This window comes from Procambarus clarkii, chromosome 16, assembly GCF_040958095.1.
Source record: "Procambarus clarkii isolate CNS0578487 chromosome 16, FALCON_Pclarkii_2.0, whole genome shotgun sequence".
NCBI lineage: Eukaryota > Metazoa > Arthropoda > Malacostraca > Decapoda > Cambaridae > Procambarus > Procambarus clarkii.
The window spans coordinates 39163439-39307617 of record NC_091165.1 but is presented as its reverse complement, the minus strand read 5'-3'; the positions used below and the strand labels follow the sequence as shown (position 1 = coordinate 39307617).

The following is a 144179-nucleotide window of genomic DNA, read 5'->3' as shown; positions in this document are numbered from 1 at the left end:
CCTGGGACCCCTGCCACTAGCCTGGGACCCCTGCCACTAGCCTGGGACCCCTGCCACTAGCCTGGGACCCCTGCCACTAGCCTGGGACCCCTGCCTCTAGCCTGGGACCCCTGCCTCTAGCCTGGGACCCCTGCCACTAGCCTGGGACCCCTGCCAATAGCCTGGGACCCCTGCCACTAGCCTGGGACACCTGTCTCTAGCCTGGGACCCCTGCCACTAGCCTGGGACCCCTGCCACTAGCCTGGGACCCCTGCCTCTCGCCTGGGACCCCTGCATCTAGCCTGGGACCCCTGCCACTAGCCTGGGACCCCTGCCACTAGCCTGGGACCCCTGCCACTAGCCTGGGACCCCTGCCACTAGTCTGGGACCCCTGCCACTAGCCTGGGACCCCTGCCACTAGCCTGGGACCCCTGCCACTAGCCTGGGACCCCTGCAACTAGCCTGGGACCCCTGCCACTAGCCTGGGACCCCTGCCACTAGCCTGGGACCCCTGCCACTAGTCTGGGACCCCTGCCTCAAGCAACACTGCCTCACAGCCTCGTCCCTACACCGGGCACATTCCTACTGCTCGAAGCAGGTAGCTGTTCTCCCTTTGTTTCCTTAGCTTAAGAAATGACCACGAGCTTAAAATAGACCACTTTTCCCTAATGACCATTCGTAGGTCAGTGACCCTCATGTCCCCCGGGGTCAGGTCAGGTCGCCCCGGTGAACACAAGGGGGAGATGGAGACCAAGAATTTCATTCCACTTGCCGAGTTTACTTGTTGACCTTGAAGCGTAATGTAGACTAAATTATACTTGGTGATTGGTTAGTATTGTGGTGGTGTTATTAACCTGCTCTACACTAGCAGTTTGGTGTACTGGTTAACCTCACACCATCGTCTGTCTGTGTGTGTTTGTGTACACATGTGTGGATGTGTGGATGTGTGTACTCACCTAGTTGTGCTTGTGGGGGTTGAGCTCTGGCTCTTTGGTCCCGCCTCTCAACCGTCAATCAGCTGGTGTACAGGTTCCTGAGCCTACTGGGCTCTATCATATCTACACTTGAAACTGTGTATGGAGTCAGCCTCCACCACATCACTTCCTAGTGCATTCCATTTGTCAACCACTCTGACACTGAAAAAGTGCTTTCTAATATCTCTGTGGCTCATTTGGGCACTCAGTTTCCACCTGTGTCCCCTTGTGCGTGTGCCCCTTGTGTTAAATAGCCTGTCTTTATCTACCCTATCAATTCCCTTGAGAATCTTGAATGTGGTGATCATGTCCCCCCTAACTCTTCTGTCTTCCAGCGAAGTGAGGTTTAATTCCCATAGTCTCTCCTCGTAGCTCATACCTCTCAGCTCGGGTACTAGTCTGGTAGCAAACCTTTGAACCTTTTCCAGTTTAGTCTTATCCTTGACTAGATATGGACTCCATGCTGGGGCTGCATACTCCAGGATTGGTCTGACATATGTGGTATACAAAGTTCTGAATGATTCTTTACACAAGTTTCTGAATGCCGTTCATATGTTGGCCAGCCTGGCATATGCCGCTGATGTTATCCGCTTGATATGGGCTGTGTGTGTACACAACACTGTGTGGCAGTGCCTATCATCTGGGTAGGGGCCCCAGTGCCTATCATCTGGGTAGGGGCCCCCAGTGCCTATCATCTGGGTAGGGGTCCCAGTGCCCATCATCTGACTAGGGGGCCCCAGTGCCCATCATCTGACTAGGGGGCCCCAGTGCCCATCATCTGGGTAGGGGGCCCCAGTGCCCATCATCTGGGTAGGGAGCCCCCACTGCCCATCATCTGGGTAGGGGCCCCAGTGCCCATCATCTGGGTAGGGGGCCCCAGTGCCCATCATCTGGGTAGGGCCCCAGTGCCCATCACCTGGGTAGGGGGCCCCAGTGCCCATCATCTGGGTAGGGCCCCAGTGCCCATCATCTGGGTAGGGGGCCCCAGTGCCCATCATCTGGGTAGGGGGCCCCAGTGCCCATCATCTGGGTAGGGGCCCCAGTGCCCATCATCTGACTAGGGGGCCCCAGTGCCCATCATCTGACTAGGGGGCCCCAGTGCCCATCATCTGGGTAGGGGGCCCCAGTGCCCATCATCTGGGTAGAGGGCCCCAGTGCCCATCATCTGGGTAGGGGGCCCCCAGGATATGACTCTGCCCAGGGCCCACAATGCTGTTACGATGACTGACGTGTAGGTATGCATGGGTACCTCAAATTATATTCACACCTGGACGAGACGCGTCCCTACACCTAATGCCGCTGTTCACCTACCAGTACCCAGGTACCCGGCGAGTTAACAGGGTACCTATTTACCCGGTTAACTAGGGTACAATAGTGTGGGGGATCACCTCCCCTGGGAGAGGTCAGTTACTGTCCCATGGGAGCCCTAAACAAACCTTTCTAAGTGTCCGTTCTCGAACAGTGGGTAACAATATGTGGGTATGGGTGGATACATGTGGGCATGGATGAATACATGTGGGTATGGGTGGATACATGTGGGTATGGGTCGATACATGTGGGTATGGGTGGATACATGTGGGTATGGATGGGTACATGTGGGTATGGATGGATACATGTGGGTATGGATGGATACATGTGGGTATGGATGGGTACATGTGGGTATGGATGGGTACATGTGGGTATGGGTGGATACATGTGGGTATGGATGGATACATGTGGGTATGGATGGATACATGTGGGTATGGATGGATACATGTGGGTATGGATGGATATATGTGGGAATGGATGAATACATGTGGGTATGGATGAATACATGTGGGTATGGATAGATACGTGTGGGTATGGATGGATACATGTGGGTATGGATAGATACATGTGGGTATGGGTGGATACATGTGGGTATGGATAGATACGTGTGGGTATGGATGGATACATGTGGGTATGGATAGATACGTGTGGGTATGGGTGGATACATGTGAGTATGGGTGGATATGTAGGTGTGAATGGAGGTGTGGGAGTGTCTGTGTATGCAGGTACTCACCTAGTTGTACTCACCTAGTTGTGTTTGCGGGGGTTGAGCTCTGGCTCTTTGGTCCCGCCTCTCAACCGTCAATCAACAGGTGTACAGGTTCCTGAGCCTACTGGGCTCTATCATATCTACACTTGAAACTGTGTATGGAGTCAGCCTCCACCACATCACTTCCTAATGCATTCCATTTGTCAACCACTCTGACACTAAAAAAGTTCTTTCTAATATCTCTGTGGCTCATTTGGGCACTCAGTTTCCACCTGTGTCCCCTTGTGCGTGTGCCCCTTGTGTTGAATAGCCTGTCTTTATCTACCCTAACAATTCCCTTCAGAATCTTGAATGTGGTGATCATGTCCCCCCCTAACTCTTCTGTCTTCCAGCGAAGTGAGGTTTAATTCCCGTAGTCTCTCCTCGTAGCTCATACCTCTCAGCTCGGGTTCTAGTCTGGTGGCAAACCTTTGAACCTTTTCCAGTTTAGTCTTATCCTTGACTAGATATGGACTCCATGCTGGGGCTGCATACTCCAGGATTGGCCTGACATATGTGGTATACAAAGTTCTGAATGATTCTTTACACAAGTTTCTGAATGCCGTTCATATGTTGGCCAGCCTGGCATATGCCGCTGATGTTATCCTCTTGATATGTGCTGCAGGAGACAGGTCTGGCGTGATATCAACCCCCAAGTCTTTTTCTTTCTCTGACTCCTGAAGAATTTCGTCTCCCAGATGATACCTTGTATCTGGCCGCCTGCTCCCTACACCTATCTTCATTACATTACATTTGGTTGGGTTAAACTCTAACAACCATTTGTTCGACCATTCCTTCAGCTTGTCTAGGTCTTCTTGAAGCCTCAAACAGTCCTCTTCTGTCTTAATCCTTCTCATAATTTTGGCATCGTCCGCAAACATTGAGAGAAATGAATCTATACCCTCCGGGAGATCATTTACATATATCAGAAACAAGATAGGACCGAGTACAGAGCCCTGTGGGACTCCACTGGTGACTTCACGCCAATCGGAGGTCTCACCCCTCACCGTAACTCTCTGCTTCCTATTGCTTAGGTACTCCCTTATCCACTGGAGCACCTTACCAGCTACACCTGCCTGTCTCTCCAGCTTATGTACCAGCCTCTTATGCGGTACTGTGTCAAAGGCTTTCCGACAATCCAAGAAAATGCAGGTGTGGGAGTGTCTGTGTATGCAGGTGTGGGAGTGTCTGTGTATGCAGGTGTGGAGATGAACGCGTATATATGTATAAATCAGGGCTCTGATTCCACGCCCCTGTGAAGGAGATTTCTGTCGTTGGGAACACTCCTAAGAACAGTGTTCTGGGCCCCCTACCCAGATGATGGGCACTGGGGCCCCCTACCCAGATGATGGGCTCTGGGGCCCCCTACCCAGATGATGGGCTCTGGGGGCCCCCTACCCAGATGATGGGCTCTGGGGCCCCCTACCCAGATGATGGGCTCTGGGGCCCCCTACCCAGATGACGGGCACTGGGGCCCCCTACCCAGATGATGGGCTCTGGGGCCCCCTACCCAGATGATGGGCTCTGGGGCCCCCTACCCAGGTGATGGGCACTGGGGTTCCCTACCCAGATGATGGGCTCTGGGGCCCCCTACCCAGATGATGGGCACTGGGGCCCCCTACCCAGATGATGGGCTCTGGGGCCCCCTACCCAGATGATGGGCTCTGGGGGCCCCCTACCCAGATGATGGGCTCTGGGGCCCCCTACCCAGATGATGGGCTCTGGGGCCCCCTACCCAGATGATGGGCTCTGGGGGCCCCCTACCCAGATGATGGGCTCTGGGGCCCCCTACCCAGATGATGGGCTCTGGGGCCCCCTACCCAGATGATGGGCACTGGGGCCCCCTACCCAGATGATGGGCTCTGGGGCCCCCTACCCAGATGATGGGCTCTGGGGCCCCCTACCCAGATGATGGGCACTGGGGTTCCCTACCCAGATGATGGGCTCTGGGGCCCCCTACCCAGATGATGGGCTCTGGGGCCCCCTACCCAGATGATGGGCACTGGGGTTCCCTACCCAGATGATGGGCTCTGGGGCCCCCTACCCAGATGATGGGCTCTGGTGCCCCCTACCCAGATGATGAGCTCTGGGGCCCCCTACCCAGATGATGGGCACTGGGGTTTCCTACCCAGATGATGGGCTCTGGGGCCCCCTACCCAGATGATGGGCTCTGGGGCCCCCTACCCAGATGATGGGCACTGGGCCCCCCCTACCCAGATGATGGGCTCTGGGGCCCCCTACCCAGATGATGGGCTCTGTCGCCCCCTACCCAGATGATGGGCACTGGGGCCCCTACCCAGATGATGGGCACTGGGGCCCCTACCCAGATGATGGGCACTGGGGTTCCCTACCCAGATGATGGGCACTGGGGCCCCCTACCCAGATGATGGGCACTGGGGCCCTACCCAGATGATGGGCACTGGAGGCCCTACCCAGATGATGGGCACTGGGGTTCCCTACCCAGATGATGGGCACTGGGGCCCCCTACCCAGATGATGGGCACTGGGGCCCCCTACCCAGATGATGGGCACTGGGGTTCCCTACCCAGATGATGGGCACTGGGGCCCCCTACCCAGATGATGGGCACTGGGGCCCCTACCCAGATGATGGGTACTGGGGTCCCTACCCAGATGATGGGCACTGGGGCCCCCTACCCAGATGATGGGCACTGGGGCCCCCTACCCAGATGATGGGCACTGGGGTTCCCTACCCAGATGATGGGCACTGGGCCCCCCTACCCAGATGATGGGCACTGGGGCCCCTACCCAGATGATGGCCACTGGGACCCCCTACCCAGATGATGGGCACTGGGGCCCCTACCCAGATGATGGCCACTAGGGCCCCCTACCCAGATGATGGGCACTGGGGCCCCCTACCCAGATGATGGGCTCTGGGGCCCCCTACCCAGATGATGGGCACTGGGCCCCCCTACCCAGATGATGGGCTCTGGGGCCCCCTACCCAGACGATGGGCTCTGTCGCCCCCTACCCAGATGATGGGCACTGGGGCCCCTACCCAGATGATGGGCACTGGGGCCCCTACCCAGATGATGGGCACTGGGGCCCCCTACCCAGATGATGGGCACTGGGGCCCCCTACCCAGATGATGGGCACTGGGGTTCCCTACCCAGATGATGGGCACTGGGGCCCCTTACCCAGATGATGGGCACTGGGGTTCCCTACCCAGATGATGGGCACTGGGGCCCTACCCAGATGATGGGCACTGGGGGCCCTCTACCCAGATGATGGGCACTGGGGTTCCCTACCCAGATGATGGGCACTGGGGCCCCCTACCCAGATGATGGGCACTGGGGCCCCCTACCCAGATGATGGGCACTGGGGTTCCCTACCCAGATGATGGGCACTGGGGCCCCCTACCCAGATGATGGGCACTGGGGCCCCCTACCCAGATGATGGGCACTGGCCCCCTTCCCAGATAGGGGCCCCACCAGTCCACTAAAGAGCAAGATTACCCTCAGATAGTTATGCACAAACTATTTTTTTCTAAATCTCATTTGAAAAACGATTTGAATACCAGACTTTTCCAGCGAGTAAAGAGTAATTTACTCTTTTTATAAGACGAGTAATTATCCATTCTACTAAGAGATCTCTCATGGACACTTTAGCAACATGGGGCCCCCAGAGTCGAGGGGCCCCTGGCATCTGTCAAGTGTAGCCATGTGTTATGACAGCACTGAGAACAGACGCCAAATGGGGCGTAGAACAGGTCACAGTTGAAGAACAGCCTAGTGACCGACACTAGGCTACCCATATGCCTGGGAGATCAGGATCAATACGACACAAGAAGGAAATTTGAAAATATTATTGACAAAAGAATTGTCAATAATATTTCATTCAATCAATTCATTCAATCAATCACTATTTATTCAACTGCAGTAAGTCCCACAGCTAAGGAATGACACTATCAGTGAAAGATACAACCCAATTCCTGCTTCATTAGGATTGGCTAGCTCAATCACTATTAATTCCCATTAACTAAGTAGTTAAACCATTTAAATAACAAATATAGAATAACGAAATTAACACACTTCTGTACTTTTAGAAGTATAGGTTAAACAAATTATTATAAGTTACTTTTTGGGCCCGAAAGCCTATTTTACTGGACAGTGTCGCTCATCCTGTGAGTGGACACACCGCCAAAGTGACAGTATTGGGCAGCGTCGCTCATCCTGTGAGTGGACACACCGCCATAGTGACAGTATTGGGCAGCGCCACTCATCCTGTGAGTGGACACACCGCCATAGTGACAGTATTGGGCAGCGTCACTCATCCTGTGAGTGGACACACCGCCATAGTGACAGTATTGGGCAGCGTCACTCATCCTGTGAGTGGACACACCGCCATAGTGACAGTATTGGGCAGCGTCGCTCATCCTGTGAGTGGACACACCGCCATAGTGACAGTATTGGGCAGCGTCACTCATCCTGTGAGTGTACACACCGCCATAGTGACAGTATTGGGCAGCGTCACTCATCCTGTGAGTGGACACACCGCCATAGTGACAGTATTGGGCAGCGCCACTCGTCCTGTGAGTGGACACACCGCCATAGTGACAGTATTGGGCAGCGCCACTCATCCTTTGAGTGGACACACCGCCATAGTGACAGTATTGGGCAGCGCCACTCATCCTGTGAGTGGACACACCGCCATAGTGACAGTATTGGGCAGCGCCACTCATCCTGTGAGTGGACACACCGCCATAGTGACAGTATTGGGCAGCGTCACTCATCCTGTGAGTGAACACACCGCCATAGTGACAGTATTGGGCAGCGTCACTCATCCTGTGAGTGGACACACCGCCATAGTGACAGTATTGGGCAGCGTCGCTCATCCTGTGAGTGGACACACCGCCATAGTGACAGTATTGGGCAGCGTCACTCATCCTGTGAGTGTACACACCGCCATAGTGACAGTATTGGGCAGCGTCACTCATCCTGTGAGTGGACACACCGCCATAGTGACAGTATTGGGCAGCGCCACTCGTCCTGTGAGTGGACACACCGCCATAGTGACAGTATTGGGCAGCGCCACTCATCCTTTGAGTGGACACACCGCCATAGTGACAGTATTGGGCAGCGCCACTCATCCTGTGAGTGGACACACCGCCATAGTGACAGTATTGGGCAGCGCCACTCATCCTGTGAGTGGACACACCGCCATAGTGACAGTATTGGGCAGCGTCACTCATCCTGTGAGTGAACACACCGCCATAGTGACAGTATTGGGCAGCGTCACTCATCCTGTGAGTGGACACACCGCCATAGTGACAGTATTGGGCAGCGTCACTCATCCTGTGAGTGAACACACCGCCATAGTGACAGTATTGGGCAGCGCCACTCATCCTGTGAGTGGACGCACCGCCATAGTGACAGTATTGGGCAGCGTCACTCATCCTGTGAGTGAACACACCGCCATAGTGACAGTATTGGGCAGCGTCACTCATCCTGTGAGTGAACACACCACCATAGTGACAGTATTGGGCAGCGTCACTCATCCTGTGAGTGAACACACCGCCATAGTGACAGTATTGGGCAGCGCCACTCATCCTGTGAGTGGACGCACCGCCATAGTGACAGTATTGGGCAGCGTCACTCATCCTGTGAGTGAACACACCGCCATAGTGACAGTATTGGGCAGCGTCACTCATCCTGTGAGTGAACACACCACCATAGTGACAGTATTGGGCACCGTCACTCATCCTGTGAGTGGACACACCACCATAGTGACAGTATTGGGCAGCGTCACTCATCCTGTGAGTGAACACACCGCCTTAGTGACAGTATTGGCCGGCAGCGTCACTCATCCTGTGAGTGAACACACCACATAGCAGCTTGTTCAACACCCTCCCAATAGAAGGAATACCTGGGTTGTTCATCCTGTCACTCAGACACAGCTGGATTGCTCATCCTGTCACCCAGACACAGCTGGATTGTTGATCCTGTCACCCAGACACAGCTGGATTGTTCATCCTGTCACCCAGACACAGCTGGATTGTTCATCCTGTCACCCAGACACAGCTGGATTGTTCATCCTGTCACCCAGACACAGCTGGATTGTTCATCCTGTCACCCAGACACAGCTGGATTGTTCATCCTGTCACCCAGACACAGCTGGATTGTTCATCCTGTCACCCAGACACAGCTGGATTGTTCATCCTGTCACCCAGACACAGCTGGATTGTTCATTCCGTCCCATATACCCAGACGGAGCTGAGACTCGCCGTACTGTCACCAGTGAACAGTGCCAAACAAGGCATTAACCCACCAGGGGCATCATCCGGGCCCCGTGTATCACCACACTTAGAATTGTTGCCATAAAATGAAATACATTGCTTTGCTTCCTTATAAAAGAAGGGAAAAGAAACAAGGTTATACTGAGAACCACGTCCCCAAACAATGCTCAGGTAACCATTCAGGCTGTTAAACTACACTAATCATCCTGTTATAGGTATAGTTTCTCACGGAACCACAATATAACAACGGTTTACATAATCAATTTTGGTGAATACGAAATTACGTTTGATTATGAGGCTACGTGAGTGTGAGGCTACATGATTATGAGATTACATGATTGTGTGTGAGGCTATATGAGTGTGAGGAGTGACCAGCGTGAGGAGTGACCAGTGTGAGGAGGGGGAGGGTGAGGACAGCACCGACCTGCTGACCTGGCGGCGGTTCAGCGGTCAGTACTTCACCTGATCTAGAGCAGTGAACACCTGGCTATCACTGGCTCACCCGACTAGTGTGTTCTTCCCGTTACTGCTCCTGGCGTCGCGCGCCTGTCTCTTGGTACTGGTCTCCTTGCCGCCTTCAGTACTGTGGCAACGTTACAAGTGAACAGGGAGGCTTTTTAAAGTTTAATGTAGGTAGTGATGGTATAGTGGCGTGCGTTATACAGTTCGCGGTTAAGAATAATTCTGCTCCGGATTAATCTATAACGAAGATTCTGATTCTGCTAGAAAGGTAAGTGGTGTGTATACTTATGGTTTAAAATATTAGTCCAATATTTACGGACTTGCCTATAATATAATTATGGGTAATAATTAAATCATGAATAAATCGCATCCTACCCATAAAGATAAATCTAGATTTTGCTTATGTTAAATTAAACTTAAAATAGTTGCTACTAACACCCCCCCCCCCCCCGAGCTTAATTTAAAAAAATACTAGGCAACTAGTTTATTCAGGAATCTTGGTAGGTGGAAACGCTTTAACTTTATTTTAACTTGATAACTCTAAATTCCCATTCTTCTTCATGGAGGAAATTATAACTTGATTACTACTTGCACTCGTTGTTGACTTTCATTTGGCGCACTAACCACCTCCTACAAAGGTGGTTTTAACTAAAGTGTATTTAAAGTTTATTTATATAATCCCCTTAAATTGGGCATAACAAGTCGGCTCAAAACTGCTTGCATAGCTGATTATTGATGTCCAACTAAAGTGTTAACTGTAACGTGCACGAAAATTATTAGTGGCCACACAAACCTTTTATCAAAATAGTAGATAATAGTAGCTTTCGCTATTTCTATTCCCCCCCCCCCTATAATGTGATGGTTGCTTTTCGTGTAGTTTAGACTTGAATGTGTAACGTGAAAGACTAGCAACCCGTTCCCAAGATGTTCACTTTATCTAATAGACCCGAAAACTTGCTGCGTTCCAGCAATTTTTAGTTTATGGAAACTACCATTTTGAACAAATTCTTTGCGTAGGCAGCTGGGTGAATGACACTTCGGATTCGTAGTCCTGAGGTTCCGGGTTCGATCCCCGGTGGAGGCAGACAAATGGGCAAAATGTTTAACCCTGTTACCCGAGAGTTACAGCTGCTACAGGCTGCTTCCCGGGGATGTGTAACAAGGCCTGATAGAGAACCGGGCCGCGGGGTCGCTAAGCCCCGAAATCGTCTAAAGTTGGGTGTTAGCTCTGTTGGGTATCTGCTGTTCCAGTGAAAGAATCTATTGGACAAAAGGTAGTATGAAACTCCCTCATGTTACCGGTAGTCTTAGATTCTTACACTTGAAAGATAAGGAGCAGGTTTGGAGGTGGAATAGATTAAAATTTGCCGGGAACTGGCTGCAGTTGTGCACAAGGATCTTGCAGTTAGATTAGTTCAGAATAGCTTTTGTGAAACGAAGCCTGTTAGGACTAACACCAGTTAGAACTTGATACAAAGCTGTAACTTATTAATTCCTCTACCTTTTCGAACTAGTGTAGCTTGAACTGTACTTATACTTGTTACTGGATATTATGTCACTTTAGTTTGTGACTGGCAGTTTTAAAGATCTTGATTGGTCCGGTCGGCCGAGCGGACAGCACACTAGACTTGTGATCCTGTGGTCCCGGGTTCAATCCCAGGCGCCGGCGAGAAACAATGGGCAGTCTTTCACCCTATACCCCTGTTACCTAGCAGTAAAATAGGTACCTGGGTGTTAGTCAGCTGTCACGGGCTGCTTCCTGGGGGTGGAGGCCTGGTCGAGGACCGGGCCGCGGGGACACTAAAGCCCCGAAATCATCTCAAGATAGCTTCTTTCCCGCCTCTATTTGCTTAAATACAGATGGTGTTTAATCCTAAACTCTCACTACTTGTACTTAGACGCTTTTAAACCATTTCTTGTGCTTATGGTTTTTAGTGTCTAAACACGACTAGACTACCTGTTGCAACTAACACCAGATTAAGTTTATTGAAAGTTGTAGAAAATTTTGTAAATATCGGGTTGTACTACTGTATTATAATATTAAGTAAATTTTACTTTATTTTTTGGTTTGAATAAGTTAGTCTGGCGTTAATCTTCATGTACTATTCTATTAATTGGTAAGAATTAAAACTATACAGGAACATTTTGTATAAAATTTTGAATACGCAAAGAAATGCCATAAAAATATACTTTATTAATGTTCTAATAGCGAAGGTTTTAGGAAACGTAAATTTAAATATAGCAATCTACAAATTATCAGGCTGGCTGTTCTCGGTAAGACTACAAAACGTCCAGAGTGAATCTCCTGTTTATGCTGTAATAACTTTAAATTTAATAAACTGTTAATTGACTAAAACTGGGAAGTTGAAAGTTTGGCCCCGGATTACCACCTTTAGCCTCGGTATAACTTCACTTGTAATAAGTCTTGCTAAAGATGGCCGCGGTTAGGAAACGGAAACCTTAAAGGCTGTAGCCTCCGTAACTGGTCCTGGTCCCCAAGGGTTCTCCAGGCCTTCAACACATTGTCTAAAAGACGCTAAAAAAGGAGAAACACTAACAAGCGAGCAAAGTTTTATTGGCTGTACTTACACTTGAGGTTCTTCTAAAGTTACCGGTAAAGAGTTTCTCCTATTGTACCTACAGGAGCACTCAAAAAAATTCCATGAAATCGCTTGTATTTCAAATGGAGCAACGTGTGCCATAATCTGTACCTTGCAGGTACACTACTTGGTTATTCATTGCATAAGATGGCTTCCTTTAGGCGGGAACATTCTGGTATTTGTATATACCAAAGGTTGTGATAAGTTACATTTGTACTTGGAAAGGAACAATGCAGTGGTTAATAAGATAGTAGGTTCGAACACTGGTGTGGGTGATGTCCAATGATTTAAAAAGTAAAGATTCACACTACGAAAATTTATACGTAATATCTGACTTGGTTGATAACTGGATAATGGGGCAGAGGGCTCCTTGTTTCACTCGGCATTGATCAGATTGTTTGGCAGCCCAATGTAGTTTTTATAGAAAAGTAATTTCATTACTTGAATCGAAAGTTATGAGTTTTATTTAATTGGCAATTGGGTTTAATGTTTCTAAATTGTTCTAAAATTACCTTAAATCGAAATCTGCTTTATTCGTTCTAAAATGTAACTTGTATACAGTTGTCTAGTGAAAGTAAACTTTTAATACTTTAATCCCACTCTAGGTTAGACAACCTCGTCAAACTGAGGCAATGTTATGACTGGGACGATAATTAACGTGTAGTGTTGTCCCCAGGCGTGAGGCGTGTGACCGGCACTACATCACCATCCTCCTGCACCACCTCGGGTAGGAACAATGGGCTGTATCGAATGGCAGCGCAAGTTTGACGCCTTCCTCAATGGGTTGTTCAACAGGTTGGGTCGTAACATTGCCAACCATTATGGCTACTTTATCGTGGTGCCAGTCTTCATAACTATCGCCCTTGCCACGGGGTTCCAGAGAATATCTTACGAAGATGACCCAGAGTACCTTTTCTCTCCCACCACGGGCTATGCAAGGAGTGAAAGGGAAGTCATTGAAGCAAACTTCTTCCTAAACTTCAGTTCAAGCTTCCACCCATCCCGCCTGACTCGTTCTGGGCGTTTCGCCAGGTTAATAATTACAGCAAAGGACAATGGGACCCTCTTACGATCCCACGTATGGGATGATATTGTAAGTCTTGACAGAACGATACACTCTCTGAATATCACGGTTGACGGTAACAAGTTGGCCCAGTATGAAGACCTCTGTTCCATTTGGGATGGTAAATGCCTTGAAAATAATGTCTTGCATTTACAAAATTCAATGCCGTTTATTGAAAATGGCACCCTAGGGCTCTCGTTTCCCCTGATGTTGGACCCAGTCACCTACGAGACCTACATCTTCCCGTACTTCTTCGGTGGCACGGTCCTCGACGACGACAGTGTGATAGAGAGCGTCCAGGCCCTCTCCGTCTACTACTGGCTCAGGACCAACACTCAAGAAGAGAAAGAAAAGTAAGTACAAGTGTTTGCTTAAAATAGCTGTAGTAACATGTGAAAGATTAGTTTGTCGTGAGTAATGGTTGACAATTTATTAATACATTTTTTAGATTCTACTTAAAATGTATAGAGGCTATATATTTCGGGTCTATATATTAGATGGTTATCCTCTTGCCACCAGAGGGACACGATGGGAAACTGCACTGCTGGAGGCTCTACAGGATCGGGACTTTGGCAGCATCGACGTGGCCAGGTTCGTATCCCGCACGCTCGAGACTGAGCTGGAGAACAACACCAACTCGGTGGTACCGTACTTCGTGGTGACGATCGTGATCATTGTGGTGTTCAGCGTGTGCTCCGTCATGATGAGCGACTGGGTGCGGACCAAGCCCTGGGTAGGCCTCGCCAGTGTCATCTCCGCCGCCCTCTCCTGCTTCTCTGCCTTCGGCCTCCTCATGTACCTCGGCCTCAAGTTCATCGGCATCAATATGGCGTCCCCCTTCCTCATGTTGGGTAAATATGCACACTTTTGTTTATTTAAAGTTTGTAAAAAAAAATGCACAAGGTTTCAAGTACCTTGAAAGGTACTTGATATTCATCTATTTCGTCCACTTGCGGAGCCTAGCCCGTTCTGAACCTCTAAAACTTACATCTCCGGCCCCCTAAAACGCAAAGTTTGTTAAAAAAAAAAAACTTAGACATGGCCAAGCACTTAAACAAGTAAAACCTTCATGAATTGTATTTGTAAGGGTTGCATTTAAAAATTAGTGCTATAATCTGAAATTTAATTCTTCAATTAAATGTAAATTAATTTGTATAGGCAAATGCATTGCCTAGTGATCTTAGCCTTGCAAGTTGAACCGTCTAATGTACTTGAAACTTAATCACAAGCTTCTGTAACGCAAACGGTGTAAGCATAATTCCCCCCAGGGCTTAGTTCAGGTAAGCGACCATAAATGGAGGTAGTTTGGTAATTAATGTACTAAAGACTACAAAATATTGGCTTGGAGCCGTAATTGTTTCCTTCAGGCATTGGTATAGACAACTCCTTCGTGATGCTGGCGGCGTGGCGGCGCACACGGCTCCAGGACCCCGTGCCGGTGAGGATGGCGGAGACCTTCTCAGAGGCCGCTGTTGGCATCACCATCACCTCCATCACCGACATAATCTCCTTCTACACCGGCGTCGTTAGTCCATTTCCCAGCGTCCAGATCTTCTGTATATACACAGGTATGCAAACGAAAAGTTCTTCTTAAATTTAGTAACTTGACTGACCAAAACATGGGCTCTGGCAAAGCTTTCTAAAAGTAGACACTACTGAATTTAATGCGTTCTTAAGCAAACTGTTCGTAGCATATGCCGAACTTGTTCGTGAAGAACATATAAAAGATGTTGGTTTACAGCCTTGTGCTGTACTAAATAGGTGATCTTTGTGCACTGGTCTTGAAGTTTCTTAATGAACGGATGGAACTTCTATTTGTAATAGTTTCCTTAAATAAAAGCTCTTCATAACGTAAAGCGTGAAGATGTGTTCACTCTCGAATATAATGAACAATGTCTCCACAGGCACGGCGGTGGCCTTCACCTACATATGGAATATAACTTTCTTCGGGGGTTGCCTGGCCTTGGCTGGCTACATGGAGGCGGATCAGCGCCATGGCGTTACTTGCCATAAAGTGAAGCCTAATTCTGAAGCAGGTTAGTGACGTACATGGGGTACACCACCCTTGATAATGTGGCTATCAACGAACATGACAGTTCTATGGTCAATAGACTTGACTCGGTCGCCACTCCCATTAGGTGATGGAGTAAGAATTTATAGAAATAAAGGTTCACAGGCGGCTTAACAAAGGGATGTGAACAGTCTATATTTTGTTGCTGAAAGTCATGTTTGACTTAAAGGGTCAACTTAATCTTTCTCGCCTTCCTTGGGCCCTATGGATAATCATCGTGATTAAGTTAATGTTCTACCCCCTAAGGCAATTTTCAATGTTGCTCTTCATCTCTAGTAAAAAAAAAAATCAAACTGCACTAAAGTTGCCATGACAGTGAGTTAATATAAATATTGTCTTGTAAAGTGACTGCTGGGTGGTGGTACCGGACGTTCTGCACGGGTGGCATCAATAAAGAGGACCCCTGGAACACTGAAGACAACCAGAACCACTCCTTCATGGTATTCTTCAGGGATGTTGTTGCTCGCCACCTCAACAGACCAGTTATCAAAGGTAATGGCTAGGCTTGACAACTGACTGCATCACAATTCCAGAAGCGAAGTATATTTTTTTAGTTGCCATTTCTTGTTAATTTTAACGTAAAGTGGTAAATTAGACTAAAGAGTTCAGTTGACAAATTTAAAACATGCTTGTGCTAAATTGTTGGAAAATAGCTGTCTCTACTGTCCTCTATATATAAAATCTTTATATAAGCGGCGCATGATGTTATGTCAGGGGTTGTGTTGGCGGTGTTCGTGGTGTACATGCTGGTGGCGTGCTGGGGCTGCACCATGGTCAAGGAGGGCCTTGAGCGCCGCAAGCTCTCCCGTGACGACTCTTACTCCGTCAACTTCTACAACCTTGAGGACAAGTACTTCAGGGAGTTCCCTTACAGGGTGCAGGTAGGTAGACGCCTCGTAGGGGGTAGGGGGCCTCGTAGCCTGGTGGATAGCGCGCAGGATTCGTAATTCTGTGGCGCGGGTTCGATTCCTGCACGAGGTAGAAACAAATGGGCAGAGTTTCTTTCACCCTGAATGCCCCTGTTACCTAGCAGTAAATAGGTACCTGGGAGTTAGTCAGCTGTCACGGGCTGCTTCCTGGGGGTGGAGGCCTGGTCGAGGACCGGGCCGCGGGGACTAAAAAAGCCCCGAAATCATCTCAAGATAACCTCAAGATAACGCCTAAACTTAACTTGGAACGAAAATATGAATTTACTAGAATTTCGGAGGGGCGTTAATGTTGCATATTGGGAATATTTTTAAAATTTATATGTTGGTGACTTTACCTTGGCAAGGAGTATGCAGGAAAGTCTTAATTTGTCCTTTTCTAGGTTGTAATAACTGGTGATGTGAACTACAGTAATCCAGAGACTCAAAAAGACCTGTTGGATCTTCACAAAAAATTTGAAAGCTTGCCGTACAGCGCTGGACCCCTCTACACAGAATCCTGGCTCAGAGGATGGCTTAGTTTCCTTAGAATAAATGAAGATTATTTGGGAGTAAATATCACGAGTGAAAAAGATTTCTGCTCTGCTCTGAAAGAGGTGAGTTTGACTGTAGATATTATAAATATAATATAAATTTAGATGCCTTTAACTAATTGGTTGCTCTTGGCAAGAGCCCACTTTATCAACAAATAATTAGAATATTTTAATTTTAATACATGAGGTACATCTGCATTTGTGCAGCTACCCTAGACTATATAGTAGTGTCAAAAAAGCTAACTAGGTGATGCTAAACAAAAAAAACACAGGATGGTTAGTCATACAAAGGCATGTGATAGGCAGTCTGCACTGACATACTCTGGATGCAATTTGATATCAACAAAAGCGTGAATAAGGTAGGAGTGGTAATAAGTGCCCATCTCGCAGGATGGTTAGTCATACAGGGCCATCGTTTAGTAGCCTGCACTGGCAAACTTTGGGTGTAGTGAAGATATCCTAAAGATTAAGAGTGAATAAAGTAATTGCAGAGCTCCAGGTACTTCATGCCAACTGGTCTGAAAGGTCTAATAAATGGGCATTCGGTGATGTAGTGTGAGAGGTCATGCCGCAGTTCCTGCTAAGTTTGCACCTGGAGTGCTCAGGATTGGGAGATCCGTCACCTGTAGCCACCTGCCACAGGTAACCCAACCTGATCCTGGCAACCACTGTGTCGCACAGTCTGGTCCACGTTTGGTGCTGCCCATAGATATAGGTTTCAGATCTAAACAAATCATAGTTTTTTAATACTAGTGTTTTCAGGTCGTTGGAGTCTGTAATTTTTTTCCAGAGTGTTTGGACCAATACAGTTTTGACGGATGGTACTCTTTAAAACCTAGATCTAATTAAACTTCATCTTTCTTGCACGCTAATTTGGCTGCAATGTCTCATGATGGTTATATTTGTGTGAAGGTATCCATATAAAAGATTAAGACCCTTTAGTCTGTGCAGCAATTAGATCATTTATAATTGGTAATGAGGTTCTTCTGTCGATCTTCCAAGAGAAGTTTTAGATTACTTGAAGAGCAGACTTTGAATCGCAACATTATCCCTCCTCCAGTGTTGTACTGGTAGCTAGTTGTAATGCTGCTAGTTCTGCTTGTGTGGAGGTCAGCCAGTTGTTTAACCTGACACTAACAGTCTTCGTGCAAACATTATTTCTATAAAACCTACATGCTGCTACAGTCCGTCCAGTAGAAGATTGGATTGAGCTGTCGGTGTAGACAGTGCTCGTGAGATCCTAAATTCTCGTTGGAGGCAATTGTATAAAGTGTAACGGCTTTGAGAAGAGAGGAATTCTCATTACCTTTCTCGGTGACGGGTGTGCATGATACTTGAATGGTGGGGTACAGATAGAGGAATACCAGACTGGCAGATTGCACTTAAATGGAATGTAGTTTAATTTTAGGCATTTTTTTTCTTGGTCATTTATCATAGTGATTTGGTATGTCGGCACCAGTCAATAGGGCGTTAACAGCACCAAATAATTTAATCGGAAAACTTGAGAATTATTGACGGCTGTAAAGTGTGCAAGTTACCCGTAAAGACTTAAAATTCGACTTTACCTAAGAGTGTAAAAATAAAAAAAAAAAAAAAATTGGCTGCTTTTTAAAATCTCTATATACAGTAGTTTATCTTGAAGAATTTTATTAGGCAGGCGGCTAAACTTTTAGTATAAAATTTATTTGTGGCACTAGGTTTTTTTTACACGAAAGCATACTCGGTTTCACATTCCAAGTTTAGGTTTATGGAGCTTGCGCTAAAGTCGGAAAGTCCAACATACAGGACTAAATTCATTTTCAGAATTTCCATCCTGGAGAGGCTGGAACATAGCCTATTTAAATTTCTTCAAAAGTTGTTGCACATTTTGGTTGTTTTATAGTACTTCATTACTAGGTTCAGTACTTTACGGGTATAAGGTTAAAAACAACTTTACATTGGCAGAGTAAATGGTTAATCTGGCTACTAAATTAAGTTTTAGTTAATGTATATTTTTTAAGAGTATTAATTGTAAAGGTATTAATGCTAATGATCTTGACAGACGTATCTTGGTGGCCCAGCCAACGTTTATGCCTTGGACGTTAAATTTAACGAGGACAACAGCCGCATCCTGGCATCCAGGTTCGTCATCCAGACTCACAACATAAGAGATGCTAATGCTGATAAAGACATGATGGAGGCATTCCGGAAGGTGGCATTTGAGTCTAAATTTAAAGTTACCGTTTACAATGTCTTTTTCATCTACTTTGATCAGGTTAGTAAAAAAAAAAAGTTAGTAAAACAATGAAAAATGGCTTTTAGATAAGTTATGCTTGGATATTTTTTAAATACACTAAAAACAAATTGGCATTTCCCGGTCTCTTTTCTTACAGTATGTTCTTGTGAGGACCACAAGCATTCAAGACATCTGCATCGCAGCTTTTATAATGCTGTTTATCTCTCTAATCTTCATTCCAAATCCTCTGTGCTCTATATGGGTTGCCTTCTCCATTGCCTCGATTGAAGTAGGTGTTGTGGGTTACATGGCTTTGTGGGGTGTTAATCTAGATTCAATTTCGATGATTAACCTAATCATGTGTATTGGCTTCAGTGTTGACTTCACGGCTCACATTTCCTATGCCTACATTGCAGCAAAGGTTAGAACTAGAGAGGAGCGTGTGCAAGAGTGCCTGTACTCCCTTGGTGTACCTATAATACAAGGTGGCCTCTCTACTATCTTGGGTGTTGCTGCACTAATCCTAGCTCCCTCCTACATATTCATCACTTTCTTTAAGACTGTATTCCTAGTTATAGTTTTTGGAGTTCTCCATGGTCTATTTCTGTTGCCTGTGTTACTCTCTCTCCTTGGTCCTGGCACCTGTAAAAAAACAAAAGCTGATGATGATACATCCTCGTCACCATCGACGACGGTTGATACATGCCAAGGCGATCCCTCGGAGCCGCAGATTCTCCAGCCACAACCTGTAACTATAGTGAACCGTGACACTATAGTCTACCATGCGTCGAGTGAAAACAGCGAAGACGGGGGTGATCGTAGCTCTACCAGTGGAGTCTCTCTAGATTCAAGATCGAGTAAGGACGATAAAAGGTTATGTGACGAAACGGACTCTATACAAGTCCCTGAACAAAGTAATGGTCTACCTATCCTAGAGGTGTATAGCAATATGGGTTATGTAAGCGATGACTTGGATGGTGAAGAGGACGTACAGAGAAGTCAATCAGAGGCTTCTGCTGGAAGATAAATTACTTTGGGAGGCCAGTAACAAATTTCCCCCTACTCGATGACTTGGCTCAGACATGACTGACCAGGAAGAGTGTGCTCTAGCTTGGACGCGGCACAGAATGTTAAGTGTTCAAATCCCTGGGGAGGATGTAATAATTGCTGGTGTCAATATTGCACTAGTGGCTGTGCCATAGCAAAGTGGTGTACATAGATTAGTGTGAATGTACGTTTTAGTATCCTAGTCCTGTGCAGTTAGCCTCGCACATCTGGTTTTAAACTATCAAATTTTTTTTTTTTTAGAAATTAGACCTCTAAGATTGCATTGCAAGTGAAAAATAAGTAGCGTGAGTTGTTTAAACTTTGACTAAATTATTTTTAAAGTGTAGCCATAAAATTTGATGTAGTTATTTTTCTTGCTGAAGATTATCTACTTCTATAATTGGCTTCAAACTATTAGTGGTTAACACTGTCTACCACATTCTATTTTTATTGACCATTCCCGGTTTGCAAGCTCTATTCCCCGGCTGCAACAGAAGATTTGAAACTGGCTTTTAGACTTTGTTTTTATGGATCTTGTGAAATTGAAACATTGATCGGTTTTAAGTGTAAGCTACTGTACGGGCAGTCTGCCTTCACTGTCCAGTGAACCGGACTTGTCAACTAAATCTTAGCCAGAGGTTAATGAAATTGTGAAATTACTTGGGTTTGTGATATTGTGCAAATTGAATTTTTAAATGATTTTATATGTAGTAGTGTTAATGTAATCTTAAATGTATTTGTACATGTTCCCTTAGTTCAGATGGGAGCTCTGAATGCATGTAAGTTTTTAATAAAATATATTTTGACTCTGGATTTGCTTTTCCTCCAGTGTGAATGCTTTGAAATTGATGCATTTAGTACACAATCTAGTGAAGTCTGTCCAATCAGGCAAAAGTAAATTTTCTTAAACCTTCGAGTTTTCTTTTAATAAATATAAATCAAATTTTACACGGAAATACTACACTACATATACAGTAGTGTAATTCTCTGAAAGTTCAGAGCATGAACTTTAAATCCCTTAATGTTGTACTTATTTTTTCTTTTAAATTTAAGATTTTAAATTATACTTGCATTAATTTACAGGAACATTATTAAATTTACTGAATTATATAAAACATTTTCCATTATCACGGAGCATGAGCCGTAAACCCAGAAATGTTGTACCTGATCCTGTCTCGCAAGACCTTCAATATTTTGTCAGAGTAACCTGCCTATCCACAGAAAGTAGCATAATTACTACTAGTGATTTTTCTTGAATTTGACACATTTGACGGTGCTACATAGCCTACCGGTTTGGTGCCTTCTTTCGATAATTACTCAGTTTGAAACATTAAAGACCTCATTAACGCCACTCTAATACTTGGTGCACATAAAGCTTTAAGTGTCTAAAATCCAGTTTACAAGAGCAACTTCCTGCTTGCAGAAACAAAATGCATGCATATTATTCTCCATTTCAGTACATTGGTCACACCTATTGTCCTTAATGCCCAACATCAACAACCTAATAGTAGGGAGGGTCCTTGTGTGTATTATGTATATATACATATATACTATATTATATATTATACATATTATACATATATTAGAGTTGTTACATTCTTGTACAGCCACTAGTACGCGTAGCGTTTCGGGCAAGTCCTTAATCCTATGGTCCCTGGAATACGATCCCCTGCCGCGAAGAATCTTTTTTTCATCCAAGTACACATTTTACTGTTGTGTTAAACAGAGGCTACAGTTAAGGAATTGCGCCCAGTAAATCCTCCCCGGCCAGGATACGAACCCATGACATAGCGCTCGCGGAACGCCAGGCGAGTGTCTTACCACTACACCACGGAGACTGCTTTAGCGCCCTCTGATTATTCCGCACATTTAATGGTGCTACACAGCCTTCCCGGTTTGGGGCCTGCTTTTGATCATTACTTACACTATCTCTGCATTATCGCCTTTCTAAAGGTAACAAAAGATTGCCTATGATTTATGGTACACATTCGGTATTCCTATTCGTTTCTTACCTTTGCAGTCGGTTTAATTGGTTGACAACTATTTTCAGATATGTATGGTAGATACCATTCTCTATAGCACTTTTCTTGTCAATTGGAAAACTGCGAGACAAATGCCACACTTTAGACAATTTTGCAATTTATTATTACAGCCTTCTGAAACGGTTAAATTCCTATTTGACAACATATTCGTATTATATTTCCACATATAGCATCTATCTTGAAGTTATCTTGAGATGGTTTCGGGGCTTTGTGTCCCCGCGGACCGGTCCTTGACCAGGCCTCCACCCCCAGGAAGCGGCCCGTGACGGCTGATTAACACCCAGGTACGTATTTTACTGCTAGGTAACAGGGGCATAGGGTGAAAAACTGTCCATTGTTTCTCGCCGGCGCCTGGGATCGAACCCAGGACCACAGGATCACAAGTCGGCGTGCTGTCCGACTGGCGATACAGCTGAAAGGTTATAGTGTGAAATTCATGTGGATTCCATCTCATGTTGGAATAGTGCTCAACGAGGTGGCGGATGACTTGGCCAAACGTGCCACATCAAAACCACAAGTTGACATTGAATGTGAATTCACAATGAGACAAATAAGAAGCAAAATCAGAATTATTCAGGCACAAGCGGGAGTGGAGAGGAGAGAGATAATGTATGAGAGTAGTCAAACCATGCAACACTACATGTATGTGAGTCAAAACACCCATTTCACTTATGGTAAAAGGAGAAATGCTTGGAGTGACTCTGTGTACATGCGGCTCGGGCTTGGGTACAAATATTACTGGGAATATGGGATAGATGTTCATGATAATGACACGAAGTGTAAACTATGTGGTATGTTAAGGTCTCGCACCCTTGCCCATTATATTCTTGATTGTCCGTTGATTAATGTATATAGAAACACTGACATAAGGACTGTTCCTGAACAAATAGCCTGGATGTGTCACAACGGAAAGGTTGATGATATTCTTGAGAGATATAAGAATTTTGCACCAAGATTGTAATATTTTGTTGAATTATCTGCAGGTGTCTTGCAAATTGTCTATACAGTATACCTAGGTCATAAAAGTATTTGTGTGTACGTCTGATACCATACTACTTGTGAGGGAGGAAATGTATATTTTTACCTCTCAGAATGTTTGGTAATGTGTTTATTTGTGATGTGTGTCTATGTATATATTAACACGTTGTACTGAATGGGGTGAGAATAGCTTGAGCTACCTCATCCCTTTGTGTGTATTTTACCTCAATAAACTTATTTCAATTTCAATTTCCGACTGGCTCCCTTTTAGTACTTGCCAGTTCGTAAGCATTGTTGCATGTTTTACACCAGCAAATCCCAAGAGCTTTAATAGACTCCACTACCTTAAACCATGAACCTGTCCAGGTAACTTTATTACACCAACTGCCAAGCCCCATCATACACGTTTTATTCTTGTTAATAACAGCACCTGTCGCTCTTTCAAAGTTGTCTAACTCATTCTGAACATTCACCACCGAGTCTTCTGTCGACACAACAATAGTTGTATCGTCTGCATAACCAACAACAGGAAGTGTCATAGCATTAGGAAGACGAGGTGGAACAATAAAGTCATTGCTTGTTATTGCCAAGTACAGTGGCTCTTGAAATATAACATACACAATAATTGAGCGGGGACATCCCTGACGTACAGATCGTTCAACTGAAAAAGGTTTACTTAAGACTCCATTGATACAGACGCTGCTCCGACACTGTTTATAAAGCATACGGATCCAATCAATAAATTCTCGTGCCACTCCTACTCTATCCAATATTGCTAATACAAACTGAACATCAACACGGTCAAAGGCTTTCGACCAGTCGAGGTTTATCATGGAGGAAGGAACATTATTCTCAGACACACAAGACACAACATCCCTAATTACATTATTATATTGATTATAGATCTTCCAGGCACACCACAAAACTCTTCCTTAAATATAATTTTATCCATTGCAATCCTAAGTCTATTTGCCGGCAATTTAGATATTATTTTATAATCCTGGATTAGCAAGGAAAGTGGCCTTCAGTTCGTTACAATATGTAAGTCACCCGTTTTAGGTATCGTCAGTTCTTCCTTGACAATGTTTGGGGGCCCTCGGACGGGTGTGGGTGCCGCCTGCTACGGCGGCGAGCAGGTATATTACAACTTACCGTGCCTGGCATCCTCTGTATGCGCCTGTATAGTTACTTCGGTACACACAGGAATCACATGTATAATATATCAAACGAACAAATCCACGAGGGACGTGATGAAGGTTCGAACCTGCGTCCGAGAGCATCCCAGACGCTGCCTTAATCGACTGAGCTACGACATGGTCAAAAGGGGTTAAAACCGAAGTTCTACTGAACTTACTGGATCCTGCAGCCTCTCCGAGGCACAAACCAGGGTTTTACACAACTCCCCCATGCACTCCAGCTATGTCAATAGGCCGTTCTCCCTCTTCGTTCAGTTGATGTATCACGCAATTGTGATTTCTGTGTGTAGTGACCAAACTATAGTGAACAATATTCTCATCTCTCATAATCAATCTACTATATTTCCTCTGATATAGATGTCACATTAGGATTACTGCTATTATTTGTGAGTGCTCGTTGACAGATGTAATTGAAGAAGAATTAACACTACTTACCTAGTACACATGTTGATGCCAGCCTAAACTACGACGCACCGCTCCTGTGCCAGGTAAGTCCACTACGGGCTCACCATAGCCCGTGCTACTTGCCCCGCTCCTGTGCCGGGTAAGTCCACTACGGGCTCACCATAGCCCGTGCTACTTGCCCCGCTCCTGTGCCGGGTAAGTCCACTACGGGCTCACCATAGCCCGTGCTACTTGCCCCGCTCCTGTGCCAGGTAAGTCCACTACGGGCTCACCATAGCCCGTGCTACTTGCCCCGCTCCTGTGCCAGGTAAGTCCACTACGGGCTCACCATAGCCCGTGCTACTTGCCCCGCTCCTGTGCCGGGTAAGTCCACTACGGGCTCACCATAGCCCGTGCTACTTGCCCCGCTCCTGTGCCAGGTAAGTCCACTACGGGCTCACCATAGCCCGTGCTACTTGCCCCGCTCCTGTGCCAGGTAAGTCCACTACTGGCTCACCATAGCCCGTGCTACTTGCCCCGCTCCTGTGCCAGGTAAGTCCACTACTGGCTCACCATAGCCCGTGCTACTTGCCCCGCTCCTGTGCCGGGTAAGTCCACTACGGGCTCACCATAGCCCGTGCTACTTGCCCCGCTCCTGTGCCAGGTAAGTCCACTACGGGATCACCATAGCCCGTGCTACTTGCCCCGCTCCTGTGCCGGGTAAGTCCACTACGGGCTCACCATAGCCCGTCCTACTTGCTCCGCTCCTGTACCAGGTAAGTCCACTACGGGCTCACCATATCCCGTGCTACTTGCCCCGCTCCTGTGTCAGGTAAGCTATGGGCTCACCATATCCCGTGCTACTTGGAACTTGTTCCGAGTAGCTGAATCTATAACAACAACTCAAGTACGAGGATTATTTGGTGTGATCATCCTTGTTCATAACTGGTGGACCAGACCCGTTATATAAAGATAAGGCTTTCCCTAATTTAGTTAATAATATATGTAGTCTAATATTGTAGTGAATGTCTACTAACCAATAATTTATTTGAGGACTACACAAATAAGCCATAACACCCCCCCCCCCCAGAATATGTAAGGAAAGCGATTTGAGAGAATTTTAAATCCTACAGTCCACTTTAAACATCAAACAGTTTGCTATCGTAAATTATAAATTAACGTACAATATAAATTATTATAAATTAATATAAACTTAATAAATATAAATCTCACATGTCAATTTCCCACAACAGGGGCCAGATTCACGAAGCAGTTACGCAAGCACTTACGAACCTGCACATCTTTTCTCAGTCTTTGGCGGCTTTGTTTACAATTATTAAACAGTTAATGAGCTCCGAAGCACCAGGAGGCTGTTTATAGCAATAACAACAGTTGATTGGTAAGTTTTCATGCTTGTAAACTGTTTAATAAATGTAACCAAAGCCGTCAAAGATTGAGGAAAGATGTACACGTTCGTAAGTACTTGCGTAACTTCTTCGTGAATCTGGTCCCAGAGCAAGATATTAGCTGAAGAACAACACCAGGTGTCTTATTACTAACGCTTCGATAAATAAATCCCAGTGTCTTATTGGCCTTATTACGAATATTTATGCATTGATTTTTTTTGGTTTAAATTGTTATTAATCATAACTTCCAGTCAATGTTCTCTGTATTCCGTCTATTTGAGCAATCTCTCTTTTGCTCCGTAGGGTAAAGTGAGTATCAAGCAGTACTCAAGGCGAGACAGCACAAGTGATTTGAAGAGTACAACCATTGTGATGGTTTCCCTGGATTTGAAATCCATCAAATCCGTAATCCATCCTATCATTTTTCTGGCTGATGCAATATTTGCTTGGTTATGTTCCCTAAACGTTAGGTCGTCAGACATCATTATTCCCAGATCCTGTACTTGCTGCTTTCCTACTATGAGCAGATTTGATTGTCTTTATCCTGTATTTTGTCTTCATTTTTACCATTCTTAAGTATCTAAAATTTATCGGCAATATCCATCCCTCGATTGAAAATGAAGAAACGACTAAGTTTCGGTCTTTAACCGAAGAATGGACCAAAACGTCGGTTTCTTCATTGTGGGTTTCTTTTCCAGTTGTGGGTTAGATCAACTCTTCAGGCAAGTTGACTGATCGTCTGCAATTTCTCACTGTTCAGCATGTTATCTTCTGCTGTCCAATCGAAAAATATTAACGAACTTGTAATTTTTCAGTGTCTTCTGTTGGCCATTTTCATGACGATTTTTGTCTGCAAAAGATGATACGAAGTTGTGACTTGTATTTTTGTCTCTATCCGATATGAGAATAAGGAAAATCAGTGGTGCCAGGACTCTGCCCTGAAGTACAGAGGTAATCAGTTCTTGCACTGTATTTTTATTTGACAAATTACAGTTTTTTTGTTTAGGCTTTTACTCTTTGCGTTCTATTTGACGGAAAACTGAATATCCATCACCCTACTTTACTTGTTATTCCTATTGACCTGATTTTGTGGGCTTACACTCCATAGTCACTTATACAGTCCGGGCATACCACATCTCTATTGTTTTTTTCTTAATGCCTCAGTGATTTTGACATAGTAGTAGAGTAGCTGCGAGAGACATGATCTTCCTGCTCTAAATCCACGTTGACCTGGGTTGTGTAGGTCATTGTTCTCTATAAAGCTGGAGACGTGACTCCTCTACAACTTTAAATGTGGACAAGCTCTTTGCCTGGCGTGGAGTGTGAACACAATGTGTGAGAGACAAGGAAAGAGTGAAGGGTATGGCTTAAAATGAGTTATGACGCTAGAAGTTCAGACATGTGTCGAGGATAAGATGGCAAGAAAGTGTTCGCGTTGAATAAGAAAAAAAGTGAATTACAGGTAACCAAAAACTGCTCTTGTTCTCGTTGTCCTTAACGGTTTTACTTCCTTCCTTCCTTCTGGCGTTTCTATTTGATACCGATGATCTCATTCTCTGCTATCAAGGGGATGACTCGCCTTTCCCCCAACGGCGCCTCCAATTTGTAATTGATGCTGAGTCGTCTTGGGCCACCAATCATGGCTTCAAGCTCTCTACATCAATGACTTGTGTTATGAATTTAATTCGGAGCAAGTCGTTCTTCGTCCCTCGTTGTCGCTCTATGGTCGTCCTCTTCTCTATAAGGATTCTGCTAAACTTTTATCGTTGATTTTTGACTCAATTTTGTCTTGGTCTCCCCATATCTCTTACCTCCTAGTTGAATGTTCTAACACCCTTACACTTCTTCGTATCTTGTCCTGTACTTCCTGGGAAGCTGATAGATTCCTCTCTATTGCCGTCTAAACTTGACTATGGCTGCCCGGCCAACTCTTCTACCTCTCCTTCGGCTCTTGGCCGCCTTGATGCTCTGCACCATGCTGGGTTGCGCCTTAGATCTGGTGCCTTTCCTTCATCCCTTATCCATAGCTTCTTGGCAGGTCCCATTTGTAAAGTTTTGTAAGTCTTTGATCCATGTGGTAAAGGCTTCTACCCCTTCTGTTCCGAAGAGCTTTTTCCTTGAACATTTGCCTTCACATTTGCATTGTGTCACCCTCTTCACGGATGGGTCCAAGTCTGCCGACGGGTTTGGATACTCTCTCTTGTGTTTTCAGACCAAACGTGTATGCGTCGGCAACCTTCGGAGGCTGGCATCTTCACGGCTGCCCTGTATGCTGCCCTGTATGCTGCCCTGTATGCTGCCCAGTATGCTGCCCTGTATGCTGCCCTGTATGCTGCCCTGTATGCTGCCCTGTATGCCCTTCGTCGAGTGCCTTTCCGTCGGAACTGCAGTTCCGTTGTCATTGTTGTAGACTCTCGTAGTTGACCAGACCACACACTAGAAATTGAAGGGACGACGACGTTTCGGTCCGTCCTGGACCATTCTCAAGTCGATTGTCAACTCTCTGTCGATTGTTGATTGTTGACTCAGTCGATTGTTGACTCTCGTAGTGCTCTCAGGACTTCGGAGTCCTTTAATACATCCTGCGGTAGTTGGAATCTAATATTAGCCGTTTTTCATCTCTAGCAGATTTAAGCAGGATGTTTTCCTGGGTTTTCAACCCAACTCATCCTTTTACAAAAAACGTCGCTTTTCGCTCGTATGCGCTATGCCCAAAAATTGCCGCCCTAGAAAATAAAAAATTATTTTCCAAATGAAATGAACCCCAAACAGCATGTCTTGGGTCCTCGGGTAGGTTAGGAGAGCAGCAAGTTTTAAGGTTTCAAAAAGTCACGAAAACTGTGAATTTAAAGTGTCCTCTCCTAACCTAACACTCTAAGCCAGAGGACCCAAAACAGAAAACTGGACAGTTCGTCACTTTCACGAGTCGCTTCCATTGTTCTAGTATGGCAATTTTTAGCGTTAGTGCGCATTCGAGCGAAAAGCGACGTTCTTTGTAAGATGACGGAACCATTAATGAGCGTGCGAATGCTGCCGCTAAGGAGTCTATTAACACTTGTCCCGTTTCCCGTTAAGGTGTTTCTTATTCAGATTTCTACCCAGTCATTCCTCAATCCGTGCCCGTTGGCAGGGTCGTTGGTCTTCTGTTACTAGTAACAAACCGCGTACTCTTAAGAGTAGTGTGTCCCCTGTGGTCTTCCTTCTACCACCGTAACCGGCGGTGAGGAACGGCTCTGGTGAGGTTGCGTATTGGCCATACGCGTTTAACTCACGGACACTTAATGGAGCGCTGCCCTGCTTCTTATTGTCCTAACTGCATTGTCCCTCTTACAGTCGTGTATATCCTTGTTGAATGTCCTGACTTCCAGGACGAGCGTGTCTTGCTTCCCGATCCTTTGGTGAATCTGATACCCTTGGTATTGTTCGCTTTAATCGCTTTTGTTCTAGTATTGGCATCCTTAGTGCTATTTAGCGTCTTTTGAATATCCTGCAAGACAGTGCTACATAGTCTCCCCGGCTCGGCGCCTTCTTTTGGTAATTATTTATTAACCTATTTTAGAGGCTTATTAAAGCCATCACAATAGCCTACTGAACAAGCAGCAAATATACTTTTATCCTGAATATAGTCCAGGACTAAAGCATACACTTGAGTGGACATATATACAGATGTTGGTACACTTCTCGGTGTACATCACACATGTGTATATATGTGCAGGTGTTGTATACAAAATGTATTGCGTGTGTTGATCTCCTATATCCTACCTTGCCTTCTTAATCATCTTGGCACATTTAAATCCAACACCCAATAAATGTTGCCCATTACTTCCTGTATACATAATATACACTTCCTGTATACATAATATACACTTCCTGTATACATAATATACACTTCCTGTATACATATTATACACTTCCTGTATACATATTATACACTTCCTGTATACATATTATACACTTCCTGTATACATATTATACACTTCCTGTATACATATTATACACTTCCTGCATACATATGTATACACTTCAAGTATACATATTATACACTTCCTGTATACATATTATACACTTCCTGCATACATATGTATACACTTCCTGTATACATAATATACACTTCCTGTATACATATTATACACTTCCTGTATACATATTATACACTTCCTGTATACATATTATACACTTCCTGCATACATATGTATACACTTCAAGTATACATATTATACACTTCCTGTATACATATTATACACATCCTGTATACATATTATACACTTCTAAAACATTGAAGTTCTGGGCACTTGCCATCAGTGAACACTTTACATGTCAGAAGAAAGTTGCCTTAAAGTTTCCATTTAAATATTGTAATGTTATATTGTGTCCAGCCATGAGAGTTCTTATTGAAATCCCAAATTAAAGAAACCTTCAAATAAATCCTTCACTGGTAATGATCTCGCATATTTCTTCCGTTTTTTTAATTCGACATTAATTCCCAAATTTAAACATTTATTTAAACATTGAATATCACATGTACTTCACATATAGCACTGATTCATTTTCCCCATATGGGACGAACCTTTTTCTGGTGAGACTACCTTCCTTTCAGAGGTCCAGTCCACACAGATAATAATATTTTAAATAAGGAGTTAAAATGTCCATTTTTGGATGTGGACCAATGAACTCTCACTAAATTTACTACATTTTATTTCGAAACTAATCGTCATGCCAAATATTTTCAGATAGACAGTTTAAACATTAATATTAAATACGAGGGAAAGTTCCTTGACCTATACATACCTACATTAATCACATACAGCACATAGTCAAAAAGTCTCTCAAACTGTTGGTATTTTATACAAAATCAGATACAGTATTATGTTCCCGTTTCTGCTGCTTCTACACTCTACTACTCACTAATCTGTCCGTATCTAACTTGGGGACCTGTGTATGACGTGCCACCACTATAAACTACCTGGAGCCCATCATCATCACACACACACAATTAGCTATCACAACTAAACAAACTCTATCTTGAGGCAACACAATATGAGAGAATGGTCTATATCTCTCAAGTCTAGAGAGAAGTTTGTCATGTTTGATCAGTGGGCTCTGGCCAGCCCACAGATCAAAACAATATAGTGATCATACGAAGGACACCGCGTGTCCACTGAGACATTATATTAGTTGAGGCAGTCGATTAAAGCAGCGTCTGGGATGCTCTCGGACGTAGGTTCGAATCCTCGTCACGGCCCTTGTGGATTTGTTCATTAGAGAGCGCTGTACGAGTACGATAAACTGCACGTACAGCAAGGAACATATAGCAAACATCACTTTTTTCCCCATCTGATGTGGAAAGGGCGAGGATGAAGAGGCGGTGATGTTATCCGCTGATGGCTTCAGGTCTTGGGCTGGGGGAGCTTCCAGAGGAGCAGAGCGCCGTCCCTGCCCACAGAGGCCAGTATGTTGCCGGCGGGAGAGAGGCAGACCCTGGTGATGGCGCCGCTGTGGCCGCGACCTTCATGGGTGACTCGCCCTTTCTTCCAGTCCCACACCTGCACCAACATCCCAGTATTAATACAACAAGCAATAATAGCTTTTTAGAGTGAAAGTCTTTTTTAAACAGGACGATGGAATTGTACCAGTCTTGGGTCATCCCATGTGCACCACTGGACCGTGTTATTAAAATAATTTTTAGTGTTGTGATGCTATGATGTGATGTGTTGCATTGTGGTGAGTTGAGGTGTATGTTGTGTTGATGTTGTCATGTGATGTTTGTTGTATCATTTGAAAATGACTGCATTTTTCACAAGCTCATATAATGCTTCCTATTATATGTACTTAGATGTTATCTTATCTTGAGGTTATCTTGAGATTATTTCGGGGCTTAGCGTCCCCGCGGCCCGGTCCTCGACCAGGCCTCCTGTTTGTTACACACACCCATGAAGCAGCCCGTAGCAGCTGTTTAACTCCCAGGTACCTATTTACTGCTAGGTGAACAGGGGCCTCAGAGTGAAAGAAACTGTGCTCATTTGTTTCCGGCTCCACCGGGGATCGAACCCGGAACCTGAGGACTACGAATCCCGAGCGCTGTCCACTCAGCTATCAGAGCCCCTGTTTCGTTGACCAAACCACACACTAGAAGATGAAGGGACGACGACGTTTCGAACCCCTGTTTAGGTTCAAGTACAGTACGGTGGGAAGGGATTTACCCCAGTGATAGTTGCTCTTCGCCTGCCCTCAGCTGGGTGATGTGGTCTGCTCCGGTGATGTCCAGGTAAGCCCCGGGGGAAGTAGTCTGAGGCTCCGTCATGTCCACTGTGGCCTCTTGGCGCCAGCTTGACTGACTTTAGCCGTGTTGGTTCAAGCCGTGAGAAGCTTGAATCTGAAGAGATGGGTAGGCGCCAGTGTACCGTCTGACGGCTCGGAGAGACGCTGGGCAGAATCGGGAGCTTCTGTCTGCTTAATGTGGTATCAGCACGACCTCTCGTCTCCCACATCCCAGCGACCCTTCACGCTGAGGCGTTCACCAGGTCTGACTTTTTCGAGTCGAAGTTTGTGTGTTTCGAGTCCCTGGCTTCTGAATTTATCTGAGGGCCACTAATACCCTAGTGGCCTCGATAAGGATAGGAAGCTAGCGGCTTGTCAAAGGTCCCCCCCCCCTCCCATTTACCCCTGATGATTTTTTCCAGATGGATTTTAACATGTAACTGTTTTGGCATTTGCGGCGTCGGCGGGTAGGCAGTTCCATGGGTTTATATCCCTGTGGGTGATAAAGCAGCTCCTGTTCTCAGTCCTACATTGTTGCTTGTTGAGCTTGAAACTGTTGCTATTAGTTTGTGTTACATCTGACTTTTTGAAGAAATTGTCAAGATCAACATTCTCCAATTTGTTAAATATTTTAAAGGTTTCGATGAGATCCGCCCTGTCATGCCCGGCTTGCAGTGTTGGTAGCCCTGTGGCCCTCAACCCTTCCTGGCACGAGAGATGACATGGCTTTGGAATGATATTTGTTGCCCGGTGTTGCACTTTCTCCAGAGCAGTCTGATACCATACTACTTGTGAAGGAGGAAATGTATATGTTTACCTCTCAGAATGTTTGGTAATATGTTTATTGTTTGTGATGTGTGTCTATGTATATATTAACACGTTGTACTGAATGGGGTGAGAATAGCTTGAGCTATCTCATCCCTTTGTGTGTATTTTACCTCAATAAACTTATTTCAATTTCAATTTCCAGAGCAGCTGTGTTCTTCTGACGATGAGGTCTCCATGCTTGTATTCAGTACTCCAGGCGGGGGGCACCAAAGATTTATACAGTTGAATCACCACCAACTTTTCCTTAGTCAAAGGTAAGTTTGATTATTTCAAGGGTTTGGTTAGTTTCTTTTACTGCTGCTTCTGTCTCGTAGCAGAACTGTAAACAAATATGGCGCCGCCCCTGGCTCTCTGTGTTGGTTGATCGAAACTATGGGACAATATTATGCTTATGGAGGACCAGATGGAACGGCGCAGATGGACCGAAGAAGTTTTATGGTGACGTTTCCGAGATGGATAAGTAGATTGGCCACCCAAGGAGCCAAGGTCAATGAGTGATGGCGAAATAGAAGGCCCGTGAGCCCCATTTGTATCTTGGGGTACAAATGTTGGGGAGTGTCTGGCCTCTCTGGGTCCGAACGGGCCGAATCAGCCCTGTTGCGTTTCCATTAGAAGGGGGTTCTTCTGAATCGTGTTTCCCTCGTGTATCTATCGAACGCTTTACACCTGCGGTCACAGGAGCGCCGCCCTTAATAGTGCTTATGAGAGACGTCTTGATTTCGGCCATAGTCAAGGGGTGTTTGTAGTTCTGTTTGAGTGTTTAGGTTGTCCAAGTGAATGATTTTGTCGAGTGATATGTCGTCGGGTTTGGCGCATCCATATGTCACCTGCTTGTATGTTGGGAGGTGGTGAGTGTTGTGGTGTGTGGTGATGTTGGGAGGTGGTGAGGGTGCTCTTCGCAAGTGTAGAGGCGTCACCAGACATGTTAGACAGTTTGGCAATGTGAGGAGAAGCTTTAATATAATCCGTTGACAGCAGATCGTCATCGACAGAGACCCAGAGACGTTTCAAGATGTTACTTGATCAGAGACCACATTCATTCCAAACTTCTGCCACCTACGGGTTACTCATGCCCGTGCCACCTCCTGTGGTGGCTTAATCCTCATCAATCACTCAATTGATCGATTGTAATCAGAGTCTAACTGAAATAGTGTTAAGTGTCCGACACTCTAGAGATACCGCGGATCTTCAACACCATTGACAAGTCAAGACGCTGCAGCCGCGCTACGGAGCAGACAGCCAGATTCAAGCCGCATTCGAGCTTCCAGCTCTCTTCCCGCATTCCAGCTCTTCGACCCCGCCCGCTTTCGGAGCTGCATGTTTCTCCACTCCAATCTTATGCTCTCATCCAACATCCGAGCTCTCTGCCCCCCGCCTTACTCATGCTCCAGGCCTCGGCTCAGCTATCGCGACACGACATTGCATCTCCAACAACCGACTGCTGTAACCAAAACTATATTAATTATATATATATATATATATAACCCACTAAACTCTTATGAGTCTAAACACCGAAACATGTATATGTAAACATATGCTATACTATTTTCAGAGTCATTTCAAGGGGAAGATGTTGATATTGTCTAGACTTGCGAGAAAGACATGGAACCTATCTGACTACGTACTTGTTCCCGTTGTGTGGTTGGTAAGGGAGTGGTAGCGTCAGGGGTAACTTTGTGTTTGGTGTGGGTGGAAGTTGAGGATGGCAGTGTGGGAGGAGCAAGCAGCATGCGGAGTTTGTTATAGTATGGGGTTAGTTGTGAGCGTCTTGCACGTTTTCTGTGGTGGCTGGAGAGGCGCTGGCTATTGGTTCAGGGGAGACTATAAACAATGGATCGTTACGAAAAATGTGAATTTGCGGAGAAATGTACACTAAGGGATAAGTTGTGATTGGTCCTAAGAATGACGGTGGAATGGTGATGGCTGGAAGTGCAATGTGAAAAAGGATGATTGGGGAACATATCTGCTGATACACGTCTGTTACCTTGCCCCATAGTTATGTCTACCTGAATGCATTTTGATTTGGAAAAAGATGTTCTGATTTGGATTGAGAGAGTTGCCTGAGGGCCACTAACACTAGTGACCTCTACGAGGACAGTAAACCGGCGGCTTGTCGAAGGTCCCCCTATTGGTCTTGATAATCTCTTCCAGTTGTACTTTATAATTTAACAGTTTTGGCATTTACAGCTTGGGCGAGTAGCCTGTCCATGGGTTAATAATCTTGTGGGTGAAAAAGCATCTCGTGTTCTCAGTCCTTCATTGTGGCTTGTTGAACATAAAACAGTTGTTCCTTGTTTGTGTTCCATCGGAACTTTTGAAGTAATTTTTCCTCCAAATTGTTAAGTATTTTAAAAATTTCGATGAGATCTGCCATGTCCCTCCGAGAGAATTAATTATTATTATATTTTATTCATAAATATGCATATGAAGATAATAACAGGTGCATGTGAAGGCACAGAGGTTGTATATTAATTAAAGCCAAAGAGGAAGAACGGCCTATTGACATAGCTTTGACATTCGCAGGACATTCGCAGGCATCCTACTAACATTCGTTTCTGCCCGAAACGCTGCGCGTACTAGTGGCTTTACAAGAGTGTAAATACTGTACTATGCTATGTATTCTCACAAACCCAATGTACCTTCTTGTATATAAATAAATAAATAAATAAGTAAGCTGGAGTGCATGGGGGGAGTTGTGTAAAACCCTGGTTTGTGCCTCGGAGAGGCTGCAGGATCCAGTAAGTTCAGTAGAACTTCGGTTTCAACTCCTTTTCATGTCGTAACTCAGTCGATTAAGGCAGCGTCTGGGATGCTCTCAGACGCAGGTTCGAATCCTCGTCACGGCCCTTGTGGATTTGTTCAAAGCCACTAATTCGCAAAGCGTTTCGGCCAAAACAGAATAATAGTTAAAACATAAATATCAAAGATATAATGGCTATTCCACTACCTTCATGCTAAATGAAGCAGGCTAACACATGTGGGATGTTTAAGACATTTAGTAAAGCTAAACAATATAATGTTGATACTTAATAATGCCAGGCAAAGACTAACTACTACACTGAAGAAGCTGTAGTTTTAACAACAGTACAGATGTTTATTTATTTATTTATTTATATACAAGAAGGTACATTGGGTTTGTGAGAATACATAGCATGGTACAGTAATTGCACTCTTGTAAAGCCACTAGTACACGCAGCGTTTCGGGCAGGTCCTTAATCTAACAGATAATTTTAAGTAGGTAAATTCTATCAGAATTAATAAAATGATAACAAATACATTGCAAGAAAAAATGCATTGCAATGTAGTATTTAATATTTGTAATAACATCAAAAATATACAATGGTGCATTTTTGGTGAAGCCTCTAGATCGCTAAGCGTTTCGGTGACGACATAAAACAAATTAACAAGTATTTTTAAAGGTTTAATGGGATAAATCCTTGATAATAAACAGGAAGCAAGCCAACATACGCGACGAAAACAAATTTAGCAAATGATATACAATAGTTACGTGACAATGATGAAGGCATAGGACTCCATTTTTAGTATACACAATTAATGATATACAATAGTTACGTGACAGTGATGAAGGCGTAGGACTCCATTTTTAGTATACACAATTAATGATATACAATAGTTACGTGACAGTGATGAAGGCGTAGGACTCCATTTTTAGTATACAAAATTTACAATAACGGCAAAACACAAAAAATATATTTTTTGGGATGGCGAAATATGAGTGAAGTTTCTTACATGGTCTTGAGCTGATTTTTCTTGATTACTCTCTTAAACAAGCTGGGAAGGAGGGAGGGAATTATCAGAAAAAGCACCAAGTGATTACGATTATATAGCACTTGGAAGGGGTCAGGATAAGAAGGATTTAGGATGGGACGGGAGGACTTCTTGAGGTTATCTTGAGATGATTTCGGGGCTTTTTAGTGTCCCCGCGGCCCGGTCCTCGACCAGGCCTCCACCCCCAGGAAGCAGCCCGTGACAGCTGACTAACACCCAGGTACCTATTTTACTGCTAGGTAACAGGGGCATAGGGTGAAAGAAACTCTACCCATTGTTTCTCGCCGGCGCCTGGGATCGAACCCAGGACCACAGGATCACAAATCCAGCGTGCTGTCCGCTCGGCCGACCGGCTCCCCCAAAGATGCTGGAAGATGTTACACCTTTTAATCACACCTGCGAGGTCATTCCACAATTTGGAACCCTTGAGTTGAATAGCTTTGATTGAGTCTTACTCTAAGTATATAAAAAAAAATATAATGATAGAAAAATATATGATCTGCCCGAAATGCTATGCGTGTTAATGGCTTTGAAAAAATGTAAAAATGTCAATCTTATGTAATCTCACAAATCCATTTACCTTTTTGTGAAAAAAAACAATAGAATTATTAATATATTTGTTTCTCGTGTGGTAGTCATGGGTTCTGTTTCAGCTCTCTAAAAGGAAGCGCTTAAGATCGGGATTAGTAATGAAGTTCAAAGCTTACAGATATAGAGTGCACTTGAGAGTACGTAAAGTCACTTGATATTTAACACTTCCAAAGATTTCATTAAGGGTGTCGAGATCTGCCTGGAACTAGAGTTTGGAATTGTTCTAATTGCTGATTTATGTTATGGCCGAAGGTAATTTAGTGTTGTAGGTCCCCAGACACAGATACCATAGGTGGAATCTAGATAGATGAACAATTTGCATCACAGAAGAACAATATATATTTTATGTGACAATAGTGTGGTGTGGCGCGGGTTTGATTCCCGCACGAGGCAGAAACAAATGGGCAAAGTTTCTTTCACCCTGAATGCCCCTGTTACCTAGCAGTAAATAGGTACCTGGGTGTTAGTCAGCTGTCACGGGCTGCTTCCTGGGGGTGGAGGCCTGGTCGAGGACCGGGCCGCGGGGACACTAAAGCCCCGAAATCATCTCAAGATAACCTCAAGATAGTCATCTAGTTTGTTATCATTGTGAACACAAAGGAATTTCCCCATCTACTCTGCTCTTATTTTGGGTCTTGTTAATTCATACATTTATTTAATTGGTGGACTTGTTACCAAAACAATATGTGAAACGCTTGATCAATGTTAAGGGGAAGTTTGTAGTTATCTTGAGATGATTTCGGGGCTTTTTAGTGTCCCCGCGGCCCGGTCCTCGACCAGGCCTACACCCCCAGGAAGCAGCCCGTGACAGCTGACTAACACCCAGGTACCTATTTACTGCTAGGTAACAGGAGCATAGGGTGAAAGAAACTCTGCCCATTGTTTCTCGCCGGCGCCTGGGATCGAACCCAGGACCATAGGATCACAAGTCCCGCGTGCTGTCCGCTCGGCCGAACGGCTCCCTTGAAGTCAGCCGCAAATTGACATATATAATATATATTTTTTAGTTCAGTATTCACTACGTCAATAAGAATAAGTGGGTTAGCATGGGAGAAATTGAAGGTTGTGTCATCATTTAATATTTTTGGCTTCAAGTGTTGAGAAACATTAAGAATATAATTGAGGTAAATGAGAAAGAGGAGCGGACCAAGTATTCTACCCTGCGGAACGCCAGAGTTAACAAGCACAGTTAGCATCCTTCACAGAAACATATACTCGATATACTCGTGTATATCACTGCGGTAAGATGACAAGTATGAGGGCGTGACCTCTGACCACATACTGTTGTAGTTCGAGATGAAGGTTATTGTGCTTAACGGTGTCAAAAGCCTCACCCAGATCAACAAATACACATGTAAATGGGGTTACCTATCACGGTGTATGATGTAAATTGTTTAGGGCCTACTGAGGGCCAGTACTTGAACCAACGAGGCTATATAAGACGTTATTTATACATTAAGCTTTATCTTAGTTATTAAGATTGTAAATTGGCTAAATGAATTTTGATTTATGAGCCCTTTAATTGTGACTAATCTTTTTCACTACCGCCCACGTAATGGGTATAGGGTCCACTACCGCCCACGGAATGGGTATGGGGTCAACTATCGCCCACGGAATGGGTATGGGGTCCAATACGCCCACGGAATGAGTATGGGGTTGACTACCGCCCACGGAATGGGTATGGGGTCAACTACCGCCCTCGAGATGAGTATGGGGTCCACTATACCACCCACGAGATGAGTATGGGGTGAATCATAGAAGAAGAAACAATCCCCCATGCAGAGTAATATTGGCCCTTCCCCATTTTAAATCATTCCCCCACTATGAACCATTTCAGTCATTGCTGCTTCTCTAACTGTATAGACAGGCACCGATAGCGCTCCTGCCACTTAGTGCTCAGGTCAGCACATATTATAATCCCAAAATATCACTGCATTTGACCCGGGTCAGCACGTCTCCTGACCTTGATGACGGCGTCCTCGCCAGCGGTGACCAAGATGGCGTCGTCGACGGTCGAGGCGACGGTGGTGACGGGGGTGGAGGAGGCCGGCAGGTCGGCCAGGAGGGCGCCATCCTGGTTCTCCCACACCAGGATGGAGCCATCACTGCCCACTGTCACAATCTCGCCGCTGCTCAGGAGGCTTCCACCCAGGAACACCGTATGGGCCGTCAGGCGGTAGATGCGAGCCAGCTCCCTGTAAGGTAGGGACAGTTGTACGTGTTACAGTGGTGGATACAGCTGCCTGTAACCCTGCTTTTGTGTTAAGTGTACATTTTACAGTGGTGATACATGTGTTAGAGTATTGTAGGCCTCCCAGAGAAGTGGGTGTGTGTTAACATAGTGGGATATGAGTACAAGGAACTGGCATATGAGGAGAAGGAGCAGGGGTATGATGACATGGAGTCACGATATGAGGGCAAGGCGTTGGAACAGGAGGACAAGGAGTTGGGATATGAGGACAAGTAACTGGGATGTGAGCACAAGGAGCTGGGATAAGAAGACAAGGAGCTGTGATATGAGGACAAGGAGCTGGGATATGAAGAAAAGAACCTGGGATATGAGGACAAAGAGGTGGGGTATGAGGAGAAGGAGCTGAAATATATGGACACGTAACTGAGATATGAGCACAAGGAGCTGGGATATGATAAGGAGCTGGGATATGAGGACAAGGAGCTGGGATATGAAGCCATGGAGCTAGGATACGATTTTTTTTTGCAGGGATATTCCTGCGCGGGCCCTAAGCCTCTGGCTGGCCCACTAAGTGTTGCTTGTTTCTGTTTTACTTGGGCGGAGTATGAGTATTTATGACTCGTATGGTCGCTTCAGTAAGATTTTGCCATATGTGTTTAACAACTTCTTCTGCTCTGTTGAATCTAAGTTGAAATCTTAATGGGTTTGTAACTGTGCACTGTGTTAGATAATGTTCCAGTGGTCTGTCGGGCATTTCTCCACAGTGTTGACATTTCCTCTCATCTTCCGGAACCTGTAAGCCTATTTCCCATGCACATGGGTATCCAAGCCTGATGCGATGTAAGTGTACTTCTGTTGTTCTACTGCTCCCTTTCATCAAACTAAGTGGTTCGTAGTTGGTAGAATTCTTGTACCAACCCGCAGATCCTGATGTTGCAACTGCTGTGTCGTGGTCACTGTACATCTTTTGCATTGCTCTGTTTCTAATTTCTTTCTTAATCTGTGATAGACTCTGTGGTATGTAAATGTCTGCATTTCTTCTCTTAGTTGCTAGGATACGATGACAAGGAGCTGGGATAAATTGACAAGGAGCTGGGATAAAAAAGACAAGGAGCTTGGATATGAGAAAAAGGAGCTAGTTAATGAGTTTCAATGGCAGTTCTCGAACCTATATGTATGATAACATGTTGTCGGTGTTCAGCAAGAGCATGTTCCAAAGCCTTCTGAATGGCTAGCATCTCTGTTTGTAAAGTCGAACACCCATTTGAGAGCCTCCAACTATTTACAGAGTTTCCTGCTTTAACTGCAGCTCCGGTTTCTTGTCCCTGCTGGTCTACTGATCCATCTGTGAAGTAAGTGAAGCTGTCAGACGCCAAGTTTGCTTCTATATGAATCTGTGCAATGTTACGTAGCAGACGAGGATTAGTCTGGTTCTTTTTTCCTTCAAGAACCATAATCTTAAAGCCTGCTGGAGGAGATTCCCAAGGGGCTTGCGTAACAAAGTCTGCAGGTATGTCGTCGACACCCCTCTCAGTGACTGTGTTAGCCATATCGAACGTATTGATGGTGTTTATCGCACAATGGGTCCACCTGTTGCAATTGGAGGCTCTTCTGTCCAGAGTTAGTGCTCCAGTGATTATATCTTTAATGGAACTGATTCTAGGTCTAGGCAATATCTTGGTCAGCATGCACGACAATGAGCTGGGGTAAGAGGACAATGAGCTGGGATATATGACCATGGGACTGAGATATGATGACAGGGAACTTGGACATGAGGACAAGAAGGTGGGATATAAGGACAAGGAGCTAAGATAAGAGGAAAAGGGCCTGGAATATGAGGCCATGGGACTGGGATATGAGGAGAAGGAGCCCAGATATAAGGACAAGGAGCTGGGATATGAGGACAAGGAACTGGAATATGAGGACAAGGAACTGGAATATGAGGACAAGGAACTGGAATATGAGGACAAGGAACTGGGATATGAGGACAAGGAACGGGAATATGAGGACAAGGAGCTGGGATAGGACGGAAGGAAGGCATAGTGCCCCACAACTTGGACCGCTGGGGATCGAACGGGGACCTGCAACAAAAGAGACTGTCGTACCATCGATCAGTACGAGTGGCAACTGGACCACTTTAACCACCTCGCTGACCCATTAGGGCAATACTCAACACCACCAAACACTTTCTTTCAATATTTAAAAAAAATCAGCAATACCCCTCACAAGGTTTATCTAGATATATATTAGTTAAAGTGTCCTTTATGTGAGGATTCGGTTATTATTTAACAAACTTTTTAATGTATTATAATTTGTCCATCGAACCTCCATGAACTTGTTGGTTTCCGCTAATGTGTACGAGTCCTTGTTGACAGTGTCGACCTTAAGGTAAACAATAACTAATTGTCGGTGTGATGTCATATTTGTAATTATTGTAACCACAATTTGTTACAATATTACAGGTTTGTACATATTAAAAATAAGTTATAGTGTAAAATGTAGGTAAATTAGGTGTAGGGACGAGCCTAGTGCAGCGGCTGGTACTCACGGGAGCCGCCAGAGGATGCAGGAGCCGTCACCGCTGCAGGAGAGGACGCGGGTCTCCGAGGGCGCCAGAGCCAAGTATGTCACCTCTCCGCGGTGCTCCTTCTGCGACGCCGTCATGCGCATCCCGGACCCCTCCGCCAGCCACACCCGCACCTGCCACCGACCAATCATTACCCTCGGCTGCGGTAGTAACCATTCTCATAGGCGTCATTCAAGTATGCCATTGTTTGTTTGCTTCAGAAAGCAGAAACCAGGAATTAGCCGCTATTAAAGTGTGTGAACATTTTTTGTGAGACCCGTTGATAGTGAGGACGGGCTGCCTGAGAGAGCTTTACTGATTAAGTAATGAATAATGAAGGTTTTAGTCCACCTCAAACACTCTAGTGGTGTTGACAGATTAAAATTGTGTGTGTACAGCCTCTTTCTACAAACTCTTAGTTCATAAAATTTACTCCCAGACTTAAATCCTTTTATTGAAATCTCTGCTTCATCCTGACCCCATTTCCACTACTCGCCATCAGCACCACAATCACCATCATATCCTCGTCATGATTGTGTGTGTTAGACTGGTGCTAGAGACTCACCCTTCCATCCTACGACTGGGTGGTAGTGGTGTTAGACTGGTGCTAGAGACTCACCCTTCCATCCTACGACTGGGTGGTAGTGGTGTTAGACTGGTGCTAGAGACTCACCCTTCCGTCACGTCCTCCAGAGACCAGGTGGCCACTGCTGAGGGCGGCGACGGAGTTGACGCCGGCATGGTGGGCGTCGTCCACCACCCACACCACACGCCCACTCTCCGCCCCCAGCCCACGCAGCCGCCCATCACTCCACCCTACAAAAACAGCTCTAGGTCACTCTCACTCTCGAGACACTGATGGAGTATTATCTTTGTATAAGAGTAAATACATGACTATACATGGAGAAGCACCCAGGAATACATCTTGGCATTCATGACTACATGAGATCTTCACAGCTTCGAATCCCACAATTATCTGCACACTAAACTGAACAAAAATGAACTAACATTTCAGTTAAAACAAAGAAACATTCAATACACATAGGATATATCTATTAAATTGTTTTGTTTCAAGTTAAATATAAGTTAATTTGGCTTAAAAGTTATATGTAGGTCATGGTGCGATTCGAAGGACCATAAAGGCTTCACATGGGCCTGCTCCTCTGTCCCCAAAACAACTTACCTAACCTTTCCTAGGTCACACTATACACAAAAGAACAATACATATTCAAAACAATATTGAGAAATGGACTATGCTTAGACATCATATAAAAGATTAATCCAGTCAGTTGATTGGCACACATATAAGTCAAATATTGACTTATTGACAAGTGACAATATTTACACTATTTCTTTCGGATACAGAATTGGGAAATGTATCTTGAGGACCATGTATCTCTAGGGAGCCGGTCGGCCGAGTGGACAGCACACTGGACTTGTGATCCTGTGGTCCTGGGTTCGATCCCAGGCGCCGGCGAAAAACAATGGGCAGAGTTTCTTTCACCCTATGCCCCTGTTACCTAGCAGTAAAATAGGTACCTGGGTGTTAGTCAGCTGTCACGGGCTGCTTCCTGGGGGTGGAGGCCTGGTCGAGGACCGGGCCGCGGGGACACTAAAGCCCCGAAATCATCTCAAGATAACCTCTACATAATTTCTAGATGCCATTCCATTCACTCTTCTAAAACACACATGCATGTATGTGTGCGTGCGTACACACACACACATACCCAACACCACACACCGGTTCATTGACGGGTGAGAGGCGGGACCAAAGAGCCAGAGCTCAACCCCCGCAAGAATAATTAGGTGAGTACACACACACACCCAACAACACACACACACACACACACACACACACACACACACACACACACACACACACACACACACACACACACACACGTGACGATGACGTGTCGCGTGACGGTACCTGTGACAATGACGTCAAGCGCGGGCGTGACGGAGCAGCAGCAGCAGACGAGGCCGGGCAGCTCCACCCTCAGCACCTCCTGCAGGGACCTGACGTTCCACACCCTCACGCCCCCGACGCCCCCACACACCACCAGCTCCCCCACGCCCCTGTGTGGGGCAACCAACCCAAACCTTAACTCACATCTCACTCGACATTCATGCAATAACAAGCTTACGAGCGAATTACAGCATGCCAGTTACATTAGAGAAAACCTGAATATCAGCATTAGACGTCGATGGTGTGATTATCATATGCTGTAACCTCTGGTAGTCCAGATGGTACAGCATATGCTTAATATCACATGGTGTACCAGTCTGTGAGCAACCCGTTCTCGCAAATTCGTAAAGTCAATATTGACTTATTAACTACGTGCATAGGTGATATACTAAACATAATAGATACCCTTAAAAAGATTCATAGAAAGCACCGACCTTACCTAACCTTGTTAGTATCTTAAGATAAGCATCTTATTGCTTCGTAATTACAATTATTACTTAACCTATACCTATTATAGGTTAGGTAATAATTGTAATTACGAAGCAATAAGATGCTTATCTTAACATACTAAGTAGGTTAGGTATGGTCGGTGTTTTCTATGAATCTTTTTAAGGGTATCTATTATGTTAAGTATGTCACCTATGCACATATTTAATAAGTCAATATTGACTTATTAAATTTGCGAGAACGGGTTGCTGTGAGATGCTAAGTTTACAAATACAGCTGTGAGATTGAGATGGGCAAAACATACAGCATAAAAGTACGATGATGAGGAGGCATTTGGTGTATAGCTGATGTGAACTGAGTATACACTGGTCACAGCCCCTTGTGTTGGTCCCTAATACAGTCTACAGCCCCTTGTGGTGGTCCCTAATACAGTCTACAGCCCCTTGTGTTGGTCCCTAATACAGTCTACAGCCCCTTGTAGTGGTCCCTAATACAGTCTACAGCCCCTTGTGGTGGTCCCTAATACAGTCTACAGCCCCTTGTGTTGGTCCCTAATACAGTCTACAGCCCCTTGTAGTGGTCCCTAATACAGTCTACAGCCCCTTGTGGTGGTCCCTAATACAGTCTACAGCCCCTTGTGGTGGTCCCTAATACAGTCTACAGCCCCTTGTGTTGGTCCCTAATACAGTCTACAGCCCCTTGTGTTGGTCCCTAATACAGTCTACAGCCCCTTGTGGTGGTCCCTAATACAGTCTACAGCCCCTTGTGGTGGTCCTTAATACAGTCTACAGCCCCTTGTGGTGGTCCCTAATACAGTCTACAGCCCCTTGTAGTGGTCCCTAATACAGTCTACAGCCCCTTGTGGTGGTCCCTAATACAGTCTACAGCCCCTTGTGGTGGTCCCTAATACAGTCTACAGCCTCTTGTGGTTGTCCCTAATACAGTCTACAGCCCCTTTAGTGGTCCCTAATACAGTCTACAGCCCCTTGTGGTGGTCCCTAATACAGTCTACAGCCCTTTGTGGTGGTCCCTAATACAGTCTACAGCCTCTTGTGGTGGTCCCTAATACAGTCTACAGCCCCTTGTGGTGGTCCCTAATACAGTCTACAACCCCTTGTAGTGGTCCCTAATACAGTCTACAGCCCTTTGTGGTGGTCCCTAATACAGTCTACAGCCTCTTGTGGTGGTCCCTAATACAGTCTACAGCCCCTTGTGGTGGTCCCTAATACAGTCTACAGCCTCTTGTGGTGGTCCCTAATACAGTCTACAGCCCCTTGTGGTGGTCCCTAATACAGTCTACAGCCTCTTGTGGTGGTCCCTAATACAGTCTACAGCCCTTTGTGGTGGTCCCTAATACAGTCTACAGCCCCTTGTGGTGGTCCCTAATACAGTCTACAGCCTCTTGCGGTTGTCCCTAATACAGTCTACAGTCTCTTGTGGTGGTCCCTAATACAGTCTACAGCCCCTTGTGGTGGTCCCTAATACAGTCTACAGCCTCTTGTGGTGGTCCCTAATACAGTCTACAGCCTCTTGTGGTGGTCCCTGGTACAGTCTACAGCATCGTACAAGGTCATTGTAACTGGTCTGTATTTAGATAACTATGTGTATTATAATAACCATGCGCCGTGACAGGAGGAATATGACACGGAAAGTCATGTTCCTTACCTTGGGAAAGTGAGGTCATAGATGGGCTCCGAGTGACAGGTGGAGAGGAGGGTGACCTCTGGCCGTCCGCTCCCCAGTCTTGCCAGCTCCTCCACCTTCGGCGAAGACTGAGACAATGGTCTGTTACTTCTGGCGTCGATCTGTTGGCTGCTCTGTGATTCCTCAGTGACACGTCTTCCCTTTGTGATAGCGTTTGTATTTTTCGTGGCTCCATTCGTCCTGTTCTCTGGCATGAATCTGGCAGCGGTGGGCTTGGCAGCGGTGGACTTAGGGCTTGGAATGGAGATAGCGGTTTTAGAAGGATGTGGGTTGGCAGAGGTTCTGGACGCACGCGGCTTGACGGGTGTGGTTGAGGGTAGAGGGAGCTGGAGTGTGAAGATCTCAGAGTTGACGGTGCCGACGACCACCTCCCGTCCCACCATGCTGACGGACGTCACCCCGGCGCCCACCTCCGCACACCACACCTGCCGCAGGGAAGATCCCAAGGTCATGCTCCGAGTTCTCGTAGTGTCACAGATGCGCAGAATAAAAAGGTGTATGAGGAAGATGGGCACAGTCAAGGACATATGCATAACGAACACAGCTCGTAAAACACAAGATGTAAATACACTAACCTGTAGGAGCCTGAGATGAAAATGTAAGAAATAATGACAAAATCCAAGACAATCCACACATCATTAACGATGATTTACAGGGAATATTTGCTTGAAAATATTGTTCATTGCATCTAGACAATTCATTAAACATAATATTGTATTTTCAGACAATTCATTAAACATAATATTGTATTTTCAGACAATTCATTAAACATAATATTGTATTTGAGACAATTCATTAAACATAATATTGTATTTTCAGACAATTCATTAAACATGATATTGTATTTTCAGACAATTCCACGAGTCTCGGACGGCGAACGAACCAATCTTTACCACTTACCTGACCAAAGAAAATTTGTCAATTGATACGGCTAAAAGTTTAGATAATAGATAACCAGAGTAAGCATGCAGTAGGTAATCAAAGATGGTAGAGAGAAGATAACCGAAACTGAGCAGACAGTAGATAATCAAGAGAGCAGTCAATAGATACCTAAAGAGAGCAGTCAGTAGATAACTAAAGTGGGCAGAAGCAGATGATCAAAAGAAATCAGACAGTAGATCAAATGAGAAAAGACAGTAGATGATACAAAGAGACCAGACAGGAGATAATCAAAAGATAGCAGAAAGTAGATGATCAACAGTGAAGGGAAGGGAACTATCAAGGAGAAAGCACCAAGTCATGACGACTGTATATCACTGGGAAGGATAAGGATTTGGGATGGGACGGGGGGGAAAGGAATGGTGTCCAACCACTTGGACGGTCGAGGGATTGAACACCGACCTGCATGAAATGAGACTGTCGATCTACCGTCCAGCCCAAAACTAGGAGACAGAGCAGAGATAGCCAAGCAAGAGCAGACAGCAAGCAAGACGGGACAAGAGCAGCGGCCGGCTCCTGTCCCCAGGAGGTGTGGCCCGTGTACCTGCACCTCACCTGGGCGAGCAAGGGTCTGGTGGGGTCCTTAGGGTGGGTGTACTTGACGGAGCCGTGGGCCCGAGGGGGCCCTGAACACCCTGGCCGCCCGCCCGCCCTCTCGTCCGGGACCTGACGGTAGGCTCGGAGGGCCCCTCCCAGGTCTCCCACCAGCAGGTCGCCCCCAGGCAGCACCAGCAGCGTCTGGATACCTGAGAGAGCGGAGCATAGGTCCCTCCTCAGAACTAGTTCATGGTTATTGAAAGAAACTCTTCTACTGGTTTGACTTCTGTATAAATATTGAAGACTATTACTGAAGTTTAATGGAAAGGAATAATGGTGGAATTGAATACTTGGACAATACTTTCACACTATCTGGACAATACTTTCACACTATCTGGACAATACTTTCACACTATCTGGACAATACCTTCACACCATCTGGACAATACGTCGTGGAGCGCCTGGGGCTGGCCCTGTCACTCACCTGGCGTGGAGGCGCGGGAGAAGGTGGGCGCTCCTGAGGTGGGCGTGGGTCTGGGCGCCATCACAGACACGAGCACCGCCGCCCACGAGGCTACCAGAGCGAACAAGGCCATGACGACCACCATCACCGTGGGGCACCAGGGAAAGGCGGGCCAGGTGGACACCAGGGGAAGGCGGGCCAGGTGGACACCAGGGGAAGGCGGGCCAGGTGGACACCAGGGGAAGACAGACAACAATATTACACAGTGAACATTATAAGAATTCCGGAATGTGTAAATACCAATGGCCAGCGGCAAAAATGGATCTCGCACGGAGAACGGCAAGCAACAGAAAATGATTGCACTTCTGTGGAGTATATTATCAGTGCTCAGACACTCGTATTACAGTTCGATGCCACTTCGCAGTCTGCCCCACTTTGCCCCTGTGCCACCCAAGGCCCACGGGGACTAGCAGAGTCCCCCGAGGTCTGGCGAAGACACTGTCCTCGGAGGGTGGAAGAGAGGAGCTTACTAGCAGAGTACCAATCCGGCACCACACAGGGCGACGGCCTCACTTCTATAAAGGGGGTAAACAGCTCCTCGTCCAGTGCTGCTATTGAGATCTTACATCTCCAACACTCGCTGCTCCCAGGAACACCCGTCAGTATACCCAGGGAGACTGGTGTACCCTCCTAGCCGCCTCCGAGTATACTCTTGTAACACGGTCAGACTTGAGTCATCAGCAACACCACCATATTCTTAACGTAACGAAGCAGTTACGCAAATACTTACGAACGTGTACATTTTTCCTCAATCTTTGACGGATTTAGTTACATTTATTAAACAGTTTACAAGCATGAAAACTTGCCAATCAACTGTTGTTATTGTTATAAACAGCCTCCTGGTGCTTCGGAGCTCATTAACTCTTTAATAATTGTAAACAAACCCGCAAAAATTGAGAAAAGATGTACAGATTCGTAAGTGCTTGCGTAAGTGCTTCGTGAATCTGGTCCCCCTGATTAACATCAGATTGGAGGTTTGCTGTCTATGAAAATCAAAGTTTACTACTGTAGTTTGTATCCTAGTCTAAGCCCGACATGAAGATGAGAACAAGTTCTGGAGTACCCAGAGCCTCCCAGTACCCCGGGGGTCTGAGCTTATCACGGTGGATCATCCGGATTTTACTTTGTTGACTATTACACACTGGGTTCTCGTAGTTAGGAAATTAAAGATCCATCTTCCTACTTTGCCACAAATTCTTTTTGTGTTCAGTAACGCCATGGTGACAAATCGAAAGATTTCGCCAAATCTGTGAATATTATATCCACGTTTTTTCTTTGTTGTCGCCGGAGGCGGCTAGTTTATTGTGCACCCCATACTCATTCTGTGAGCGGTAGCGCAAAAGCATTACAGAGGGCACAAAAGGTCTTTATCAGACCTCATCTAAGATTATTACATAAACAATTTCATCAGTCATTCACACCTTATAGTTACATGTCAGCTAGTTACAGAGAAAGTGCTATTTCAAGAGCTATATATTTACAGTAAGTCATTATACATTAATGGTAGGTCTTATCGCTAATACATAATAGTTTGACCAATGGAGATAGTCATAGGGGAGCTTCTGTTTATTATTAGTCCTCACAATACACTACTTGTTTCTTCATCTCATATGTCGTTTATCTACTGGAAGCGAAATGTGGGTACAGTGCAAGGATTTCAGGTAATTTATCCATGGTAATAAGATAGGTTGTCATATCATACAGAGTGAGATTAGATTTATATCTAAATGGCTCAATTTTACTACAATCCAAGATATAGTGTTCGAGTGTGTGTCCCTGTCTTTGTCCACACACTTTACACTTTACTTCATCTAGATCCCTATACAAGCCGAACTGCCAGAGATACTTGTAGCCAAGTCTTATACGAGCTGTGACAACATCTGTTAGTCTACTGACTTTGTTACTTGCCCCATACACATGTTTTACTTCACACATTTCATTGTGATGAACAATGGACCTGCTAGTTCCAGTTTGCACTGTTCTACTTTCTTCAAATCCATCCAGGAGTTCTCGTCTAATGCCACTTTTAAGGGACCTATTTGATAACTCAAGATTCCGTTCAATACTGTCTTTATTTACTGCAGCCTTAACAAGGGCGTCAACTTTGTCATGTTCCTGTAGGCCAATGTGAGAAGGAATCCACAACATTTTTATATTTACTCTCTTGCTAAATATTCTTATATATCTACGTCTAGCTTCCAAGATAAGCACGTTATTACTTGATTGCAAACTGTTTATTGCTCGTAGTGAGGAAAGGGAGTCAGAAATAATTAAGCTGTCTACTTCAGTGTTGTCAATAATTTCGAGTGCTACCAGTATTGCTATCAACTCGGCTTGCATTGTGGTCGCCCAGTTACTAATTCTTATATTCCTTTGAATTGTGCTGCCATCGGGCTGATGAGCAATAACAGCACTTCCTGCCCTCCCTGTAGCTGTATTGAGTGACCCGTCAGTGTATATGGTCTGTTTTTTCTTTCTTCCAAGGCATCCCAGAGCTTGTCATAGTGATCTAGCAATGGTGAGAGGCTCTGGCGCCCTGTTGTGAACCCGCGTTGTTAATGGTTCTGTAGACATTGTGATTACTTGTGTTTTGTGACCTTACTTCTTAGCACTCTTTTCAAAGACTTTTATGATGTATGATATTAGTGCAATTGGTCGATAATTTTGGGCATCTACTTTACTACCTCTTTTGTGGCGTGGCATGATCACCGCTGTTTTATGTCGAGGGATAACACCAGTTTCTAGGCTCCTTCTCCAAATGATGTTTAGGGCCTGTGATAGATTTTTTTGTACAATACTTGATGAATATATCATTCCACAAATATAGGCCTGATAAATAAGACATACTGTCTATGGCTACTTCAAAATCCAGTTTGGATATATTGAAAGCTGATATATTCGGTTTGACGATGATATCACATTAATAAAGACCTCGTTTGGATCACCGATCGTCAATGTGTTCAGGGGCTCACTGGAAACAGAGTCAACTGAAGCCTCAGTATTTCACTCATTTCTTTGTTGTCATCTGTGAAAGTTCCGTCACCCTTGCGCAAGCGCTCAAGGGCAGCGGGCTCATGAATACAGGAGTATACAAAGGCACATGTACATGTATACAATCACTACTATACAGTTATATACGGGTACAGACAAATACATGATACAGACAAGCTCATATAAATACATAGGTACGAAAACCATTCGTACACATGACCAGAAAAATGAACGCGGGTTGAGATAGAGAGATACAGGCAGGTACAGTGAAGTTACGGTATCAGATACATATGCTGGTACAGGGACAGGCAGACAGGGAGGTACCGTGCCAGGCAGACAGGGTGACAGTGCCAGGCAGACAGGGTGACACAGTGCCAGGCAGACAGGGTGATACAGTGCCAGGCAGACAGGGTGATACAGTGCCAGGCAGACATTGTGATACAGTGCCAAGCAGACAGGGTGATACAGTGCCAAGCAGACAGGGTGATACAGTGCCAGGCAGACAGGGTGATACAGTGCCAAGCAGACAGGGTGATACAGTGCCAAGCAGACAGGGTGATACAGTGCCAGGCAGACAGGGTGATACAGTGCCAGGCAGACAGGGTGATACAGTGCCAGGCAGACAGGGTGACACAGTGCCAGGCAGATAGGGTGACACAGTGCCAGGCAGACAGAGTGCCAGTGCCAGGCAGACAGGGTGCTAGTGCCAGGCAGACAGGGTGATACAGTGCCAGGCAGATAGGGTGATACAGTGCCAGGCAGACAGGGTGATACAGTGCCAGGCAGATAGGGTGATACAGTGCCAGGCAGACAGAGTGCCAGTGCCAGGCAGACAGGGTGCTAGTGCCAGGCAGACAGGGTGATACAGTGCCAGGCAGACAGAGTGCCAGTGCCAGGCAGACAGGGGTGCCAGTGCCAGGCAGACAGGGGTGCCAGTGCCAGTCAGACAGGGGTGCCAGTGCCAGGCAGACAGGGGTGCCAGTGCCAGGCAGACAGGGTGATACAGTGCCAGGCAGACAGGGGTGCCAGTGCCAGGTAGACAGGGGTAGCAGTGCCAGGCAGACAGGGGTGCCAGGTGTGACCATAGGGGTGCCAGTGCCAGGTGTGACCATAGGGGTGCCAGTGCCAGGTGTGACCATAGGGGTGCCAGTGCCAGGCAGACAGGGTGATACAGTGCCAGGCAGACGGGGGTGCCAGGTGTGACCATAGGGGTGCCAGTGCCAGGCAGACAGGGGTGCCAGGTGTGACCATACGGGTGCCAGGCAGACAGGGGTGCCAGGTGTGACCATAGGGGTGCCAGTGCCAGGTGTGACCATAGGGGTGCCAGTGCCAGGCAGACAGGGTGATACAGTGCCAGGCAGACAGGGTGATACAGTGCCAGGCAGACAGGGGTGCCAGGTGTAACCATAGGGGTGCCAGTGCCAGGCAGACAGGGGTGCCAGGTGTGACCATAGGGGTGCCAGTGCCAGGCAGACAGGGTGTGACCGTGTAAGGTGATACTGACCTTCACCAGCAGACATGTTGAGGCGGACCTTGACCACGTCCCCCGAGGTGGTGCCAGCGTACAGCAGCTCCTCCCTCGCCTCCACCTGTTGTACACATGTGTCAGTGTCCTGTACAGGTGTGTCAGTGTCCTGTACAGGTGTGTCAGTGTCCTGTACAGGTGTGTCAGTGTCCTGTACAGGTGTGTCAGTGTCCTGTACAGGTGTGTCAGTGTCCTGTACAGGTGTGTCAGTGTCCTGTACAGGTGTGTCAGTGTCCTGTACAGGTGTGTCAGTGTCCTGTACAGGTGTGTCAGTGTCCTGTACAGGTGTGTCAGTGTCCTGTACAGGTGTGTCAGTGTCTTGTACAGGTGTGTCAGTGTCTTGTACAGGTGTGTCAGTGTCCTGTACAGGTGTGTCAGTGTCTTGTACACATGTGTCAGTGTCCTGTACAGGTGTGTCAGTGTCCTGTACAGGTGTGTCAGTGTCTTGTACAGGTGTGTCAGTGTCCTGTACAGGTGTGTCAGTGTCTTGTACAGGTGTGTCAGTGTCCTGTGCAGGTGTGTCAGTGTCCTGTACAGGTGTGTCAGTGTCCTGTACAGGTGTGTCAGTGTCTTGTACAGGTGTGTCAGTGTCCTGTACAGGTGTGTCAGTGTCTTGTACACATGTGTCAGTGTCCTGTACAGGTGTGTCAGTGTCCTGTACAGGTGTGTCAGTGTCTTGTACACATGTGTCAGTGTCCTGTACAGGTGTGTCAGTGTCTTGTACACATGTGTCAGTGTCCTGTACAGGTGTGTCAGTGTCCTGTACAGGTGTGTCAGTGTCTTGTACACATGTGTCAGTGTCCTGTACAGGTGTGTCAGTGTCCTGTACAGGTGTGTCAGTGTCCTGTACAGGTGTGTCAGTGTCTTGTACAGGTGTGTCAGTGTCCTGTACAGGTGTGTCAGTGTCCTGTACAGGTGTGTCAGTGTCTTGTACAGGTGTGTGTCAGTGTCCTGTACAGGTGTGTCAGTGTCCTGTACAGGTGTGTCAGTGTCCTGTACAGGTGTGTCAGTGTCCTGTACAGGTGTGTCAGTGTCTTGTACAGGTGTGTCAGTGTCCTGTACAGGTGTGTCAGTGTCCTGTACAGGTGTGTCAGTGTCCTGTACAGGTGTGTCAGTGTCCTGTACAGGTGTGTCAGTGTCCTGTACAGGTGTGTCAGTGTCTTGTACAGGTGTGTCAGTGTCTTGTACAGGTGTGTCAGTGTCCTGTACAGGTGTGTCAGTGTCCTGTACAGGTGTGTCAGTGTCCTGTACAGGTGTGTCAGTGTCCTGTACAGGTGTGTCAGTGTCCTGTACAGGTGTGTCAGTGTCCTGTACAGGTGTGTCAGTGTCCTGTACATGTGTGTCAGTGTCTTGTACAGGTGTGTCAGTGTCTTGTACAGGTGTGTCAGTGTCTTGTACAGGTGTGTCAGTGTCCTGTACAGGTGTGTCAGTGTCTTGTACAGGTGTGTCAGTGTCCTGTACAGGTGTGTCAGTGTCTTGTACACATGTGTCAGTGTCCTGTACAGGTGTGTCAGTGTCTTGTACAGGTGTGTCAGTGTCCTGTACAGGTGTGTGTCGTGCTTGTGGCCGCCCTCTCTACCTCTACCTTTCTTCCTCTCTCCCTCTCTCTACCTCTACCTTTCTCCCTCTCTCTTCCTCTACCTCTCTCTCTTCCTCTACCTCTCTCTCTTCCTCTACCTCTCTCTCTTCCTCTACCTCTCTCTCTTTCTACAATTACCTCTCCCTCCCTCCCTTTCTCCTTTTCCCTCCCTCTCTTTCTTCCTCTTTCTCTCCATCCCTCCCTACCTTTTTCCCTCTCTTCTCTCTTCCCTCTCCCCTTCTCCGTCTCCCCCTCTCCCTTCCCTCTCTCTTTCTCTCTGTCTCTCTCTCTCTCTCTCTCTCTCTCTCTCTCTCTCTTTCTCTCTGTCTCTCTCTCTCTCTCTCTCTCTCTCTCTCTCTCTCTCTCTCTCTCTCTCTCTCTCTCTCTCTCTCTCTCTCTGTCTGTCTCTCTGTCTCTCTCTCTCTCTCTCTCTCTCTCTCTCTCTCTCTCTCTCTCTCTCTCTCTCTCTCTCTCTCTCTCTCTCTCTCTCTCTCTCTCTCTCTCTCTCTCCCTCTCGCCCCTCACTCTCCCCCCCTCCCTCTCTCCCTCTCAGCATTAAGACTTACCTGCAAACAGGTGTAATTCCTCTCCAGAAGACCGAGGGAGATGGGCGTGGGTGTGAGCCTGTTGGTGTGGGAGTTGAGTGACCACGCCCGCAGCGTGCGCGTGCCGCCCACCACCATGAGCGTGGGCGTGCGGGGGGCGGTGCAGAGGTGGGTGGCGGTGCCCAGACCCGCCTCCGCCGCCACCACACCTACACGAGGGCGGAGGAGGCACGAAATAACCGACTGTCCTTACACAATGGTCTGGTGGTGGTGCTGGGATACACTACAAAGTGGTCTGGTGGTGGTGCTGGGATACACTACAAAGTGGCCTGGTGGTGGTGCTGGGATACACTACAAAGTGGCATGGTGGTGGTGCTGGGATACACTACAAAGTGGCCTGGTGGTGGTGCTGGGATACACTACAAAGTGGCCTGGTGGTGGTGCTGGGATAGACTACAAAGTGGCCTGGTGGTGGTGCTGGGATAGACTACAAAGTGGCCTGGTGGTGGTGCTGGGATACACTACAAAGTGGCCTGGTGGTGCTAGGATACACTACAAAGTGGCCTGGTGGTGGTGCTGGGATACACTACAAAGGGACCTGGTGGTGCTGGTATACACTACAAAGTGGCCTGGTGGTGCTAGGATACACTGCAAAGTGGCCTGGGGGTGCTGGGATACACTACAAAGAGGCCTGGTGGTGCTAGGATACACTGCAAAGTGGCCTGGGGGTGCTGGGATACACTACAAAGTGGCCTGGTGGTGCTAGGATACACTGCAAAGTGGCCTGGGGGTGCTGGGATACACTACAAAGTGGCCTGGGGGTGCTAGGATACACTATATAGTGGCCTGGTGGTGCTGGGATACACTACAAAGTGGCCTGGGGGTGCTAGGATAAACTACATAGTGGCCTGGTGGTGCTAGGATACACTACAAAGGGACCTGGTGGTGCTGGGATACACTGCAAAGTGACCTGGGGGTGCTGGGATACACTACAAAGTGGCCTGGGGGTGCTGGGATACACTACAAAGTGGCCTGGTGGTGTTGGGGGACACTACAAAGTGGCCAGGGGTGCTGGGATACACTACAAAGTGGCCTGGTGGTGCTGGGATACACTACAAAGTGGCCTGGGGGTGCTAGGATACACTACAAAGTGGCCAGGGGGTGCTGGGATACACTACAAAGTGGCCTGGAGGTGCTAGGGTACACTACAAAGTGGCCTGGGCGTGCTGGGATACACTACAAAGTGGCCTGGGGGTGCTGGGATACATTATAAAGTGGCCTGGGGGTGCTGGGATACACTACAAAGTGGCCTGGTGGTGCTGAGATACACTACAAAGTGACCTGGTGGTGCTGGGATACACTACAAAGTGGCCTGGGGGTGCTGGGATACACTACAAAGTGGCCTGGTGGTGCTGGGATACACTACAAAGCGGCATGGGGGTGCTGGGATACACTACAAAGTGGCCTGGAGGTACTAGGATACACTACAAAGGGACCTGGAGGTACTAGGATACACTACAAAGGGACCTGGAGGGACTAGAATACATTACAAAGTGACCTGAAGGTACTAGGATACACTACAAAGGGACCTGGAGGTACTAGGATACATTACAAAGTGACCTGGAGGTACTAGGATACACTACAAAGTGACCTGGAGGTACTAGGATACACTACAAAGGGACCTGAAGGTACTAGAATACATTACAAAGGGACCTGGAGGTACTAGGATACACTACAAAGGGACCTGAAGGTACTAGAATACATTACAAAGGGACCTGGAGGTACTAGGATACACTACAAAGGAATCTGGAGGTAGTAGGATACACTACAAAGGGACCTGGAGGTACTAGGACACACTAAAAAGGGACCTGGAGGTACTAGGATACACTACAAAGGGACCTGGAGGTACTAGGATACACTACAAAGTGACCTGGAGGTACTAGGATACACTACAAAGGGACCTGGAGGTACTAGGATACACTACAAAGGGACCTGGAGGTACTAGGATACACTATAAAGGGACCTGGAGGTACTAGGATACACTACAAAGTGGCTTGGTGATGGCGCTGGGGTACACTACAAAGTGGCCTCCTGGTGGTGGGGCTGGGATACACTACAAAGTGGCCTCCTGGTGGTGGGGCTGGGATACACTACAAAGTGGCCTCCTGGTGGTGGGGCTGGGACATACTACAAAGTGGCCTCCTGGTGGTGGGGCTGGGATACACTACAAAGTGGCCTGGTGGTGGGGCTGGGATACACTACAAAGTGGCCTCCTGGTGGTGGGGCTGGGATACACTACAAAGTGGCCTGGTGGTGGGGCTGGGATACACTACAAAGTGGCCTCCTGGTGGTGGGGCTGGGATACACTACAAAGTGGCCTGGTGGTGGGGCTCGGACATACTACAAAGTGGCCTGCGTGTGGGGAGGTGCCAGATGACCAGGTAGCCGTCGAGGACGCCGCCCAGGCTGGCCACGTACTCCTCCCCGGCGGTGACGGCCACGGCGGCGACCTCCTCCCGGTGGAGGCTGTGGCTGCCGTACTCCCGCCGGGCCTCGTACTGCCACACCACCACCCGCGCCTGCCGGGCATGGCGACCTCACTCAACTCTATGGTACACGGCCCTAGGACTACAGACCTGGCGCCAGATTCACGACGCAGTTACGCGAGTGCTGACGAACGTGTACATCTTTCCTCAATCTTTGATGGCTTTAGTTACATTTATTAAACAGTTTACAAGCATGAAAACTTGCCATTCAACTGTTGTTGTTGTTATAAACAGCCTCCTGGTGCTTCGGAGCTCATTAACTGTTAAATAATTGTAAACAAAGCCGGCAAAGATTGAGAAAAGATGTATAGGTTCGTAAGTGCTTGCTTAACTGCTTCGTGAATCTGGCCCCAGGAGTCCTCAGTCAACTTGCCTCTCGCAACTTAAGGTGGATTAATGGGTATATCACAGAAAATAGGAATAAGTTGAGTTAAGTTGGTGTGGCGGGGACTGATGTAAGTGGCGTGCCGCTGGGCTCGGTCATGGGACACCTCTTGTTTGCTGTATAAACAATTTAGACTCAGGGACATTTGAAACTTTCTCTGGAGGCTAAAATCAGACTGGAAATGCGCTTCCAAAACATACAATTGCTACAAGATGACTTTTGATGAAATTTTAATGAGATTTTGATTGAAATTTTGACTGATGTAACTTGGTACTTACACACTAAGGGTCCTGAGCCCAGGATATTGCAATAGTTAGCAGACGACCATTGTTGAGATTAGCAAATCGGACAAGATCTGTGTCAGTGTATTCATAGTAATATTTCTTTTGTAGAGGTCGGGAAATATCAAGCTAAAATCAAACTTAAATGTACAAATCCACAAGGGCCGTGACGAGGATTCGAACCTGCGTCCGGGAGCATCAAACTTAAATATTCCTAGGCCTAGTATAGCACATATATGTACTATGGTAGGCCTCAGATAGCGTGTATTAGGCGTAAGATAGTTAGGTTAAGTTCGATTAGCAACATGGAAAACTTTTTCTGGTTTGTTCAAATTCAGTCAAGAAATTCTACTTTCTTGTGGTCCATCTTGTCTATGTTGGAACACGTCGATGTTGTCTAATCGATGTGGTAACGATGTTACCACATCATTACACTAAGTAACGATGTGGTCGATCGTAACGATGTAACATATTGATCCTGAAATGAAAGCACTTTCATTTTTGGAGGATAGGCTATTTATTTATTGCAATAATACTCTCCATTTGTATTCACTTACGTATAGTTTTGTTTTCTTTCTACCGAACACTAAAGCTTATATTCGTCAGATTAAGGTCATGATCATTATTCAGCCTTAGAGATAGGGAATAATGTTGTTTTGAGCTGTAAGACAAATATCTTTAGACGTGTTGTAAAAGTGACGTGAAGAGCAAGACGCCATCACAGCTCCGTCTTGAGCATTCAGGTCAAGATCACTCGATTCCCTCCACTAGGTGACCCCTCACCTGGGCCCCTCACCTCCCCTCAGCCCCTCACCTGGGCCCCTCACCTCCCCTTAGCCCCTCACATCGCCCCCTCACCTCCCCTCAGCCCCTCACATCGCCCCCTCACCTCCTCTCAGCCCCTCACATCGCCCCCTCACCTCCTCTCAGCCCCTCACATCGCCCCCTCACCTCCTCTCAGCCCCTCACATCGCCCCCTCACCTCCCCTCAGCCCCTCACATCGCCCCCTCACCTCCTCTCAGCCCCTCACCTCCCCTCAGCCCCTCACATCGCCCCCTCACCTCCCCTCAGCCCCTCACATCGCCCCCTCACCTCCCCTCAGCCCCTCACATCGCCCCCTCACCTCCTCTCAGCCCCTCACCTCCCCTCAGCCCCTCACATCGCCCCCTCACCTCCCCTCAGCCCCTCACATCGCCCCCTCACCTCCCCTCAGCCCCTCAAGGAGTACACACTATCATCTACGCCAAGGTGTAGCCACCTTCCTACTTCCTCCGAAGATGTTGAAGACGCGTCCGTTCCTTGACACGTCGGGCTGAATAAAATTGCAAAATGAGCCATAATCTTCCTCCCTAAGTGATGAAAGACATAATATAGACTGACAATAATATATAATTTGTGAGATATCTTTTTCGGTTAGAATGTGAGGATAAATGTAACTTCAGGAGGCCTAGTTGCTCATACGAGGCTGCTCCTATTTATATCCACCTAAACCCATTCATATATATGTCTAACCTACGCTTGAAACAATCAAAACATTCCACTTCTTTATAATTTACTCAGTAAATGAACAAATCCACAAGGGCTATGATGAGGGTTCGAACCTACGTCCGGGAAGATCCCAGGCGTGCCTTAGTTCACTGCGTCACGACATGGAAAAGAATTGCAAATGGATTTGTTCATTTGATGTATCATGCTATTGTGATTTCTGTGTGTAATTTACTCAGTAATTTATTCCATAAATCTACAACCGTTTCTAAACCAGTATTTACCCAGGTCTCTCCTAAACCTGTATTTACCCAGGTCTCTCCTAAAACTGTATTTACCCAGGTCTCTCCTAAACCAGTATTTACCCAGGTCTCTCCTGAACCAGTATTTACCCAGGTCTCTCCTAAAACTGTATTTACCCAGGTCTCTCCTAAACCTGTATTTACCCAGGTCTCTCCTAAACCAGTATTTATCCAGGCCTCTCCTAAACCTGTATTTACCTCGGTCTCTCCTAAACCAGTATTTACCCAGGTCTCTCCTAAACCTGTATTTACCCAGGTCTCTCCTGAACCAGTATTTACCCAGGTCTCTCCTAAACAAGTATTTACCCAGGTCTCTCCTAAACCTGTATTTACCCAGGTCTCTCCTAAACCAGTATTTACCCAGGTCTCTTCTAAACCAGTATTTACCCAGGTCTCTCCTAAACCTGTATTTACCCAGGACTCTCCTAAACCTGTATTTACCCAGGTCTCTCCTGAACCAGTATTTACCCACGTCTCTCCCAAATATGAATTTCTTAAATTTGTATCCATTGCTTCGTGCTCTATTTTCTGTTGATATATTTAAAGCCTCATTTGTATAACTATTATCATACCCAGATAACCATTTGTTTACTTAAACCAAGTAACCTTAAATCTTCGTCTTTTTAGAAGCTCTATCGACAGCATGACCGTCAGGGGAGTTCTACTAACCTTTAGAGGTCTGGTCCGCCTTAATCCACACCGTCGACGGGTCGCAGTGTGTCTTGTGAACCACGGACGAAGGTCATTGGTAATAGGGGTATGTCAGTATAGTATAGGACTCGGTTTATATACACAGAGAAGTGAGTAACGCCTCACGGTGTTGGTCTGAAGATCCCTTCTAATCATGACTCTTTCTCATATTCTCATTTTCTAAAGTCAGTATTGTCCAGTTGATATTTGGGAGCTCTAATATTATTACCTAAGATGAAAACCCTGTGTTTTCAGCATCAAATTCCACCAGTCTTTTGTGCACATATAATATATGTACTGAAACATGTACTATCTCTTGCTGCTTCTATGTTGGTTCGGGATCTTGAAGTGGGTAGAATATAGTTATGTGTTAATTGGCTGTTGATTGCTGGTGTTGACATTTTGATGTGTAGTGCCTCGCTGATGTCGAGTCTCCTGCTATCGCTGTACCTATCGATGTTTTCTGTGTTGCTTGTTAAGATTTATCTATTGATGGTCAGGTTGCGAGAGAAGATTATATATTCTTTGATGGAGCCCTGTTGTTTGTTCATTCTTAATCGCCTAGAAAGAGACGTTGTTGTCTTGCCTATATATTGAGATCTTTGAGTCTGACAGTCCCTAAGTAGGCATGTTAAAGCATAGACGACGTTGGTTTCTTTCAAGGCGTTCTGTTTGGTGTCTGGAGAGTTAATATGAGAGAAAATATAGGATAATAGACCTTTTGTAGTTACTTTCATTCTTATGTTCTCTTTTATACAATATATACCCATTGATTTGTGTTCTATCTTTGTCACCTCACGCAAAAACATTTGTGTCATATCACCACACCCAAATCGAAAATAAGCATGAAATGATGTGTGTAAACCTGTGTTTGAAAATGTGAGAAGTCCTTGCGAAACACTTTTAGGCGTCAGACCATAAAAAAAAATGAGAAAATGAACTTTGGACAGTTAATTTTTCAATTACCCCCGATAGTGAAGAAAAACGTAAGAAATATTGAGAAGATTCGCGTTAGAATCATTAATCTTACCCTTTCGGTCATATATATATATATATATATATATATATATATATATATATATATATATATATATATATATATATATATATATTTGTGTCAGTATAGAGAGGTACCTGGCAGCCCGGGTCGCTATCCTGGGCGGAGACGATGATCTGGCCGGAGCTGGAGACAGCGAGGGCGGTGACTGGGCGGGTGTGGGCGTGGAGGAGTGCGTGGCGGCCACCCACACGGTCCCACACGCCCACGCCCACGCCCACCGGGTACACCAACCCACGGTCCTGCTGGAGGTGCAGGCCGCCCACCACTTTACCTGAGGGAAGGAACACGATATTTATTCAACGGAAATTGCATTTATAGAAGCTGAATCAATGGACATAATTTTGGATAAGTTTCGATTCTGGAAAGACCTGGGTAAATACTGGTTCAGAAATAGGGGTGTAGATTTATGGAAGATATAACTTGTTCATGTGGCATTGCTGGATTGTTTCAAGCGCAGGTTAGACATATATGTTATGAGGTTGGGAGTCGTAAGCTTCCATGTGTGCTGTGCTCCCCCAGCTCACAGCTTCACCGTCTCCCCCAGCACACAGCTTCACCGTCACCCCCCAGCACACAGCTTCACCGTCACTCCCCCCAGCACACAGCTTCACCGTCTCCCCCAGCACACAGCTTCACCGTCACCCCCAGCACACAGCTTCACCGTCACCCCCAGCACACAGCTTCACCGTCACCCCCAGCACACCGCTTCACCGTCACCCCCCAGCACACAGCTTCACCGTCACTCCCCCCTAGCACACAGCTTCACCGTCACCTCCAGCACACAGCTTCACCGTCACCCCCAGCACACAGCTTCACCGTCACCACCAGCACACAGCTTCACCGTCACCCCAGCACACAGCTTCACCGTCACCCCCAGCACACCGCTTCACCGTCTCCCCCAGCACACAGCTTCACCGTCTCCCCCAGCACACAGCTTCACCGTCACCCCCAGCACACAGCTTCACCGTCACCCCCAGCACACAGCTTCACCGTCACTCCCCAGCACACAGCTTCACCGTCACTCCCCAGCACACAGCTTCACCGTCACTCCCCAGCACACAGCTTCATCGTCACTCCCCAGCACACAGCTTCACCGTCACTCCCCAGCACACAGCTTCACCGTCTCCCCCAGCACACAGCTTCACCGTCACTCCCCAGCACACAGCTTCACCGTCACTCCCCAGCACACAGCTTCACCGTCACTCCCCAGCACACAGCTTCACCGTCACTCCCCAGCACACAGCTTCACCGTCAGTCCCCAGCACATTGCTTCACCGTCACCCCCGAGCACACCGCTTCACCGTCACCCCCCAGCACACCGCTTCACCGTCTCCCCCCAGCACACCGCTTCACCGTCTCCCCCAGCACACAGCTTCACCGTCTCCCCCAGCACACAGCTTCACCGTCTCTCCCAGCACACAGCTTCACCGTCTCCCCCAGCACACAGCTTCACCGTCACCCCCCAGCACACAGCTTCACCGTCACTCCCCCCAGCACACAGCTTCACCGTCTCCCCCAGCACACAGCTTCACCGTCACCCCCAGCACACAGCTTCACCGTCACCCCCAGCACACAGCTTCACCGTCACCCCCAGCACACCGCTTCACCGTCACCCCCCAGCACACAGCTTCACCGTCACTCCCCCCTAGCACACAGCTTCACCGTCACCCCCAGCACACAGCTTCACCGTCACCCCCAGCACACAGCTTCACCGTCACCACCAGCACACAGCTTCACCGTCACCCCAGCACACAGCTTCACCGTCACCCCCAGCACACCGCTTCACCGTCTCCCCCAGCACACAGCTTCACCGTCTCCCCCAGCACACAGCTTCACCGTCACCCCCAGCACACAGCTTCACCGTCACCCCCAGCACACAGCTTCACCGTCACTCCCCAGCACACAGCTTCACCGTCACTCCCCAGCACACAGCTTCACCGTCACTCCCCAGCACACAGCTTCACCGTCACTCCCCAGCACACAGCTTCACCGTCACTCCCCAGCACACAGCTTCACCGTCTCCCCCAGCACACAGCTTCACCGTCACTCCCCAGCACACAGCTTCACCGTCACTCCCCAGCACACAGCTTCACCGTCACTCCCCAGCACACAGCTTCACCGTCACTCCCCAGCACACAGCTTCACCGTCAGTCCCCAGCACATTGCTTCACCGTCACCCCCCAGCACACCGCTTCACCGTCACCCCCCAGCACACCGCTTCACCGTCTCCCCCCAGCACACCGCTTCACCGTCTCCCCCAGCACACAGCTTCACCGTCTCCCCCAGCACACAGCTTCACCGTCTCTCCCAGCACACAGCTTCACCGTCTCCCCCAGCACACAGCTTCACCGTCTCCCCCAGCACACAGCTTCACCGTCTCCCCCAGCACACAGCTTCACCGTCACTCCCCAGCACACCGCTTCACCGTCACCCCCCAGCACACCGCTTCACCGTCTCCCCCAGCACACCACTTCACCGTCACCCCCAGCACACCGCTTCACCGTCACCCCCCAGCACACCGCTTCACCGTCTCCCCCCAGCACACCGCTTCACCGTCACCCCCAGCACACCGCTTCACCGTCACCCCCCAGCACACCGCTTCACCGTCTCCCCCCAGCACACCGCTTCACCGTCACCCCCCAGCACACCGCTTCACCGTCACCCCCCAGCACACAGCTTCACCGTCACCCCCAGCACACCGCTTCACCGTCACCCCCCAGCACACAGCTTCACCGTCACTCCCCCCTAGCACACAGCTTCACCGTCACCCCCAGCACACAGCTTCACCGTCACCCCCAGCACACAGTTTCACCGTCACCACCAGCACACAGCTTCACCGTCACCCCAGCATACAGCTTCACCGTCACCCCCAGCACACCGCTTCACCGTCTCCCCCAGCACACAGCTTCACCGTCTCCCCCAGCACACAGCTTCACCGTCACCCCCAGCACACAGCTTCACCGTCACCCCCAGCACACAGCTTCACCGTCACTCCCCAGCACACAGCTTCACCGTCACTCCCCAGCACACAGCTTCACCGTCACTCCCCAGCACACAGCTTCACCGTCACTCCCCAGCACACAGCTTCACCGTCACTCCCCAGCACACAGCTTCACCGTCTCCCCCAGCACACAGCTTCACCGTCACTCCCCAGCACACAGCTTCACCGTCACTCCCCAGCACACAGCTTCACCATCACTCCCCAGCACACAGCTTCACCGTCACTCCCCAGCACACAGCTTCACCGTCAGTCCCCAGCACATTGCTTCACCGTCACCCCCCAGCACACCGCTTCACCGTCACCCCCCAGCACACCGCTTCACCGTCTCCCCCCAGCACACCGCTTCACCGTCTCCCCCAGCACACAGCTTCACCGTCTCCCCCAGCACACAGCTTCACCGTCTCTCCCAGCACACAGCTTCACCGTCTCCCCAGCACACAGCTTCACCGTCTCCCCCAGCACACAGCTTCACCGTCTCCCCCAGCACACAGCTTCACCGTCACTCCCCAGCACACCGCTTCACCGTCACCCCCCAGCACACCGCTTCACCGTCTCCCCCAGCACACCGCTTCACCGTCACCCCCCAGCACACCGCTTCACCGTCACCCCCCAGCACACCGCTTCACCGTCTCCCCCCAGCACACCGCTTCACCGTCACCCCCCAGCACACCGCTTCACCGTCACCCCCCAGCACACCGCTTCACCGTCTCCCCCCAGCACACCGCTTCACCGTCACCCCCCAGCACACCGCTTCACCGTCACCCCCCAGCACACCGCTTCACCGTCACCCCCCAGCACACCGCTTCACCGTCACCTCCCAGCACACCGTCTCCCCCCAGCACACCGCTTCACCGTCACCCCCCAGCACACCGCTTCACCGTCACCCCCAGCACACCGCTTCACCGTCACCCCCCAGCACACCGCTTCACCGTCACCCCCCAGCACACCGCTTCACCGTCACCCCCCAGCACACCGCTTCACCGTCACCCCCCAGCACACCGTCTCCCCCCAGCACACCGCTTCACCGTCTCCCCCAGCACACAGCTTCACCGTCTCCCCCAGCACACAGCTTCACCGTCTCCCCCAGCACACCGCTTCACCGTCACCCCCCAGCACACCGCTTCACCGTCACCCCCCAGCACACCGCTTCACCGTCTCCCCCCAGCACACCGCTTCACCGTCACCCCCCAGCACACCGCTTCACCGTCACCCCCCAGCACACCGCTTCACCGTCTCCCCCCAGCACACCGCTTCACCGTCACCCCCCCAGCACACCGCTTCACCGTCACCCCCCAGCACACCGCTTCACCGTCACCCCCCAGCACACCGCTTCACCGTCACCCCCCAGCACACCGCTTCACCGTCACCCCCCAGCACACCGCTTCACCGTCACCCCCCAGCACACCGTCTCCCCCCAGCACACAGCTTCATCGTCACCCCCCAGCACACCGCTTCACCGTCTCCCCCAGCACACAGCTTCACCGTCTCCCCCAGCACACAGCTTCACCGTCTCCCCCAGCACACAGCTTCACCGTCTCCCCCAGCACACAGCTTCACCGTCTCTCCAACAGCTTATTTACATTCACAAAGTTCTAAATACAGTGAGTGTCGTCGCCTGATACTCCTTCACTACTCTTACAGTGTACTAAATCATCCTCACCTGTCACTCACACAATGTGACGAGTCCAGGTGAATCTTCACCTTCTAGTCAACAGCTTAAGAATACTGCTTCTCTCTCATTCACTCTCACTCACTTTCTCTCTCTCTCTCTCTCTCATTCACTCTCACTCACTTTCTCTCTCTCTCTCTCTCTCTGTCTCTCTCTCTCTCTCTCTCTCTCTCTCTCTCTCTCTCTCTCTCTCTCTCTCTCTCTCTCTCTCTCTCTCTCTCTCTCTCTCTCTCTCTCTCTGTCTCTCTCTCTGTCTCTCTCTCTGTCTCTCTCTCTCTCTCTCTCTCTCTCTCTCTCTCTCTCTCTCTCTCTCTCTCTCTCTCTCTCTCTCTCTCTCTCTCTCTCTCTCTCTCTCTCTCTCTTTCTCTCTCTCTGTCTCTCTCTCTGTCTGTCTGTCTGTCTGTCTCTCTCTCTCTCTGTCTCTCTCTCTGTCTCTCTCTCTGTCTCTCTCTCTGTCTCTCTCTCTGTCTCTCTCTCTCTCTCTCTCTCTCTCTCTCTCTCTCTCTCTCTCTCTCTCTCTCTCTCTCTCTCTCTCTCTCTCTCTCTCTCTCTCTCTCTCTCTCTCTCTCTCTCTCTCTCTCTCTCTCTCTCTCTCTCTCTCTCTCTCTCTCTCTCTCTCTCTCTCTCTCTCTCTCTCTCTCTCTCTGTCTCTCTCTCTCTCTCTCTCTCTCTCTCTCTCTCTCTCTCTCTCTCTCTCTCTCTCTCTCTCTCTCTCTCTCTCTCTCTCTCTCTCTCTCTCTCTCTCTCTCTCTCTCTCTCTCTCTCTCTCTCTCTCTCTCTCTCTCTCTCTCTCTCTCTCTCTGTCTCTCTCTCTCTCTCTCTCTCTCTCTCTCTCTCTCTCTCTCTCTCTCTCTCTCTCTCTCTCTCTCTCTCTCTCTCACTCTCTCTCTCTCTCTCTCTCTCTCTCTCTCTCTCTCTCTCTCTCTCTGTCTCTCTCACTTTAATCACAGGTGTTTCATATTAACTGGTCAGGTAATTAGGATTACCTGTAATCATCAGTATTATATGCTATTAGTTACACATATAAATTATATGTACAGCCACACAGACAACCACACAGACAACCACAAACAGCCTCACAGACAACCACAAACAGCCTCACAGACAACCACACAGACAACCACAAACAGCCACACAAACAGCCACACAGACAACCACACAGACAACCACACAGACAACCACAAACAGCCACACAGACAACCACAAACAGCCTCACAGACAACCACAAACAGCCACACAGACAACCACAGACAACCAACCTGTAAACCCTATAGCAGAGAGCAACTGGAGGTCTTTGATCTTCCTGACTCTCATGGTGAGTAAACAGCATTCCCCTCCTCCCCCTCCCTAGTCTACACTCCACATTGGTAAACTGCCCAAACACCTCGTTCCTCCACCTGCGCCTCACTCGTCAGTAACGACCCGTGTGAGGTGTGAGGGGGCTAGACAAGCCTGTTTTCCTTGCGTGAATTGCGCGATTCGACGTTCTCGTTTTGCAAGCTTCCCTCCACAGCGGTCAGCTGATGCGGCAGCGTCCCGGTAACCATGGCAACGCGGTCGTCAAGTCCGTTGCTAAGGACGCTGTTAAATCAAAACAAAACAGGTGATTGGCGCCAAAGGCCGAGTCTAGCTTACAATGAGTCATTTGGAATTCATACATTATATAGTTAATTGCGGTGAGCATCATTTGTGGTGTAAAATGTTTATTCTGTTTTCATGTCTCTTAACATTTATCGTAAATATATCAATTAATGAAAACTAATTATGTTAATTTTCATTGATTTTCATTGACAACACGAACACAAAAATTATTTCTAAGTCATGTAAATAACTAAGCAATACCACCTGGGAATAGTATTGTTTACAATATGTGTTCCGATGTTTACATTATTTGTTTACAAGGCACCTGACAGCTGAGTGGACTTCGGTTCGTAGTTCTGAGGCTACGGGTTCGATCCCCGGTAGAGGCGGAGACAAATGGGCAAAACGTTTCTTTCACCCTGATGCCCCTGTTACCTAGTAGTAAATAGGTGCTTGGGGCCAGATTTACAAAGCAGTTACGCAAGCACTTATGAACCTGTACATCTTTTATCAATCTTTAGAGGTTTTGTTTGCAATTATTAAACAGTTAATGAGCTCCGAAGCACCAGGAGGCTGTTTACAACAATAACAACAGTTGATTGGCAAGTTTTCATGCTTGTAAACTGTTTAATAAATGTAACCAAAGCCGTCAAAGATTGAGGAAAGATGTTCACGTTTGTAAGTGCTTGCGTAACTGCTTCGTGAATCTGGCCCCTGGGAGTTAGACAGCTGCTACGGGCTGCTTTTTGGGGGTGTGTGTAACAAAAAGGAGGCCTGGTCGAGGACCGGGCCGCGGGGACGCTAAGCCCCGAAATCCTCTCAAGATAACCTCAGCAGTATCCCCTGGGAATATCAATGTTTACAAACTCTGTGCTGTAGTACCACCTGGGAATATCAATGTTTACAAACTCTGTGCTGTAGTACCACCTGGGAATAGCAATGTTTACAAACTCTGTGCTGTAGTACCACCTGGGAATAGCAATGTTTACAAACTCTGTGCTGTAGTACCACCTGGGAATAGCAATGTTTACAAACTCTGTGCTGTAGTACCACCTGGGAATAGCAATGTTTACAAACTCTGTGCTGTAGTACCACCTGGGAATAGCAATGTTTACAAACTCTGTGCTGTAGTACCACCTGGGAATAGCAATGTTTACAAACTCTGTGCTGTAGTACCACCTGGGAATAGCAATGTTTACAAACTCTGTGCTGTAGTACCACCTGGGAATAGCAATGTTTACAAACTCTGTGCTGTAGTACCACCTGGGAATAGCAATGTTTACAAACTCTGTGCTGTAGTACCACCTGGGAATAGCAATGTTTACAAACTCTGTGCTGTAGTACCACCTGGGAATAGCAATGTTTACAAACTCTGTGCTGTAGTACCACCTGGGAATAGCAATGTATACAAACTCCAAGCCGTAGTACCACCTGGGAATACCAATGTATATTTAACGTGGGAATATTAGTTTAGAAATAAATCGTTTGCTGACCACCAGATAGCAGCACCGAGTCAGCTGAGCGTCGCGTCCCCGTTGTCATGACAACCAGAACTTGGAAGCTCTAGCGTCCCCGTTGCCATGACAACCACAGCTTGGAAGCTTTAGCTGGTGTTGACTTGGAGACTCTCTCTGAGGACGAGAACAGCTGACAAGCTTGTTTGTTCTTCCTAATAATATTATTAACTGCTGCAATTAATCGGAAATCACCGAGAAGAACATTTGATCATTGGAAGGAGTAACAGTCGAGCAGGAGAACAGAAAATAACATTATCCTGGAGGATGATGTTCGCAGGAGGTGTTGGGGTGACAGTCACCCAGCACACTGTCAACACAGTCAACCAGTCACAGACTAAATATGAACCGAGGTAAGATCAGTTACCCACACTCACCCCACCATGCCACCCACATGACGGAGATTAGCCACCACCAGTCACAGCCAGGGATCATGACGAGACATGTTCCTGATATATAACGTCTAAACTTCACTTTATTATTCCTAGTGTATTTTAATCAAAATATTATGTGCCAAGTTCCTAAATATATACTGCAACATGGACATGTTCTTGGTATTAAAAGTTGAAACGTGTTGATCCTCATTATAGCACACGTCTTTACCGAGTTAATATTACAGAGATTGATGAAATAATGTTCATATTAATATTTATATTTCGTGAAAGTTAATACCCAAGTATTCCCAGATATTACTGAAACCTCACGAAGAAGGCAATAGGTTTAAAGAATAAATGTCCTGGGAAACTAATCTTTTTCTGGAGGTGAGATGTGTGTCTCAGAGCTGTATATATGTACATTGATCACTACTTTGGGACTTCCGGGCTCACCATAGCCCGTGCTACATGGACACTTCGTTCTGAGTAGCTAGATCTGAGACGACAACACCACTCTGGGACACAGGTGGCCACACCACCACTCTGGGACACAGGTGGCCACACCACCACTCTGGGACACAGGTGGCCACAACACCACTCTGGGACACAGGTGGCCACACCACCACTCTGGGACACAGGTGGCTACACCACCACTCTGGGACACAGGTGGCCACACCACCACTCTGGGACACAGGTGGCTACACCACCACTCTGGGACACAGGTGGCCACACCACCACTCTGGGACACAGGTGGCCACACCACCACTCTGGGACACAGGTGGCCACACCACCACTCTGGGACACAGGTGGCTACACCACCACTCTGGGACACAGGTGGCTACACCACCACTCTGGGACACAGGTGGCCACACCACCACTCTGGGACACAGGTGGCCACAACACCACTCTGGGACACAGGTGGCTACACCACCACTCTGGGACACAGGTGGCCACACCACCACTCTGGGACACAGGTGGCCACACCACCACTCTGGGACACAGGTGGCCACACCACCACTCTGGGACACAGGTGGCCACACCACCACTCTGGGACACAGGTGGCCACACCACCACTCTGGGACACAGGTGGCCACACCACCACTCTGGGACACAGGTGGCCACACCACCACTCTGGGACACAGGTGGCCACACCACCACTCTGGGACACAGGTGGCCACACCACCACTCTGGGACACAGGTGGCCACACCACCACTCTGGGACACAGGTGGTCACAACACCACTCTGGGACACAGGTGGCCACACCACCACTCTGGGACACAGGTGGCCACACCACCACTCTGGGACACAGGTGGCCACAACACCACTCTGGGACACAGGTGGCCACACCACCACTCTGGGACACAGGTGGCCACACCACCACTCTGGGACACAGGTGGCCACACCACCACTCTGGGACACAGGTGGCCACACCACCACTCTGGGACACAGGTGGCCACACCACCACTCTGGGACACAGGTGGCCACACCACCACTCTGGGACACAGGTGGCCACACCACCACTCTGGGACACAGGTGGCCACACCACCACTCTGGGACACAGGTGGCCACACCACCACTCTGGGACACAGGTGGCCACACCACCACTCTGGGACATAATCCAAGTGTCTATTTCCTTAACAACCGTGGCTAAGATTATCTTGACCAACGTATAACAATTTACCATATATTTCCATCTTGTCTTAGCCCACATGCATTTTTTTAGTCTAGTTAACTGTATTTTTATTAACATTAATTTTTGTGTAATCGTAATTAATAGATTATGTAATCAAGTAGTAGTGTAAAAGGAGACAGGAACCGTCCTTTTCGTTTTTTTCATGGGTCGGTTCCAGTCTCCTCTTTTTCCTTGAGTATGCATTTTGAGAACAATGTATTCAAATCCTGGTCTGGTAGTTTTGACACTTGTTTTAGAGGTTCGGAGGCATCTTATTGACCTGACCTGCCTCTTGTCAGGATGACGAAGGAGGCCATTAAGCAGCTGTGTAAGGAACACGACCTGTACACCGTCCCTGCCCTCAACGACGTCCTCTATCTCCACTTCAAAGGTCAGTGAGACGTTCACTCATAGTTCAACAATCCTTCTGGCGTAATTTTGACAGTTACAAAAGTCAATGATCATTTAACAGAAGGTCAAGTATCATTTAATACTTACATTTAAAGTCAAGGGTCATTAGCCGTTACGTTTAAGGTCAAGGATAATTTAACTGTTAGATCAAAGGTTAGAAAGCAGATGCTGCACACCCTTCGCCTTCAGTACTTGTTCAACTGTGTAGCGACATGTGTGACCGTGCATGTGTCTCCTCATGTGATGATACAGGACACTGTATGACCTGTTTACACAGCATTCTGTTGGTAACAGGTAGACAAAATTGCTTTGGTTGCAGCTACTTTTGTCACTGTGGCCACTGCTACTTCCCGTACTACTGTCCAACGTCTTGGGCTGGACGGTAGAGCGACGGTCTCGCTTCATGCAGGTCGGCGTTCAATCTCCGACCGTCCAAGTGGTTGGGCACCATTCCTTTCCCCTGTCCCATCCCAAATCTTTATCCTGACCCCTTCCCAGTGCTATATAGTCGTGATGGCATGGCACTTTTCCCCTTCCTTCCAGTACTACTACTACTAATACCAACTACTTCTCCTGTGAAGGAGCAATCTTCAAGACCGCTGTGTTTCTAGCACTCGCTGCCGTGTCACCAAAGGCAGCAATGCTAAGTGTCAACAAACCAGTTATAAATGAAAGATTATTCAATCGTGAACAGGCCGAGTTCATTATGAACTAAAAATTCAATCATTTGCGCCAAATTATCCCTCTGAGACTGTTAGCCTTCCATTGACAAGATGCCATGATTCTTTGTTTTGCTGTAGTAGAGAGAGTTATTATTCTTTGTGTATTGTTTCCTCAAGATTTATGTAGTCCTTTATCTTAATCTTATTAGTAATCCGTCACTACTAACCCATAACCAGACTTATCAAAATTTGTTTATGCTGAACCCATAACCAACAAAATCATTCCATCAAGTTGATTTCAAAGGCAAGACTTATCAACTCAAACGGTTTTGATCATCGCGTCTAGTGTAATATTCCCTTCAGAGTGAACACACCATAAAGAGGTATAAGGCTTCCTGCCAAAAACTGGCCTTTGCTCAGTTTTCCATTTTCCTCTGCAACTTCGTGTAATGTAATGCAACACAACATAGGAAATGGTCAACATCTGTCGCGTATACTGAGGTCATGATGACTCTCGACTATTTCCGAGAAAACAGGCAATTCTGACAATTATTAATGCAATGCAGAATATAACACTTTATGCTATTCCTTCACTGAATCCGTGTTTTTGTGTATCAAAGTAGAACATAAGTTTACTAGTTAAAGTAAAGCTCTGAGTACTTATGTTCTTATGTAGATTACTGAAGTGTTAGAAAATCCATTTTAACCATGGAGTCAATCCCTGATACATGGGTGAGACTGGACCAAGTATGGAGACAATCATCAAGATGTGTGGAGGCTCAGACTGATGGCGGAGAGAACCACTAATGTATGAGGAAGCTTCGATGAGGACTTTCACAGCCGCATGACTGGGTGCATAGTCATGAGATATAATAATCTTCCGTCATGATATATGTCTTTGTGTGTGAGCTGGAGGTGAGCATCTGTTGAGTCTCCATGTTCCTCAGGGTACACGGAGATAGAGAACCTGGAGGAGTACACTGGCCTCCGGTGCCTGTGGTTGGAGAACAACGGCATCCGACACGTCTCCGGGCTCCACCACCTGCAGCACCTCCGCTCCCTCCACCTCCACAACAACCTCCTCACCTCCCTCAGTGGCCTCCAGGGTCTCCAGTCCCTCGTCACACTTAACGTCTCCTTCAACATGATCTCCAACATTGATCACATCTGTAGGTGATAATTAACGTAACTTATCCCTTACAATATGTCATTACTAAACAGGTACCCGGCCACCGTAATAGTATTCACTACCTTGAGAATTATTAATTTGGATTTTTTCTTTCTAGTAGCAAAAATAGCGTTTTCGTACCCATGTAGACATAAGCATATTTCTAATGTTTGACGGGAGGTGCCATAACGTAGCCGAGGTTAACTGCCAGTGCCTGCAGGTGGGCTGCCGCGGCTGGAGACGCTACAGGCAGGGCACAACCGTCTCTCACAGCTGGAGGCTGTGGCCCGTCTGGCCTCCTGTCCTGTGCTCTCCTGCCTCGACCTCTCCCACAACGGCATCCACCACCCCGACGTGGTCCAGGTAACACTCGGGTTCCCAATGGTGTACTAAGATCTCGCTGCGGGGCTGCGGTGGCGCCGCCAAAATTTATTTGTGATTAGACTTTTTTTTATCAAGTTCTGGTGGTTCATTTCTTCGCTTGAACTTCACCTGGGACTTTGTTCTTCATTTACATACAGCATGTATGTATCAGCCTGTATGTATTATCATGTATCAGCCTGTATGTATGAGATCCATAAACAAATGATCCTTTGCCCAGTTGTCAAACCCTTGCTTATGAATAAAGAACATATTACAAATGAGTCACAACTGACGTTAGAACTTTATTTGAATAGTGCTTCGCTCACGTCCTCAGTTCGAAATTCACTTCCGTTAACAGCTTGTCTTCATCAACATAGGCCAACCGTTCATTCCATCCACCTGCCAACCCCCTGATAATGAAAGAAAAACGGTTTACACTGGACTCACAACTGATTTCGTTCGAACACTTCCGGAACAATTGCTTTACTGACTAATTATGTTCAAACCACAACGCTGTAAATGCTTCACCCACATACTACAAATACAAATAATCGCCAACAGAAACTAAACACCTAACCTAACTTATGCCTATATATATGCACAATATGCTAATATATTATAATATTAATTTATATTTGAATGAAGAGCATGTAAAAGTTTATGAATGCGTCTGTGGGGTCGACCGCTGGATGTAATGGACTCGAGTCGAGGACGGGTTGCTAACCTAACCGAGACCCAACTACACATAAATACACAAAATATATATTAGAGTATATTAATTTATCTTGCCCTTGTGAGACCCCACCTGGATTATCATGCCCTGATGACCTCTTGGGTCACATTGCCCTTACTAATACTCCAGAGCTTCCCACATACCCAGGTGTCACTCGCAGGTAGTTTCTCACCAATTTATATGTGTGCTACACTCATACCCATGTGCTACACTCATACCCATGTGCTACACTCATACCCATGTGCTACACTCATACCCATGTGCTACACTCATACCCATGTGCTACACTCATACCCATGTGCTACACTCATACCCATGTGCTACACTCATACCCATGTGCTACACTCATACCCATGTGCTACACTCATACCCATGTGCTACACTCATACCCATGTGCTACACTCATACCCATGTGCTACACTCATACCCATGTGCTACACTCATACCCATGTGCTACGCTCATACTCATGTGCTACGCTCATACCCATGTGCTACGCTCATACCCATGTGCTACACTAATACCCATGTGCTACACTCATACCCATGTGCTACACTCATACCCATGTGCTACACTCATACCCATGTGCTACACTCATACCCATGTGCTACGCTCATACCCATGTGCTACGCTCATACCCATGTGCTACACTCATACCCATGTGCTACACTCATACCCATGTGCTACACTCATACCCATGTGCTACACTCATACCCATGTGCTACACTCATACCCATGTGCTACACTCATACCCATGTGCTACGCTCATACCCATGTGCTACGCTCATACCCATGTGCTACACTCATACCCATGTGCTACACTCATACCCATGTGCTACACTCATACCCATGTGCTACACTCATACCCATGTGCTACACTCATACCCATGTGCTACACTCATACCCATGTCCTACACTCATACCCATGTGCTACACTCATACCCATGCGCTACACTCATACCCATGTCCAACACTCATACCCATGTCCTACACTCATACCCATGTGCTACACTCATACCCATGTGCTACACTCATACCCATGTCCAACACTCATACCCATGTGCTACACTCATACCCATGTGCTACACTCATACCCATGTGCTACACTCATACCCATGTGCTACACTCATACCCATGTGCTACACTCATACCCATGTGCTACACACATACTCATGGAGCCGGAGGCTCTGGGCGCGGAGATGGTCATAATTATCTCTACCTCGTCACAGTAAACATCTTAGAGACGTCTCTCTACCTGACCAAGTCTTCCCCAGTTCCTTGTCAGCCAGACGGGCGTTACACCGATGGTGGTGGTTGTAAAGAGGGTTTGGCCAAGGTTAATGTTGGGTTGTTCTAAAGCCCTTAACTACTTACGTATTGCTGAGGTCGGCATGTCATCAGCTAGAGACCGTAATCCATATTGCCATCTAAACCATTTAGTTCCATGAACACTATTGATCCCTGGTCAATAAAGCAACCCCTAACCAATATAGACTCCATCCTCAACCAACATAGCCTCACTAACCAACATAGCCCCATTAACCAACATAGCCCCATTAACCAACATAGCCTCTCTACCCAACATAGCCCCATTAACCAACATAGCCCCAATTAACCAACATAGCCCCATTAACCAACATAGCCCCATTAACCAACATAGCCCCAATTAACCAACATAGCCCCAATTAACCAACATAGCCCCATTAACCAACATAGCCCCATTAACCAACATAGCCCCATTATCCAACATAGCCCCACCAACCAACATAGCCCCATTAACCAACATAGCCCCATTAACCAACATAGCCCCACTAACCAACATAACCCCACTAACCAACATAGCCCCAGTAACCAACATAGCCGCAATTAACCAACATAGCCCCACTAACCAACATAGCCCCCGTGAGCGAACGAAGCCAGAGCCGTCTGCTTTTAAAGGTGGTGCGCCCTAACAACCCATAACGTACGATCCCGTGGACGGGTTCCTAAAGAGGGCTATCATTGAGTCTGTGGCGGCGTTAGTGCAGGACCCTGACGCCCCCGGGCCCTCCCCGCAGGTGCTGGGGAGCATGCGGGGGCTGCGGGTGGTGCAGCTGACGGGGAACCCTGCGGTGCGGGAAGTGAGGGCCTACAGGAACACCTTGGTCGTCACCTGCGCCAACCTCACCTACCTGGACGACCGGCCGGTCTTCCCTGTGGACCGCGCCGCCGCTGAGGCCTGGTAGGTGGCGGCTTGCTCTTAGCTGTGGCCGGCTTGGGTGGTGGAGTGTTCACGGGTCATAGTGGAGTGTTCACGGGTCATAGTGGAGTGTTCACGGGTCATAGTGGAGTGTTCACGGGTCATAGTGGAGTGTTCAGGGGTCATAGATAGTGGAGTGTTCAGGAGTCATAGTGGAGTGTTCAGGGGTCATAGTGGAGTGTTCACGGGTCATAGTGGAGTGTTCCCGGGGTCAGAGGTAGCGGAGTGTTCAGGGGTCATAGTGGAGTGTTCCCGGGTCAGAGGTAGTGGAATGTTCAGGGGTCATAGTGGAGTGTTCCCGGGGTCAGAGGTAGTGGAATGTTCAGGGGTCATAGTGGAGTGTTCCCGGGGTCAGAGGTAGTGGAGTGTTCAGGGGTCATAGTGGAGTGTTCCCGGGTCAGAGGTAGTGGAGTGTTCAGGGGTCATAGTGGAGTGTTCCTGGGGTCATAGTGGAGTGTTCCCGGGGTCAGAGGTAGTGGAATGTTCAGGGGTCATAGTGGAGTGTTCCCGGGGTCAGAGGTAGTGGAATGTTCAGGGGTCATAGTGGAGTGTTCCCGGGTCAGAGGTTGTGGAGTGTTCCCGGGGTCAGAGGTAGTGGAGTATTCAGGGGTCATAGTGGAATGTTCCTGGGGTCATAGTGGAGTGTTCAGGGGTCATAGATAGTGGAGTGTTCAGGAGTCATAGTGGAGTGTTCAGGGGTCATAGTGAAGTGTTCACGGGTCATAGTGGAGTGTTCAGGGGTCAGAGGTAGTGGAGTGTTCACGGGTCATAGTGGAATGTTCACGGGGTCAGAGGTAGTGGAGTGTTCACGGGGTCAGAGGTAGTGGAATGTTCAGGGGTCAGAGGTAGTGGAATGTTCAGGGGTCATAGTGGAGTGTTCAGGGGTCAGAAGTAGTGGAATGTTCAGGGGTCAGAAGTAGTGGAGTGTTCAGGGGTCATAGTGGAATGTTCAGGGGTCAGAAGTAGTGGAATGTTCAGGGGTCAGAAGTAGTGGAATGTTCAGGGGTAAGAGGTAGTGGAATGTTCAGGGGTCAGAAGTAGTGGAGTGTTCAGGGGTCAGAGGTAGTGGAATGTTCAGGGGTCAGAGGTAGTGGAATGTTCAGGGGTCAGAGGTAGTGGAATGTTCAGGGGTCAGAAGTAGTGGAATGTTCAGGGGTCAGAGGTAGTGGAGTGTTCAGGGGTCAGAAGTAGTGGAATGTTCAGGGGTCAGAAGTAGTGGAATGTTCAGGGGTCATAGTGGAATGTTCAGGGGTCAGAGGTAGTGGAGTGTTCAGGGGTCAGAGGTAGTGGAGTGTTCAGGGGTCAGAAGTAGTGGAATGTTCAGGGGTCAGAAGTAGTGGAGTGTTCAGGGGTCAGAGTTAGTGGAATGTTCAGGGGTCAGAAGTAGTGGAATGTTCAGGGGTCAGAGGTAGTGGAATGTTCAGGGGTCAGAAGTAGTGGAGTGTTCAGGGGTCAGAGGTAGTGGAATGTTCAGGGGTCAGAAGTAGTGGAGTGTTCAGGGGTCAGAAGTAGTGGAATGTTCAGGGGTCAGAGGTAGTGGAATGTTCAGGGGTCAGAGGTAGTGGAGTGTTCAGGGGTCAGAAGTAGTGGAGTGTTCAGGGGTCAGAAGTAGTGGAGTGTTCAGGGGTCAGAGGAAGTGGAGTGTTCAGGGGGTCATAGTGGAATGACCCCTGGACATAGTGCTCAGGTTGTAGGAGCTGAGGCAAAATGGAAAAACGTTAGGAAGAACCAAATGACCCTTTGACTTCAGTGGAAAGAAAGTGGTCATTGAGAATCATCGGAGTGTGACAACTTCACGCTCACAATGCCACAGTGGACACGAAACAGAAGAGGATTTTTCACATTGGGTAATAAATCCATCGAACTGCATTATCCACTAAAGCCATAAATGCCTGCAGTTCAAAATTAAGCTAAAAAATATATAAATTCTTCAGGACCAACTGGCGGGCCGAAGACAAACCGCCGCTTTCTTGTGTCCATTGAGGACTATTGAGATTTTGGGCTTCAGGTAAGTATGAGAGGTAGTATGTGTGAGGAACGTCTATGGATGACCTATCTTGAGGTTATCTTGAGATGATTTCGGGGCTTTAGTGTCCCCGCGGCCCGGTCCTCGACCAGGCCTCCACCCCCAGGAAGCAGCCCGTGACAGCTGACTAACTCCCAGGTACCTATTTACTGCTAGGTAACAGGGGCATTCAGGGTGAAAGAAACTTTGCCCATTTGTTTCTGCCTCGTGCGGGAATCGAACCCGCGCCACAGAATTGCGAGTCCTGCGCACTATCCACCAGGCTACGAGGCCCCGTTAGACCTATGCCTGAAGTCTTGAGTAAAGATATTCAGTGTTAAGCATCCTGGTTATTTGTAGTGTGAGAAGATCACCTGTGTTGAGAGGTCAGGTCACCCTACACCCGCAGGAGCGAGGGCGGCCTGGAGGCTGAGAGGCGGACCAGGAGGGAGTGGGCCGAACGGGACTACCAACGCCAACGAGACTGTGTCAATGGTGAGTCATGGTAACTCTACTACCTCCTCAAGGATGCTGCATTTTCCCCTCAGGATTTTTCCTTATATCCTCGGAGGCTGCATCCTAAAGATGCTTTCCCACCTGGGATGCTTCCTCTCGCGGGTTGTTGCTGCTCATGCCTTTCTCCCGCCCTACCTAACTATTTTGTTGATTTACTTATCTTTGTCTCGGTATTATCCAACCATTTTTTACTTTCACTCAGGTGGCCATCACCCAAAACTGGTGTGAGAGTAGTAGCCAAACTCTCACCCAGAAGTGTTGGTACAAGACTGACCTCAAGTCATCACTAAGTTATCAACCCATATGCTACATAGTCTTCCCGGCTTCTTCTGATAATTACTACTTACCAACCCAACTTTCGCCTTGATTTATCTTTCTTATCATAAAAACAAAATTATATTCCACTCAAATGAATATAACGCAATTTAGCAACTTTCCTGAATCTTTTTAACTTCGGAATCCCGCAAGATGTAACTTTGTTTTGCTGCAGACGTGTTGAAGCTTCGTGAGAGGGTGTTGGCTGCACGAGCGGCGAGGGGCCCAGCAGACACCCCCTCACAGACAGACATGGGCATCTATGTGGAGAACACCGGCACAGAAAAGATCTATGCTCTTACTCCTGCCGCTAAAGCCTGGGCCCAGAGCAGAGTGCAGAAGTTGAGGGCGAGAGTGCAGGCTGAGAACCAGGCATGGAACAGCGATGATATTGTAGTCCATGACGACACTGGCATCACTTGTAGTGACTCTGACGTCTCTCAGAGCCAGGACCTGGAGTGCCAAGAAGAGGATGACTTCCCAGATGACAAGGCCTTCAACAAACTTCTCGAAAACTTGTCAGATGAAACAGAATTTAGTGGCTTGAAACGAATTCAGGAAATAGAGGAATCCAACGAGGATGCAAATGTTACTGGCGTGAGAGAGGCAATTGATTCTAAGGGAACTGAAACTGTAAATAACCTTTACTCCTGTCAAGAAGTTGTATCCCAAAGCAGTTCTAAAGATTTGAAAGAAGTGATTGATGATGAGCAGATCAATTTACCGTCGGCTATAAAAGACTCTGTGGAAGAGCCACTGGTGTCCGAAGTCTTAGACAAAAGTAAACTCCTTCCGGAGAACTCTTCCATATTATCGAAATCCGAGGCTAGTATTGAAGATAACTGCTCGAGCTGCTCCTCAGCTTGCGCACACAAGACGGAAGATGACCAACTGTTATTTAACAGCTGTCACAATTTCCTTAAGATCCACAGCTCAGCGTCGGAAGACGGGCAGTCAAGTAGTGGTCTAACTCGAGACAACGAGGAGCTGCTTGGAGAGATCTGGGACGCTGTTGAGGTTGTAGAAAGACGACCGTCGTTGGAGGTGGACTCTGACGCCGAGGGCCAAGCCTACCTGCGACAGCTCGTAGCTCACCACAACTCTCACCAACACAATGACTCAGACATCGAAGAAATGTTAGAAAATATGGAATTTGAAACAGACGATTTTGAATCAGTGTACGAGCGACATAGCCTGGTGGGGGCGAGCCGCTCACAGGGGACACCAGACGACAGCCAGTCAGATGACGACGATGACGTGGGCGAGACACTAAACAATGGAGTGACGAGGAACATGAATGGTGTCGATAATAACAATGACACTCCTCCCGCTGGAGTGCCAGTGTTCGGCGAGAGGTGGATGGAGGAGGCCAGACGAAGGATCATTGAGGATGAAGACTGGCAGGAGGAAGTAGAGGCCTCCAGCAACTCGTCCGAGCAGGACGAGAGCGTAGACGAACTCAACGTAGAAACTCCAGATGAAACCAGCCTGGTCGAGGAAGAGTCAAGTTTGGCTGATGGCGACAGTCACGAAAGCTTGTTTGAAGAGGAGAGTGTGAGCTCCATTTCTCCGATATTTGAGAAGGACAGAGAAGTTCAAAGACTTTTAGAATGTAATTCACCATTAGTGAAAAGTTTGTCGCTTAGTCAGATAGTGAAATGTGATGCTCTAGAACCCACTTCAGAACTTGAGGATCAAAACACAAGTTCTTCCTGTTCGAGCCTCAGTCCGTCCTCTTTGTCTGACTCCCCGGCCCACGAGAGTACAGGGGTGGTGCAGATTGCTGCTCAAAACTGTAGCATAAGGGAGTGTAAGTACACACGTCCCGACACAAGCAGAGTATCGCTTTCTTATAATAACTCTGCGGATTCAACATTTGATCTCAACACTGTGTCTGACCAGAAAACATGCTCCGCCAGCGACGGTTCTCAACCACGAGAAACCATGAAAGAGTTGCAGTTGGCTGCGACGGATTGTACAGATGACACATGTATCCTACAGCCACGTGTTGGCCACCCGTCCAGCTGCAGCTGTGGCCACCAGGTTACTCCACGAGATGCAGAGGTAGGAAGTGGAGAGACGAGCAGAGATATGGGTGAAGCACAACACGTGACGAGGGACAATGAGACGAGGGAAGGCATGAGACACTTGGCAAGGAACGAGGAGACGAGGGGACGTGTTGGGCACGTGACGAGGGACGCAACGACCCTGGCAGGAAGCTCCTGGGCCCATACCAGGCATCGGGAGTCCATCTTCAACACTCGTGACGCCCTCAGGAGCTCCCACGAAGCCTTCGTCAGGGGACACAACATCGGTAAGAACCTCTTCGTCAGTTGGATATTCCTAGACATCCTTATAGTTTCTACTGTTCGTTCGTCAGTGACGACGAATCAGAATACAAAGATCTGTTTACAATCTTCATTTCTTATTCAGAGTAAAAATTAAGGTTACAGAGTTATTAACATTACAGTTCAAAGTGTAACACATGATCCAAAAATCTGCATTTCGGTAATCTCTGCTGATAATTTGCATAGTGGTTACTGACGGTAAAAATCTTCCATTTTCAGTGATTATTTGTATAATGTTTGTGTGTGAATGCTTTGACACGAGGCCCCTTCTTCAGGAAACTTGTTGGCGACGGGAAGCGGCGACGACACCAGAGCTGGGGTCGAGGCTGCGCTGGTCTCCTCTACAGGCCGTCTCTTCCAGGTACGCAAGTGTTATGGGTGGTCAAATGGGGATGCAAATGGATATTCGTATGAAGAATATAACAAATTAAAATCACCCCTAATTACTCAATAAACTGTGGTAAAGGCTTACAGTGTAACACCAACTAGAACAACAGCCTATCTTGGTAAGGGTGCTCGGCCCGGCTCCCAGGCAAGGAACACCTAAGTTTATTTTTATTTTATTTATGTATTCATATATACAAGAGTTCTTACATTCTTGTAAAAGTCACACGCACGTGTAGCGTTTTAGGCAAGTCCTTGATCCTAATCATTTAACAACCAGGTATCCATTCACTGTTGGGTGTACAGAGGCTACAGTTGAGGATTGGCGCCCGGTCAATCCTCCCCGGCCAGGATACGAACGCCAAAACGCTTGCGAAACGTGTTTAACATCTCAAACGTTTCAGGGATCTGAGGGTTATGATTAGTAAGAATTTAAAGCCAAAAAATCAATGCATAAATGTTCGAAATAAGTAAGAAAAGAAGTAAGTAAGTAAGCTAGAAGTAAGCTAACATATATTACAAGACGAGGAGTAAGTTAACATATAAATAAACGAGGAGTGTTGGGAAATTTGGCTCTTGATTATATGCTAATAAAATAATGTATAATTCTAATATGCTCGAAGGACCACTCTTTAAAAAAGATAAATAATTTAGAGAACTAGTGACCTATGGATCTCTATGATTAAATACAATTAAATTCTGATGAATATAATAAATCTATTAATGGATAATAAATGAACTGTAAATTATAGAGCCGCTTCCCATCACAGACTTTGGGGGGGTTAATCTATAAGGTTAGTTTATATAATGCATGTAATGTATAATAAATTTCATAAATGATGAGAATAATGAATGCATATATAAATTATAAATTTTATCATAAGAAATCATTCAGTTAAACTGAATTACGGGCAGTATGTAAATACTATCTAAAGAGATATGATACCACACATATTTCTAAATGAAACGCGAGAGCGCCCTGAAATAAAACTCACTTGTTAGTTGCAACCCGTTCTCGCAAATTTAATAAGTCAATATTGACTTATTAAATATGTGCATAGGTGACATACTTAACATAATAGATACCCTTAAAAAGATTCATAGAAAACACCGACCTTACCTAACCTTGTTAGTATCTTAAGATAAGCATCTTATTGCTTCGTAATTACAATTATTACCTAACCTATAATAGGTATAGGTTAAGTAATAATTGTAATTACGAAGCAATAAGATGCTTATCTTAAGATACTAACAAGGTTAGGTAAGGTCGGTGTTTTCTATGAATCTTTTTAGTGGTATCTATTATGTTTAGTATATCACCTAAGCACGTAGTTAATAAGTCAATATTGACTTTACGAATTTGCGAGAACGGGTTGGTTAATTTTTAGTGCGCATGCAGTATGACGACAAACGTCATATCTTATATTATATTGTTTCACGAACAATAAAAGTAATAAAGGCCTTAGAGTTTGCCGATGCTGGTGTCTGAGAAATGGTGAAGCTGCTCCGTCACGCTAACGTCTGCAGTAGCAAGGATGACGCAATAACGAGACGGTAAATCTAGATTCTCTTTCTGAGAACTATGGCTGCTTCTCCCCCTTCTCCTTCTCTGTCTCGCCCGCGCATGCGCGGCAGCACGGAGTGTTGGAACGGAGAAAATAACTCCTATAATTTGCCCAACTATGCGAGATAACAAAGACAAGGTTTATCATAAGAAAGCTAGTATTAATTAAATTCTTACTATGTAACAATTATTATGAAACGAAGTTCACATAGATGAAAAGACTAAAGAGGAAATTCATTCCTCCATGAATGCCCTGTGAAAACAGTTCATAACTATGTAAAGTGATCTCAGCAAACAATATTATATTACTGGATCAAGGGTGAATATATTATCAGCTAATAATTCTTGTAAAAGAATGCTGAAATAAAGGAGAATTTAACACAATTCTCGCAAATGTAAATGTTTTTCCCTCAGTCATGTGAGCTGACGCAACACGACCATAAATACTGGGAAACTTTTGCCATACTTACTACGCAGAATAATATGAATTAATGTATTTACACTACTGGTTAGTAATATTAGTAAAATATAATGGTTAATACAAGAATTACTTTTTTGAAGTACTAAAGGTTAGTAATTAAGTATTAGATGATTATGACGCCTAGTACAGGAAATACATCCTAGTGTACTAGGGATTAGTAATTAAGTGTTGGAAATTTCCAACAAGGAGTCAGCTATTATATCACTACTAAACGAGGAATAAGCTAACATATATATGAATTATTCAAGAAATTCGGCAAATTGTCTGAAAACTTTGACATTTAATTATGAAAGGCACAAACAACATATACACAGGCAATACACTGGTTGCCAGTGTATATACACAGGCAATACACTGGTTGCCAGTGTATATACACAGGCAATACACTAGTTGCCAGTGTATATACACAGGCAATACACTGGTTGCCAGTGTATATACACAGGTAATACACTGGTTGCCTGTGTATATACACAGGCAATACACTGGTTGCCTGTGTATATACAGAGGCAATACACTGGTTGCCAGTGTATATACACAGGTAATACACGGGTTGCCAGTGTATATACACAGGGAATACACTGGTTGCCAGTGTATATACACAGGCAATACACTGGTTGCCAGTGTATATACACAGGCAATACACTGGTTGCCAGTGTATATACACAGGCAATACACTGGTTGCCTGTGTATATACACAGGCAATACACTGGTTGCCAGTGTATATACACAGGCAATACACTGGTTGCCAGTGTATATACACAGGCAATACACTGGTTGCCAGTGTATATACACAGGCAATACACTGGTTGCCAGTGTATATACACAGGCAATACACTGGTTGCCAGTGTATTTACACAGGCAATACACTGGTTTCCTGTGTATTTACACAGGCAATACACTGGTTGCCAGTGTATATACACAGGCAATACACTGGTTGCCAGTGTATATACACAGGCAATACACTGGTTGCCAGTGTATATACACAGGCAATACACGGGTTGCCTGTGTATATACACAGGCAATACACTGGTTGCCTGTGTATATACACAGGCAATACACTGGTTGCCTGTGTATATACAGAGGCAATACACTGGTTGCCAGTGTATATACACAGGCAATACACGGGTTGCCAGTGTATATACACAGGGAATACACTGGTTGCCAGTGTATATACACAGGCAATACACTGGTTGCCTGTGTATATACACAGGCAATACACTGGTTGCCTGTGTATATACACAGGCAATACACTGGTTGCCAGTGTATATACACAGGGAATACACTGGTTGCCAGTGTATATACACAGGCAATACACTGGTTGCCAGTGTATATACACAGGCAATACACTGGTTGCCAGTGTATATACACAGGCAATACACTGGTTGCCAGTGTATATACACAGGCAATACACTGGTTGCCAATGTATATACACAGGCAATACACTGGTTGCCAGTGTATATACACAGGCAATACACTGGTTGCCAGTGTATATACACAGGCAATACACTGGTTGCCAGTGTATATACACAGGCAATACACTGGTTGCCAGTGTATATACACAGGCAATACACTGGTTGCCTGTGTATATACACAGGCAATACACTGGTTGCCAGTGTATATACACAGGCAATACACTGGTTGCCAGTGTATTTACACAGGCAATACACTGGTTTCCTGTGTATTTACACAGGCAATACACTGGTTGCCAGTGTATATACACAGGCAATACACTGGTTGCCTGTGTATATACACAGGCAATACACTGGTTGCCTGTGTATATACACAGGCAATACACGGGTTGCCAGTGTATATACACAGGCAATACACTGGTTGCCAGTGTATATACACAGGCAATACACGGGTTGCCAGTGTATATACACAGGCAATACACGGGTTGCCAGTGTATTTACACAGGCAATACACTGGTTGCCTGTGTATATACACAGGCAATACACTGGTTGCCAGTGTATATACACAGGCAATACACGGGTTGCCAGTGTATTTACACAGGCAATACACTGGTTGCCTGTGTATATACACAGGCAATACACGGGTTGCCTGTGTATATACACAGGCAATACACTGGTTGCCTGTGTATATACACAGGCAATACACTGGTTTCCTGTGTATATACACAGGCAATACACTGGTTGCCTGTGTATATTACTCTGACAAAATATTATTATTATTATTCTTTAATGACCGAAACGTTGTGCGTATTAGTGGCTTTATTTATTTATATATGCAATATACAGTCTTGTAAAGCCACTAGCATACAGCGTTTTGGGCAGGATCTTAATCCTAACTTTCTCCTGAATATACGACCCGCCAAATCGTCTTAACAACCAGGGGCCAGATTCACGAAAGCACTTACGCAAATACTTACGAACGTGTACATCTTTCCTCAATCTTTGACGGCTTTGGTTACATTTATTAAACAGTTTACAAGCATGAAAACTTGCCAATCAACTGCTGTTATTGTTATAAACAGCCTCCTGGTGCTTCGGAGCTCATTACTTGTTTAATAATTGTAAACAAAACCTGCCAAAGATTGAGAAAAGATGTATAGGTTCGTAAGTGCTTGCGTAAGTACTTTCGTGAATCTGGCCCCAGGTAACCATTCACTGCTGGGTGAACAGATGCTACATTTAAGGATTGGCGCGCAGTCAATCCTTCCCGGCCAGGATACGAACCCAGGCAAAGGCGCTCGCGAAACGCCAAAAGAGTGCTTTACTGCTGTGCCATAGAGACTCTAGGCATAGTATATTCTAGTTCTATTTAGAAATCCAACATTTTGCTTGTAACTTATTTTGTATGTATGACTTTTCTTAAAATAAACATTATTATTATTATTATTATTATTATTATTATTATTATTATTATTATTATTATTACTATTATTATTATATTAATAATTCACAATAACTGCAAAAAGCAACAAAACACAAAATTTACATATTTAGGATGAATAAATGTGAGTGAAATTTATTTCATGATGTTAATTATTTATTTCCTAGTTTTATTTTAAACTAATATAGAGAAGAAGAGCTTGTTACCATTGGGGGAGCTCATATACGGTTTGGGACCCTTCATTTGCAATGCATTTTTGCTTTGCTTGAGACGTACTCAACATATCACTGTAATGCACTTTAAGTTGCACACTCAACCAGAACTTAAGATGATCACCCCTTACTTCATGTTCTAGCATTCACCATTAAGTAATAGCACACATTTAATAGCTAATAAAGTTTCATCACGTTTGTAAAATGTGTTGTGAGAGTTTCCCCTCTGAATCTTTTACATTTTCTAATGTTTCGTTTTCTGATGCTTCAGAGTGACGCGAGGGGAGACGGTAAGCTTCTAATAGAAGAACTCTCATAGAAGAACTCTCCCATAAGAAGAACTCTCACAGTAGAACTCTCACGGGAGAACTCTCATAGAACAGCTCAGTAGGCAACTATGGTCTGCTTTACTAATGCTGCTTGTGAGCTCGACAAAGCAATATATAGATATTATATTTATTTCATTGAATGCTGGATTCTGACTCGAGGTCCTTTTCTTCATCAATCTGCGGTTAGGTAATGTTGTTAATTTGGTAGTTGTGATGCGGACTATTATGTCCCACATGTAACGGCTTGCATTTTTCAATATTAAAAAGTATTTACCTGTCGTTCGACCATTTGTGGAAGGGAGAATTATCAATAGAAAACGCGAAGCCAGTACGTGAAGAGTACATGAACGCCATCTGTGGAGTTCATTTAGATCTCTTTGTAAAGCCACAATCTTGTTTTCACTTCCCATTTTACCATAAATCTTAGTGTCATAAGAAAATTTGATGATGTGGTTTGTCATATTCTCACCAGTCATTGATGTATGTGATAAAATAGTTCGGCCCCAAAATGACCCCTGCGGTACTCCGCTCATCACTTATCTGTAATCAGATTAATTTCCGTTAAGGAAATGAATACGATGTTATGGGACATGGTCAAAAGGATTGTAGCCTGGTGTATTACTGAACCCTCGAAGGTTCCTGAGGCTTCCACTGAAGCTCAACCAGAGTCCCCCCCCCCCATGCACTCTGGCTCTGTCATCTCGGAATGTTGTACCTCTGACGCTCCTCTTTCAATACACACAGAGTAATCACACTATCGTGAGGCATCAATGAGCAAATCCGCAAGAGATGCGAGTCAATTATGCAACGACATGGTCAAAAGAATTGTAACCTGGGGCACATACTGGGGGTAATTCTTTTGACCATATTGTGGCATAGTTATCTAGAGCGTGTGCCTGGGAACACCCAGCGCATAGACTAGAGCCCTCATCACGGCTCCTGCGGATTTGCTCATTGATGCCTCGTCATAGTGTGATTACTCTCTGTATTAGTGGCATGAGTTACGAGGAAAGGCTGTAGGAACTGCACCTCACGTCGCAGGAAGACAGAAAAGTTAGGGGAGACATGATTTCAACATACAAAACTCACAAGGAAATTGACAAGGTAGATAAAGATAGATTATTTAACACGGGTGGTACACGCACTAGGGGACACAGGTGGAAGCTGAGTACCCAAATGAGCCACAGAGACATTAGAAAGAACTTTTTCAGCGTCAGAGTAGTTAGTAAATTAAATGCATTAGGCTGTGATGTGGTGGGGGCTGACTCCATACACAGTTTCTTAGTTAAATATAATAGGAGCCGAACAGACTCGGGGAATCGGTACACCAGTTGATTGACAGTTGAGAGGCGGGACCAAAGAACCGAATCTCAAAGCTCAAAAATATGGGAAGTACAATAGGATCAGGAACAACAGCTGAGAGTCGGGGCCCGAGTACTAGATCTTCCTCCACGTAGCCAACAGGAAAGCACAATTAAGTTAGTACAGTCAGGTAAGCACACGCGCACACATCCAAACCGAAAATGTTCCCAAAAGATACATATATATAACCCTTTTTTAGGGGGGTATTAACGAAGAGAAATAACAACACGGAGCTGTCAGTCTCAGTCTCAGGAACAATTAGCTCTGGGAGGTGTCAACGCAGAATAAATAAATCTAACCTAACCTAACCTAACGTAACCTAACCTAACCTAACGTAACCTAACCTAACCTAACGTAACCTAACGTAACCTAACCTAACCTAACGTAACCTAACCTAACCTAACGTAAACTAACCTAACCTAACGTAACCTAACCTAACGTAACCTAACCTAACCTAACGTAACCTAACCTAACCTAACCTAACGTAACCTAACCTAACCTAACCTAACCTAACCTAACCTAACCTAACCTAACCTAACGTAACCTAACCTAACGTAACCTAACCTAACGTAACCTAACCTAACGTAACCTAACCTAACGTAACCTAACCTAACCTAACCTAACCTAACGTAACCTAACCTAACCTAACGTAACCTAACCTAACGTAACCTAACCTAACCTAACCTAACGTAACCTAACCTAACCTAACCTAACCTAACCTAACCTAACCTAACCTAACGTAAACTCCGTCAGAAGAACTACTCAATAGCTTCAACTAATTGTAATTGCTGGGTGTTAAGCTTCGGCTCTTTGGTCCCGCCTATCATCCGTTCATCAACTGGTGTACCGATTCCCCGAGTCTGTTCGGCTCCTATTATATTTAACTAAGAAACTGTGCATGGAGTCAGCCTCCACCACACCACTTCCTAGAACATTCCATTTACTAACTACTCTGACACTGAAAAAGCTCTTTCTAATGTCTCTGTGTCTCACGTGGGTACAGAGGTTCCACGTCCCTGTCTTTATGTACCCTAGCAACTATAAACTGTCTTTATCTACCCTATCAATTCCTCTGAGAATCTTGTATGTGGTGATCATGTCTCCCATAACTCTTCTGTTTTCCAGCGACTTACCGCAGTCTCTCTTCTTAGTTCATACCCCTCAGCTCGTGTACTAGTCTGGTGGCATACCTTTGAACCTTCTCCAGTTAAGGTTTGAGCTTGACTAGTTATGGAGTCCCCACTGTAGCTGCATACTCCTGGATTGGTCTGACATATGTAATGTGCACGTTCTAAATGATTCCTTACACAAGTTTCTAAATGCACTTCTTATGTTGGCACCCTAGCATATGCCGCTGATGATATTCTCTTGATGTGAGCTTCAAGGGACAGGTCTGGCATGATATCAACCCCCATATCTTCCTTATTGATTCTTGAAGGATTTCATCTCCCAAATGATGCCTTGTAACTGGCCTCCTGCTCCCTACACCTATCTTCATTACTTTACATTTGTTCGGGTTAAACTCTGACAACCATTTGTTCGACCATTCCTTTAGTTTGTCCAGGTCTTCTTGAAGCCTCAAGCAGTCCTCCTCTGTCTTGATCCTGCTCGTAGTTTTAGCATCACCAGCAAACATTGAGAGGAATGAGACTATACCGCCTGGGAGATCATTCACGTATATCAAATACAGGAAATACGGGTCCAGGTACAGAGTATTTTCCCGTTTTTATGACGTCACTCTATCACCCTCCCTTTTTCAGGTCTGTCCCTATTGGTTAGTATTTATTTCCTGGATGACGTCACTATGACGTCACTTGTTTACCTACGATGTCGCTTAGTTAATACATTTTAGCCGATGACGTCGTTTTTTTTAACATCCTATTTATGGTACAGAGACGTCACATTTGCCTCCCAATTTTGGTTAATGGATTTCATATTAGAATCAAATTTTGCGGTAATGAGTTACTATTCTAACCAATTCCCCCCTGGCGTTCCGCGAGCGCTATGTCATGGGTTCGTATCCTGGCCGGGGAGGATTTACTGGGCGCAATTCCTTAACTGTAGCCTCTGTTTAACGCAACAGTAAAATGTGTACTTGGTTGTAACAACGATTCTTCGCGGCGGGGATCGTATTCCAGGGACCATAGGATTAAGGACCTGCCCGAAACGCTACGCGTACTAGTGGCTGTACAAGAATGTAACAACTCTTGTATATATCTCAAAAAAAATTAGTTCTGGAGTGTGGCATTATTTTTAAAATTCCCATTTTCATCGTTGAGAACGGTGTTGAGGGGAAGCTAATATAAATTATCCCTGAGAGCAGGTGACTGAGGCCACACTTCCGGGCCAGCTATAGGGTCGAGACTCTGGTATTATAAGCGCCGGCAGCTCCCTCCTCCAACCCTCTTTGATCCCTTGTGGTCCTCATAATAGACTTGACTCTCATCTTACAGCAGCTCACGTGTCGTGGCGGCGTTGCTACGCGGGACAACAGTAGCATCCATTGTTTGGTCGACTCTTGTCAAAATTGGGCCACTTTAGAAAGCCCAGCGCTACTAAATTATGAATTTATGAACGTGCTACTTTTTGGGGATACTTTTTAAAGTTATCTGGACTTGTTGTTGTTGTTTAAGATTCGCTACCTGGAACAAAAAGTTCCAGTAGCACGGGCTATGGCGAGCCCGTAGTTCTATATAGGGGCTACTAATAAGAGGACAATAATTGGCTATTTGTGCATTTATAATATGTAATATTGAAACGTTTTGAAAAGACACAAAGTTAAATATTTATAATTTATCATACAATCCCTTTTTAAATTGTCCGTAATATCTTTTTAATCCCCTGATTGGATATTGAATTCGATCTGAACGTAAGAAGTTACCAATCTTGAGACGCATCCTGGGCGCCCACGGTGGATTTGCTGACGGATAAAAATGATGTTAAGGTATGTGATGATACCTTCCTAAGGTATCATCACCGATACCTTAGGAAGACGATGGCTGGCAAGAAAGAGTAGTATAGAGCGGCTTTCAGATCAATGGGGATCATTTAACCCATTTAAATCATTTTTAATCTTGATCATTTAACTTTTTAGTGAGAACTCATTGCCAAATCGCTTCTGCCTCTTGTGGTAAACAGGTTTATCGCAGCCTCATGTTACAAGGGGGCAATTTTCAATTTACTCTGACCGCTGACATTAGGCTTTATACTTCACATTCCTCAAAGTAATGCTAAATGGTTTTGAAAGGACTAATTTACTTTATCAACAAATGATCGGTACAGTCTTCACACTGACTCAGAAAACTTCCGTCTTAGAAAGCTCAGAAGAATTGGGATCCTGATCATGCAAAGCTTCATGTTAACTTGGACTTCAATTCCGTTTATCTGCCTCTGGAAAAAGTGGATTTGGCGAATTTTCTACATTTCTGACCCTTTACGGACAACACAATCGCTTCCGAAACTTTTGTTTGCCCGAAACGCTTTGTGTAAGAGTGTTATCATCAGTGTGTGGACCACCTGCCCCTGTTATTGTGCCTCACTCTTCTCTTATTTCTACACACACATTCTTTAAAATAAACACTGATTGATGATTGACAAGGTTCTAACCCAGGAACAGGTTAAACATGTTCAGCAAAGATGCCATAACTGTTCAGCGAGAACTTGCAAAGAACTTCTTTCCCGCATTCCTCGTAATGTTAGAACTTTGACAAAGATGAAGAACAAGTTGTCACCTCGCATATGCCTTAGCCACACGTCAACTTCCACTGGTTCTAGCTGAAAACCTAACTATAGTGAAATAGAATGACAGTGTCGTCTATTGTTAATCAGTGACTAGGCCAAGGATTGTGAGGGACAAATTCCAGTATCAATCGCCAATCTGGACCAAAGCAACAGCTGTCAAGAACGTTGTTGATAAGAAATAATTTCTACAAAACCAGTAATTCCATCTATCATCATACTATCATGCAAGAGGAGCCACACATCTATGGTTCATCCAATAAAATCAGTAGACTTCTAGATGTTACTACTGCTCGGCTTAGACTCGGTTACAAGTATCTCTGGGAATTCTCATTATCTGCTGATGTAGACCTGACCAAATGTAAACTGTGTCAACAAAATTATTCGCACACCCTCCGTCACTATGTGATGGAGTGCGAAAAGATACGTGAATTCAGAGACAATTCTATAACCAATGTTCCAACGATGTGTCAATATTTCATTCAAAATGATCTACTACCAGAAATTTTAGCCAAATATCCCCAGTTTGCTAACTGTAGGTAGTAACTAAGTGATTGTAACCTATCCACCGCTGCCCACTGGATGGGGGGCGGTGTGCAGGACAAACATATCAATTGTGACACTAGCTCTCCACATATGTCAGTTGCTTAATTTAGAAACTGTACTTGTGATCGATCTCGAACCCATTGTTGATGTGACGACTTATACTGAATTTTGTAACTAGCTCATCAAGATTGTAACTTGCTTAGCTAAATGAATTGTGGGGTTCAGTCCCTGAGCCCATTATGTGCCTCTGTAACCCTTTCCACTACCGCCCACAAGATGGGTATGGGGTGCATAATAAATGAACTAAACTAACTACAAAACTGAAAAATAAAATAAAACTGGAGATTTTGACATGAATCTTGAGAATCAAAATATATCTTGAAGAACCGCGACATGTTGATCATCATTGCAACCGCCCACATCTATGTTAAGACGTGATCCTGCAACATGCAAGAATGAGGACGTGTCTGCAGAGGGAGACCTTCTTGATACTCTTCAACTGTGAAGACGTGGAGGGACGTCACTCATATAATTATGCTTCATGCACCAAATATTAATAAGTTACCCCTATTATCACATTTTCCATTAAATACATGTATTAATAATATTAATAAAACCATTAAAATCATGAAGTAGGTATGTATGATATGTATTTCTCCTTTTAACACATAGAGTATTATTCAGCAATGAATAATATTTCATGTAATATTTTGTTAAAAGTAGCAGTCACTAAACAAAATATTGGGCTTTTTTTGCTACAAATTCGCTACATTTAGTCCTCGAGTTCGCAACATTCAGCGGCAGGTTTACCCATGTGCGTGGGAAATAGGCTTACAGGTTCCAGAAGATGAGAGGAAATGTCAACACTTTGGAGAAATGCCCGACAGACCGCTGGAACATTATCTAACACAGTGCACAGTTACAAACCCGTTACGATTTCAACTTAGATTCAACAGAGCAGAGGAAGTTGTTAAACACATGTGACAAAATCTTACTGAAGCGACCATACGAGTCATAAAGACTCATCCTCCGCCCAAGTAAAACAGAAACAAGCAACACTTAGTGGGCCAGCCAGAGGCTTAGAGCCCGCCCAGTGGGCCAGCCAGAGGCTTAGAGCCCGCCCAGTGGGCCAGCCAGAGGCTTAGGGCCCGCCCAGTGGGCCAGCCAGAGGCTTAGGGCCCGCCCAGTGGGCCAGCCAGAGGCTTAGGGCCCGCCCAGTGGGCCAGCCAGAGGCTTAGAGCCCGCCCAGTGGGCCAGCCAGAGGCTTAGGGCCCGCCCAGTGGGCCAGCCAGAGGCTTAGGACCCGCCCAGTGGGCCAGCCAGAGGCTTAGGGCCCGCCCAGTGGGCCAGCCAGAGACTTAGGGCCCGCCCAGTGGGCCAGCCAGAGGCTTAGGGCCCGCCCAGTGGGCCAGCCAGAGGCTTAGGGCCCGCCCAGTGGGCCAGCCAGAGGCTTAGGGCCCGCGCAGGATTATCCCTGCTAAAAAAAAAAAAAAAAAAAAAAAAAAAAAAAAAAAAAAAAGCGGCAGGTTTCAGGCAGCACCGCGCGAGGGCGCAGTATGGCGGCGCCTCGACCCTCTGCTTCACGCTCTGCTGGTCTCCTTCCTTACTTGTTACTGAAGAGATTAAAATTATCAAACCTTTACCAGTGAAAGTGTTTTTGTGGCCTCTAGTGGCGTAGGTGTAGAGTGGAGGCCACGGTGCCTCCTGGCCTGTTGGCTCAGCCCTCACTCTGAGGGCGGCGGGGCTCTTCCAGCCCCAACCCTGACACCACCACCACCACCAGCCCCCCACCACCACAACCACCACCAGCTCCCTACCACCACCACCACCACCACCTCCCCACCACCACCTCCCCACCACCAGCCCCCCACCACCACAACCACCACCAGCTCCCCACCACCACCACCACCACCACCTCCCCACCACCACCTCCCCACCACCAGCTCCCCACCACCACCACCACCACCTCCCCACCACCAGCTCCCCACCACCACAACCACCACCAGCCCCCCACCACCACAACCACCACCAGCCCCCCACCACCACAACCACCACCAGCTCCCTACCACCACCACCACCACCACCAGCTCCCCACCACCACCACCACCACCACCTCCCCACCACCACAACCACCACCAGCCCCCCACCACCACAACCACCACCAGCTCCCCACCACCACAACCACCACCAGCTCCCTACCACCACCACCACCACCACCAGCTCCCCACCACCACCACTCTACAGGACGAGCGGGGGAAGGTGGTGGTGGTGGTGGTGGGGGCTGACAGAGGACGATGGCCACCTCCGGGTACAGCTTTTTCCTCCCCAACAAAAACATCGCCCAACGCACAAAAATAATCTTGTTCAAAATAACCAAAAAACAGGAGCCAGAAGTGATCGTCCTGACAACAGTGCGTCAGTGTAAATATATTTCCTGAAGACCAGTGTCGTAATGTGCAGTGACTTGTTGCAATATGTGCAGAACAAGAGTCGTGCAGAACAAGAGTCGTGGAGAACACGAGTCGTGGAGAACAGGAGTCGTGGAGAACAAGAGTCGTGGAGAACAAGAGTCGTGGAGAACATGAGACGTGGAGAACAAGAGACGTGGAGAACAAGAGACGTGGAGAACAAGAGTCGTGGAGAACAAGAGTCGTGGAGAACATGAGACGTGGAGAACAAGAGTCGTGGAGAACAAGAGTCGTGGAGAACAAGAGACGTGGAGAACAAGAGACGTGGAGAACAAGAGTCGTGGAGAACAAGAGTCGTGCAGAACAAGAGTCGTGGAGAACAAGAGTCGTGGAGAACAAGAGACATGGAGAACAAGAGTCGTGGAGAACAAGAGTCGTGGAGAACAAGAGTCGTGGAGAACAAGAGTCGTGGAGAACAAGAGTCGTGGAGAACAAGAGTCGTGCAGAACAAGAGTCGTGGAGAACACGAGTCGTGGAGAACACGAGTCGTGGAGAACAAGAGACATGGAGAACAAGAGTCGTGGAGAACAAGAGTCGTGGAGAACAAGAGTCGTGGAGAACAAGAGTCGTGGAGAACAAGAGTCGTGGAGAACAAGAGTCGTGGAGAACAGGAGACGTGGAGAACAAGAGACGTGGAGAACAAGAGTCGTGGAGAACAGGAGACGTGGAGAACAAGAGTCGTGGAGAACAAGAGTCGTGGAGAACAAGAGTCGTGGAGAACAAGAGTCGTGGAGAACAAGAGTCGTGGAGAACAAGAGTCGTGGAGAACAAGAGTCGTGGAGAACAAGAGTCGTGGAGAACAGGAGACGTGGAGAACAAGAGTCGTGGAGAACAAGAGTCGTGGAGAACAAGAGTCGTGGAGAACAAGAGTCGTGGAGAACAAGAGTCGTGGAGAACAAGAGTCGTGGAGAACAAGAGTCGTGGAGAACACGAGTCGTGGAGAACAAGAGTCGTGGAGAACAAGAGACGTGGAGAACAAGAGTCGTGGAGAACAAGAGTCGTGGAGAACAAGAGTCGTGGAGAACAAGAGTCGTGGAGAACAAGAGACGTGGAGAACAAGAGTCGTGGAGAACAAGAGACGTGGAGAACAAGAGTCGTGGAGAACAAGAGTCGTGGAGAACAGGAGACGTGGAGAACAAGAGTCGTGGAGAACAAGAGACGTGGAGAACAAGAGACGTGGAGAACAAGAGACGTGGAGAACAAGAGTCGTGGAGAACAAGAGTCGTGGAGAACAAGAGTCGTGGAGAACAAGAGACGTGGAGAACAAGAGTCGTTGGAGAACAAGAGTCGTGGAGAACAAGAGTCGTGGAGAACAAGAGTCGTGGAGAACAGGAGACGTGGAGAACAAGAGTCGTGGAGAACAAGAGTCGTGGAGAACACGAGTCGTGGAGAACACGAGTCGTGGAGAACAAGAGACGTGGAGAACAAGAGACGTGGAGAACAAGAGACGTGGAGAACAAGAGTCGTGGAGAACAAGAGACGTGGAGAACAAGAGTCGTGGAGAACACGAGTCGTGGAGAACACGAGTCGTGGAGAACACGAGTCGTGGAGAACAAGAGTCGTGGAGAACAAGAGACGTGGAGAACAAGAGTCGTGGAGAACAAGAGTCGTGGAGAACAAGAGACGTGGAGAACAAGAGTCGTGGAGAACAAGAGACGTGGAGAACAAGAGTCGTGGAGAACAAGAGTCGTGGAGAACAAGAGTCGTGGAGAACAAGAGACGTGGAGAACAAGAGACGTGGAGAACAAGAGTTGCTGACTAAGAAGAGGTTGAGCATGATAACATCAAGAGGATGTTATCATGACACAGGATAACGCCAGGCCGGGCAGCATGGGGTGTAAATCATGCCATGCCAACACCGGGACTCGAACCTGGTCAACACGCCGGCTGAACACCCCGTGACAGCCACTAGTAAAAATATGCCCAAATATTTTATACATGTTTTACATGTATAAAATACATGTAATATTACATGTTTACATGTAAACAATTTACACGTAAACCAACAATTTACACGTAAACATGAGACGTATGTAAGTTGTGACGAGGACCTGGGCGTCACTGTCACGTCACGGCACGTCACGTCACGGCACGTCACGTCACGGCACGTCACGTCACGGCACGTCACGTCACGGCACGTCACGTGTTACGTCACATCACGTCACGTCACATCACGTCACGTCACGTCACATCACGTCACGTCACGGCACGTCACGTCACGTCACGTCACGTCACGGCACGTCACATCACGTCACGTCACGTCACGTCACGTCACGTCACGTCACATCACGTCACGTCACGTCACGTCACGTCACATCACGTCACGGCACGTCACATCACGTCACGTCACGTCACGTCACGTCACGTCACGGCACGTCACGTCACGTCACGTCACGTCACATCACGTCACGGCACGTCACATCACGGCACGTCACGTCACGTCACGTCACGTCACGGCACGTCACATCACGTCACGTCACGTCACGTCACGTCACGGCACGTCACATCACGTCACGTCACGTCACGTCACGTCACGGCACGTCACATCACGTCACGTCACGTCACGTCACGTCACGGCACGTCACATCACGTCACGTCACGTCACGGCACGTCACGTCACGTCACGTCACGTCACGTCACGTCACGTGTTACTGGCTGAGAATTAAAGAACAATAAATTATAAAACACAAAAATGTTGAAATGTTAATAAGAGATATTCATGGATCTGACGGCTGAGTGGACAGCGCTCTGGGGTCGTAGTCCTAAGGGGCCCCCGGTTCGATCCTCGGTAGAGACGGAAACAAATGGGCAGAGTTTCTTTCATCATGGTGGGCCTGTTCACCTAGCAGTATATATATGTACCTGGGAGTTAGACAGCTGCCACGGGCTGCTTCCAGGGTGTGTGTGTGTATTTTCACCTAGTTGTGCTTGCGGGGGTTGAGCTCTGCTCTTTCGGCCCGCCTCTCAACTGTCAATCAATCAACTGTTATTAACTACTAGCTAACTATTTTTTCACATTCTCACACACTCCAGGAAGCAGCCCGTAACAGCTGGCTAACTCCCAGGTACCTATTTACTGCTAGGTAACAGAGGCATCAGGGTGAAAGAAACTCTGTCCATTTTTATTTCTCTCCGGCGCCGGGAATCGAACGCGGGCCACAGGATTATGTGTCCAGCGTGCTATCCACACAGCCACACACGCCGTGTATGTGTGTGTCTGTGTGTGCGTGGGTAAGATAAATACATGCAGTAGACATAATACTGGAAAAATAAAATTGATTAGGAAGGCGGGGTCCAAGAGCTAACAGCTCGATTCAGCAGACACATACACATGATAGAAACATGTAAGATACTCATGGGGATTGACAATGTGAAAATAAACGAAATGTTCAGAATGAATACCAGTAGAACGAAGGGACATGAGTTTTTTTGTACTGGAAACTCAGATGAGTCATACAGATGTTAGATGAGTCATACAGGTGTTAGATGAGTCATACAGGTGTTAGATGAGTCATACAGATGTTAGACGAGTCATACAGATGTTAGATGAGTCATACATGTGTTAGATGAGTCATACAGATGTTAGACGAGTCATACAGATGTTAGACGAGTCATACAGATGTTAGACGTGTCATACAGATGTTAGACGAGTCATACAGATGTTAGATGAGTCATACAGGTGTTAGATGAGTCATACAGATGTTAGACGAGTCATACAGATGTTAGACGAGTCATACAGATGTTAGACGTGTCATACAGATGTTAGACAAGTCATACAGATGTTAGACGGGTCATACAGATGTTAGACGAGTCATACAGATGTTAGACGGGTCATACAGATGTTAGACGAGTCATACAGATGTTAGACGAGTCATACAGATGTTAGACAAGTCATACAGATGTTAGACGGGTCATACAGATGTTAGACGGGTCATACAGATGTTAGATGAGTCATACAGATGTTAGACGAGTCATACAGATGTTAGACGAGTCATACAGATGTTAGATGAGTCATACAGATGTTAGATGCGTCATACAGATGTTAGATGAGTCATACAGATGTCAGACGAGTCATACAGATGTTAGGCGAGTCATACAGATGTTAGACGAGTCATACAGATGTTAGATGAGTCATGCAGATGTTAGACGAGTCATACAGATGTTAGACGAGTCATACAGATGTTAGACGAGTCATACAGATGTTAGACGAGTCATACAGATGTTAGACGAGTCATACAGATGTTAGACGAGTCATACAGATGTTAGACGAGTCATACAGATGTTAGACGAGTCATACAGATGTTAGACGAGTCATACAGATGTTAGACGAGTCATACAGATGTTAGACGAGTCATACAGATGTTAGACGAGTCATACAGATGTTAGACGAGTCATACAGATGTTAGATGAGTCATGCAGATGTTAGATGAGTCATACAGATGTTAGAAAGTTATTTTTTAGCGTGAGAGTAGTGGGGAAATAGAATGAACTGAAAGATCAGGTTGTAGAAACAAACCATTTATAATTGTATAACTAGATATGATAGGGAAACACGACATTGGCAAAATCAATAACCTTGATTTCATGAGAGGACACTATGGGAAACTTAGCAAAGTTGATTAAAATAAATAAATATGTTTATTCAGGTAAGGTACATACATACAAGTGATGTTACATTAATGGATTGATATATAGATAGAGCTAGTACATACAATGCCTAAAGCCACTATTACGCAATGCGTTTCGGGCAAAAACATGGAATTGGAATTTCGGATTGGAAGACATGTCAGGCAAGGAAGTAAATGATAAATCTTGCGAGATTTAGTTAAGGAACGAAAAAAATGTATACCAAAAATAGAGATGCATAGCCAGAAAACAGTTGACCAGACCACACACTAGTAAGTGAAGAGACGACGACGACGTTTCGGTCCGTCCTGGACCATTCTTAAGTCGATTGTGTACAGAAAAAACAGTACTGGTTCAACAGAAATTGCGACAGGGTCAAAGAAAATGGAAAATATGCGTTCAATAGAGGAAGAGCTCAAACTTCCCAGCACTACTAGCAAGCAAGCAAGCAAGCAACAAGAACTGGGCAGTGAAGAGAGAGACAGACAGAAAGAAAGAGACAGTATGTAAAACTTGAGTGTTTCCTGGTGCCCGTGTGGCTAGTGACGGGTCCTCCTGGTGGTAATGAATACTGAGATCGCGGCTGTAACTGCTGTGCTCTAAAGCAGTTCTGTAACTAACTGTTCTGTAACTGGGAGAGAGTGATTGATGGAGAGTAAGCCACCCAAGAAGTGGCACGGGAAAGAATAACCCGTAATGGGAAAGATGGAGACACGGGCATTAAATTAGGCAAGAAAGAGAGGTGAGGAGGAGGGAAAATCCTAGAGGAAGGTAAATGCAAGGGGAAAGGTAAGGTAAGGTTAGGTTAGGTTTGGTTAGGTTTGGTTAGGTTAGGTAGGTTAGGTTAGGTTAGGTTAGATAGGTTAGGGTGTGTATCAGAACCAAGTAATTTATGCCAATAATAATAATAATTATATAATTTATTTCTGGGGGACAGGCAGCCTCTGGATGTATACATATACGTTAGATTTACATCAAGGCCTCGACAAAGTCGGGCCACTGACCCTCTCCAGGATGCAGCCCCACATCACGCTGACTTACTCCTGAGTGCCTAGTTACTGCCAGGTGAACAGATGCATTAGGTGATAAGAAACGTGCCCAACATTCCCGATTGGAATTTAATAGACACAATAATACTACTAATAATAAGAAGAATAGTTAATACAAATATTCTTCTTCATATTATTATTATTATAATTTTAATAATATTATTATTATTGAACAAGAAAATCACAATAGTATCTTCTTGAGGTTATCTTCAGATGATTTCGGGGCTTAGCGTTTCCGCGGCCCGGTTCTCGACCAGGCCTCCTTTTTGTTACACACCCCCAGGAAGCAGCCCGTAGCAGCTGTCTAACTCCCAAGTACCTATTTACTGCTTGGTGAATAGGTACATCAGGGTGAAAGATACTTTGCCCGCTTGTTTCCGCCTCCACCGGGGATCAAACCCGGAACCTCAGGACTACGAATCCGAAACGCTATCCACTCAGCCGTAAGGTAAGACACATCAGTGAGAAAATCAAGGGAGCAGAGCGGGGTTCGAACCAGGATCCTGGTGAATGCTGGATGATCGCCATATATATACCACTCAGCCAAGACGTGATAAAAGCTATTCAGCAAGACGTGATAAAAGCTATTCAGCAAGACGTGATAAAAGCTATTCAGTGCGGGACAGTCCCGTGTCCGCTAAGGCCTGGCATCCCTCTGCTCTCGTCTAGTACATCTTCTCTTCCATATTATTATTAATGGTGATCCAAATGATCCCAAAATGTAAGCAGTCTCAACTAGAGAGGGTAGTGAGTGATGGTGGAGGATAGTGAGTGATGGTGGAGGATAGTGAGTGATGGTGGAGGATAGTGAGTGATGGTGGAGGATAGTGAGTGATGGTGGGGGATAGTGAGTGATGGTGGAGGATAGTGAGTGATGGTGGAGGATAGTGAGTGATGGTGGAGGATAGTGAGTGATGGTGGAGGATAGTGTGTGATGGTGGAGGATAGTGAGTGATGGTGGAGGATAGTGTGTGATGGTGGAGGATAGTGAGTGATGGTGGAGGATAGTGAGTGATGGTGGAGGATAGTGTGTGATGGTGGAGGATAGTGCATGATGGTGGAGGATAGTGAGTGATGGTGGAGGATAATGTGTGATGGTGGAGGATAGTGAGTGATGGTGGAGGATAGTGAGTGATGGTGGAGGATAGTGCATGATGGTGGAGGATAGTGTGTGATGGTGGAGGATAGTGAGTGATGGTGGAGGATAGTGAGTAATGGTGGAGGATAGTGCATGATGGTGGAGGATAGTGCATGATGGTGGAGGATAGTGCATGATGGTGGAGGATAGTGCATGATGGTGGAGGATAGTGTGTGATGGTGGAGGATAGTGCATGATGGTGGAGGATAGTGCATGATGGTGGAGGATAGTGCATGATGGTGGAGGATAGTGTGTGATGGTGGAGGATAGTGAGTGATGGTGGAGGATAGTGCATGATGGTGGAGGATAGTGAGTGATGGTGGAGGATAGTGTGTGATGGTGGAGGATAGTGTGTGATGGTGGAGGATAGTGCATGATGGTGGAGGATAGTGTGTGATGGTGGAGGATAGTGAGTGATGGTGGAGGATAGTGCATGATGGTGGAGGATAGTGCATGATGGTGGAGGATAGTGCATGATGGTGGAGGATAGTGCATGATGGTGGAGGATAGTGCATGATGGTGGAGGATAGTGCATGATGGTGGAGGATAGTGAGTGATGGTGGAGGATAGTGCATGATGGTGGAGGATAGTGCATGATGGTGGAGGATAGTGCATGATGGTGGAGGATAGTGCATGATGGTGGAGGATAGTGAGTGATGGTGGAGGATAGTGCATGATGGTGGAGGATAGTGCATGATGGTGGAGGATAGTGCATGATGGTGGAGGATAGTGAGTGATGGTGGAGGATAGTGCATGATGGTGGAGGATAGTGCATGATGGTGGAGGATAGTGCATGATGGTGGAGGATAGTGAGTGATGGTGGAGGATAGTGAGTAATGGTGGAGGATAGTGCATGATGGTGGAGGATAGTGCATGATGGTGGAGGATAGTGAGTAATGGTGGAGGATAGTGCATGATGGTGGAGGATAGTGAGTAATGGTGGAGGATAGTGCATGATGGTGGAGGATAGTGCATGATGGTGGAGGATAGTGCATGATGGTGGAGGATAGTGCATGATGGTGGAGGATAGTGCATGATGGTGGAGGATAGTGCATGATGGTGATGGTGATAGTGAGAGGGCCACCGGGGAGGGGGGTCAGCTTACAAATACTGAGTACAAATATCGGTGATTCTCCTCCTTCTTGATAACAACTTAATAAAACCTTTCAGGTTATCGTTACCTGTTATCATGGTTATCACGAGGGTCCCTGTGTCACCAGGAGCACCCGGGGGAGGTGTTCTTGTGCACGCCTGCTGAACATGTTCATCCTGGTGAACATGTTCATCCTGGTGAACATGTTCATCCTGGTGAACATGTTCATCCTGGTGAACATGTTCATCCTAGTGAACATGTTCATCTTGGTGAACATGTTCATCCTGGTGAACATGTTCATCCTGGTGAACATGTTCATCCTGGTGAACATGTTCATCTTGGTGAACATGTTCATCCTGTTGAACATGTTCATCTTGGTGAACATGTTCATCCTGGTGAACATGTTCATCTTGGTGAACATGTTCATCCTGTTGAACATGTTTATCAACAACATGGTAAAGTTACAGAGTTTTATGCCTAAGCAAACACTTGTTCACACGGTAGTGAAGGTTAACCACATTAATAATCCTCATATTGAGTGACATGACAAAAGCTGTCTCAGAAAACATGAGTGGACGTCAAGGCTTGGAACAAACAAACTGTTATGTGAGGTGATGACGTTATCAACACGACACTTGGCTGTACATCTTGAAGGGTAAGTGGGCACTTCCCGGCTCCTAGCTTCATGGAAGCCTCATGACGTGCAATATTGCAAAGAAATACATCTTGACAAGAAGAGCTCTTCCCTGGCCGTCTTCCCGTCCTCCTCAGGCTCCCCAGCGTCAAGAACTCATAAACAGGACACGATTAACCACGGTTGTCTAACAAACATTTATTACAAAACACAAAGGTGTGCCACCAGACTAGTACCCGAGCTACGAGGAGAGACTACGGGAATTAAACCTCACTTCGCTGGAAGACAGGAGAGTTAGGGGGGGGACATGATCACCACATTCAAGATTCTCAAGGGAATCGATAGGGTAGATAAAGACAGGTTATTTAACACAAGGGGCACACGCACAAGGGGACACAGGTGGAAACTGAGTGCCCAAATGAGCCACAGAGATATTAGAAAGCACTTTTTTAGTGTCAGAGTGGTTGACAAATGGAATGCATTAGGAAGTGATGTGGTGGAGGCTGACTCCATACACAGTTTCAAGTGTAGATATGATAGAGCCCAATAGGCTCAGGAATCTGTACACCAGTTGATTGGCGGTTGAGAGGCGGGACCAAAGAGACAGAGCTCAACCCCCGCAAGCACAATTAGGTGAGTACAATTAGGTGAGTACAAAGCTCGTGTCCTGAGGCCAGATTCACGAAGCAGTTAAGCAAGCACTTACGATCCTATACATCTTTTCTCAAACTTTGGCGGCTTTGTTTATAATTATTAAACAGTTAATGAGCTCCGAAGCACCAGGAGGCTGTTTATAACAATAACAACAGTTGATTGGCAAGTTTTCATGCCTATAAACTGTTTAAAAAATGTAACCAAAGGCGTCAAAGATTGAGGAAAGCTGTACACGTTCGTAAGTACTTGCGTAACTGCTTCGTGAATCCGGATCCAGCACTCCCCTGCGCCTCGCTGTCCTGCCCCAGGCTTCGTACAAGTCATTTAACACACTCAACAAATACCAACGTTCTCACCTTGCATTGTGTGAGGCGTGCAACATGAGTCCCTCCACCTCTCACACATATAATGTTGTTCACACAGCCGGCCTCTGTATCATGGCCGGACGATCAGCCAATCTCTCTACACGTAACCAGTCTCCTCTATGGTGATTGGTCATCCCGAGCATCACTACTGGGACCATCCATCAGTGGGTCCGCAAATTAAGTAGATCCATGATCCGTTCACCGTATATGAACCTGTAATTCGAGTACCACAAAATAATAACATATATGCCATCAAAACATAAATAATATTTAACAAACAAATTTCACCTTATAGTGTCCTATTCCGACCGTCGAGGGGGGTCCTCCCCTGTTTGGGCGAGTCCACAGTGATAATCTTCCGCGGGGGGCGCCCTCCCGTCAGTTGTCCACTGAACCTGGCCGCGCGACCATATGTCGCTCCCGCCTTCATTATGCCAAGTCCCCTTAAACTCATTATATCACTTCATTTTCTCCACAAACTTTCTAATCTTCATTGACAAACGCTCTACAAGATCCCTGGTCAGACGATCTTGCAGCAAGAAGCAACACAAGACAATATATCTGGTTCTTACCACAAAAGGATGACGTGACGACGCTTGTCCACGACGCGACAAATATGGCGCCGGGACAGGTCGCCCACAGGTTTATGTCTGAATGGCACTAGTCGGCTCCTGCCAGTCGTGACCTGAGCGTGAGGGGTCAAGGAACACCTGCTACTCAGGAACACTTGTCCGAATGATCCTCTTGAAGGATTCACACACCGTGGGGTCCTCAGAGCAGCACGTTACTCACGTAGCTCCTTGCAAATTCTTCTCCATAAGCTTCTTTCTGGAGATTTGTAGCGACGTATATACGTCCTTCTCTTCCGACCCTCACAACTCAAGACACGTCTTAAGACGTCATAAGACGTCACGTCGCAGGCTGTCGACATCTCACATAGTTTCCTTAAAGATGTTCACCCGCCGCTCGCCTCCTCCACAGTCACATGTAATGACGTTTGCTTGGCTTAATTCATCTCCCTGGCTCCTATATCTGGTCAAGCGGGAGTAACTCACATAGGGGACGGACCTACATTATTAGGCTACACGGGGCGGTTTATAACACCGCCTTGACATCGAGTAACTTGACCTCCTGGATGGTAGGTGCGTGACCCCCTCGAGGGCAGGGGGCGTGACCCCCTCGAGGGCAGGGGGCGTGACCCCCTCGAGGGCAGGGGGCGTGACCCCCTCGAGGGCAGGGGGCGTGATGACAAAACTACCTATTGTTAGTTACTCAGTATATCACCATAATGTGTATCAGCCCCATAAAAGGCTGTTACACAAGCAACAGGCAGGAGTAAAGGGAAGGTGCTCCAGTGGATAAGGGAGTATCTAAGCAACAGGAAACAGCGAGTAACTGTGAGGGGGGAGACATCAGAGTGGCGAGATGTCACCAGCGGAGTCCCACAGGGCTCTGTACTCGGACCCCATCCTGTTTCTAATATATGTAAACGATCTTCCAGAGGGTATAAACTCATTCCTTTCAATGTTTGCTGGTGATGCAAAAATTATAAGAAGAATCAAGATAGATGGAGATAGACAGAGACTACAGGATGACCTGGACAAACTGGAGGAATGGTCTAGAAAATGGCTGCTAAAGTTCAACTCAGGCAAGTGTAGAGTAATGAAATTAGGCGAAGGGAGCAGAAGGCTGAACACAAGGTACCATCTGGGAGGTGAAATTCTGCAAGAGTCAAATAGAGAGAAAGATCTGGGGATTGATATCACACCGAACCTGTCCCCAGAGGCCCACATCAAAACGATATCATCAGCGGTATATGCTAGATTGGCCAACATACGAACTGTCATTAGAAACTTGTGTAAGGAATCGTTCAGGACCTTGTATACCTCTTATGTCAGACTGATCCTGGAATATGCAGCTCCAGCCTGGTGCCCATACCTAGTTAAACACAAGACAAAGTTAGAAAAGATTCAGACGTATGCCAACAAACTCGTCCCGGAACTGAGAGGTATGAGCTACGAGGAAATGCTAAGGGAGCTAAACCTCAAGTACCTGGAAAACAGAAGAATAAGGGGAGACATGATAACTACCTACAAAATTCTCAGAGGGAATTAATAGGGTGAACAAACACAAACTGTTTACCACAGATGGAACACGAACAAGGGGACACAGGTGGAGATTGAGTACCCAAATGAGCCACAGGGACGTTAGAAAGAACTTTTTCAGTGTCAGAGTTAACAGGTGGAATGCATTAGGCAGTGATGTGGTGGAGGCTGACTCCATACACAGTTTCAAATGTAGATAAGATAGAGACCAATAGGCTCAGGAATCTGTACACCAGTTGATTGACAGTTGAGAGGCGTGACCAAAGAGCCAAAGCTCAACCCCAGCAAGCACATCTAGGTGAGTGCCAACTGTCTGCCCCCACTTCCAGGATCATATTGTGATGCCATGTGGGTGAAGTGCAGGATCGTCAAACGCCGTTGAGATGCGAAGTTCTCTCTCTGCTGGGCACTGAGCTGAGACAAGACTCTTCTCGGTGAAGGCATTAACTTCGCTGCGTCTTGCATGCCAGCCCTTGGAACTTCCACACTCCAGCCAATGCAGTCCGGATTGATCTTCTGCCACCCTTTTGTAAATTCACTTGCATTCATTGCGAATCAGAGCAGCAAGGCGAAGGGCCGGTGCCACATAGAGGTCCTCTGGCTCTAGACGTGTGCCTGTTGCAGACACACGGGGACTGCTGGAAGGTCACCATAGGGGACACAAACTGCTAGGAGGTTGACTTTTTCCTTATCTGATCTTGAAGCATTGAGTATGTGAGTATGGATGAAATTAATACCCTATTAATGCCACCTCACCCCATCCACCTCACTCAAATGTAGATATAAAATCGGAGATGCGTAAGTTCTATTCAGTTGTGTATTTGTAAACTAAAGTCTTTGAAAATGTAATAAGTTTTACGAAACGCGCTCGTGTCGCGTCAGACTAGAAATAAAAATGAATTTTGGAGAATTGATTTTTGATTTACCTCCAACAGTGAAAAGAAATGTACGAAAGATTGAGAAAATTCGTGTTAGAATTATTAATCTTACTTTTTCGGTCATATTTAATAATATATGTCTACAGGAAAGACTGCTACCAAAATATACTAATATATATATATATATATATATATATATATATATATATATATATATATATATATATATATATATATATATATATATATATATATATATATATATATATATATATATATATATATATATGTTTTTGGGTGAGATGATAGGATACAAAGGTTTTTGGGTGAGGTGACAGGAAACAAATCAATGGGAAAAGACCGACAGAATACGAAACAATGGGTATATAACAATAGGTATACATTTATCTTCTTGCTACTGTGCTGGTTCGGGGTCTTGAAGTGGGTAGAATATAATTATGTGTTAATTGGCTGTTATTTGCAGGTTTTGACTTTTTGATGCGTAGTGCCTCGCTGATGTCGAGTTTCCCGTTATCGTTGCATCTCTCGATAATTTCTGTGTTGCTTTTTTAGATTTCTCTGGTGATGGTCTGGTTGTGGGAAGAGATTATATGTTCCTTGATGGAGCCCTGTTGTTTATGCATTGTTAATCGCCTAGAAAGAGACGTTGTTGTTTTGCCTTTATACTGAGATCGTTGGGTCTGACTGTCGTCCCCAAGTAGGCATGTGAAGGTGTAGACGACGTTGGCTTCTTTCAAGGCGTTCTCTTTGGTTTCTGGACAAATATATATATATATATATATATATATATATATATATATATATATATATATATATATATATATATATATATATATATATATATATATATATATATATTAGTATATTTTGGTAGCAGTCTTTCCTGTAGGCATATATTATTAAATATGACCGAAAAAGTAAGATTAATAATTCTAACACGAATTTTCTGAATATTTATTATGTTTCTTTTCACTGTCGATGGTAATTGAAAAATCAGTTCTCCAAAATTCATTTTTTATTTCTAGACTAGAAATAAATTTATATGATTTATATGGTAGGAGACACTTGTTGACTTACCTGTTGGGGTCCAGGTGATGGTGGCTGGCGGAGGAGAGCGCCCGAGGTGTGGCTGAAGAAGGTGACAACACACACAAATATCGTGGCAGAGTTCCCAGGTGAGGCAGACGAGTCATGGAGCCTCCAGGTGTGTGTGCTGGCGGTGAGGCGTCACCCCGCCGCTGAAACAACAAAGATCCTTCATTTTAGAGCTTAATATTCGCCTCGGAATCGTTTAACGTCTGGCTTTTGGTGACCTTCAGGACCTGCAGTCTCAGGACAAACACAAGGGGTCCCCAGGGTGCAGTACCGGGTGAACAGACGCCCAGGGAGATAGTGTGAAAATATCAAACAATAAAACCGCCAGTTGAGCACCACGCCCGCCTACCATCTCCGTGGATTGGATATACGTAAAGTTAACACGTAATTCTGTTTAGCAGGAAGATGATAAATAAATGACTAGCGGCATGCAAGGTGAGTCTGCCAAAATCACTAGGCTTAGGCAGGCCGTGCGCCCCGAGGTCGTCCATTGTATTCCTCAACAAAAAGAGTTTTAATAGTTTGGTTGATACGAGCGTCATCCAAGAGATAAACATCATGACAATATCGAGGTTTTCCTCAAATATTGGTATAAAAGGCCGTAATACCGTACGGTGTTCTACTAATATACCGTGGCGCCATCTATGAACTTCCCTGCACCAAGCCTATCATTTATCACTCAAACATTACTGCTGGTAGTCCGTAGGTCGGGGGTTCGAGGTACCTCACAGTTCCAGTGGATGGTCTCACTGATATCACGTTGATATCATTGATATCACATTGAAATTACATTAGTGTGATATCTCTGTGTAATACTAACATTATATCAAGTTCCAGAACTTGGTGAAAATTCGTCAATAATAATATAGAGATGACATGCTTGGGAGCACCCAGTGTGCAGGTTCGAATCCTCCTTGTGGCTCTTACCCAGTTCCTCAGTAATATAATCTAAAAAAGTATCGATGTATTTTGATAACTTATTAATTATCTCAACAAATCTCTGAGGGTCATACAAGCTATGATAATGGATTTCCTATCAAACACGAATTTACTAAAATTCGTTTTACATATTAAACATTTTCGAAGTTAAGGGAGAGTAACTTGTACATGTAGCAAAGCCTCGCCTCTATGGTTATGACTCGAGACTTGAAGCCTAGCGAGGAATTTACAGCCTGCAAGAGACTGATGGTAGAAATATGGATGACGTTAAATTTTCAAAGGTTTTCTTCGAGGAGGAGGAGGAGGACCTCCTGGAAAGTGCTTGTGCTACCTGAAGACGTGAGTATAGAGGCCAAGGTGTAATGTCAGACCAAAGCCTATTGAGGGCTTGTGGGACAAGCTATTCATGTTAAATAATATGAATCATGTCCGGTTGAGTTTATTGGCAACACATGACTCAAAGTTGCCGTCGGGGTCACGGCGGATGTAACATTGATGTGTTATTTTCTAGAAATGTAAGAGATGTGAATTTTAGCGCTGTTACAAGGTGTGTGTTCAGCAGGGTCATGTGAAGGTGTCCGTTCAGCATGTGGAAAATTCCACTCACCATATCAATTATTATCTAAGGAATGAAATATTTCCATATCTATATTCTATCTCAGAATCATATCTACTGATGATTTAAGGATCGTCTGTATCTACACTAGCAGCCTACATGATCATTTGGTCAAGTACACTATTGAGCTCATATATATAATACATTGTATATGTGACCTCCAGAATCTAGAAACTTCCAGGTAATCAAAAAAATATTGCTGGAACTAAAGTTATAGCTTCCAGTGATGTAATTTCAAAATCCATAATAAAAGACAAAGGTCTATTTTGAGATGATTTCGGGACTTACCTTAGATAATTAGCGTCTCCCGCGGCCCGGTCCTCGACCAGGCCTCCTTTTTGTTACACCCCCACCAGGAAGCAGCCCGTAGCTGTCTAACTCCCAGGTACCTATTTGCTGCTAGGTAACAGAGGCATCGGGATGAAAAATATTTTGCCCATTTGTCTCCGCCTCTACCGGGGATCGAACCCGGAACCTCAGGACTACGAATCCGAAGCACCCTAGGGGTACTATCACAACCCGTACTCTTAAAATAACGTTGCTTTTCGCCCGTATGCGCGCTATGGCCAAAAGTGGACATAATTTGAAATTAAATCGAATCACAAAAGTGACGTACTGTCCCGTTTTCTGTTTGAGTCGTCCGGCCTACTCGGTAAGGTTAGAAGAGGAAACTTTCAATTAACGTTTTTCATAACGTCTTGAAACTTTATGAGAATTTCCTGCCCACTTAAACTACCAGAGGACCATTAACTTACTGTTGTTGAAAAAAATCCCAAGTTTATTTTCTTTTCTTTTTTCATTTTCAAATTACGTCCAGTTTCGGTCATACGGGTAAACGGCCAAAAGCGACGTTATTTTTAAGAGGACAGGCCTGCCAATAACCTATAAATCCACTAGGTGTTTATCTTGTGATATAATTATGACAATCAGTCTAAAAATAAAGAAAATAATCATTTTATAATCATTGCCGGCACCTCCACTGTGGAGGGAACGCCACCAGCAGCCGCCGGTGGGAGCGAGTCGTCTAGGACCTGGCGGCCTCGTGTATACATCCAGGAGTGTAGATGTGTAGACCTGGAGACACTTTCAGCAAGATATTTGCACACTAACTATTGATAGATTTCAGTGATAGCTCCCTGAATACAGGGAGAGGCTTTGAACCGTATTTAGGGAGGAATTCTTGGTACATATATGTATACATGTATATATAAACATATACATAAGAGTGTGGAGATCCACCGGCTAGTGAGGCCCCACCACCACCTCATCTACCAAGTGAGACGCAACAACGTACACTCTATATTTGAGCAAGCAATTAGAATCCTTATAGCAATGCTGTGACATCCAAATCATCATGATCAAGCTTCCATATTCATCATTAAAATATAGAGCCTCGTCTCAGCAAGAGGGACACCATCTGACTACTATCAGATGGTGTCCGGCTCAATTCAGGATAAGTTATTAATTGTTTTAGAGCATAGGTTGGCCAATTAGCATGCTTTATGACATTAATACATCATATATAAATTTAGAGTCGTTAGGCAACGCCTCATCATTTAGTAAGTTTTGATTTTACTGTTTAGCGAACGAACTTCTTTATTGCTGAATATTTCTATAAAGTGAATATTTATATCTTGTGTATAATTCTTTAGACTAATTTATCATCATACATTTCATTGCCTCATCCATTAAGCTTAATTTATCTAGTTAGTTTTTTTATTGCACATACTTTTTCTATGCATATTTCTATATACCTTTATGTATTTATACCTTGTGTGCAACAGCACAGATATTCCTAGGACTAGGCTAGAGGGTATAGTTCAGATCCTAGATCATGAACCTTACCAATGCTTGCAGTCATAAAGCTGTTTTATCATCCTTGTGTAAAATTACAAGCTAAATGTGAGGGTATACATGCAGGTAATTTTTGGTTCTGCAATTGATGTCCAAGGTCACCCTTAAGGACCCTAGCTGCTACAGCCCATTATCAGTATTAAGGTCACAGAGGAGTGGACTTACAATCCAGAATACGAACCTTGCACTCAACTAAGAGTTATTTGTGTTGTACTTTATTAATTACTAGCTGTACCCGGCCACGCGTTGCTGTGGCTCAGTCCGGTTAAAAGGAAAAGAGAGAAAAGAGAAAGCGCACGTTTCTAATATGTTTAAATTCGCAATGTTTGTGGGTATACAATACTTTTTGTTATTCCATTGTCAGTGGAGATATAGAGATTGTCTAGTTTGCCGACTCTAGAACACGCAACATATAATTGTCCACGTGAGAAGCAATCTGTGTCCTGATGTAAAGTGAACAATTCTAAAGATTCGCCCTGAGCTTTGTTGATAGTTATCTTGAGGTTATCTTCAGATGAATTCGAGGCTCAGTGTCCCCTCGGCCCGGTCCACGACCAGGCCTCCTTTTTGTTACCCTCCCCAGGAAGCAGCCTGTGGCAGCTGTCTAACTTCTAGGTACTTATATACTGCCAGGTAACAGGGGCATCAGGGCGAAAGAAACTTTTTTGCCCATTTGTCTCCGCCTCTACCAGGGATCGAACCCGGAACCTCAGGACAATGAATCCGAAGCACTGTCCACTCAACTGTCAGGCGCCCTGCAATGGTGAATGCAAACGCCAATCAAATTGGAAATTACAATCTCTTAAATTGAAATGGCATATCTGTTGGAAACACAGGAATGCGAGGAATGAGGACATCTTCACCTTTGAAAGGTCCTGTCAAAATTGTTGCTTCTACGACGTTGCTGATTATTTTGTACTGCAAGGCGCGTGGTGTTGCAAAGCTTTGTTTGGTTTATATCTCGCAACATGACAATTGGCTCGACGATTTTCAATTGCCGTACGTGTAATAGTATTCCTGGCAGATTGAGTGAATTCAAAAATTCTGTTGGATAATTAACCGCTTCATCTGCTTCCACAACAATGTCGACGGACTTGTATGTAACTGCCTCGCTTTGAATGTTAGACTAAACAATATTGTTAAGTTCGTAGACGTCTTTGTTCTTGGCCGCAAGAACAGCTCGTTCACTTAGCCAATCGTGATCCTTATAATTGGTTTGAATATTGGGAAATACTTTTTCAACCAATTCTTCTTTTGACGTCACTAAATTGCAGAAGTTATGAGGCAATGAAATTCGTCCTGAGGTCAGATCAACCGACACGTTTCCGTTCCCAATTTCCAGCAACTGATGTGAGAATATCTCAGCTGATGGATCGTTTTGCAGCTGGACACGCATATTTGTATTTAATTTTAACGACTTTACGTGGCACCATAAAGTAGAGTATTTCAGGCAAGCATTTATTTCGTCCGCTGGTGCCGATCGAGGAATTACAGATAATGTTTGCCTGAAATTTCCTGCAAGCAATATTAATGCGTTCCCAAATGGTCTGAAGTTTCCACGCAAATCTTGCAATGATCGATCAAAAGCCTCGAACGATTTTTTGTAGTCCATTGTGCATTTTTTTTTCAAACAATATGTTTGCATTTCTGCAATACTTTTTCCATACCGGATCTTTTGGAAATGTTGCACTTAGGAGTTTCAATGAATTGCATATTCAGTGGCAATTTCAAAGCCGAATGAGCAGTTCTTCCACCTAGTAGCAATGTCGCAGCTATTCAGGACGATGCAAGAGCTAAGGCTATTCCATTTTGGGATCGAATTGCTGCCAGAATCAATCTAATTAGAAAGGTTTTACCAGTTCCTCCTGGCATGTCTAAGAAGAAGATTTCTCCAAGCCCGGTATTGACAATTTGAGTTATTTGATCGTAAATGTCTTTTTGATGAAGCGTTAGCTTAGGAATATTTGATTGCACATACAACACATCACCCGTGTTGTAATTGTGTTCACGACGCAATTCTACATCGAACGAAGCAGCAGCAGATCGATTTGGTGACGGCATTCCCAATTGTTGAGAACTTTGTTCGCGAATTCTAAGCACAAATCCTTAATCATTATCAACGCTTCGCTGTAGATTTCTGCTGTGAAATCCATGTTCATATTTGAATTTTCCTTGCGTATTCGACGGGCAATATCTTAAGCTAAGTGCTATTTATATTTCTCCCATAACTCAAATTCAAATTCAAATGTTGATTCAGGTAAAGTACATACATACAGGGTGTGATACAAATATTGATGAATTTATAGATAGAGCTAGTACATACAATGCCTAAAGCCACTATTACGCAAAGGGTTTCGGGCAGTCGTTCATCTCAAACTCTGTTTGAGATGAAGGACAGCAGGCGGTCAATATGGTTGCAAACAATGCACGAATTTGATTTGGATGTGACTTGTTTGACGCATCATTAATGCATTCATCCCAGTGTCTGTCGTTCTGCAATAAATACAGAGCTTGACATGTACTACGGAAAGTGGCATGTGTAACGCCGTTGACAAATCTCAATGGCTGGAAAAACGTTGGACCGGACACCTTTACCAACAGCATGCGAATAAAGAAGCATTCATCCTGATTGGGATGCACGGTGTACAGTGTGCCTATCGTAGTATATTTGAGTATGCTACCTTGTCCGTCGACTCGCTCTCTTCTGCGTCGTTCAAATGATTTTCTGCTCGCATTCCAGATGTAATATGGAGGCACTTCAGAATACAGCAGTGTTTTCCCAAATGCGTCATTCTGACATAACGTTAAGAAAGCAGTTAACGTTGTAGCCGGTGGATTCGTAGCTATTTGTTGCACATTTGCAGCTGTGAAATATAAGTGCTGTCCATTTTCTTTTTTTTTTTTTTTTTTTTTTCTTTTTTTTTTGAGATATATACAAGAGTTGTTACATTCTTGTACAGCCACTATTACGCGTAGCGTTTCGGGCAAGTCCTTAATCCTATGGTCCCTGGAATACGATCCCCGCCGCGAAGAATCGTTTAAAAAATGTTTTAAAAAACAAAACAAAAAAAGGAATACTAACAAAATATTTCAATTAAAACGCAGATCAATCGACACAGCTCAATTCCACCGCCAATTGCACTGAAAAATAAGAGCAGTTTGTGACGGTAAACTCTTTCAAGAGAGACTTGGCCTGCTCTTTCCTACATCATGTTACTTCAGTACATCTACAACATCAAGATACTACATTCAAGAGTAGTATATATATAGTAGAATTCTACAGGGGGGTAATGCGTACCCTACACTCGCTCTCCAAACTCCCTCCCTTCGCTGTCGGCGCACCACCCTCGTCGATCACCAAACTACCACTTCCAGCCAGCACGCTTCCCATTGGTGAATCAGCGACTCCACTCGACTTCAGCGCCATCTGCATAGCCTATGACTAAGCGTGCACTAGCAGTTGGCTTTAGAAGATTCTGTGCTCTCAAGGCTGATACTTCTATCTAGCATACGCTCTGTGTATTAGTGGAGGTTTTTCAGCCAGCCAATATTCTCAGCACCTTTAACTCATTTTTTTGTCTTGTTCATTGTAGAGTAACGTAACCATTATTTTATTTTATATTGTGTGTTGTCTTTGTATTTATATTTAATTCACACTGTACATAGCCAAGGAATTATCTTCGTTTATATTTGTTTAAAGTCAATTAGAGTTTCATTGTTCATACGATTTGTCTTGCGTGTTTTTCCCTTTTTACTTGACCACAGGAGGCAACAGCTAAGCAGTCAACTTTTTTTTACTAATGTGATTGGCATTGACACCAGCCATTGGGAGGACTGCCTTACACCTACATTTTCCCATCACAAGTTAAAAAAACTAAATGAAAAATAATGAAAAAAACAAAATAAAGTATACTCATGAAATTTATACTTTAAATTATATGTGTGAATTTCTGTTGTATGATAAACACAGCTCAATTCCAATGCAATGTCATACAAAATAATTAAATCAAAATTAATATAAATCGAAATCTATAAAAATTCAATTTATCAATGCAATCAGAAACATTGAAATGGAATCGTAACATTTTATACAACCTATATTGCTATTACATGCAACAGATGGCGCTGTTTTCCAAGAAAAGCATGTTTTTACCTGTCACAGGTGTGGCATCTATATCGTAGGTACATCAAAACACACGCAAATTCGAAAGGAACGTAGTGTCAAAATTTCAAAGGAATTGGTGAAGAACTTTCAGAAATTACAGCGTGTGTTTATCTTACGTCCAACAGATGGCGTCGTTTTTTTTTTTTTTTTTAAAGCATGTTTTTTTTCCTGTCCCAGGTGAGGCATGTATATAGTAGGTATATAAAAACATGTGCCTATTAGAATGCAACGTTGTCAAAATTTCAAAGCAATCGGTAAAGAGGTTTCGAAGATTTCCCTCACATGAAAAACACATGAAAATCAGTTTTTCAGAAAAAGCATGTTTTTTTTTCCGTCACAGACGTTACATCTATATATGTATATAAAAACCCGCTCGGATACGAATGGAACGTTGTGAAAATTTCAAAGCAATCGGTGAAGAACTTTCGGAGATTATCGATTTTGAACAAACGAACATTTACATTTTTATTTATATAGACTACTGTAACTAATTTAATTTTAAATTCATGGTTGTAGTAACCACATTTTTGTTTCTATGTAATTCTTCTCGTGCATCTAATCATGGTAATTTTTCCCTCACACAGCAGGGGACAGGCTGATGTGCAGGCATCCATTTTATATTTACAATATCTGATACAATTAAAAAGATGGCGTCTATTCCCTTCCTGAAAATGGCTTACATTGATCAGCAACAAGATGGGCACCAACAGTGCTGCCTCGTCTGAGTCCTCGCTGGCAACATCTCTCCCACTCTGAAGTCTCTCCTCTCAGTCTCTCCTCTCACTCTACCTCTGTCTTCTCTTGAAGATGTACAACGGTCCTGCAGGTTTTTATCGTTCATTTATTACTGGCTTCTATGTGATAGCACCGCTACTCTTCAAGTTACTGAGACACTATTAACCCTTTGTTAGGGAAGAAGCTCAGTGTTACGGCGTGACTGAGCCAGTAACTGGACTATGTGCGTATAGGACCCGCCCTGACGGCTCTAAACTAGACGGGTAAACAAGACTAAATAACACCTTCACCAATATAATCTTTTCTTATCTCTTTATACATACACATGTACATAGAATGTCGTTTTTGCACAGGACTCTTAAAATCTCCGCAGTGTTCTTTAATTCCCTGTGAGTCCACTATCTTCAAATGCCATCCGCGTTCAATGGTCAAAACACCGGCAAGTTCACGCTACTCAACACGGGCCAGTCCTACACCGTATTACACGAGGTCCAAATACCCAACATCTTCTCTCCAGAAACACACTGGCAGAGGTCTTCAGCAACACGGTGACAGGGGTCAGAAATAACACTTCCAGGGGTCTCTACCAACACCCTGGCAGAATTCTGACTACACGCTAGCAGAACTTCCCAGCAGACGGCCAGTACTGTCCTCTTGTAACTCCTCTTGGTCAAATCCCGGGTACGTCAGTCCACACATTAACAATACACATGTATAACAGCTACGACACTGTCTCTATCGACGGCGGCCACCTGTTCTCGTAGGAACTAATCAGGAGTTCTAGACTGCCCAAGGTGAACTGACTTCGAGAGCAATAGACCCTCCTCGTCAATTTCTCTGAAGATAATAATCATTAGCCAGACAGAGAGAACACATGGCGAACATAGGATGACAGCCTTTCACTGGGAATGGAAAATATGATCGGATGAACAATCTGGACGGAGTTGATACTGTTACATCCCCTCACCAGAGGTACTCGTCATCGACCCCACCTCCTAACAGAGGTACGAACAGGAGCCTCACACAGATGGCGTTGAACTTGCCACACTTCCATCAACAGATGGCGTTGTCCTCGTCACACCTAAAAGCCTTGGGGTTGTGGTGCACTTCCATAGATGGCGTCGATATCGCCACTCCTCGCTCCACCAACGGTGTTGATATCGTCACACTCAGGAACAGTTTCAATGACCTCAAAGCATCACCGATCTTTTCACCTGTTCTTAGTTACTTTCATTTCTCAAAGTTCTTTGCATTTGTTACTGATGTCAGCGATGTTGTTCAGGATGTCACATTACCACCAATGGACTGAGAGGTTACACAGTGACATATGCAAGCCCTTGAGCTCCTGCCTGTAGAGAGGTTACCTCCCTGGGAGGACGACTCATGCAGGAGTGTCATAAATGAGATGACGCTGAAAAAGTCCAACAAGATACCACAAGAAATAAGGCAGAAGTATCTTGAGGAAATTTATAAGGAAGCTGGGAAGGAATTTGATCAAATCTACACTCATTGGTCATTTAATCTTGTCAATGGCAGGGCTGGTGCAGCGCTGACCAATACTGTCACTATGGCGGTGTGTCCACTCACAGGATGAGTGGCGCTGACCAATACTGTCACTATGGCGGCGTGTCCACTCACAGGATGAGTGGCGCTGCCCAATACTGTCACTATGGCGGTGTGTCCACTCACAAGATGAGTGGCGCTGCCCAATACTGTCACTATGGCGGTGTGTCCACTCACAAGATGAGTGGCGCTGCCCAATACTGTAACTATGGCGGTATGTCTACTCAGAGGATGAGTGACGCTGACCAATACTGTCACTATGGCGGTGTGTCCACTCACAGGATGAGTGGCGCTGCCCAATACTGTAACTATGGCGGTGTGTCCACTCACAGGATGAGTGGCGCTGCCCAATACTGTAACTATAGCGGTATGTCTACTCAGAGGATGAGTGACGCTGACCAATACTGTCACTATGGCGGTGTGTCTACTCACAGGATGAGTGGCGCTGCCCAATACTGTAACTATGGCGGTATGTCTACTCAGAGGATGAGTGACGCTGACCAATACTGTCACTATGGCGGTGTGTCCACTCACAGGATGAGTGGCGCTGCCCAATACTGTAACTATGGCGGTGTGTCCACTCACAGGATGAGTGGCGCTGCCCAATACTGTAACTATGGCGGTGTGTCCACTCGCAGGATGAGTGGCGCTGCCCAATACTGTAACTATGGCGGTGTGTCCACTCACAGGATGAGTGACGCTGCCCAATACTGTCACTATGGCGGTGTGTCCACTCACAGGATGAGTGGCGCTGCCCAATACTGTCACTATGGCGGTGTGTCCAATCACAGGATGAGTGGCGCTGCCCAATACTGTAACTATGGCGGTGGGTCCACTCACAGGATGAGTGGCGCTGCCCAATACTGTCACTATGGCGGTGTGTCCACTCACAGGATGAGTGACGCTGCCCAATACTGTCACTATGGCGGTGTGTCCACTCACAGGATAAGTGGCGCTGCCCAATACTGTAACTATGGCGGTTGGTTCACTCACAGGATGAGTGGCGCTGCCCAATACTGTAACTATGGCGGTGGGTCCACTCACAGGATGAGTGGCGCTGCCCAATACTGTAACTATGGCGGTGGGTCTACTCACAGGATGAGTGGCGCTGCCCAATACTGTCACTATGGCGGTGTGTCCACTCACAGGATGAGTGACGCAGCCCAATACTGTCACTATGGCGGTGTGTTCACTCACAGGATGAGTGACGCAGCCCAATATTGTCACTATGGCGGGGTGTTCACTCACAGGATGAGTGACGCTGCCCAATACTGTCACTATGGCGGTGTGTCCACTCACAGGATGAGTGGCGCTGCCCAATACTGTAACTATGGCGGTGGGTCCACTCACAGGATGAGTGACGCTGCCCAATACTGTCACTATGGCGGTGTGTCCACTCACAGGATGAGTGGCGCTGCCCAATACTGTCACTATGGCGGTGTGTCCAATCACAGAATGAGTGGCGCTGCCCTATGCTGTCACTATGGTGTTGTGTCCACTTACAGGATGAGTGACGCTGCCCAATACTGTAACTATGGCGGTATGGTCATTCACAGGATGAGTGACGCTGCCCAATACTGTCATTATGGCGGTGTATCCACTCACCTGATGAGTGACGCTGCCCAATACTGTCACTATGGCGGTGATTTCACTCAGGATGAGTGACGCTGTCCAATAGTGTCACAATGGCGATGTGTCCACTCACAGGATGAGTGACGCTGCCCAATACTGTCACTATGGCAGTGTGTCCACTAACAGAATGAGTGGCGCTGCCCAATACTGTCATTATGGCGGTGTATCCACTCACCTGATGAGTGACGTTGCCCAATACTGTCACTATGGCAGTGATTTCACTCAGGATGAGTGACGCTGTCCAATAGTGTCACTATGGCGGTGTGTCCACTCACAGGATGAGTGACGCTGCCCAATACTGTCACTATGGCAGTGTGTCCACTCACAGAATGAGTGGCGCTGCCCAATACTGTCACTATGGCGGTGTGTCCACTCACAGGATGAGTGACACTGCCGAAAACTGTCACTATGGCGGTGTGTTCACTCACAGGATGAGTGACGCTGCCCAATACTGTCACTATGGCGGTGTGTCCACTCACAGGATGAGTGACGCTGCCCAATACTGTCACTATGGCGGTGTGTCCACTCACAGGATGAGTGACGCTGCCCATTACTGTCACCATGGCGGTGTGTCCACTCACAGGATGAGTGACGCTGTCCAATACTGTCCCTATGGTGGTGTGTCCACTCACAGGATGAGTGACGCTGCCCAATACTGTCACTATGGCGGGGTGTTCACTCTCAGGATGAGTGATGCTGCCCAATACTGTCACTATGGCGGGGTGTTCACTCTCAGGATGAGTGACGCTGCCCAATACTGTCACTATGGCGGTGTGTTCACTCACAGGATGAGTGGCGTTGCCCAATATTGTCACCATGGCGTTGTGTCCACTCACAGGATGAGTGACGCTGCCCAATACTGTCACTATGGCGGTGTGTTCACTCACAGAATGAGTGACGCTGCCCAATACTGTCACTATGGTGGTGTGTCCACTCACAGGATGAGTGACGCTGCCCAATACTGTCACTATGGCGGTGTGTCCACTCACAGTATGAGTAACGCTGCCCCATACTGTCACTATGGCGGGGTTTTCACTCACAGGATGAGTGGCGCTGCCCAATACTGTCACTATGGCGGGGTGTCCACTCACAGGATGAGTGGCGCTGCCCAATATTGTCACTATGGCCGTGTTTCCACTCACAGGATGAGTGGCGCTGCCCAATACTGTCACTATGGCGGGGTGTCCACTCACAGGATGAGTGGCGCTGCCCAATACTGTCAATATGGCCGTGTTTCCACTCACAGGATGAGTGACGCTGCCCAATACTGTCACTATGGCCGTGTGTCCACTCACAGGATGAGTGGCGCTGCCCAATACTGTCACTATGGCGGGGTGTCCACTCACAGGATGAGTGGCGCTGCCCAATACTGTCACTATGGCCGTGTTTCCACTCACAGGATGAGTGACGCTGCCCAATACTGTCACTATGGCCGTGTGTCCACTCACAGGATGAGTAACGCTGCCCCATACTGTCACTATGGCGGGGTTTCACTCACAGGATGAGTGGCGCTGCCCAATACTGTCACTATGGCGGGGTGTCCACTCACAGGATGAGTGGCGCTGCCCAATACTGTCACTATGGCCGTGTTTCCACTCAGGATGAGTGGCGCTGCCCAATACTGTCACTATGGCGGGGTGTCCACTCACAGGATGAGTGGCGCTGCCCAATACTGTCACTATGGCCGTGTTTCCACTCACAGGATGAGTGACGCTGCCCAATACTGTCACTATGGCCGTGTTTCCACGCACAGGATGAGTGACGCAGCCCAATACTGTCACTATGGCGGTGTGTTCACTCACAGGATGAGTGACGCAGCCCAATATTGTCACTATGGCGGGGTGTTCACTCACAGGATGAGTGACGCTGCCCAATACTGTCACTATGGCGGTGTGTCCACTCACAGGATGAGTGGCGCTGCCCAATACTGTAACTATGGCGGTGGGTCCACTCACAGGATGAGTGACGCTGCCCAATACTGTCACTATGGCGGTGTGTCCACTCACAGGATGAGTGGCGCTGCCCAATACTGTCACTATGGCGGTGTGTCCAATCACAGAATGAGTGGCGCTGCCCTATGCTGTCACTATGGTGTTGTGTCCACTTACAGGATGAGTGACGCTGCCCAATACTGTAACTATGGCGGTATGGTCATTCACAGGATGAGTGACGCTGCCCAATACTGTCATTATGGCGGTGTATCCACTCACCTGATGAGTGACGCTGCCCAATACTGTCACTATGGCGGTGATTTCACTCAGGATGAGTGACGCTGTCCAATAGTGTCACAATGGCGATGTGTCCACTCACAGGATGAGTGACGCTGCCCAATACTGTCACTATGGCAGTGTGTCCACTAACAGAATGAGTGGCGCTGCCCAATACTGTCATTATGGCGGTGTATCCACTCACCTGATGAGTGACGTTGCCCAATACTGTCACTATGGCAGTGATTTCACTCAGGATGAGTGACGCTGTCCAATAGTGTCACTATGGCGGTGTGTCCACTCACAGGATGAGTGACGCTGCCCAATACTGTCACTATGGCAGTGTGTCCACTCACAGAATGAGTGGCGCTGCCCAATACTGTCACTATGGCGGTGTGTCCACTCACAGGATGAGTGACACTGCCGAAAACTGTCACTATGGCGGTGTGTTCACTCACAGGATGAGTGACGCTGCCCAATACTGTCACTATGGCGGTGTGTCCACTCACAGGATGAGTGACGCTGCCCAATACTGTCACTATGGCGGTGTGTCCACTCACAGGATGAGTGACGCTGCCCATTACTGTCACCATGGCGGTGTGTCCACTCACAGGATGAGTGACGCTGTCCAATACTGTCCCTATGGTGGTGTGTCCACTCACAGGATGAGTGACGCTGCCCAATACTGTCACTATGGCGGGGTGTTCACTCTCAGGATGAGTGATGCTGCCCAATACTGTCACTATGGCGGGGTGTTCACTCTCAGGATGAGTGACGCTGCCCAATACTGTCACTATGGCGGTGTGTTCACTCACAGGATGAGTGGCGTTGCCCAATATTGTCACCATGGCGTTGTGTCCACTCACAGGATGAGTGACGCTGCCCAATACTGTCACTATGGCGGTGTGTTCACTCACAGAATGAGTGACGCTGCCCAATACTGTCACTATGGTGGTGTGTCCACTCACAGGATGAGTGACGCTGCCCAATACTGTCACTATGGCGGTGTGTCCACTCACAGTATGAATAACGCTGCCCCATACTGTCACTATGGCGGGGTTTTCACTCACAGGATGAGTGGCGCTGCCCAATACTGTCACTATGGCGGGGTGTCCACTCACAGGATGAGTGGCGCTGCCCAATATTGTCACTATGGCCGTGTTTCCACTCACAGGATGAGTGGCGCTGCCCAATACTGTCACTATGGCGGGGTGTCCACTCACAGGATGAGTGGCGCTGCCCAATACTGTCAATATGGCCGTGTTTCCACTCACAGGATGAGTGACGCTGCCCAATACTGTCACTATGGCCGTGTGTCCACTCACAGGATGAGTGGCGCTGCCCAATACTGTCACTATGGCGGGGTGTCCACTCACAGGATGAGTGGCGCTGCCCAATACTGTCACTATGGCCGTGTTTCCACTCACAGGATGAGTGACGCTGCCCAATACTGTCACTATGGCCGTGTGTCCACTCACAGGATGAGTAACGCTGCCCCATACTGTCACTATGGCGGGGTTTCACTCACAGGATGAGTGGCGCTGCCCAATACTGTCACTATGGCGGGGTGTCCACTCACAGGATGAGTGGCGCTGCCCAATACTGTCACTATGGCCGTGTTTCCACTCAGGATGAGTGGCGCTGCCCAATACTGTCACTATGGCGGGGTGTCCACTCACAGGATGAGTGGCGCTGCCCAATACTGTCACTATGGCCGTGTTTCCACTCACAGGATGAGTGACGCTGCCCAATACTGTCACTATGGCCGTGTTTCCACTCACAGGATGAGTGACGCTGCCCAATACTGTCACTATGGCGGTGTGTCCACTCACAGGATGAGTGACGCTGTCCAATACTGTCACTATGGCCGTGTGTCCACTCACAGGATGAGTGACGCTGCCCAATTCTGTCACTATGGCGGTGTGTCCACTCACAGGATGAGTGACGCTGCCCAATACTGTCACTATGGCCGTGTGTCCACTCACAGGATGAGTGGCGCGGCCTACTCGACCCTCAGGGCAAAACTTAAAGCAAATATGCTTCTGGAACGTTGAGGAAAAGCAGATAAATACAGCGCAGCTGAGCTTGAATCCTTAGCGATAGTATGGGCACGTAAGGTCTCGCTTCATGCTGGTCGGCGTTCAATCCCCGACCGTCCAAGTAGTTGCGCACCATTCCTTTCCCCCTCCCAGTCCAATCCCAAATCCTTATCCTGGCCCCTTCTGAGTGCTATATAGTCGTAATGGCTTGGGCTTTCCCCTGATAATTCCATTCCCTTCAGACATGCAATTTGTAATTACTCTGTTCATGTGCTAAATTAATATCCAATTCCATTGTTCAGGAATACCAATCCAGGTGGAATCCCACCGCTGCCACCAATAGTGCTTTCTGCTGTTTTACTATTTTCACATAGGACATGCTGGACAGGGCTGGAGCTAAACAACTAGGGTAGTTCATCTGTTTATTGGTCATATATATGCTCATGTATGACAATAAACAGTTGAACGATATATATGCTCAGGATATATATGAATATATTTAATATTCCCTTTTTGCTTAATATCTTCCTCACTATTAACCGCTAAACGCCAACTTCGTCTTCAGCGTCTACCCAGATTTGTTCAGCAGAAGACACGAAATCTATGTATTGAAGTAGTCAGAGAACGGAGAAAGAACTTAAGTAGCCAGAAAACAGAGAGAGAGAGAACTGAAGTAGTCAAAGAACAGTGGGAAGTGAAGTTGTCAGAGAACAGAGAAGGAAGTGACGTAGTCAGAGAACAGGGTGGGAAGTAAAGAAATAAAGAAAGAGAACAAAGAAGTGAAGTAGTCAGAGAACAAAGAAGTGAAGTAGCCAGAGAAGAGAGAGGTGAAATAGCCAGAAAACAGAGAGGGAAGTGACGTAGCCAGAGAACAGAGAAGTGAAGTAGCCAGAGAACAGAAAGGGAAGTGACGTAGCCAGAGAACAGAGAAGTGAAGTAGCCAGAGAACAGAGAGGGAAGTGACGTAGCCAGAGAACAGACAGAGAAGTGAAGTAGCCAGAGAACAAAGAGATAAGTGAAGTAGTAAGAGAAGAGAGAGAGAGAGAGAGAGAATGGCCAAGTCAGAACAACAGGAAACTGACCGCCTGGGGGATCTGGCATATTTTTTTAGGTATGACCTTTAGAATTTCCACAAGAAGTTAAGTAAAAATTCATCCGTTTTATAAAACTCTTTGCAAGGAAATATTTTTGTATAGAGTAATTACAGCAAAATCCCTTAGTAATTCCGAAGGCAATATTATACAATGGAAAAGACCACCAAACACATTTATTAAATAGAGAAATATAGACAAACCAATGTAGTCCTTTACACTGTTTGTGAGTTTAGTAACACTTTGGATACCAGTCCAGTTGTATTTACCCCAGTACCTGTGTGTGTGTGTGTGTGTGTGTGTGTGTGTGTGTGTGTGTGTGTGTGTGTGTGTGTGTGTGTGTGTGTATTCACCTAGTTGTGTTAGCGGGGGTTGAGCTTTGCTCTTTCGGCCCGCCTCTCAACTGTCAATCAACTGTTTACTAACTACTTTTTTCACACCACGTACACACACCCCAGGAAACAGCCCGTGACAGCTGACTAACTCCCAGGTACCTATTTACTGCTAAATCTACTGCTGTGTGTGTGTGCAGAGATGCGAAGTAACATTTCCTTGCGTTTGCAGTTGAAGCATAACAGAGTTGTTCGTATCTGACATACGAGCAACATGCATAATGAAGTTAGAGTAACTATAGCCATGAGATAATCATAGGAGCAGGACGACGGGTTCGAACCTTCGTCATCGAGCGAGATTATTATGCTCGTGCAGCCAGTGATCATTCTCACTATTTTTTCGTTCCCTGCGCAACAACGTGATGTTGTTTGGTGGGGGAAAACCCAGCTAAATTATCCCCGCCACTCGTTACTTTTTGCCAACCTCACTACCGATTTTTTTTTCCTGTTTCTTGATTTTTTTTTTGTTCCGTGGTTCGATGATTGTCTTTATGATGACCGGTTTTTGTCCCTTGCTTGCAACGCTGGTTTTTGTCCCTTGCTTGCAACGCTGGTTTTTGGCCCTTGCTTGCAACGCTGGTTTTTGGCGATGACTTTTGGCTTTGTTGCAAGTTGCCTGCAGCCACCAGCCACCAGCCACCAGCCACCAGCCACCAGCCACCAGCCACCACCAGCCACCAGCCACCACCAGCCACCACCAGCCACCACCACCACCACCAGCCACCAGCCACCACCACCACCAGCCACCACCAGCCACCAGCCACCACCAGCCACCACCAGCCACCACCACCACCACCAGCCACCAGCCACCACCAGCCACCAGCCACCACCAGCCACCAGCCACCACCAGCCACCACCAGCCACCACCACCACCACCAGCCACCAGCCACCACCACCACCAGCCACCAGCCACCAGCCACCACCAGCCACCAGCCACCACCAGCCACCACCAGCCACCACCACCACCACCAGCCACCACCAGCCACCAGCCACCAGCCACCAGCCACCACCAGCCACCAGCCACCACCAGCCACCACCAGCCACCACCACCACCACCAGCCACCAGCCACCACCACCACCAGCCACCAGCCACCAGCCACCACCAGCCACCAGCCACCACCAGCCACCACCAGCCACCACCACCACCACCAGCCACCAGCCACCACCACCACCAGCCACCAGCCACCAGCCACCACCACCACCAGCCACCACCAGCCACCAGCCACCACCAGCCACCAGCCACCAGCCACCAGCCACCACCACCACCACCAGCCACCAGCCACCACCACCACCAGCCACCAGCCACCAGCCACCACCACCACCAGCCACCACCAGCCACCAGCCACCAGCCACCACCACCACCAGCCACCAGCCACCAGCCACCACCACCACCACCAGCCACCAGCCACCAGCCACCACCACCACCAGCCACCAGCCACCACCAGCCACCAGCCACCACCACCACCACCACCACCAGCCACCAGCCACCACCAGCCACCAGCCACCACCACCACCACCAGCCACCACCAGCCACCAGCCACCACCACCACCAGCCACCAGCCACCAGCCACCACCACCACCACCAGCCACCACCACCACCAACACCACCACCACCACCAACACCTCCACCACTACCACCAGCCACCAGCCACCATCATTACAACCACCACCATAACAACATTGTTATAAACAACATCTAGGTTGTTTGGACCTAATAAACTGTTAATTAAATGTTAAAGAAAAACTCTGTAATTGAGAAGAGATGTAAAGGTTTCGTCTGCAATGGTGTAAAATGCTTGCGAAATACTAACCCAGAGCGCCCTGAGAGCCTGATAGAGTCGTCTTTGTGAATCACCTTGTTACCCCTAGACTCATCACCAGTTAGGTTCCAACACCACCCCCTCCCCCCTCCCCCCTCCTCGGCCCTCAATAAAACGAATGTATGTTGAATTGTTGATCAATGATGTTGCAGATATCCCGTGATACATGCAGCTGACAGAGCGTCATCGCAGAGGAGGACTCTGAAGTCAGCTGTGAGCCTCCAGACATCTGGGGCCAGATTCACGAAGCAGTTACGCAAGCACTTACGAACCAGGGAGGTCTAGATTCACGAAGCAGTTACGCAAGCACTTACGAACCAGGGAGGTCTAGATTCACGAAGCAGTTACGCAAGCACTTACGAACCAGGGAGGTCTAGATTCACGAAGCAGTTACGCAAGCACTTACGAACCAGGGAGGTCTAGATTCACGAAGCAGTTACGCAAGCACTTACGAACCAGGGAGGTCTAGATTCACGAAGCAGTTACGCAAGCACTTACGAACCTGTACATTTTTCCTCAATCTTTGACGGCTTTGATTACATTTATTAAACAGTTTACAAGCATAAAAACTTGCCAATCAACTGTTGTTATTGTTATAAACAGCCTCCTGGTGCTTCGGAGCTCATCAACTGTTTAATAATTGTAAACAAAGCCGCCAAAGATTGAGAAAAGATGTACAGGTTCGTAAGTGCTTGCGTAACTGCTTCGTGAATCTAGCCCTTGGAGTCCTTCTCTAGGCTCTCACACGCACTTCAACTACTGAAACTGGATCCACCAAGCTATGATGGACTGGTGGTCCAGTATCTTTGTCTCTCTATGCAGATGGCGAGTCACAATAGCCTGGCTGCATGAACAGTTGATATTCAACCCACGTATATGAATATGAAGATTCGACGACGTTTCGGTCCGTCGTGGACCATTTGTACACGAGCTGATATTGGTAGACGGACCGAAACGTCGTTGTTTCAGCTCTTTCAGAAGTGTGTGAGTTGGGAGGCGACTGTGTCTCCCACAGTTAGCTTAATCTCTCAGTAAATCCAGCCCCATCATCCTGTTTAGACAGTACCTATTGTGACTATCGTCAATAGTCAGAATTACTACATTCTTAGCTTTTAGATAGTAGTATACTGACTAGTAAGGAATTCTTTTAAAATAAATAAAGCTAAAACACAAACTTACATATTCCCAGGCCCAGTATAGTACACATATGTACTATGTTAAGCCTCAGATATCGTATATTAGGCCTAGGGAGGTTAGGGTAGTTTGTCAAAGCAACACAAGTAAAAAAATAGTTTTCCTGTTTGTCCAACTCAATAGTTGAGATTTCTACTTTCTAATGTCGCTGTATGTCGGTATATGTACTATGGACCTCATCGGTACTATAAGGAGGGCTAAAGCAGGAGGCCGGGCTGGTAGATTCGTACACCGAGAATATAATTGGCCAAACTGGGAAAGTCTTGGGCTAAACTGACTCGCCATACTGTGTACGAACCTGCTCTCCATACTGTTAAGTAACACTGTGTACGAACCTGCTCTCTATACTGTTAACACTGTGTACGAACCTGCTCTCCATACTGTTAAGTAACACTGTGTACGAACCTGCTCTCTATACTGTTAACACTGTGTACGAACCTGCTCACCATACTGTTAAGTAACACTGTGTACGAACCTGCTCTCCATACTGTTAAGTAACACTGTGTACGAACCTGCTCTCCATACTGTTAAGTAACACTGTGTACGAACCTGCTCTCCATACTGTTAAGTAACACTGTGTACGAACCTGCTCTCCATACTGTTAAGTAACACTGTGTACGAACCTGCTCTCTATACTGTTAACACTGTGTACGAACCTGCTCTCCATACTGTTAAGTAACACTGTGTACGAACCTGGTCGCCACATAATAGGAGAAGACCGCAGTAACACATCTTAAGGAGCCATATAAGACCTGAGACTCAAAGGAGCACAGTCACCGTGAGTCACACTACACAGCCATAAACTGTGTTCCATCCTTGGGACCCGATGAACAAAAACTGAACACTGAACAGTTAATTGAACACTGCAACGGTGAAGATAACTCTCTCTCTGAGGGGTTCGAACCGCAGTCTACTTGCCCTTCACGGCTCAGAATACCGCTTAAACCTACAGCAACCCCGCCTGACCACAGCTAATAGGTTACACTTTTAACGGATTCGGTTAATCCGTTAAAAATGCGACCTATTAAGTTTGAGGAAAAGCACAGTCATATGGACGTTTTTCCGCGCCTCGGCCTTCATGGGTAAAGGTGTGTTGTTGGGACTCCTTCGTTCCTGACTAGGCAAAACAGACGCGTTTTTTACGGAGTGGTAGATGGCGAGGTGCTGAGTCAGAGGGCAGGCCATCCAAGGGGCATCAGGTGCACTTGTAAACTTGCCACATGCAAGTTTACACGTGCAACATCAAACTTAAGATAAACTGCTTTTTGGAGACCTTGTGGAGTAACTGGTAATCACGGTCCGATCAGTTGAAGAAGAGGTAAACTCTTTGTGCGCCCCGAGATGTTAACTTGTTATGGACTCCCGAGGGGTAAACTCTTTGTGGGCACTAAGTGGTGAGCTCCCGGCGGGTCCCAACACAGGTAAACCTCTCGTGGGTTTCCCTCTGTTGTTCCCGCTGCAGCGTCACCCACCATAGGGAGCCGGTCGGCCGAGCGGACAGCACGCTGGACTTGTGATCCTGTGGTCCTGGGTTCGATCCCAGGCGCCGGCGAGAAATAATGGGCAGAGTTTCTTTCACCCTATGCTCCTGTTACCTAGCAGTAAAATAGGTACCTGGGTGTTAGTCAGCTGTCACGGGCTGCTTCCTGGGGGTGGAGGCCTGGACGAGGACCGGGCCGCGGGGACACTAAAGCCCCGAAATCATCTCAAGATAACCTCAAGAAGATAACCATCACGACACACGCCAACATCTGCTCACATGATCAACATATCCAACTTTACCAGAGAAGTCTACAGGCTCGCATGCTGTATCCTGTATCCTCTCCTCTCTCCTTCACAACCCCTGTCACAACCTCCTTCACAACCTCCTTCTAGAACCTTCCTCACAACCTCCTTCACCATCTCTTTCACAACCTCCTTCACCTCCTCCCCCTCGTTAGCTTGCGACGCCACCAAGCCTAACAAGGTATTCATACAAAGAAGCAGGCAGGAGTGTCTAACCCACCCTACACCACTTCTCCTATCAAGAACGGACATCAAAGAATAGGAACAACTATCCTTCAAGTAAAACAGAAACTCAATAAGAACGAGTGGCATTAAAGGTATCTACACAAATGCAGAAGGAATTACAAATAAAGGGTGAGAACTGCAGGATATTGTGGCAGAAGAACAATCACACATTATAGCAATAATGGAAACTGAAATGTATTACAGGCAATGCAAGCTTCCCTTCAGAATACCAAGCAATAGAGACATAAAGTGAACAGGGGCGGATTTAAGCTCTACTCTACAACTACACTATAGAGCTTCGTGGCCGTAAACATATCAAAGGAAACCTACCGGCCTGAGTACATACTTGGAATAACAACAGTTGGAGATGTGAAGACAACCGCAGCAGAGCTATACAGTTCCTCTAACAGTATGCAAGGCCTAGAGAAGAATATGACTGACGCAAATAGACCTGTTCTTTGGTGAGGAAAAAAGCAGTCACAGTGCCAAGGGGAGCGAGGTCTATGTTTATAAATCAAGCGAGGCCTGTGATTCTAAATCAAGCGAGGTCTGTGATTCTAAAACGAGGAGATTGTCATCACTGATACAAAAATAATCCGCCGATGGGGATGATGAAACACGTTGAGTAAAACTGGTAGACGCATCAAACAAACACTAGAAACCGTGCAACCTGTCCTCCTACAAGGAACGTCGTTTTTCGGCCGTATGCGTCACATAAGGCCCAATAATTGTCGTACTAGAAAATGGAAGCGGCTGGCGAAAGTGACGTACCGTCCCGTTTTCTGTTTTGGGTCCTCTGGTAGGTTAAGATAAGGGCACTTTAAATTGGTCGTTTTCTTGACGTTGGGGAAACCTTAGGCGGACGGGGTGGTGTATTACGGAGCCACGAGGAGTAAGGGGAGAACCGGAAACAATGGAACTGATGTTTATAGATAGACAGTATCTTCCCGACTGTCTCTCTCTCTCTCTCTCTCTCTCTCTCTCTCTGTCTCTCTCTCTCTCTCCCTCTCTCTCTCTCTCTCTCTCTCTCTCTGTCTCTCTCTCTCTCTCTCTCTCTCTCTCTCTCTCTCTCTCTCTCTCTCTCTCTCTCTCTCTCTCTCTCTCTCTCTCTCTCTCTCTCTCTCTCTCTCTCTCTCTCTCTCTCTCTCTCTCTCTCTCTCTCTCTCTCTCTCTCACTCTCTCTCACCTTCCCTTCCTCCCTCACATGACTCGTCACTTCACAAGTAAAAAACAACTTGGAGGAAAAAAGCAGTAGTGACCGGAGGTCGTCCTGGGAGACCCAAACAGGATGCCAGCCACAACAGCGCCCCTCCACCACTGCCAGAATAAATCAATGACTTATATATCAGGACGAGCGCGGCCACAACCGTCGCCTGGGCGACGTTCCAGGACACAAGACACATTTCGACATCACCACAAACTGTAACTTACACAAACACACACCCAGAGGGAGGAAAAAAAAATCGAAAGAAGCGAAAAAAAAAGACATTTTTTTCGGCTCAAAAGACCACGAAAAAAAAGCTTTAGTAGGCACGTGTCTCAAGAAAAAAAAATCGAGAATCTTAGGAAGGGGGAGGGGGGAGGGGGGAGGGGGAAGGGGGGGGGGGGGAGGGGGAGGAGGGGGAGGGGGGGAGAGGGGGGGAGGGGGGGGGAGAGGGGGGGGGGAGGGGGAGGGGGGGATTTTTCACGTTTTACCAAAACTGTGAATTTGAAGATCAATGGCCGCTGTTATGTGTTCTTTTTATGCTCTGTTGCATTTATTTATCTTCAGTTATCTTCAGTTATCTTCAGTTATCTTCAGATGAGAAAATTTTCTGGCCAATGTGGTCTCCTTGGCCAGCACCTGAGTGTATTCTTGGCCAGCACCTGAGTGTATTCTTGGCCAGCACCTGAGTGTATTCTTGGCCAGCACCTGAGTGTATTCTTGGCCAGCACCTGGTGTATTCCTGGCCAGCACCTGAGTGTATTCTTGGCCAGCACCTGAGTGTATTCTTGGCCAGCACCTGAGTGTATTCTTGGCCAGCACCTGAGTGTATTCTTGGCCAGCACCTGGTGTATTCTTGGCCAGCACCTGAGTGTATTCTTGGCCAGCACCTGAGTGTATTCTTGGCCAGCACCTGAGTGTATTCTTGGCCAGCACCTGAGTGTATTCTTGGCCAGCACCTGAGTGTATTCTTGGCCAGCACCTGGTGTATTCCTGGCCAGCACATGGTGTATTCTTGGCCAGCACCTGAGTGTATTCTTGGCCAGCACCTGGTGTATTCTTGGCCAGCACCTGGTGTATTCTTGGCCAGCACCTGAGTGTATTCTTGGCCAGCACCTGAGTGTATTCTTGGCCAGCACCTGAGTGTATTCCTGGCCAGCACCTGGTGTATTCTTGGCCAGCACCTGGTGTATTCTTGGCCAGCACCTGAGTGTATTCTTGGCCAGCACATGGTGTATTCCTGGCCAGCACATGGTGTATTCTTGGCCAGCACATGGTGTATTCTTGGCCAGCACCTGGTGTATTCCTGGCCAGCACCTGGTGTATTCCTGGCCAGCACCTGGTGTATTCCTGGCCAGCACCTGGTGTATTCTTGGCCAGCACCTGGTGTATTCTTGGCCAGCACCTGAGTGTATTCTTGGCCAGCACCTGGTGTATTCTTGGCCAGCACCTGGTGTATTCTTGGCCAGCACCTGAGTGTATTCTTGGCCAGCACCTGAGTGTATTCTTGGCCCGCACCTGAGTGTATTCTTGGCCAGCACCTGAGTGTATTCTTGGCCAGCACCTGAGTGTATTCTTAGCCAGCACTTGGTGTATTCTTGGCCAGCACCTGGTGTATTCTTGGCCAGCACCTGAGTGTATTCTTGGCCAGCACCTGGTGTATTCCTGGCCAGCACCTGGTGTATTCCTGGCCAGCACCTGGTGTATTCTTAGCCAGCACTTGGTGTATTCTTGGCCAGCACCTGGTGTATTCTTGGCCAGCACCTGGTGTATTCTTGGCCAGCACCTGAGTGTATTCTTGGCCAGCACATGGTGTATTCTTGGCCACACATGGTGTATTCTTGGCCAGCACCTGGTGTATTCTTGGCCAGCACCTGTGTGTATTCTTGGCCAGCACCTGGTGTATTCTTGGCCCGCACCTGTGTGTATTCTTGGCCAGCACCTGGTGTATTCCTGGCCAGCACCTGAGTGTATTCTTGGCCAGCACCTGAGTGTATTCTTGGCCAGCACCTGAGTGTATTCTTGGCCAGCACCTGGTGTATTCTTGGCCAGCACCTGGTGTATTCCTGGCCAGCACCTGAGTGTATTCTTGGCCAGCACCTGAGTGTATTCTTGGCCAGCACCTGAGTGTATTCTTGGCCAGCACCTGGTGTATTCTTGGCCAGCACCTGAGTGTATTCTTGGCCAGCACATGGTGTATTCTTGGCCACACATGGTGTATTCTTGGCCAGCATCTGGTGTATTCTTGGCCAGCACCTGGTGTATTCCTGGCCAGCACCTGAGTGTATTCTTGGCCAGCACCTGAGTGTATTCTTGGCCAGCACCTGAGTGTATTCTTGGCCAGCACCTGAGTGTATTCTTGGCCAGCACCTGAGTGTATTCTTGGCCAGCACCTGAGTGTATTCTTGGCCAGCACCTGAGTGTATTCTTGGCCAGCACCTGAGTGTATTCTTGGCCAGCACCTGAGTGTATTCTTGGCCAGCACCTGAGTGTATTCTTGGCCAGCACCTGAGTGTATTCTTGGCCAGCACCTGAGTGTATTCTTGGCCAGCACCTGAGTGTATTCTTGGCCAGCACCTGTGTGTATTCTTGGCCAGCACCTGAGTGTATTCTTGGCCAGCACCTGAGTGTATTCTTGGCCAGCACCTGGTGTATTCTTGGCCAGCACCTGAGTGTATTCTTGGCCAGCACATGGTGTATTCTTGGCCACACATGGTGTATTCTTGGCCAGCACATGGTGTATTCTTGGCCAGCACCTGGTGTATTCTTGGCCAGCACCTGGTGTATTCTTGGCCAGCACCTGGTGTATTCTTGGCCAGCACCTGGTGTATTCTTGGCCAGCACCTGGTGTATTCTTGGCCAGCACCTGGTGTATTCTTGGTCAGCACCTGTGTGTATTCTTGGCCAGCACCTGAGTGTATTCTTGGCCAGCACATGGTGTATTCTTGGCCAGCACCTGGTGTATTCTTGGCCAGCACCTGGTGTATTCTTGGCCAGCACCTGGTGTATTCTTGGCCAGCACCTGGTGTATTCTTGGCCAGCACCTGGTGTATTCTTGGCCAGCACCTGGTGTATTCTTGGCCAGCACCTGGTGTATTCTTGGCCAGCACCTGGTGTATTCTTGGCCAGCACATGGTGTATTCTTGGCCAGCACCTGGTGTATTCTTGGCCAGCACCTGGTGTATTCTTGGCCAGCACCTGGTGTATTCTTGGCCAGCACCTGGTGTATTCTTGGCCAGCACATGGTGTATTCTTGGCCAGCACCTGGTGTATTCTTGGCCAGCACCTGGTGTATTCTTGGTCAGCACCTGTGTGTATTCTTGGCCAGCACCTGAGTGTATTCTTGGCCAGCACCTGAGTGTATTCTTGGCAAGCACCTGAGTGTATTCTTAGCCAGCACCTGGTGTATTCCTGGTCAGCACCTGTGTGTATTCTTGGCCAGCACCTGAGTGTATTCTTGGCAAGCACCTGAGTGTATTCTTAGCCAGCACCTGGTGTATTCCTGGTCAGCACCTGGTGTATTCCTGGCCAGCACCTGGTGTATTCCTGGCCAGCACCTGGTGTATTCCTGGCCAGCACCTGATGTGTTCTTGGCCAGCACCTGATGTATTCTTGGCCAGCACCTGATGTATTCTTGGCCAGCACCTGGTGTATTCTTGGCCAGCACCTGGTGTATTCTTGGCCAGCACCTGAGTGTATTTCTGGATTGCTTCAAGAATTTGTAATCTTCTTGCATCTTGGGTTTTGTCTATTATGCAGGTATTCTTGTTCAACATTTCTCTTGATAGAGTAATGTCATGGGCTTGTCTCATGTGATTCCTAGGGGCACCAGATTGAAGATGGCATGTCAAACGCCTCGTCAGCTTGGTCGACGTCATACCTATGTACTTACATTGAAGGTTACATCCATCGTGGGGGCAAGTGTACATGTATACAACGCTTGACTGCTGTAGAGGGTTCTCCGTCGGCTTCGGCCTGTTTTTGATAAGGAGTTCGGTAGTCTTCTTGGTTTTATAGAATACTAGCTGTACCCGGCCACGCGTTGCTGTGGCTCAGCAACACATGTGCATTGCTGAGCCACAGCAACCTTCCCTGTCTCCTCGTCCTTCCCACCATTCCCCACTCCCCCGTCCCCTCGTCCCAACCATCCCAAACTCCCCCGTCCCCTCGTCCCCACCATCCCAAACTCTCCCGTCCCCTCGTCCCCACCATCCCAAACTCCCCCGTCCCCTCGTCCCCACCATCCCAAACTCCCCCGTCCCCTCGTCCCCACCATCCCAAACTCTCCCGTCCCCTCGTCCTCCCTACCATTCCCCACTCCCTCGTCCGATGCCTTCCCAAATGGTCTGATGTTCCCATCAGAAAATTGGGAACATTAAGTGATCTGATGTTCCCATTACTGAAGTATAAGAAAAACAGTTATAAAATGAAATGAAAATATGAAAAAAAAATCTTAACTATACTCACGAAATGAACTGTATGGTAAACAACACAGCTCAATTCCAATGCATTTCACACAAAATAACTAAATCAAAATGAAAATAAATCAAAATCAATGAAAATTCAATTTATCAATGCAATCAGAAACATTGAAATGGAATTGTAACATATTTATTATAGCATGTGTGTTGCTCTTACGTGCAACAGATGGCGCTGTTTGTCAAGAAAAACATAGTTTTACCTGTCACAGGTGAGGCATCTATACTTATATTTACGAAATGAACGGTAGGGTAAACAACACAGCTCAATTCCAACACAATGCCACACAAAATAATTCAATAACAAATAAAATAAATCGAAATCTATGAAAATAAAATTTATCAATGCAATTGAAAACATTGACATGGAAATCGTGACATATTTAGTATAGCGTGCATGTTGCTATTATGTGCAACAGATGGCGCTGTTGTTCAAAAACGCATATTTTTTTACCTGTCACAGGGATTACCTCTATATAGCAGGTATATAAAAAGATGCGCCTATTCGAATGCAACGTTGTGTCAAAATTTCAAAGCAATCTGTGGAGAACTTTTGGAGATTACAGCGAGTGTTGCTCCTACGTCCAACAGATGGCGCTGTTTAAAAAAAAAAGCATGGTTTCTCCTGTCACAGGTGAGGCATGTATATAGTAGATATATTAAAACACTCGTCTATTCGAATGCAACGTTGTGTCAAAATTTCAAAGCAATCGGTAAAGAGGTTTCGAAGATTTCCCTCACATGAAAAATACAGTTTTTCAGAAAAAAACATGTTTTTTTCCCGTCACAGACGTGACATTTATATAGTATGTATATAAAAACCCGCTCGGATGCGAATGGAACGTTGTGTGAAAATTTCAAAGCAATCAGTGAAGAACTTTCAGAGATTAGCGATTTTGAACAAACGAACATTTACATTTTTATTTATACAGATGAACAGGTTTATGTTTTGGTCAGGAGTAATGCTTTTTACTCCTTTACGGATTATTTCTTTCATTGTTCTTTCTTCATTTGTATGTTCACTGTGCATGGTTGATTTGTAATATAATTTTATTGAAGGTGTTGTGGTTTCTGTTCCAGGTTCAGGATTGTACCATCGGTCCAGGTGTCTTCTTATAGCGGTGCTTATTTCCGCGTTGCTATATCCATTGTTCACCAATACCTGAGTTACTCTTTCAAACTCTCTACTCACGTTGCTCCATTCAGAGCAGTGGGTAAGCGCTCGACGAATATAAGCATTGAGAACACTGGCTTTGTATCTTTGGGGGCACTCACTTCTACCGTTCAGGCATAATCCTATGTTGGTGGGCTTGGTATATACGTTGGTGCTTAAAGAGGTTCCTGTTTTTGTTATTAGTACATCCAAGAATGGCAGACTGTTATTTTCAATATTTTCATGTGTAAATCGGAGTACTGACTCTCTCTCTAGATGGCTTTTTAGATCAATTAGTTCATCTGAGTCTTTTACGAATATGTCATCTACATAACGGCAATATACAGTTGGTTTTTGTCTGCTGCTGAAGACTCTGTCTTCGATGGTTCCCATATAAAAATTAGCGAATAACACTCCTAAGGGGGAGCCCATTGCTACTCCGTCTATTTGTAGATACATGTCTCCTTGTGGACTGATGAAAGGGGCTTCCTTTGTACATGCTTCGAGAAGACTCTTCAAGTGTGGCTCAGGTATGTCTAATTTGGGGGTGCTCTCGTCTCTGTATACTCTGTCCAGTATCATTCCTATGGTTGTGTCGACTGGGACGTTGGTAAATAGGGATTCAACGTCCAGGGAAGCGATGATTCCATCGGGCTGGGTAGATTTGATCAATTCTAGGAAATCTACTGATGATTGTAGACTATAGTTGCTTGGAGTGTATGGAGTTAGGAGTTCGTTAAGTCTTTTTGCCAGGTGATAGGAAGGAGTTGGTATTTGGCTGATTATTGGGCGTAGTGGGTTACCTGGTTTGTGTGTCTTAACATTGTCATAGGCATATCCTAAGCCATAGTCGCCTTGAAGTTCAGTAAAATGAACACTACCTTTCTTTGCGTTGATTGCAGTAATAGTTTACTTCACTTTCCGCTTAAGGTCTTCCACAGGGTTCCTCGTGATTCGCTGAAATTTGGTGTCATCACTAAGAATGTCGCTAATTTTGTTCATGTATTCTTGTATAGGAATCAACACATATGCTACTGTCTTGTCGGCTTTTCTTAGTGTTACATCTTCAGATTTTTTCTGGCAAGAGCATGACGAGAACGAGGAGATGCCAACACAGCCAACACTGCTCGACAATCAGCGTCCACCACACTTGATTAATCTTTGTGTGTTCCCTATTTAGCCTTCTGATCCTTAGCTTTTTTTCTCCTTTATGCCTTACTCTTTACCCCTTTACCTGTTTAATGCTTATATTCGCTTTAGGGGTGAGGTGATACAGGATATGAACCAATGGGAACATACAGGATATGAACCAATGGGAACATACAGGACATGAACCAATGGGAACATACAGGACATGAACCAATGGGAACATACAGGATATGAACCAATGGGAACATACAGGATATGAACCAATGGGAACATACAGGATATGAACCATTGGGAACATACAGGATATGAACCAATGGGAACATACAGGGCATGAACCAATGGGAACATACAGGATATGAACCAATGGGAACATACAGGATATGAACCAATGGGAACATACAGGATATGAACCAATGGGAACATACAGGACATGAACCATTGGGAACATACAGGATATGAACCAATGGGAACATACAGGGCATGAACCAATGGGAACATACAGGGCATGAACCAATGGGAACATACAGAACATGAACCAATGGGAACATACAGGGCATGAACCAATGGGAACATACAGGACATGAACCAATGGGAACATACAGGACATGAACCAATGGGAACATACAGGATATGAACCAATGGGAACATACAGGACATGAACCAATGGGAACATACAGGACATGAACCAATGGGAACATACAGGACATGAACCAATGGGAACATACAGGGCATGAACCAATGGGAACATACAGGACATGAACCAATGGGAACATACAGGACATGAACCAATGGGAACATACAGGACATGAACCAATGGGAACATACAGGGCATGAACCAATGGGAACATACAGGATATGAACCAATGGGTATATTGCGTGTTTTATCTTCTTACTTCTGTGTTGATACAACACATAATGAACTCATTGATTCATGTCCTGTATCATCTCACCCCAAAAATGAATATAAGAATTAAACAGAGTATGTAAAATTGTCTTTGAAAGTGTAATAAGTGTCTTGCGAAACGCTTCTACGCGTCAGACCATAAATAAAGTGTGAAAATGAACCTATGGAGAGTTAATTTTTCAACTACTCTCGACAATGAAGAAAAACATAAGAAATATTGAGAAGATTTGTGTTAGAATCATTAATCTTACCCCTTTCGGTCATATTCAACAACAGGTGTTTACAAATTGACTGCTACCAACATATACAATATATATATATATATATATATATATATATATATATATATATATATATATATATATATATATATATATATATATATATATATATATATATATATATATATATATATATGCAATTGACGATCACAAAACACTGATCATTTTATGCGGAAAATCCACAGAGAAATATGAAATGAGGTGTTACACCTTATTTCATATTTCTCTGTGGATTTTCCGCATATATATATATATATATATATATATATATATATATATATATATATATATATATATATATATATATATATATATATATATATATATATATATATATATATATATATGTCGTACCTAGTAGCCAGAACGCACTTTTTGGCCTACTATGCAAGGCCCAATTTGCCTAATAAGCAAAGTTTTCTTGAATTAATATATTTTCTCTAAATTTTTTCTTATAAAATGATAAAGCATCCCATTTCATTATGTATGAGGTCAATTTTTTTGTATTGAAGTTAAAATTAACGTAGATATATGACCGAACCTAACCAACCCTACCTAACCTTCCTAACCTATCTTTATAGGTTAGGTTAGGTTAGGTAGCCGAAAAAGTTAGGTTAGGTTAGGTAGGTTAGGTAGTCGAAAAACAATTAATTCATGAAAACTTGGCTTACTAGGCAAATCGGGCCTTTCATAGTAGGCTGAGAAGTACGTTCTGGCTACTAGGTACGACATATATATATATATATATATATATATATATATATATATATATATATATATATATATATATATATATATATATATATATATATATATATATATATATATATATATATATATATATATATATATATATATGGACGTATAGTCAAGGCTCGTGCCATCATGGTGACTATAGGAATGAGTCATAGAGTGCTTGAATCGTTCTCCACTCATCACGCCGCCTGATTCATCGCCAGAGTGACGGATCAGGCGGCCAGCGGCGGCTCCACATGTGTGTCAGGGCTGCTCCCGTCTCTCTCTCTCACTCTCCAGGTGTGGGAGTGAGCACCGCGTCCTCGCCCCTCTGTCCTGATTCTGCCCCTCGGTTTCCGTCCACTAAGTATATGCTTCTCTCATGGGTTATGGTCTGAAATATGATACATGTTGCATGTATTACAGTCAGGAGTCACTGTAATCCATGCAGGTGTTATAGGTTACAGGTGTTTTTAAGCCAAAAGCAATTTGTTCTCTTGTGTTAATGGCGAGCTTAAAATCCACTTCCTCAAGGTCATGTATTTTGTCAACAAAGGCCTCTTGACACACGAGAGCAGTAAAATACAGTCCGAAACTCTCACACTCACCGACTAAAGAGCCAGAGCTCAACCCCCGCCAGCACAACTAGGTGAGTACAAAGGCGTTCTAGAGCACTACAATAGTACAACCGCCCTACAATAGAGCACTACAATAGCTCCCCCGCCCTACAATAGAGCACTACAATAGTACACCCGTCCTACAATAGAGCACAACAACACCCACCCTACAATAGAGCACTACAATAGTACACCCGCCCTACAATAGAGCACTACAATAGTACAACCGCCCTACAATAGAGCACTACAATAGCTCCCCCGCCCTACAATAGAGCATTACAATAGTACCCCAGCCCTACAATAGAGCACAACAACACCCACCCTACAATAGAGCACTACAATAGTACAACCGCCCTACAATCTACAATAGAGCACTACAACACCCACCCTACAATAGAGCACTACAATAGTACACCCGTCCTACAATAGAGCACAACAACACCCACCCTACAATAGAGCACTACAATAGTACAACCGCCCTACAATCTACAATAGAGCACTACAACACCCACCCTACAATAGAGCACTACAATAGTACAACCGCCCTACAATAGAGCACTACAATAGCTCCCCCGCCCTACAATAGAGCACTACAATAGTACCCCAGCCCTACAATAGAGCACAACAACACCCACCCTACAATAGAGCACTACAATAGTACAACCGCCCTACAATCTACAATAGAGCACTACAACACCCACCCTACAATAGAGCACTACAATAGTACACCCGTCCTACAATAGAGCACAACAACACCCACCCTACAATAGAGCACTACAATAGTACAACCGCCCTACAATCTACAATAGAGCACTACAACACCCACCCTACAATAGAGCACTACAATAGTACAACCGCCCTACAATCTACAATAGAGCACTACAACACCCACCCTACAATAGAGCACTACAATAGTACACCCGCCCTACAATAGAGCACTACAACACCCGCCCTACAATAGAGCACTACAACACCCACCCTACAATAGAGCACTACAACACCCACCCTACAATAGAGCACTACAACACCCACCCTACAATAGAGCACTACAACACCCACCCTACAATAGAGCACTACAACACCCACCCTACAATAGAGCACTACAACACCCACCCTACAATAGAGCACTACAACACCCGCCCTACAATAGAGCACTACAACACCCGCCCTACAATAGAGCACTACAACACCCGCCCTACAATAGAGCACTACAACACCCACCCTACAATAGAGCACTACAACACCCACCCTACAATAGAGCACTACAACACCCACCCTACAATAGAGCACTACAACACCCACCCTACAATAGAGCACTACAAT

The 144179-nt window shown here is 46.3% G+C and overlaps 4 protein-coding genes and 1 long non-coding RNA gene across 5 annotated transcripts; 2 read left to right on the top strand and 3 right to left on the bottom strand.

Moving 5' to 3' along the window:
* Window positions 1–9707: 9707 nt before the first annotated feature.
* LOC123760131 (patched domain-containing protein 3) lies at window positions 9708–20984 on the top strand. The gene is made up of 10 exons (XM_045745631.2): window positions 9708–9991; window positions 13000–13739; window positions 13906–14237; window positions 14754–14954; window positions 15291–15422; window positions 15803–15949; window positions 16172–16338; window positions 16767–16979; window positions 18958–19170; window positions 19289–20984. Exons 2-10 carry the CDS (start codon window positions 13060–13062, stop codon window positions 20156–20158), a joined length of 2955 nt encoding a protein of 984 aa, XP_045601587.2. The 5' UTR covers window positions 9708–9991; window positions 13000–13059; the 3' UTR covers window positions 20159–20984.
* A 9878-nt stretch (window positions 20985–30862) lies between these two features.
* LOC123760211 (cilia- and flagella-associated protein 52-like) lies at window positions 30863–49254 on the bottom strand. Its single transcript, XM_069325463.1, has 8 exons — window positions 48488–49254; window positions 48022–48212; window positions 46489–46952; window positions 44338–44486; window positions 43081–43223; window positions 42390–42541; window positions 39614–39845; window positions 30863–31727 (listed from the first exon to the last, which is right to left on the bottom strand). The coding sequence occupies exons 1-8, from the start codon at window positions 48609–48611 to the stop codon at window positions 31572–31574; spliced, it is 1611 nt and encodes a 536-aa protein (XP_069181564.1). The 5' UTR covers window positions 48612–49254; the 3' UTR covers window positions 30863–31571.
* A 1771-nt stretch (window positions 49255–51025) lies between these two features.
* Window positions 51026–67900, bottom strand: LOC123760212 (cilia- and flagella-associated protein 52-like). Its single transcript, XM_069325660.1, has 7 exons — window positions 67846–67900; window positions 61991–62187; window positions 60527–60694; window positions 57568–57745; window positions 55188–55375; window positions 53022–53106; window positions 51026–51090 (listed from the first exon to the last, which is right to left on the bottom strand). The coding sequence occupies exons 1-7, from the start codon at window positions 67898–67900 to the stop codon at window positions 51026–51028; spliced, it is 936 nt and encodes a 311-aa protein (XP_069181761.1).
* Window positions 67901–72028: 4128 nt separating this feature from the next.
* dtr (defective transmitter release) lies at window positions 72029–82583 on the top strand. The gene is made up of 6 exons (XM_069325659.1): window positions 72029–72119; window positions 73749–73970; window positions 74190–74332; window positions 77121–77284; window positions 79717–79802; window positions 80314–82583. Exons 1-6 carry the CDS (start codon window positions 72029–72031, stop codon window positions 82581–82583), a joined length of 2976 nt encoding a protein of 991 aa, XP_069181760.1.
* A 451-nt stretch (window positions 82584–83034) lies between these two features.
* LOC138365429 (uncharacterized) lies at window positions 83035–110212 on the bottom strand. Its single transcript, XR_011228808.1, has 3 exons — window positions 110061–110212; window positions 105971–106192; window positions 83035–83278 (listed from the first exon to the last, which is right to left on the bottom strand). It is a non-coding gene; the product is annotated as an uncharacterized lncRNA (long non-coding RNA).
* Window positions 110213–144179: the final 33967 nt, after the last annotated feature.

Excerpts from the sequence above, each read along its gene's own strand:
- LOC123760131 (XM_045745631.2), top strand. The coding sequence starts at position 13,060 with ATGGGCTGTATCGAATGGCAGCGCAAGTTTGACGCCTTCCTCAATGGG. Across the intron at positions 14,238-14,753 it reads GTCCCCCTTCCTCATGTTGG|GCATTGGTATAGACAACTCC; the intron begins GTAAATATGCAC and ends TGTTTCCTTCAG. Across the intron at positions 15,950-16,171 it reads CAACAGACCAGTTATCAAAG|GGGTTGTGTTGGCGGTGTTC; the intron begins GTAATGGCTAGG and ends ATGTTATGTCAG.
- LOC123760211 (XM_069325463.1), bottom strand. The coding sequence starts at position 48,611 with ATGGTGGTCGTCATGGCCTTGTTCGCTCTGGTAGCCTCGTGGGCGGCG. Across the intron at positions 46,953-48,021 it reads CCAGACCCTTGCTCGCCCAG|GTGTGGTGTGCGGAGGTGGG; the intron begins GTGAGGTGCAGG and ends TCCCTGCGGCAG. Across the intron at positions 39,846-42,389 it reads TGCATCCTCTGGCGGCTCCC|GGAGCTGGCTCGCATCTACC; the intron begins GTGAGTACCAGC and ends CCTACCTTACAG.
- LOC123760212 (XM_069325660.1), bottom strand. The coding sequence starts at position 67,900 with ATGAGAGTCAGGAAGATCAAAGACCTCCAGTTGCTCTCTGCTATAGGG. Across the intron at positions 62,188-67,845 it reads CTCTGCTATAGGGTTTACAG|GTAAAGTGGTGGGCGGCCTG; the intron begins GTTGGTTGTCTG and ends TCCTTCCCTCAG. Across the intron at positions 51,091-53,021 it reads CAACATGTCTGCTGGTGAAG|AACCATTAACAACGCGGGTT; the intron begins GTCAGTATCACC and ends CAATGTCTACAG.
- dtr (XM_069325659.1), top strand. The coding sequence starts at position 72,029 with ATGACGAAGGAGGCCATTAAGCAGCTGTGTAAGGAACACGACCTGTAC. Across the intron at positions 73,971-74,189 it reads CTCCAACATTGATCACATCT|GTGGGCTGCCGCGGCTGGAG; the intron begins GTAGGTGATAAT and ends CAGTGCCTGCAG. Across the intron at positions 77,285-79,716 it reads CGCGCCGCCGCTGAGGCCTG|GAGCGAGGGCGGCCTGGAGG; the intron begins GTAGGTGGCGGC and ends CTACACCCGCAG.